Source organism: Mesoplodon bidens (genome assembly GCF_964165515.1).
Source record: "Mesoplodon bidens genome assembly, chromosome: 19".
NCBI classification, from domain to species: Eukaryota; Metazoa; Chordata; class Mammalia; order Artiodactyla; family Ziphiidae; genus Mesoplodon; species Mesoplodon bidens.
The window spans coordinates 21,993,866-22,131,380 of NC_138179.1; the positions used below are offsets into that span (position 1 = coordinate 21,993,866).

The 137,515-nt window shown below is 53.5% G+C and overlaps 8 protein-coding genes across 15 annotated transcripts in view; 2 read left to right on the forward strand and 6 right to left on the reverse strand.

Annotated features, from left to right (window-relative positions):
- Positions 1-4,804: 4,804 nt before the first annotated feature.
- GUCY2D (guanylate cyclase 2D, retinal) lies at positions 4,805-22,586 on the forward strand. Of its 2 annotated transcripts, none has more exons than XM_081218491.1 (19): positions 4,805-5,653; positions 5,737-6,041; positions 7,971-8,322; positions 8,925-9,009; positions 9,274-9,376; positions 9,779-9,880; positions 11,450-11,530; positions 12,884-13,090; positions 13,188-13,344; positions 13,882-14,031; positions 14,635-14,783; positions 15,293-15,456; positions 15,552-15,744; positions 15,977-16,151; positions 16,450-16,548; positions 16,629-16,723; positions 16,836-16,921; positions 17,064-17,175; positions 21,623-22,586. In XM_081218491.1, exons 1-18 carry the CDS (start codon positions 4,858-4,860, stop codon positions 17,155-17,157), a joined length of 3,393 nt encoding a protein of 1,130 aa, XP_081074617.1. In that variant the 5' UTR covers positions 4,805-4,857; the 3' UTR covers positions 17,158-17,175; positions 21,623-22,586. The 2 variants fall into 2 exon arrangements, with proteins under 2 accessions (XP_081074617.1, XP_081074618.1); XM_081218492.1 differs by lacking the exon at positions 21,623-22,586 and adding an exon at positions 17,501-19,255.
- A 9,253-nt stretch (positions 22,587-31,839) lies between these two features.
- Positions 31,840-42,739, forward strand: ALOX15B (arachidonate 15-lipoxygenase type B). 2 transcript variants are annotated; one of them, XM_081220259.1, is made up of 14 exons: positions 31,840-32,059; positions 32,141-32,363; positions 32,634-32,715; positions 35,740-35,862; positions 36,155-36,258; positions 37,542-37,714; positions 37,952-38,098; positions 38,199-38,402; positions 39,428-39,514; positions 39,884-40,053; positions 40,242-40,363; positions 40,461-40,561; positions 40,684-40,809; positions 41,222-42,739. In XM_081220259.1, exons 1-14 carry the CDS (start codon positions 31,913-31,915, stop codon positions 41,399-41,401), a joined length of 1,989 nt encoding a protein of 662 aa, XP_081076385.1. In that variant the 5' UTR covers positions 31,840-31,912; the 3' UTR covers positions 41,402-42,739. The 2 variants fall into 2 exon arrangements, with proteins under 2 accessions (XP_081076385.1, XP_081076384.1); XM_081220258.1 differs by having other exon boundaries at positions 31,841-32,059; positions 40,639-40,809; positions 41,222-42,738.
- A 10,179-nt stretch (positions 42,740-52,918) lies between these two features.
- ALOX12B (arachidonate 12-lipoxygenase, 12R type) lies at positions 52,919-59,456 on the reverse strand (the record flags this gene model as incomplete). Its single annotated transcript, XM_081218621.1, is given in 16 exon segments — positions 52,919-53,098; positions 53,295-53,402; positions 53,404-53,466; positions 53,659-53,759; positions 55,343-55,464; positions 55,866-56,031; positions 56,034-56,106; positions 56,109-56,318; positions 57,447-57,590; positions 57,815-57,826; positions 57,830-57,987; positions 58,361-58,464; positions 58,745-58,867; positions 58,982-59,065; positions 59,181-59,262; positions 59,405-59,456. Coding segments are annotated over 16 exon segments (1,782 nt in total).
- A 4,401-nt stretch (positions 59,457-63,857) lies between these two features.
- Positions 63,858-83,851, reverse strand: ALOXE3 (arachidonate epidermal lipoxygenase 3). Its single transcript, XM_081219995.1, is given in 21 exon segments — positions 63,858-64,582; positions 69,103-69,237; positions 69,241-69,273; positions 69,659-69,746; positions 74,579-74,713; positions 75,274-75,308; positions 75,312-75,443; positions 75,894-75,904; positions 75,907-75,979; positions 76,073-76,276; positions 76,403-76,546; positions 77,288-77,440; positions 77,444-77,460; positions 77,999-78,102; positions 80,651-80,776; positions 81,078-81,187; positions 81,191-81,200; positions 81,746-81,827; positions 82,855-83,059; positions 83,682-83,803; positions 83,806-83,851. Coding segments are annotated over 21 exon segments (2,127 nt in total). The 5' UTR covers positions 83,828-83,851; the 3' UTR covers positions 63,858-64,396.
- Positions 83,852-87,439: 3,588 nt separating this feature from the next.
- Positions 87,440-91,227, reverse strand: HES7 (hes family bHLH transcription factor 7; the record flags this gene model as incomplete). Of its 2 annotated transcripts, none has more annotated exons than XM_081218906.1 (5): positions 90,991-91,227; positions 90,455-90,497; positions 88,893-88,988; positions 88,233-88,320; positions 87,440-87,897 (listed from the first exon to the last, which is right to left on the reverse strand). In XM_081218906.1, exons 3-5 carry the CDS (start codon positions 88,986-88,988, stop codon positions 87,440-87,442), a joined length of 642 nt encoding a protein of 213 aa, XP_081075032.1. In that variant the 5' UTR covers positions 90,455-90,497; positions 90,991-91,227. The 2 variants fall into 2 exon arrangements, with proteins under 2 accessions (XP_081075032.1, XP_081075033.1); XM_081218907.1 differs by having other exon boundaries at positions 90,431-90,497.
- A 16,175-nt stretch (positions 91,228-107,402) lies between these two features.
- On the reverse strand, positions 107,403-122,738 carry PER1 (period circadian regulator 1). Of its 4 annotated transcripts, XM_081218089.1 has the most exons (24): positions 122,666-122,738; positions 122,304-122,444; positions 116,671-117,064; positions 116,455-116,553; positions 116,212-116,366; positions 115,997-116,118; positions 115,704-115,905; positions 115,499-115,550; positions 115,216-115,358; positions 114,755-114,833; positions 114,571-114,677; positions 114,232-114,385; positions 114,049-114,157; positions 113,829-113,960; positions 113,269-113,374; positions 112,993-113,164; positions 112,775-112,905; positions 112,396-112,575; positions 111,526-111,759; positions 110,096-110,661; positions 109,499-109,673; positions 109,122-109,311; positions 108,632-108,782; positions 107,403-108,223 (listed from the first exon to the last, which is right to left on the reverse strand). In XM_081218089.1, exons 3-24 carry the CDS (start codon positions 116,943-116,945, stop codon positions 107,954-107,956), a joined length of 3,804 nt encoding a protein of 1,267 aa, XP_081074215.1. In that variant the 5' UTR covers positions 116,946-117,064; positions 122,304-122,444; positions 122,666-122,738; the 3' UTR covers positions 107,403-107,953. The 4 variants fall into 4 exon arrangements, with proteins under 4 accessions (XP_081074215.1, XP_081074217.1, XP_081074216.1 ...); XM_081218091.1 differs by lacking the exon at positions 122,304-122,444 and having other exon boundaries at positions 122,666-122,698; XM_081218090.1 differs by lacking the exons at positions 122,304-122,444; positions 122,666-122,738 and adding an exon at positions 118,608-118,708.
- A 2,022-nt stretch (positions 122,739-124,760) lies between these two features.
- Positions 124,761-128,545, reverse strand: VAMP2 (vesicle associated membrane protein 2). The gene is made up of 5 exons (XM_081220344.1): positions 128,421-128,545; positions 127,808-127,928; positions 127,163-127,321; positions 127,015-127,066; positions 124,761-126,414 (listed from the first exon to the last, which is right to left on the reverse strand). Coding segments are annotated over exons 1-5 (351 nt in total). The 5' UTR covers positions 128,423-128,545; the 3' UTR covers positions 124,761-126,397.
- Positions 128,546-137,215: 8,670 nt separating this feature from the next.
- Positions 137,216-137,515, reverse strand: part of TMEM107 (transmembrane protein 107) — a 5,267-nt gene continuing 4,967 nt past the window's right edge. For both annotated transcript variants that reach the window (XM_081218006.1, XM_081218005.1), the window contains exon 6: positions 137,216-137,515. This exon is cut by the window's right edge and continues 836 nt beyond it. The gene's annotated coding sequence lies outside the window, so the exon portion shown is untranslated.

Below are 137,515 nucleotides of genomic sequence, written 5' to 3' on the forward strand. Positions count from 1 at the left end.
ATGGGTACAGAATTTTTGTTGGCGATCATGAAAATATTTTGAGTATAGATAGTGGTGACTATCTCCTCGGGTTCCTTAACTCACGGCATCTTCAAAGTCAGCAGCTAGTGTCTTGCTTCAGTCCACCATTGCCTTCTTCTGTCTCAAATTTCCCTCTGCCTCCCTCTTATAAGGACATTTGTGATGGGATTTAGGGCCCACTCAGATAATCCAGAATAATCTCCCCATCACAAGATCCTTACCTTTATATACATTCAAACAGAAGAACACTATTTAAGGAAATGAGGTAAGTCTATATGGAAAAACATGGGAAAATGAGGTAAATCTATATCTAAGAACATGAGAAAATGCCCAAGGTATATTATAAAGAGAAAAATAGATATTAACAAGCAGCAACAAGTTAGAAGATATAAAAGACCCTACAAAAGCAATTAAAAGACAAAATACCTTCTAATAAACTTAGCAAAAACCCTATCATACCTACGTTAAAGAGAAGTTTAAAACACCCCAGGACGCAAAAGTACACTTGAACAAATCAACATATATGTCATATTCTTGCATAGAGAGTTTCAGCATCATAAAATATGAATGTTCCATAAATTAATTTATAAATATAACACGGTAACAATGAAAGTACTAATTCTTTGGGGAAAAAACTTAGACGAAGTGATTATAAAGACTATATAAAAAATAAATGCATAAGAATAGCCAGGAAAATTCTGGAAAAGAAGAGCCATGAGACGGGGGTGGAAGTAGCTCTCTTCGTTATTTAAAAATATTATAATATTTCAGTAATGAAAACAGTATGGTGCTGGTTCATATTAGACAGAGTGACCAATGGAAGAGAAGAGAAAGCCCAGAAATAGATGCAAATACATTCAGGAATGTTCTTTATGATTAATATGGGGGAAAGCTGAATTATTCAATGAATAATAATAAGGCAATGAGAGCCAGCCAGAAGGGAAGTTGGATCCATTACTGATGCCTAACATCAGGATAAATTCCAAATGGGTCATCAAAGGTGAAACTATAAGTCCTTAAAGAAAACACTGGAGAATTCATTTATAACCTTGGCAAGGCAAAGACTTTTAAGACAATGACTTCGTATCCAAACAGCATTAACAAAAAAACTCACTTAAAAAGGTGCTTGGCAAAAACACACCCAGCTTATAAGCAACCACTAAACATATAAACTGGGGAAAATATTTCTTTTTGCAAATTGTATCACAAATGTGTAATTAACCCAACATTTAAAGAGCTCTAAAAGATTATGAGGAAAAGACCAATAACACAATAGAAAAGTGAGCAAAGGATATAAACTACCAATTCACAGAAAGTGATACTCAAATGGCTTACAAACATGAAAATAAATTCGGCCTCACTCATACGAGAAATGCCAATTTAAACCACACTGAGATATTTTTATGCTTTTTTTTCAAATAGCAGATTGAAAGATTTTTTTAATGTACTCTGTATTCAGGCTGTGGGCAAAAAGACACTCTAGTTATTGCTGGTAAATTGCTATAATCCCTGTAGGGGACAATTTGGCAACACCTATCCAATTCATAGTGCGTAGACCCTTTGATTTTGCAATTTACCCTACCAGTGTGCTTGCACACACAGCAGAATGAGGTCTGGACAGGGTTATTTTTTGGAGCAGTGCTAGTAATAGCAAGATTAACTGGTCAGCCAAGTTACAGTATCTTCATTCAATGGAATATTATGCAGCTATAATCAGCTCTCTATGAAACAAAAAATGGTAAGTCCTCCAAGATCTATCATTAAAATAAAATATCAAGGTACAGAACAGTGATATCTTTTATGAAAATAAGGGAACTATACGAAAATATGTTTTTATTTGCTTGTGTATGCAGAAGGGCCTCCAGAGGATACACAAGAATCTAACAATGGTTGCCTCTTTGGGGCAGTAAGATTCCAGGAGACAAGGGTGAGAGGGAGACTTTCATTGTACTCTTTTTTATTTATTTTATGTTTTAATTTTTAAATTTTATTTATTATTATTTTTTTTGGCCATGCCTTGTGCCCCGTGGGATCCTATTTCCTGGACCAAGAACCAAACCCGGGCCCTCCCCAGTGAAAGCACGGAGTCCCAACCACTGGACCGCCAGGGAATTCCTTATTTTATTTTTAAAACAGGTAAGTGTATTATCTTTTATCAAAAATATAAAATATTTTTAAGGAGTGAAGCAGATTGTAAAGCAGTACATAGAATGATTTGTCTTCTCATATATGCATTTTTAAAAGCTATTAACATCGGTTATCATTGCAAGACTTTCATTTTTTACTTACACATTTTTGTATGCTTTCACTTGTACAAGAAACATGTATTATCAGAAATAACAAAAGTGGGGATTTTAAATTTATTTTCTAATTGAATAGGGAAAAATGATATATTTGTACGTTCCCTCCTCTCTATTCTTTAACTGTTACAACTGCAGTTGAATGGAATCCTGGCTTTCACCTTCTATTTTTGTAGATTCAGTGTTCTTTTCAAACTCAACTGGAATTATTTTTTAAGACTTAGACTCCCCCAGGCTACTCTGAGATTCAGGCCAGATTAGTTTCAAAAGTCCTTTTGCCTCATTTAAATTTAAGGAATTTTTTTTTTGGTCTGCTGCTGCAGTGACTCCACAAACAGAGGCTTCTAATTCCTTCTGTCAGCCCCAAATTTAATGACTTTATGGGAGGCGGGGGAAGGACTAAAAATCCCAGAAGAAAGACATTTTACCTTGCCCTCTAACGAAGGAGAACCAAGACCTGCCAGAGGGGCACTCCACCTGTAGCTGCGGTTATTTATAGAGTTGGATTTAAATGTAATTCTGCCCTCTGGTAACTCCAGCAGAACAGCTACTTTAAGAGCTGGCCCCACCCCTTTGTGTAAGAGGATATTTTGCTTCAGTACTTTACAGATTGAATACAAATTTAGCTGGCAACAGACGAGAAACATAAACAAGCTCTGGTATGGGTCTGGAAGGGAGGGTGAAGTCTGGCTGTGTGATCCTGGCATGAGGACCAGCACGGATTTAAAATATTCTGTCCCCCTCCCCAAACATAAATTGGTGCAGACTCTGTGGAAAACAGTGTGGCAATTCCAAAAAAAAAAAAAAATTATCACCTGATCCAGCAATTCCACTTCTAGATATATACCCAAAAGAATTGAAAGCAGGGACTGGAACGGGAATTTGTACACCCATGTTCATAGCAGCATTATTTACAATGCTAGGGAACTAGATGCCGCTGGCAGCAATGCAGGCGATGAAGATCCCTGTGCCGCAACGAAGACCCCACGCAGCCAAACAAATAAATACATATTTCAAAAAAAAAAGACATGCAAATATCCTGCTCCTCATCAAAATTTCTTCCTAGCTTTAGCATCCACTGATGATTCTTTCCTGATCCAATCTTTGTCATGAGAGTTGGAAAATGATTCATTTAAAGTTTAAAATTGTGTTTTTATGTATGTTTTTAACCTGGAATTGATTTTGTGTAGTGTGAGATAGGGATCGAATTCTATCTCCTCCCTCCCCCTCCTGTATGGCTAACTAATCAGCTCCATTTGTGGAAAAGCTCATTCTTACCCCACTGATAAGAAATGTCCACTCCTTCATACATCAAATTTCCATTTTTGCTGGGTTTGTTTCAGTAGTCTCTCTTCTGTCCAATTGGTTTATTTGTTTATCCCTGCACCGATACTACAGTGTTTAATTATTATAGTTTTGTAATAAATTTTGATATATAGTAAGGCAAGTATCCCATTATATTCTTCTTTAAAATTGTCTTCTCCATTTTTGTCTTCCTGGCAATTATATTCATTGTCACAGATAACTTCCACAACAATCTTGAGAGAGATTAAGAAACTTTCCCAAGGTCACAAGGCCAATAAGGAGGAATTTGAACCCAGGCCTGCCCAAGGTCAGAGTTCTTTCCATTTCTTCCTAGGGTTCTGCCTACCCAAAGCCAAAGGGATGCTTACCTAGGCATGGAGAAGTGGAGGTCAGAGAATCAAGTGTGGGCAGGTGAGAGAAGGCAGGTATCAGACTGGGTTTGGGTTTGGTCTCTGGGTGTAGACTTTGCCAGCCAAGGGACTTGGTTCTGACTTGGCTGGCAGAACTGGAAACAAGATTGGAGGAAATGGGACCCCAGGACTGATCACCCACAGGTGTCCATGGGCACATCTTGCTGCTTCCCAGGCTGAGCTGGGTAATGTGGCAGCAGCCTGAAAGGGGGACCTGCGGCTGCTTTTATGCTGGGGGTTATGGTGGGGGGCTTGGGACGCAGGGAGGGGAAAGAATCTGGCTGGCTGCCTGGAAGCTAGGACAGAGCCCACCCCAGGGAGCCCCATCCTCCACCAGCCCCTCCCTGCCTGCTTAAGAGACCCTAATCAGCTTGGGGAGATTAAGGGCTCTGGCCCGCTCTTCCCACACCCCCGCCCTGGGCCCTGGCAAAGGACACCCGTGGGAGAGCGTCAGAAGGATCGGCCCTGTGACCCCGAGACCCGGCCCTGGGCCCAAGCCCCGGACTTTCCGGTGAGTGGCAGAGCCCCCTCCACACGGACTCTAGGTCCCTTCTGCCGGAAGGAGACCATGGAAGGGAATGGGAGTGTCCCCACTGACCCCCGACAGCTCTAAGAGGGGGAGAGGGGCAGACAAGGGGGACCGGGAAGCAGAGAAAAGCCGGGGGAAAGGGGGTGTTTCCAGGCTTTGCCCCTGACCCCATATAGTCGTCCAAGCCCGCGGAGCGGGGTGTGGAAGCAGAGACAAGCCGTGGGTTAATTGGGCTTTGAGAACCTGGGGGTTGCGGAGAGCCCTAAGAGAGCCCTGGGGGTCGCGTCCTCTCATGCTGCTCTGTTTATGCTCCCAGAAGCCGGCAATGACCTCCCGCGCCCTCCTCGCGGGTGGGCTTCGGGACCCCGGGCTCTGCGCACCCACGCGGGAGGCTCCGCCTCCGCGCGGCCTTCCCCGGACGCCGTCCCGGCCCCGGCCTCGGCTGCGCCCCCTGCTGCTGCTGCCGCCGCTGCTGCTGCTGCTGCTGCCGCTGCTGCTCCTGCCGCGCCCCGCCCTCTCCGCTGTGTTCACAGTTGGGGTGCTGGGCCCCTGGGCCTGCGACCCCATCTTCGCCCGTGCCCGCCCGGACCTGGCCGCCCGCCTGGCCACCGCCCGCCTGAACCACGAAGCTGCCCTGGAGGACGGCCCCCGCTTCGAGGTCGCGCTGCTGCCCGAGCCGTGCCGGACGCCGGGCTCGCTGGGGGCGGTGTCCTCCGCGCTCACCCGCGTCTCGGGCCTCGTGGGGCCGGTGAACCCCGCAGCCTGCCGGCCGGCGGAGCTACTAGCTCAAGAGGCGGGGATCGCCCTGGTGCCCTGGGGCTGCCCCGGAATACGGGCGGCGGGCACCACGGCTCCCGCGGTGACGCCCGCGGCGGATGCGCTCTACGCCCTCCTGCGCGCGTTCCGCTGGGCGCACGTGGCCCTGGTCACCGCCCCCCAGGACCTGTGGGTGGAGGCGGGACGCGCACTTTCCACGGCGCTCAGGGCCCGGGGTCTGCCCGTTGCCCTGGTGACCTCTATGGAGCCCTCGGACCTGTCTGGAGCCCGAGAGGCCTTGAGGAGGGTCCAAGATGGGCCCAGAGTCAGAGGTAGGCTCCCCTACAGGATGCGGGGGGGTCGGCCGTCCAGCGAGCAAAGGACAGAGCACCGAGCGGAGCCTCTGTGTCCGCAGCAGTGATCATGGTGATGCACTCGGTCCTGCTGGGCGGTGAGGAGCAGCGCTGCCTACTGGAGGCTGCAGAGGAGCTGGGCTTGGCTGATGGTTCTCTGGTCTTCCTGCCCTTCGACACGCTGCACTACGCCTTGTCTCCAGGCCCGGACGCCTTGGCCGTGCTCGCCAACAGCTCACAGCTTCGCAAGGCCCACGATGCGGTGCTCACCCTCACGCGTCACTGTCCCCCGGGAGGCAGCGTGCTGGACAGTCTGCGCTGGGCCCAAGAGCATCAGGAGCTGCCCCCTGACCTCAATCTGCAGCAGGTAGAGGGACCAGGGAGGAGGGAAGAGGGGAAGAGAGCCAGGGAAGAGAGCAGAGAATAGCCAAAAAGGGGAGATGGAGGCTGCAGGCAATGGGAAGAGAAGTGGATAGAGTCGATGGAATGAGAGGAGGATGCGGTCAACAGGAGGGAGTAGGAGGCCAGTAGGGAGAGAATAACCAGCAGCTCTGCATGTCCTGGGTGATGTGGAGGCTCTGGCCTTGCTTGGAGCATCTTTGTGTATTGGAATTGCTTCCAGAGAGTTGGCAATGAGACCTCTCAAGATCAGCTCCAAGGAGCAAACGCTAACAAACTCTGCACTGCAGGATCTTTTGCAGTCTACTTTAAAGTAAACCCACTTCCAACATGGCCATGACATGTATTAAACAACCAGTGTTCTTAAGAGAGCAGGAAGGAGGGAGAATACAGATCCAGCCCAGTTCAGAGGTGTTTCCTCTGGAGCTTCACCTAGTGGTCTTAACTTTTTGAGAGCCTTACATCTTGTGAGAAGCAGAAAGGTCCCTAGGTGGAGCAAGGGCTTCTATAACCATCTAGATTCACAGCTTATTCCCAACAATCAGCTAATATCCAGGATTCCCTGAGAACAGTGGTGAGATGGGATGGAGGGCAGGTGGAGCAATAGAGGTGGGGGAAATGGTGGGGAAAACCCTCTTCAGTTCTCAGTAAGCAGCATAACCTTTCACCTAGCTGCCCAAGTGAGACCTCTGGGAGTCACCCTTGATTCCTCTAACCCTGCCCTCAACATCCAGACACCAAGTTCTGTCACTTACGCTTCCCAAAGGTCATTTGAATCCATCTACTTTCTCCATCCTCACTGTCACACTCCTGGTTCAGGCCACAGCACTCTGGTCCAAATCCCCAAATAAAATCTCCCAAGTGGTCTCTGCTTCAACACTTACCTACCCCAGGCCTTTCTCCACCCAGCAATCGGAGTGAACTTCAGAAATCTGACACATCTGACTGTGTCACGCCCCCATCCAAAGTCTCCCAGTGGCTTCTCTTGCCCTGGATAGATACAGGTCTCTTCACTTGGTTTATCAGGTCTCATGTCTTCCTCTCTCTTCCTTCTTTCTTGAACTTCAGCCAGACTGAGCTACTTTGGGTTCCCCAGATGTGACCTTCTCTTTTGCTTCTGTGCTGCTGGGTGTACTGTTCCCTCTCTCCTGTCCCTACACTCCCCCAGATATTTCGGATTCGTCCCCTGAGGGATGGTCACTTCTGGAAGCCTCTTCCTCCTCCCCGAGCCTGGGCTGGGCGTCTTTCCTGTCTCCTCAGCTCTCTCAGTTACCCCTCCCCTCACTCATTACACTGCCTTAACATCCCTGTCTGTCTCCCCCCACTAGAGGAAAGATTCCTCGAGATAGGGACTGTCTTGTACCCTGATATATCCCTAGTGCTCCACACAGTGCCTGGCACCGTGAGAGATGGGAAGTGGGAATAATAGAGAAGCTCCATGAGATCAGGTGGTTGCCTTGGGGAAAAGAAAAGAACTAAAAATAGAAAATAGAAGCCAACAAAAGATGAGAAAGAAGGCTTTCGATCAATGGTAGGTAATGATTTAAAAAATATATGCAGGGCAACCCAAAGGAGAGGGAAGAGAGGAGATGTAGGTATTGGAGTTAGAAGTAACAAATGATAAGAAGAGCGTAAGAATACTGAAAAGAGGAAAGGGCAGTGGCAAAAAGGGGTGGGATAGCCAACTGGGGAGAGAGGAAGAGAGAGCCAATGAGGAGAGGAAGAGCGAGTCAATGGGGAGGGATATGGAGCCACTAACTAGGAGGTGCGAACAGTCAAAACACATAGGGCTTGAAGGACTCGAAGGGCCCAGTGAAAGGATAAGCAGAGACAGTAAGTCCCTGTCTGTTTACGAGCCGTGACCCCGAAACCTGAACCCCCTACCCTTCCTCCCCAGGTATCCCCTCTCTTCGGAACCATCTATGACTCGGTCTTCTTGTTGGCTGGGGGCGTGGCGCAAGCGCGGGCGGCCGCAGGTGGCGGCTGGGTGTCCGGAGCAGCCGTGGCCCGCCACGTCCGGGATGCCCAGGTCCCCGGCTTCTGTGGGGCACTGGGAGGAGCCGAGGAGCCCTCCTTTGTGCTGCTGGACACGGATGCAGCCGGGGACCGGCTGTTCGCCACATACGTGCTGAACCCCACCCGGGGCTTCTTCCGCTCCGCCGGAACCCCGGTGCATTTTCCTAGAGGGGGACGGGGGCCTGGGCCCGACCCCTCGTGTTGGTTCGACCCAGACGTCATCTGCAACGGAGGTGAGGGCGAACATCCCAGCCCACACTGGGACAGTGACCATGAACCCTCCACAAAGTGGTGAAAGAGAGTGAGCTCTCATCCTGTAACTCCTGTTGGAGGCCCTTCCAGGTCCTCCTCAGAGACCCCTGGCTTGTGCAGGACCCCTGTCTTGCCGAGCCCCTGGAGTCCTCTTGGAACCTTTCTAGCATTCCCAGACCACCACCCCCGCCCCACCCTTTGCAGGACCCATGACCTTTCCCTAGATCCCGTTATGGGCTCCCATCCCCCTTTTCTGGAGCCTCCAAGATTTGACGTGACCGCATTCCTCCCTAGAGAGCAGCGGTCCCCAACCTTTTTGGCACCAGGGACCTGTTTCGTGGACGACAGTTTTTCCACGGACTGGGGCGGGGCGGGGGGGTGTTCAGGCGGTGATGCCAGCGATGGGGAGCAGCAGATGAAGCTTCGCTCACTCACGCCGCTCACCTCCTGCTGTGCGGCCGGGTTCCTAACAGGCTGCGCGGACAAGTAGCAGTCCGTGGCCCGGGGGTTGGGGACCTCTGCTAGAGAGGATGCCTCCCCTCTGCTACAGTCCTCAGCATCTCTCCTCTCACTGCCCCTCCAGGAGTGGAGCCCGGCGTCGTCTTTATCGGCTTCCTCCTGGTGGTTTTGATGGGGCTGACAGGGGCCTTCCTGGCCCATTATTTTAGGTGAGTAGGGTAAGTAGGAGAGGAGCTTGGCTCTCCACCTGCCAGAAATGCAACTATGCAGCAGGCTGGGCCCACTCAAGAGTAGAAGGAGGGAGGATGTTTTTTGGAGAGGGGGAGAAGGAAGGAGTCCTGGAGGGCTGGCAGAGTCCCGGGGGGGGTCTGGTTTGGGGATGACTGCCCTCCCCTGAGCCAGCACTTTCCTCCACTGGCTTCCTCTCATGGACCTTGGTCCCCTTTGCGAAGATGACCTCCTTTCTCTACCAGGCACCGGCTACTTCACATCCAAATGGTCTCCGGCCCCAACAAGATCATCCTGACTCTGGATGACGTCACCTTCCTCCCCCCGCAAAGGGGCAGCTCTCGGAAGGTGGGGGAGGAGGGGAGCCAGGACCCAGCTGTCCTCCCCTATATGTTCGGTCCCCTGCCTGGGCCAGCCCTCACCCCAGCCCCCACCTGGGAAGGCCTGGTTTGTGCCTTCGCTCCGTCCCAGGTCTGAGTGCTGGGATCAACGCCCTCATGTGTGCAATGAGGATAACAGCCCCTGTCCTGACTGCTTTCCTTGGATAGGGTGAAGCTCCAACAGAAAATGAATATGTTTGTTTTGTAAGCTCTGAAGTATCGTGTAGTTGGGAAGTAATGTCATTATCACCTTCCCGAACTAAGATTTCTTCCCTTCCCCTCTTTAATCCCCAGAACTCAGCCTGACCTCAACCCAGGACTCTGACCCCATAGTATATTTTGACCCCATGCATTGACCTCTACCCTCCAGGTGGCCCAGGGGAGTCGATGGAGTCTGGCCACCCGCAGCTTGTCAGACGTTCGCAGCATCCACAGCCAGATCCCGGATTACACCAACGTTGGCCTCTATGAGGTGAGCCTGACCCCCAGGCAGGCCGAGCTCCGTTCCTGGAGTCACGTCGTATCTTGCAGAGTCCAGGAAATGGGGATAGGAGCCCAGAATGGGAACTAGGGAGAGTTCATGGATTCCTCCTCAAAGGGGAGCATCTGGGAATCCTTCCTGCTGGGGGATTTTCCGTTAGCCATTATCCGGGTGAGGGCTCTTCAAAGGCCAATCACAGTGGCCTAAAGACTAGAGGCCTGACGGTGGGGAGTTTGATGGGACCAGTATGTAGCCTGAAGAGGCCACTGAGGTCATCCTCCACCCTGTTGGGAGCCCCTGGTTCTCCCCCCCAGTGCTCGAAGCCTTTGGGTTACTGAAGGGCACAGGCCTCCCTGGAAAGACTGAGACAGAGGCTCATCTGGGAAGTGATCTCATGGTCACAAAGAGGACTTTTCCAGGATTGGATTGTTCAGGAAGGGGCTTCCAGACTGAGCTAATCTCTGACTCAAGCCAGACCCATGTCTTGGCCCCGCCCAGCACTTCTAACCCAATCAGATCACACTCTGGAGCAGCAAGACTTAGAGGGAAAAAGAAAGTCACAAAAGGGCATTAGGACATTAACCACGGGGTCAGCAGATCTGAATGTGGTGGGATGGGTGGGAGATAATGAGAACAGATTCAGAGAGCACTGAGAGAGAGCTCCACTCATGAAGAGGGAGTGGTGATTTAGAGCTCTTGGGTGTCATGTCGTGGAGAGAATGCAGAGACTCCTAGTATGTCACCTAGAGGCCATTGCAGCCATTTCCCAGTAGAACACTATTGTCATTTGGGGCAGGACCCTATGCCTTGAAGAATGTTTAGTGCCACTTGTCTCTGACTCTGTCCACTGATCACAGCCCCCAGTTTTTGTGACAATTAAAAATGTCTCCACATTTATTTCCAAATCTTCTTTAGGGGTCAGTACCAACCCCCCAGAATTCCCTCCTAGTCCAAATCCTTTATCAACAGACAAGGCCAACTATGTAATTTGCAAGGTCTAGGGCAAAATAAAAATGAAGTGCCCTTTGTTCATTCAGGGTGACAGCGGCAGATCACTGAACCAAGCTCAGGCCCTTCTGAGCACAGGGCCCTGGGTGACTGCATGGGTCGCACGCCCATGAACTGGCCCTGCCGACAGCTGAGGACAGTGAGGCTCAGAGCCTGCAGGGGAGCTGTCTATTCTTCACAGTTAGTCTGTAATAACGCGTGATCTACCCAGACTCCTGACGCCCACCACAGTGCTCTCTTATGGCAGCGGGTGGTGAGGAGGGCTGTGATTTCAACGACACTTGTGGTGGTGATGGCTCACTTAATAGGGCTGTTGGTGAGCGCATCTGGCGTGGTGAGGACAGCCTCTGCATCTCTCTCCCACGGGCGGGCTCTCACGCAGCTGGCTGTGAAGTGGGCTGGCAGACATTATACCCCTTGCTCCTGAAGCTCTTTGCCACATGTAAGATGGGTTCTGGGGCAGGGAGCCAAGGGAAACATGGGGGCTCTCTAGGGCTCCTCACATCATGGGGTTTTGAGAAACCGAGTTCCCTGCTCCTGTCTCTGCTCCAGGGAGACTGGGTTTGGCTGAAGAAATTCCCGGGGGAACAGCACATAGCTATCCGCCCAGCGACCAAGATGGCCTTCTCCAAGGTGAGAGTGGGCCTGGGATGGGGTGTGAGGTGGCCATCGTTTCCTCCCTCCTTGCCTTCTCTTTGCAGCTGAGTCCAAGTAGGCCCCATTGTGGCAGGGATGAAGGACTCTCAGTGAAGTGTCCCCTCCTCTCTAAAGCAGGTTTCTTATCATGCTCTCTTATAACACTAGTGCTTTCCTTTGAGGTGTTGATCATAATTTGTAATTGTCTGTTCACCTGTGTGTGCTTGCTTATTTCTTATCTGCCTCCCTCCCTGAACTGTAAGCTGAGTGAGGGCTTTCCCCCTTCCCCCTCCATTGCATTAATATTTCCAGCACCCAGCACAGTGTCTGGAACATTAGAGACACCCAGTGAATGTTGAGTGAATGCTAGAAAATAAATGGGTTTCCAGTTCTGTCAGGCTGCTTGCACAGAATGGCCTAGTTGGTGCAAACTGAGTGACGTGGAAAGTTGGCAAGGAGGCTATAAACTGGCTTATTCTGGTCATTCCAACCTTAGTGTCCCCCTTACTCCTAACACCATACAGCCTTGGCCTGGCCTCCTTCCTGGATGCCTCCACAGAAGCTCTTGGCACAGCTGCAGAATGACTTAAGTCATTAAGTGGACTACCAGTAGTCAACGGACTAAATCACCATTTAACAACAGGCATTTAAGATGAAAAGAAGCCCGTTGTTGGACCAAAGAAAAACTAGAAAGGGCACCAGTCACCCACTAGCCCTCATTTTTCCAGCCAGACTGTGAGGGCCTCCGTCCCACCGAGTGGGTGTGGCCTTGTTGCTGGCTCCTCTGGGACACAGCTCAACTAGTTAGTCCTTCTTCCTTAATGTGGCAGGGGGCGGGGCGGGGGGTGCCTCTATCTGGCACAATGATGTAATAAGCAAAGCAGCCCTGGGCTGAGTCACCAGCATAAGCCACTTCTGGTGATTTTTGAAAGCACTGCAGTGTCTGCCTGATTCTCCCCGCAAGGGACGGTTATATCAGAAGTTGGGGGTGGGGGGCGGTGAGTACCAGGAGCTTTTCCTTCATGAGGTGTTTTCCCTTAAGACCCAGGAAGTTCAAAGTCTTATGGTTAATAAATCAGAAACTGCCTGGGTCCTGATTTACCAGCGCAAAATTGTCATTTCATTCATAACTTTGTTACACCACGTTCAGTGTCTGCACGGTGGCCTTTGACTGTTTTCTTTCCCAGAGAGAGAAGGTATCTGTAGAAGGAAGCCCCTACATGCCCTACAGACCTTTCCACTCACCATTTTTACCCCATCCTCTAATCAAAAACAGACCTGAAGAACAGCCTCCTCCCCACCTCGCTCCCAGAACAGCAAATGCCTGTTAATTCCCGCCCCCTCCCCCAGATCCGGGAGCTCCGGCATGAGAACGTGGCCCTCTACCTGGGGCTCTTCCTGGCGGGGGGAGCTGGCGGCGCCGCGGCCCCCGGGGAAGGGATGCTGGCTGTGGTCTCAGAGCACTGTGCCCGTGGCTCCCTCCAAGACCTCCTCGCTCAGAGAGACATAAAGCTGGACTGGATGTTCAAGTCCTCCCTCCTACTGGACCTCATCAAGGTGTGCGTGTCGGGGTGGGACCGCGTGGGCTGCGGCGGGGAGGAGCCGGCGGGGGAACCGCGTGGGCTGAGGCTGCCCCGGACGCCACTTCTTCCAGGGAATAAGGTATCTGCATCATCGAGGCGTGGCCCACGGGCGGCTGAAGTCACGGAACTGCGTGGTGGACGGGAGGTTCGTGCTTAAAGTCACCGACCACGGTCATGGGCGACTGCTGGAAGCGCAGAGGGTGTTACCGGAGCCTCCCAGCGCGGAGGGTAGGATTCCCCGGCTGCCTCCCGGGCGGCCGAGCAGCCCCCGCATCCCCTTTGTTTCAAGGGCCTCTCCTTTCCTCCTTCCCTCGCACTCTCTCCATCCCACACCCACCGGACCGGACTCCTGCCGCGGAGGAGGTCTTGTGACCTCTGAGATGAGGCGGGTCTGGCTCCGTGACTGGGGAGGCGGGGAGTCGTTAGGGGGCGGGACTTGTGCCTGAGGGGCGGAGCTCCTGCCCTTGCAGGGGGGTCTGCTTCTAGTGGGGCTTTGCCTAAGGGCGGGGTTTGTGCCCAAGGGACCTAGTCTGCTCTCGGCACCAATTTGTCTAAAGGGCGGGTCCTATTTGTGAGGGCCCGGCTTTCTGAGACCTGCTCTGGGTTTCTGGTGGTTTCTCCTGGGGATCACTGCGGACAGCAGGGCCAGACTGAAGCTGGGCAGTTGAGCGGGTGCGAGCCTGGGCTTTCTGGTGAGGGTGGGGGTGTCTGTCCCTAGCGCCTCTATGGCCCTCCGCGTGCCCACGCCCCCTTCTCCGACCCCAGACCAGCTATGGACAGCCCCGGAGCTGCTTCGGGACCCGGCCCTGGAGCGCCGGGGAACGCTGGCCGGCGACGTCTTCAGTCTGGGCATCATCATGCAAGAGGTCGTGTGCCGCAGCGCCCCTTACGCCATGCTGGAGCTGACTCCCGAGGGTACGGCCGCCCTCGCCTGGCCTTTGGACTAGAAAGACACCCTGCTGTTAGGCAGAGACCCAGCCTCGCTCGGTGCTGAGACTCACTTATGTGGGACTCCCTAGAGCTGAGTTCTGAAGGGTCAGGGCAGTGGAGAGCCAAGCATCAGGATGGGAGGGGGCGGCCTTTCAGCACCCAGACGTCAGTGGTTTCCTCTTTCCCGACCCTGGACCCAGCCTGCTGCCCCAACGGTGGTAGCAAGCTCCTCTCTAGTTCTTAGGGGCCCCAGGGAGGCAGCACGATAGGGGGAAGGGGGAAACAGAGCAGATGGATCTGGTTCAGATCTATACCATGTATGGGATACAGCATGCTACGTGATCACTCTAACCCTCACTTGTCTTATGTGCAATAAATGTCAGTCTTTTTGCCTGGCCCCTCTTACTGCCCCCTGGCCCCCAGGGTTCAGAGTCCTATTGCTCCCAGCAACACCTCCCACACTACACTTCCCCACCTACTGAAGCTTCCCCTTCCAGACCCCTCCTCTTGAGCTTCAACAATCAGGCCAGAGTCAGAGGTGGCTTCTGTTCTGGCCCACCCCCTCTCTTGTTCCCTTCATGCCTCCAGAAGTGGTGAAGAGGGTACAGAGCCCCCCTCCGCTGTGTCGGCCCTCGGTGTCCATGGACCAGGCGCCCACGGAGTGCATCCAGCTGATGAAACAGTGCTGGGCGGAGCAGCCGGAACTTCGGCCCTCCATCGACCGCACCTTCGACCTGGTCAGGGGCTGGGCTGGGCAAGGACTGGGCTGGCCGTTTGCCAGCAACTTGGGGTAGGGGAGGGGGGCTGCAGGAAGACAAGCTGGCAGGATCTCTGACCTTCCAGGCTACTTCCTAGGGGGCAGTCTGAGGATTAAGGGTTTGGTGGGGACAGAATTAGAATGGGGGCTGTGGAGGCCTTTGGAGTGGGAGATGGAGTTCTGGGTGGAAGAAATATTTAATTCAATTCAAATAACATTTACTGAGTATGTGTTTGGCCTAGTGAGGGAGAAAGACCCTTGGCCTGGGAGTCCAAAGACTGGGCTGGTTCCAGCGCCTTGTCAGTTGCTAACAGAACAGGTGACCTCTTAATAACGTGTGAAAACACAGTGCCCAGCACGGGGCAGCACGGGCTTGATGAGTATAGATGAAGGGGGCTGGGGGCAGAGGATCAGGCATAATACAGCCCCATGAGAGGGGCACGGCAGGCCAGGTCCTCAGCAGCCCCGCCAGCTTCCTCCTCCTACTAGTTCAAGAGCATCAACAAGGGCCGGAAGATGAACATCATCGACTCGATGCTGCGGATGCTGGAACAGTACTCCAGTAACCTGGAGGACCTGATCCGGGAGCGCACGGAGGAGCTGGAGCTGGAAAAGCAGAAGACAGACCGGCTGCTCACACAGATGCTGCCTCCGTGGGTGCCTATGGGGAGAGGTGGGTGGGGAGGACAGCTGGAATCCAGCCAGACTGGTGGGGCCTCCAGGTGAGCTCACCACCTGCCATCCCCAGGTCTGTGGCTGAGGCGCTGAAGATGGGGACACCTGTGGAGCCCGAGTATTTCGAGGAGGTGACACTGTACTTCAGTGACATTGTGGGTTTCACCACCATCTCAGCCATGAGTGAGCCCATCGAAGTGGTGGACCTGCTCAATGACCTCTACACGCTCTTTGATGCCATCATCGGCTCCCATGATGTCTACAAGGTGGGGTGTATAGGGGGCAAGCCCTCCTTCAGCTTCTCCGGCCCCCGCTCCCCTGCCCGAGGTCACCAGCACGATCCTCTTTCCCAGCCCTCCTGTCCCTTTTCTCCTCTGCCAGTCCCCAGCTCAGTCCCCCAGCTGGAAGGCTCCCCAGGATCTCTGCACTCACCCCAGTTTAGGCCCCCCGACCAAGGACATTGGCATTGGCGGGCTCAGTACTGAATTCTCTCCTCAGGTGGAGACAATCGGGGACGCTTATATGGTGGCCTCAGGGCTGCCCCAACGGAACGGGCAGCGGCACGCAGCAGAGATCGCCAACATGGCTCTGGACATCCTCAGTGCCGTGGGCACCTTCCGCATGCGGCACATGCCCGAGGTGCCCGTGCGCATCCGCATCGGCCTGCACTCGGGTAACTCCGCGCCTTCCCGGGCTCTCCAGCCCATCTCCCTCGTTAGGGTGGGCTCCAGATTTCCTAGATAGGAGGCAAACTCGTGGAGTGGGTGGGGGTGGGGACTTGTCTTGAAGCCACCTTTTCACAGCAGGCACCGCATTGTAATTGGGAGGGTACGCTTGAGAGGGTTTCTTTGGGAAGCCAGTGGAGATTATGGGGGTGCTAAAGGTCCCCCGAGCCCTAGGTGCCACCCAGCCGCCAGCAGGCCAGCTTCAGCGCGGGCCAGCCAGCCCGCCGACGCCGCGCGTCTCCACAGGCCCGTGCGTGGCGGGCGTGGTGGGCCTCACCATGCCGCGGTACTGCCTGTTTGGGGACACGGTCAACACCGCCTCGCGCATGGAGTCCACCGGGCTGCGTGAGTGTGACGGGGCGGGAGGGGCGGGGAGGGGGCGTGGGAGGGGTGTCCTGAGCTCACGGTGTCCCCTGCCGTCCCAGCTTACCGCATCCACGTGAACAGGAGCACCGTGCAGATTCTCTCCGCCCTAGACGAGGGCTTCCAGACCGAGCTGCGGGGTCGCACGGAGCTGAAGGTGAGGCCGGGCTGGAAGACGCAACTCGCCACGCCCGGTTCCACTAAGACCTCGAGATCCACCGGCCCTCACCTCAGCCCGCCTGAGTCCTCCCCTCCCCGTGTCTCCCCAGGGCAAGGGCGCCGAGGAAACGTACTGGCTGGTGGGCAGACGCGGCTTCGACAAGCCCATCCCCAAACCGCCTGACCTGCAACCGGGGTGAGGATCCGGCCTTCGTGCGGCGCCATGACCGAGTTGGTCCCTCCATGCCCTCCCTCCGCTCCTGCCCTGCACCGGACCCCGCCCAAGTGGGGTGACCTGGGCCTCGCCCTCCATGAGGCCGCCCCTCCCTTCGCCACAGGGCCAGCAACCACGGCATCAGCTTGCAGGATATCCCGCCTGAGCGGCGCCGGAAGCTGGAGAAGGCGAGGCCGGGCCAGTTTTCCGGAAAGTGAGGCTGGGCCTGGGACAAGGTACTGCCCCCTTGGCTCCCACGCCCCACAGACCCCAGGGGCTATATACATGCTTCCTGGAGGACGGGCACCTCTTCCCCAGCCTGAGGACCTAGCCCTGCCTGCCTGCGGAACGTCCCACTCAAGCCAGGTGTCCCCGTCCTTCTCTGACTTGGTGAGCCCAGGCTGGTTCCTGAACCCGGGGATTTCCCAGCCACAGGGATCCTGGTTCGGTAGGTCTGGAGTGGGCCAGGAATCCAGACTCGGGAATGACTCTCCCCTACTGAGGTGAACCCCCATGACCCCTTTCCATGATTTCCCTCTGAAACACTCCTCTTTCCCTCAGGATTATTCCAGAAGGTCTTTTTCCTGAAAGTTGCTGCTGTAGGTGACCAAAAGTCTGGCTAATACCAGTGGCTTCCAACCAGCTCCGCCTCAAAGGATTCTGAGCCTTTGCAAGAGCTGGTTGCAAACCAGCTGTGTGACCCTGGGAAAGTCTCATGCACTCTCTGGGCTTGGTTTCCCCTCCGTGGTAAAATGAAGAGTGGCCTACCTAGGTGGTTTCCATACCCTCCGGCCCTGACAGCTGGCCTTCAGAACGGTTGGCCTTGGGGTACAGGGCACCCGGCACGTGGCCTCCTGCCCCAGTGACCCTGAGCCCATCAGAAAGGCCCCAGGAAGGAGGATCTGGGATTGGATGTCCCAACCCCAGAGGAGGTGGAGACCGCCTGTTCCACCAGAGCAGGGGTGTCGTGTGGCCTGAGGATTTGAGGGCTTCTGTTTAGCCTCAAGCATCCTTCCCTTCTCCATCCCCTGCCAGTCAGAAACTGGCTCCTTCTCCTGTGGCGTAACCACATACTTTGCCGAAGTGCAGAGAAAAGCTTGTTTCAAAGCTTTGGGAAAAGGAAGGTAAACAAACCCCACGAAACCTCTCCTAACCAGAACACCCAGGAATAGCAGTATTCTCTGCTTAACTGGGCGCCACTGAGCAGGCAGTTGAACAGAAAATCCTCCCAGCTTAGTTGTTTGTGACAAGTATCAACCCCTCCCATCCCAGTAAGTCCCCAGGTAAAGCTTCTTTTGTGGAACTCTGATGTCCCAGAGCTTGAGCCTTGGCATATTGGACTCTGGGAGGCCTTCACCATTGCTGCAGAACCTGGCAGAAGTTAGCAGCAGCTGTAGCCACCCATTCTGTCACTAGGTAGTGAGCCTCCAGTCCCTGGAGATGTGCAAGCAGAACTGGAGACCTCTTTGAGCAGGGAGAGAACAGTCAGAGGGACTTCCTGGGCGGAAGGATGAACTAAACCCTCACCACACAGTGTGGTAGGTAGGCCAGCAGCAGCAACGTCACCTGGGAGCTTGTTAGCAATGCAGAATCTCAGGCCCAGGCGTATTGAAACAGAATCTACATCCTAACAAAGTTCCTTCAGAGTATTTATATGGACATTAAAGTTTCTGAATCATAGAACTAAAGGATCCTAGGATCTCTAAAATCTCAGAACTGCTAAGATGTTATAAAAACCAGCCTAGAAACTAGCCCTGAGACTTGTTTTGTTTGATCAATGAAGTGATTTTGTTTTTGTTTTGAGCTAACATTTAGAAATCAAGAGATAACACATTGTAAAAATGGCTGCCAAATTTCCCTCTTCTCTGAAATCAAAAGCCCCACACAGGGGCAATTGCTGACTTCCTGCTGGAGCTCAAGAGCAGCCATCCCCTCGTCCCGTCTCTCCAGGGTTTCGCTTTTCTGTTCTCACCGTGCCCACCACTCCACGTGGACTCCAAGACACCAAGATTTTCTGAACATCTCTTATGTACCTGTCCAGAGCCTGTAGACGTTAGACCTCAGGACTCTGGAGTAGCTGATGTTAGGATTACAGGCACTGATGGAGATTGCTTTGCCTGACTCGTAAAATCCACAAGTTCAATGGTCTTCCCCTCCTTCCTAAAGCTAGAGAAAGAACAGACAAGAAACCTAAAATCCAGCACTTGTAGGTTCTGGTTACTTAAGGTGGTGCTGCTATAGTGAGTAATACAGTATAATTTAAAAAACATTTTTAACCGAGGTCAGAGATGATGAATTAAAGATTTTTTTAAAACCCTGATGCACACACACAAAATATTTTTTAAATTATGTACATTCTTAAACATCTCTCTTCAGATTTTCTCTGTACTTAGGCCCCAGGAATCAAGGGCAGGCTCTGCACTGCTGGTGTTGGAGCTGACCTGTGGATGTAGCTCTTACTCCCCTGCCTCTTCCCTCCCTCCCTCCCCACCCCTTACCTCTCCTTCCCTCCCTGCCTGTGAGGGGCCTAGGGTAGTTACTGGCCTGTGATTCAGGGGAGCTTTGGGAAAGAATTGGCCTGGGATTAGGTGCAGGAGGATTAGTGTGGACAGGCTGGGGCAAGGCACCCCCAGAGGGGGAGGAGTATGACCTGGGGCCCAAACCCAGTTTGGGGCAGAGGTGGGGCGGGCGGGGCTGAGCTGGTCCCTTCCCACCCTCAACTCAGCCTTGTTCCTGGGACTCAGTCTCAAAGGCGAGTGACGGGGTGGCGGGAGGAGGAGCTGGTAAAGGAGAGGCCTGTCCTCCTCCCCAGCCAGGAGAACGCAGGACCACCCGCCCCAGAGCTCAGAGAGCTGGTGGGAGAAGAGGAGGGAAACAGTTAAGCCCCAGTCTCCTCTCTCGGCCGGGCAGTTTCTCCTTGCCTTTCTCCTCCATTTCCATGGAACCTTTTCTCCTGGGCCCAGTCAGTCTCCTAGAGCCCAGCTGCCCTCAGACCCAAGTCCCCTCCACCTGGTCACCCCTCTTGTTCCAGGGACCCGGGCAATTCCCAGCCCAGAGAGCACCCGGCTTGGCCACTAGGCACCCCTCACCCTCAGATGTGTTTACACTACCTCTGCCAGCTGGCCTGTGCCAGGAGCCCACACTCGAGTGGCCTTGCCTTTGGGATGGCTCTGTCGCCAGGAGCAGCGCTGGCTGAAGCAGGGACCTCCCGCAGCTCTGCTGCTGCTTCCATCCCAAAGCCTGGACGGGACGCCACATCCTGAGCCAGGGCTCACCTGGCGCCTTTGTGCCGTTTGTTTGAGCCTCTACCCTTCACTAGGCTTAACCAGTTCCTGCTAGTCGAGTACGATGGGATAGCAAGTTGTTTTCTTTGCTTAAGCCAGATTGAATTGGGTAGTCTGTTCTTTGCAGTCAAAAGTGTCTCAGAAGGATTGTGGAAAGCAGTGGGGGTTGGACTGGTTTAAGAGGAAAGAAAAGGAGAAAAACACTGAATTTGGAGGGAGGAGGGAGTGAAGGATGAATGACAAGAGATGATGTCTCTCTCTAAGCCTCAACTCCACCGAGAGTCAGCCCGGGCCCTTCCCTGCGGTATGACTGTTCCTGAAATTCCATTTACGGGGAACCTAACCCAGGCAGAGGTTAGGACCTTGTGAGAGAAAAGGCACACAGCCTGGTAGCCTTGTCGGGACTCTCGTGCTGACTCAGCATTTAGAAGGTGGAGGAATCTTTCAGGTCCTGCCCCAGAGGAGACGATGCAAAGGAGAGTGAAGTGAGGTTTCTAAGATCAGCGCATCGAGATTAGGGTGGGACAGGCGGCTTGCCCTGCTCCCAGAGGGGGAAGGGAGCAGAGAAATTGGGGAGAAGGACAACTGCGATGTCTGGGAAACCCAGGTTCCCACAGAGAGGAGCTTGTTTGTCACAGTCTAGAGACTCGCCCATCCAAACTAAAGCCATTTTGTCACCTCCACCAGGGACATTGAACTTTACCACCCACCCCTGAGTCTGGGTCTCTGGCCCTGGACCCAGAGAAGGGCATGCCACCCTGGCACTTACCCATTCTGTCACAGGGAACATCAATCCCATCACCTAAAAAGCACGTCCCCATATACGACCTCTAATCCTCACACAACCCATTTTACACACATGGAAACTGAGGCTCCCAGTGGTGAAAAGCCTTGTCAATCACGGCAGTCCCAGCAAATCTTGGGATCAGGAAGCACACCCAGGAGTTCAGGCTCTGGGCCTCGGGGTGCCTCTCAGCGATGCTCTGGAGATGTTTCTCTCACAGGCAGTCCTGCTTTGTGACCCCTTGATTCTTTTCTGCAAGAACATGACTTAAACTCCAAGCCAATGTCTGTGTAATCAGATTCTTAAAGAATTTTGACTTGGTGAGATATGAACGTGAACCCATTTTACATTTCTCCAACCAGTACCTTCAAAAGTCCAGTCCAGTTGAAAACTCCCATTTCCTAATCTGCTCTGAAAGTCTGTTCCTCACCACGGTCCGGGCCCTGGTGGGGAGGGGGGGGGTGTAGGGGGGGAGGAGGGAAGGAGCAGTCATGCTCCTTCCCTCTTCCCCCAACTCTGGCTTCTCCATCAGGAGAGGAGGGACATAGGGGCATAATTTGATCCTGGGACCCCCACCCCCTCATTCTTTTTTTCTTCCCCCCTCATTCTTCAAAGGAGGAATACAGCGGAAGCTTAACTGGTTGCCGGATCAGGAAAATTCCCCTGGTCTCGCTTTGGCTCAGCAGCTGCTGGTGCTGGCTGGGGATGCCGTCCTCTCTCTACCTGTGCAGAGGTGATTTCACTGCAAAGCTGATAAAGGTGAAACTTCACAATCTCTCACCTGCACAAGTCCCTTCCACGTCTCACTACCCAATTTTGTATTCTTTTTCTTAAAGAAGGCCTTCAAAGTTGGATAAGCTTGGGAATTCCCTGGTGGTCCAGTGGTTAGGACTCTGTGCTTTCACTGCCGGGGGCCCAGGTTCGATCCCTGGTCGGGGAACTAAGATCCCGCGAGCTGTGCAGCCCGGCCAAAAACAAACAAACAAAAAGGTTGGATGAGCTGAGGGTCCCCACAACATTTGGATCCATCCTGGGTATAGTCCCCTGGGGGTTGTGGATCAGCTTCCCCAGCCTTTTTCATCACTGAAGGCAGAAAGCAGCAGCTGGGACTTCTCTGGCGGTCCAGTGGTTAAGACTTCATCTTCTAATGCAGGGAGTGCAGGTTCGAACCCTGGTCGGGGAGCTAAGATCCCACATGCCTTGGCCAAAAAACCGAAACATAAAACAGAAGCAATGCTGTAACAAATTCAATAAAGACAAGGCTACCCTGGTGGCACAGTGGTTAAGAATCTGCCTGCCAGTGCAGGGGACATGGGTTTGAGCCCTGGTCCGGGAAGATCCCACATGCTGCGGAGCAACTAAGCCTGTGCGCCACAACTACTGAGCCTGCAAGCCACAACCACTGAAGCCCACACGCCTGGAGCCCGTGCTCCGCAACAAGAGAAGCCACCGCAGTGGGAAGCCGGTGCACCTCAACGAAGAGTAGCCCCCTCTCACCACAACTAGAGAAAGCCCGCGCGCAGCAACGAAGACCCAACACAGCCAAAAATAAATAAATAAATACATTTTTTAAAAAAAACAGAGTTTTCGTGTAGTTTATCATGAAGTAATGGATAACCAGAACAAGCTCTCCATTTCAGAAGACCTCTAAACCTTGGCTGAGAGTTTTGAAAGACTCAGGTCAGCAATCCACTGACAGATGGTTTCTGAGAGGGACTTCTCCCAGAAAAGGTAGAATAAACACATTTTTTTTTTCCTATTTCTTCCCACATCTGAAATTCCTTTGGGGATCCACCCATCTCCACCCTTAATCCGTATAGTTTGTATGGGGCTAATTCCAGCCCCAGCTTCAGAGTCTGTGACCAAGGCCAGTTCAGTGAGGGTCAGTCCCAGAACATTTGCAGTAAGAGGGTGACATCGTCTTTGTGCTAGGTTTGCTAAGCTGGAAGGATAGAAGCCCAGAGCTGCTGGTCATCATTTCTGCCACCACTTGGGAAGAGTCTGCCTGAGAATGAGCTAACACAGTTCAACACAGAAGAAATCAGAAATGAAATATTGAGGAAGCACAATTCCTGACACATGTTCTGGGCACCTGGATCCATCCAGGCCTGAAGCCATTACTCCTGAATTTTCCAGTTACACAAACCAATATGTTCCCATATTTTATCAGGCTTGTTTGAGTTTAGATTATCCTGTTTGTTCATCTCTGCCTATTAAAATTGTATCAGTGTTTCATCACTAGTTTAAAACTCACCTCCTACGAGAAGTTTTCCTTGAATTATTTAGGGGATGTTTATTGTTTGGGGTTTTCCATTGCCCAGAAAAGACCTCTCCACATACTTCCAAAAAATCCTCACAGCCCTCACAGCTCATCAGCATCACCAACGTGGCTACGATGGACACAGCCACTATGATATCTTTTTTTTTTTTTTTTTTTGCGGTACGCGGGCCTCTCACTGCTGTGGCCTCTCCCGTTACGGAGCACAGGCTCCGGACGCGCAGGTTCAGTGGCCGTGGCTCACAGGCCCAGCCTCTCCGTGGCATGTGGGATCTTCCTGGACCGGGGCACGAACCCATGTCCCCTGCATCGGCAGGTGGACTCTCAACCACTGCACCACCAGGGAAGCCCCACCCTGACATCTTTTTTTTTTTTTTTTTTTTTTTTTTATAAATTTATTTATTTATTTATTTATTTTAGGCTGTGTTGGGTCTTCATTTCTGTGCGAGGGCTTTCTCTAGTTGTGGCAAGCGGGGGCCACTCTTCATCGCGGTGCGCGGGCCTCTCACTGTCGCGGCCTCCCACTGCGGAACACAGGCTCCAGACGCGCAGGCTCAGTAGTTGTGGCTCACGGGCCCAGCTGCTCCGCGGCATGCGGGATCCTCCCAGAGCAGGGCTCGAACCCGTGTCCCCTGCATTGGCAGGCAGACTCCCAACCACTGTGCCACCAGGGAAGCCCTACCCTGACATCTTGTGTGACCCCTTCCTCCTGCTGAACAGGGGTAATTGGACCACAGGTGGATCTCTGTCCCAAACTGAGTCAGTGAGAACCCTTTGCCTGGGGAACTTGGAATCTTAACCAAGACACTCAAAACATATTTATCTGAAACGGAGCAGGACCGCATGGTCCTTGCCCCCCCTGTCCTCTGTCTGCCTTTTGTCTGCGGAAAAACTTTAGCCAAAGAATAAGTTTAATCAGAGAAGTGAGAAAATGCAGAAACAAAGGAAACCAGTCAAAGGAGACCAAATAATAATAGTTTAGTCATTAAACATAGTCAAGGACCTTTAGTTCCTCCTCAAGGGCTGTAGATAATATTCTGAGCCATAGCCTGCGAGCTGTCTTGTAGATACTGAAACCCCACCAGGTGGAAGAAGTTAACTACATGATGACCAGACTGTAGCCATGACATAAGCTGCCACAATTCCGAGAACTGGCCTCAAGGAAATGGAAACAAACCAACCCTGGAACTGAAGATTAACTGTTCCTAAAACAATCAAGATGACGCTGGTCAGACCACCGATGACCAATTTCAAGATGAACATCAGAGCTGACCGTGCAGTTTCTGCATGCAGCCCCCTCCGTCCGCCTATAAAAGCTCTTGCCCATTGATTGTCAGTGGGGGGAGTCAGCCTTTGGACAGGCGTCTGGCCTCCCCCACAGTTGCCAGCATCCAAAATAAAGCAAACTTTCTTTTCCACCAAGCTTGCCTCTTTATTGGGTTTTGAGCAGTGAGCAGCCGGACCCCACTTTCAGTTACTCTCTTAGACAGAGAGTATATAAACATGAACTGTGTGGCATCTATCTCTGTCATGTGGATTGGAAAACAGAAAGAACTGGTCAAGGGAGAGAGAGAAAAAAGAGACAAAACAGACATGCAGAGAAGAGAGATGGAAAGAGAATTTCCTGAGTTCCTACAAAGCTCCAGCTCCTGCCTCCAGGCTGTCCCTGAGGCCCAGCTATATCCCCACTCTTGTGTCCTTATATTAAATTCTCCTTCTAAGACAAGTTCTCTCTTGCGGGTGTCTGTTACTTGCAAATGAAAGAGTCCTAATTAACCCCATCTCCCCAGTCTCTAGACTAGTTCAGTCCTGTCTCCCTTCTACTCTGGATCCACTTTGCCCTGAGCCATACCTTACCTTCCGGATGACACTAGACTTCATCATAAATTCCAACTTTAGTCAGTTGGCTGTGACTCTCTGGAGTGCTATGATGACAAAGATTCTGAGGCTACACCTGGGCTCAAGAAGAAAAATACATGGATTGATTGGCAATGTCTGCCATGGGCACGAGATGGGAAGGGGCTGAATGCTCACCATGTCTGTTCTCTGACCTTGTCACGCATCTTTCCCCTCACATACAACACCCAGCTTAGTGCCTTACCCCGAGTACGTTCAGAGGATATACTTGTTGAATGGGTACGTGACAAGAATGATCGTCTATGAGACATTCAGTGGGATGAGTAACAGGAAGTGGAAGATGAGAGGATGAATTGGAAGGAAGAGAGAGAGGCAACTCATGCTGTCAGTTTTGGAATCAAATACACAGGTGTGGTGGCAGGTGGAATTTACGGAGCACTTTCCTCACCTCCGTCTGCCTAAGTCTTGCTCATCCTACAAAACTCAGTGTGAACACTGAGTTTTCAGTGTTCTTATCTGAAGGAAGTTTTTTCTGACATGCCCTACTCCCATGTCTGAGATAGACCTCTGTACCAAAGAGGATTCTTCTGATTGAAAGAGTCCAATTTTCTTTCAAAGGAAAATTGTAGTTTATGTAACCAAAAGACCATGAGTATCAGGCATGGCTGGATCCAGGTATTCACATGAGGGGTCTATAAATTACTCAGCTATATTTTCCACTGGGTTGCCTTCATTCTCAGGTGGGCTTTCCCAAAATGGTTACAGAAATAGCCAGCAGCAGCTTCAAGGCTTACTTATATCCTACCATGCAACTCCTAGGAAATGAAAGTGATTTTTAAAAAAAAGACAATTCCAGGGCTTCCCTGGTGGCGCAGTGGTTGAGAGTCCGCCTGCCGATGCGGGGACACGGGTTAGTGCCCCGGTCCGGGAAGATCCCACATGCCGCGGAGCGGCTGAGCCCATGAGCCATGGCCGCTGGGCCTGCGCATCTGGAGCCTGTGCTCTGAAAGGGGAGGCCACAACAGTGAGAGGCCCGCGTACCCCCCCCCAAAAAAAATAGAACTACCATATGATCCAGCAATCCCACTACTGGGCATATACCCAGAGAAAACCATAATTCAAAAGGTCACATGCACCCCCATGTTCACTGCAGCACTATTTACAATAGCCAGGTCACAGAAGCAACCTAAATCCCCATCAACAGACAAATGGATAAAGAAGATGTGGTACATGTAAACAGTGGAATATTACTCAGTCATAAAATGGAATGAAACTGGGTCATTTGTAGAGACGTGGATGGACCTAGAGACTGTCATACAGAGTGAAGTAAGTCAGAAAGAGAAAAACAAATATCATATATTAACACATATATGTGGAATCTAGAAAAATGGTACAGATGAACCGGTTTGCAAGGCAGAAATAGAGACACAGATGGAGAGAACAAATTGTATGGACACCAAGGGGGAAAAGCCGGGGTTGGGGGTTGGTGGTGGGATGAACTGAGAGATTGGGATTGACATATATATACTAATATGTATAAAATAGGTAACTAATAAGAACCTGCTGTATAAAAAAATAAATTAAAAAAAACTAGATTGAACACAAACATTGGGTTTTGCCCCCTCCCCAAACTCCATTAAAAGTGGCTGTAAAGGGATTTTTTTGTTTTCCTTAATGGTGTTGTGGGGAATTCCCTGGTGCCAGTGGCTAGGACTCCGCACTTTCACTGCCAAGGGCGCCAGTTGATCTGCAAGCCATGTGGTGCAACCAAAAAAAAAAAGGTGTTCCCACGTTGACTCTGAGCTGATCTGTGACTTGCTTTGACCAACAGAATGTGTCTGAATTCCAGGCCTTAAGAGGTCTGGAAATTACGGCTTTGGGCTTCTTGGGATGCAGGCACCATGTAGTGAAGCTCAGGCAGGATTACTGAATGATGGGCGACCACGTGGAGAGAGAGATGCCGGGCCAGCCCCCAGCCATTGACACAGGAGTGGCTGAGCCCATTTGGATACTCCATCATTAGCCTATCTCCCAAGTGAATGTAGCTGTGTGAGGGACTCCAGCCCAAGCTGCAAAATCATCAGAAAGTAAATCATTCTTTGTGTTTTTGACTGAGAGCACTGCATAGTTAACAAAAGTAGGTCACGTCGTGGTGCAAGATTGTGAAGTTACAGAACACCTGGGGCAAAGAGAAGATCCAGAAAGCTTCTGGAGGGAATAGCAGGTCCTAGGAAAAGAACCAGGAACCCAAATGACTTCAGGTTTCTTTACAGCAACCTTGTTTCCCGTGAGACAGTCCTCTCAAAGTTCCAAACAAAAATTATTTCCACATTATCATTCAAGTGTGTAGATAGATTTTAGACATTTCCAGACATGCAGGGTCTTAAAAACTGCTCCTCCCTCCCGTGTACCCTTTCTGAAGTAGCTATTGAAGGGCGTGCTCCATGGAAAGGAATCCCAAGGACTGTGGGGAAGCAAGAGCCCAGGATGACAGCTAAGGAGCAGGCTAGAGGGCCAACAGTGCAGACTGGAGATAACCTGGGAGTATTTGATGTGCCCCAGCATAGTGAGAGGGATCTAGATGAATGGTGAAATTAATAAAGGTGTAGAGAACACTGGACAAATAATAACAAATATAGAGCTATTATCATGAACAGCAGCAAAAGGTTTTGTAGGAAAGGAAAACAATAATTACAGTACACTCTAAAGCTCCCCTATGAATAGATGTACATAATCAAAATCATGTAAAGACTAAGTACTGGTTTGCCTAGTCCTAGTGAAACGCTATTGGAAGGATAGGAGATGAGGAAAGTTTGTGTCTTAGGAACAAGCCTAGGAAAGAGAATGCCATCTTGTCCTCCAGAGTGGGGAGCCAATGTCTGCCTAAAACTGAAAAATCAACATAAACAATACATGCATGCTATGTTGAGATGCGGCAGTAAATACCAAGATTATTAACTAAAGAGATGAAAGTTTTTGTCTGTGATGAGAGGAAGATAGCAGGAGAGGTGAAGGGAACCACTACTGTTGGTGAGAAATTTATAGACCTGTCTGTCTCTCTTTTTTTTTAATTGAATCGTAGTTGATTTACTATGTTGTGTTAATTTCTGCTGTACAGCAAAGAGATTCAGATACATATATATATATATATATATATATATATATATATACACTTTTTAAATATTCTTTTCCATTATGGTCCATCACAGGATAGTGAATACAGTTCTCTGTGCTATACAGTAGGACCTTTTTGTTGATCCAGTCTATGTATAATAGCTTACATCTGCTAACCCCAACCTCCCACTCCATCCCTCTCCCAATCCCCTCCCCCTTGGCAACCACAAGTCTGTTCTCTATTAGACCTGTCTCTTTAAATCATGCGCATCTACATCTTTGACCAAAATTTTTAGAATTTAAAAGAAAGAAAAAGACAGGAAAGAAGGAAGAGAGGAAAGAAAAAGGGAGGGAGGGAGGAAAAAGAAAGAGAGGCAGGAGGCAAATCATTCAGGGGTTCAAAGCAGGGGAGCATGAGATCTGATTGACATTTTTAAACATTGAGTAATTTCCTTCCCCAGTCAGGGCTCTGATTTCTTCATCTATATCTTGAAGGGTTAGATGACAGCTCCCAGAAGACCCTGCCAGCTCAGATCATCTTGAGCTGTCAGCCAGAATGTAAACAAATATTTAAATGCTCAAGGGCAGCGGTTCTGAAGAAGAATCGCCCTATGTGCCTATTTAAAATGTATATTTCCCAAGTTGAATATCTGGAGATCCTGCCTCCCTGGTGCAAGGGTCTGGGGAATTGGCCTCTTTAACACATATGTGAATGGTTAACTGCCTCATTCTGAGCAGCCCTGCTTTACGAAGGATCCTGGAAAGTTCAGGTTCACAGGTTTAACTAACATTCCATCACAAATCAATTCTCCTTTCAGCCCTGATTATATCAGGGAGAAAGTACCAATTTGGTGTTGATGTGACTTTAGAACCTCTGCAATTGTGGTTATTCTGTCATTGTGGGTCACCTACCAGGGGTGTTGGTCTTGACTGTACCACATCTCCACCCTCCTTCCCATCTCATTGTGGTTCCTTCTTTATCTCTTTAGTCGTGGGAAGTCTTTTCTGCTAGTCTTCAGGTCATTCTCATGGATGGTTGCTCTGTAAATAGTTGTAATTTTGGTGAAGCGGTGGAAGTGAGCTCAGCGTCTTCCTGCTCCACCATCTGTGGGTTTACTGTTTAATAGGCACAGAGTTTCAGTTTGGGATGATGTAAATGTTCTGGAGATGAACTTTTTCTGGAGGTGGTGATGGTTGTTCACCGAAGTGAATGTATCAATATTTGACTGTACTGTGAATGTACCATCTGAACTGTGCACTTGAAAATTCTCAAAATGGTACATTTTATGTTATGTGGGGGTTTTTTTGTTTTGTTTTTTGCAGTACGCGGGCCTCTTACCATGGTGGCCTCTCCCGTTGTGGAGCACAGGCTCCAGACGCGCAGGCTCAGCGGCCATGGCTCACGGGCCCAGCCGCTCCGCGGCATGTGGGATCTTCCCGGACCGGGGCACGAATTCATGTCCCCCGCACCGGCAGGCGGACTCTCAACCACTGCGCCACCAGGGAAGCCCTGGGGCCTTTTTCTTGCGCTACGCCCTGGGCTCCCCAGGCTGGCCACGCCTCCCCAATGCTGCCCACTGCCCTGCCCCACAGGTGTCCTTCCAGCAGATCTGTAAGGATGTGCACCTGGTGAAGCATCAGGGGCAGCAGCTTTTTATTGAGTCCCAGGCCCGCCCTCTGCCCCGGCCCTGCGTCCCTGGTGAGTAGGTGAGGGTGTGGGTGAGGAGTGAGGCCTGGGGCGGGGCAGGTCCCATGACCCTCAGCCCAACCCAGAGGAGCTCTTCTCTCCTCGGCCCAGCTACAGGCACATTCAAGGCCAAGGCCCTTCCCTGCCAATCCGCAGACCCAGAGTTGGAGGTGGCACCTGCTCCGATCCAGGCCCCACTAGCCTTGGCTCCTGAGGAGGCTGAGCGGAAAGAAGCCTCCAGTTGCTCCTACCAGCAGATCAACTGCCTGGACAGCTTGGGCCCCGGCCCCGCCCCACCCAGGCGCTGCCCTCATGTCCTCTGGTGCTTCCTCAGGTACCTGGAGAGCTGCAACCTCCCCAGCATGACCAAGCGCAAATGTACCTCCTGCATCGGCAGGCGGACTCTCAACCACTGTGCCACCAGGGAAGCCCCTATGTTATGTGTATTTTACCACAGTTTATGAAATGGATGATCTATAAAATCCAAACTTTTTACCCAGAAACAATGGGTAAAATTGGGTATATTTTTATACAAACAATGGGTATATTTTCTATAGCCACATGATCTCCTCTCTCCGAGGATCCAAATTACGATTTCTTTGAAGTCTTCTGTTCCCTGAATTATCTGCCCCTTCAGTTTTGTTTTTGTCCTTGTCTTTTAGAAGGAAGCCTTCCTTGAAGGTCGGGTCATCCTTGGCCATTCATTCGTTTTTAAGAATGAGGCAAGAAAAACTGATTGGAAACTGTGTGAACAGGACTTATCAACTGGCGAGCTTAATTGGCAGAGCCATTTCATTGGGGAACCCCACATGACACTTGGGCTGGTCCGTTCCTCTAGAGAGACACCTTCCAGTCTTACCAGAGGGTGAGGGTCGAGGCGGGGCGGGGGGGTGGGTACTTGACTGCCAACATACTTGGGGCCATCCAGGGAATGGGGCCAGAGCCTCCACCATCACCTCATCCCCCAATTTTTTTAAAAAATAAATTTATTTATTTATTTTTGGCTGCACTGGGTCTCCGTTGCTGTGCACGGGCTTTCGCTCATTGCGGCGAGCAGCGGCTACTCTTCATTTCGATGGCTTCTCTTGTGGAGCACAGGCTCTAGGCATTCGGGCTTCAGTAGTTGTGGTTCACGGGCTCTAAAGCGCAGGCTCAGTAGCTGTGGTGCACGGGCTTAGTTGCTCAGTAGCTGTAGTGCACAGGCTTCTCATTGCGGTGGCTTCTCTTGTTGTGGCACACGGGCTTCAGTAGTTGTGGCACATGGGCTCAGTAGTTGTGGCTCACGGGCTCTAGAGCACAGGCTCAGTAGCTGTGGCGCACGGGCTTAGTTGCTCTGCGGCATGTGGGATCTTCCCGGACCAGGGCTCAAACCTGTGTCCCCTGCATTGGCAGGCGGATTCTTAACCACTGTGCCACCAGGGAAGTCCCCACACTTGAGTTTTAACCTGCAAAAGGGCAAAGACTGGGCCTTACCTGGGGCCATACTCACAGCACCCAACATAATACCTGGCACAGAGCAGGTTCTCAAAATTATTCATGAATCAAATAAAATAATGAAGGCAGACCAAGAAGACTTGTAGAAAGTGGGGAGTTGGTCCTGCATAGGCTTTTAAAGGCTAAGGAGGCAAAGAAACTAAGAGGGGGACAAATGAACCCATGAACTCCACTGGATCCCAACTCCCTCCTGCCCCACCCATCACTGAAATGTTCTGTTTCCCAAACCTCAGGACGCCCAGTCCCTCACGTCCCAGAGCACCCCAACCCCCATCTGCATCCCTCCCTTCCTGCCTCAGCCACGCCCTCTCTGCCCGGAGCCAGCGCTTGCTTTTGGGGGTGGTGATGGGCCCCGTGGGAACTCAGAGTTGCTTCCACAAGGCCTGGCCAGGGTGGGGCGGTGCCTGTCCCTGGGCGTGAGCGTCTGAGCTGTGCAGTCGGATGAGCAGGAGAGAGCCAGACTCCAGCTGTCACCATGGCTGAGTTCAGGGTGAGGGTATCCACTGGGGAGGCCTTCGGGGCTGGCACGTGGGACAAAATGTCTGTCATCATCGTGGGGACCGAAGGAGAGACCCTGCCACTGCCCCTGGACCATTTCGGCAAAGAGTTCGCCGCGGGCGCTGTGAGTGTGGGGTGGTGGTGGGGGGCGGCGGAGGAAGGAGCAGGAGAGACGGTGCTCTAGGATACTAAACATGCCCCCCAGGAGGAGGACTTCGAGGTGACGTGCCCCCAGGACGTGGGCCGGGTGCTGCTGCTGCGCGTGCACAAGACTCCCCCCGCGCTGCTCCGTCCCTTCTGGCCCCTGGCCTCGGACGCCTGGTTCTGCCGCTGGTTCCAGCTCACGCCACCCCAGGGCGCCCCCCTCCGCTTCCCCTGCTACCAGTGGCTGGAGGACCAGGGGAGCCTGGTGCTGCGGGAGGGGACAGGTGAGGGGGACACAGGAGGGAGGAGGGGGCTGGTGTGTTGGGGGGAAGGGCAAGGGGTGTAGAGAGGTGAGCCGGTGTGGCCGAGGGGGAGGGACAGGGGAGGGGAGCTGGGGAGTTTGGGGGATGGAGGGGTGGCAGTCTGGTGTGGGAGAAACTACTTATGGAGGCAGGGGATCTGGTAAGGGGTGGCTGGAGAGGAGGGGAGAGCGGCTGGGGCCGGAGGTCAGGGGGCTTCCTCTGCCCTTCCCACCTGCTCCGCTGCTCCCACAGCGAAGATCTCCTGCGAGGACCACCACCCCACCCTCCAGCAGCAGCGACAGGAGGAGCTGCAAGCCAGGCGGGAGACGTACAGGTGAGGAGGGGGCTACCGAGGTGGGGGGGCGGGTTGCCGAGGGGATGAGGGTCAGCCTCGTTCTGCTGGTGTTGACGCAGCCTGAAGTCCCTGCCTGGTCCTCCAATCACAGCATCTCCAGGAACTCGTTAGAAATACAGTTTCTCAGACCCACCTCATAGCTACTGAATCAGATATTGAGGGTGAGGGGTGTTGGTGTTTTTAAGTCTAGTTGATTTACAATGTTGTGTCCATTTCAGGTGTACAGCAGCGTGATTTGGGTTTTTTGTTTATTTGCAGATTATATTCCACTATACGTTATTACAAGATACTGGTGTCAGCTTAATAAAAATGCACAACATGACAGTTGTGGGTTAAGTTTTATTTGGGGCAAAATGAGGGCTACAGCCCAGGAGACGGCATTTCAGAGATCTCTGAGAAACTGCTCCACAGAGGTAGTGGGGAAAGTCAGTACGTATGTGATTTTGATGAAGGCGGAGCACTTGCAATCGAGCACATATTTTCTTTGGCAGAAGGTTTCTGCTAGTCACGAAGAGCAGTCGTCACCATGAAGGATTTTAGTGCTTTTCTGGATATGAGGAGATACAAGATTTGGGCGCATAAAATCATATCTGTCTGAAAACCTGTTCTGCCCGTTTTTTCCCAGAGCACAGAATGCCTCATTTTTGCCCTCCACCCTGAACTCCTTTGGGAGTTGAAAGTCAGCAACTGCAGCAACACATGATTTAATCCTTGTAGAGGAGGATGGCAAGTGCCAAATTGTAGTTGACACTGGATATATAATTCCCTGTGCGATAACAGTAAATCCTTGTTGCTAGCAATATTGGGGGTTTTTTTTGTTTGTTTGTTTTGGCTGCGCCTGACCGGGGATCAAACCCAAGCCACCAGGGAAGTTCCGCTAGCAATATTGTTTTAACAAGGCTTCCAGATGACTCATGCCCACTAAAGTTTGAAACCCACTGCTTTTATTTTATTTATTTATTATTTTTTTTTGTGGTACGCGGGCCTCTCCCTGTTGTGGCCTCTTCCGTTGCGGAGCACAGGCTCCGGACACACAGGATCAGGGGCCATGGCTCATGCTGCCCAGCCACTCTGCGGAGAGGGCACGAACCCGTGTCCCCTGCATCAGCAGGTGGACTCTCAACCGCTGCGCCACCAGGGAGGCCCCCGAAACCCACTGCTTTTAAATGCCTCACTCTTGCTGGAGTCTTTCTGGGTCGCTGGCGAGGACTCCTAAGGCAGAAAGCCAGGGACCACACTCGGAAGCAAATGTTCAAAAGGTCATGGTCTGGCCAACTGGGCTGCTGTCTGAAGCGCGGGCTGCAGGCTTGCGCGTTAGGTCTCTGGGGGTGCAGCAGCTGCAGGCTTGTTTGGCTCCTGGTGATTCCACGTGTGTTGTGAATTACATCCCGGAGAAAACCACGGCGCCTAATCTGCCAACAGCAGCCCCAGGTGAGGGAACAGATGGAGGGAGCTGTGTCTGTGGAGTGGCCTTTCTTCCTTTCTTGGCAAAACAAGGACGCAGGAGTCAGGAGACACAAGGCCAGCCTAGGCCCTGCCGAAAGGAGCTGTGAAATCTTAAGCAAATTAGTTAACATTTTTGATCCTTATTTTCTTCTGCAAAAGGAACTAAGAATACCAGGCTGATTTGTGTCATTAGGAAGAACCAATGATCAATACTCAGAGTGAGGTCTCACATCCACAGGGTCGGCATCACCTGGGAGCTTGTTAGAAATGTAGGGTCTTGGGCCACCCACCCCAAACCTACTTGATGAGAATCTGCATTCTACCAAGATCCCTGGGGGAACTAAGTTTTTGTGCATTAAAGTTTGAGAAGCAGGGTTTGGCCACCACCTGGTGGCAGTGTACTTCAACTGCAAATTGTTCTCTGAAGTTGCCTCTCCAGACCCAAAGGCAATGACGGAATGAACCAAAGAATGAATGAGGGAGGGAATGAGAGGACGACTGGCTGGGGGTCCTCAGCTTTGCAGGGACATGATTTTACCATTTCACCTAAAGGTCTTCAGGCTGTGTTGCTTGCTGGATAAAGGGATTTAGAGATGCTAAATCTCTTTAGGCCAGGCCAGAGTACATTTCTGGGCTCCCCCAAGCTTTGGAGGCTGAAGTGTCTCTCCATGGGATGCCTGCCAAAGGCAACTGACGCCTTCCTGTGTTCCCACCTTCAGGACAACCTCCCCTCTGTGATGCATCTGTGTTAGTCAGGAATTTTGTGGTTGCAAGAACAGTAACAGACTCCAGCTAGCAGACAGAAAAAATGGGAATGCATCAACAGGTCACAGAAGTGAGGGCTGGAAGCGTAGCCAGATTTTACGGGCCAGAAGCCAGGGTGACTCTCCCCCTGTCTCTGGAGCCCCCTAGATGCTCCTCTCTCTGGCTTCACTTTCCTCTCTCCCTGCAGAACAGCTTTCTTTGGTTCCCAGTCCACACAGTGGAAAAGGGCCTTTTTTTTATATAGCAACTCCTTTATTTTTAATTATTTTTTAAAATTTATTTATTTGGTTGCACCCGGTCTTAGTTGCGGCAGGCAGTCTTCTTAGTTGCGGCAGGTAAACTCTTAGCTGCAGCACACACATGGGATCTAGTTCCCTGACCAGGGATGGAACCTGGGCCCCTTGCATTGGAAGCACAGACTCTTCACCACTTCGCCACCAGGGAAGTCTCCCAGTCCTGGTGTTTACGTGCTATAACCCAGATATCCAGAGAGAGATGACCTCTGGTCCAGCCCCAATCTCCAATTCCCTGGGAAGGATTCTGATTGGCCTTGCTCTGGCCAGGTGTCCAACCCTGGACCAATCAACTGACCAGGGGAGAACATGGCTGTGGGAACATGGCAGCTCTCCCTGCGGCCTTGAGGGTGGAGGGGAAGGGCAGACCCGAGAAGACCCCTGCTTGTGGAAGGGGGCTGGCCCTGACCAGGGCCTCCAAGGGCTCTGCCACTCCCTCTCCCTAGTCAGTGGTTTCCCTGAGGCTTCTTGCTGGCTGCCTTCCTGCTCCTCCCTCCAGCTGGAAGACTTACATCCCAGGCTGGCCTCACTGCTTCAATGAGGAGACCGTAAAAAACCTGGACCTCAACATCAAATACTCTCTGGAAAAGAACATCACCTTCTACCTGCGAGGCAGCTCAATGTGAGGATGCCCACCCTCTCCTTCCCCTGGGCCTCAGATGTACTGGTACCCCTGCCTTCTGCCCTCCCCCACTCAGCTCCCCCACCATAAGGGATGTGGGTCACACGGCCCCGCCCAGGGCACGGCCTCTGCTCACCACCTATTCCAACAAGGTGAGGATGACCTCAGGGGCAGTGACTACCCCGGCCCCGGAGGCTGACTCAGGAGCCCAGGAGGGATAAGCTTAGCCAATGCGGGCGGGTCTCCCAGGGCCTCTTGCCTCCCTCTCCCCACCCTTCACACCTTCTGGCAGGTTGGCAGATCTGAAACTCAAAGGGCTGCTGGACCACAAGGGGCTCTGGAAGAGTCTGGAGGAGATGAGAAGTGTGTTCAACTTCCGGAAGACCCCAGCCGTGGGTAAGGAGCTCCAGCCGGGGCTCCAGACCTCTTCCCGGGGGTATCAGCTCTCCTGGCTGCCAGGAATCTCAGAAAACCAAGCGCCAGTTCACTGTGTGACCCTGGGCAGGCCCCTGACTCTCACTAGACCTTACTTTCTCCTCAGACACAGAAAAGGATGTGTAGTGGGGGCATCTCTGACCTTCTAATGCCTTGTATCCATCAGACACTTGTTGGGCTACTACACATGAGACACTTGCTTAGGGGCTGGGGACACAGTCCTTGTCCCCACAGGGCTCCCAGTTGAGCAGACAAGTGGACATTAGGCTCAAAGGCAAATAATGAGTTTCACTTATGAAACCTGTGCATCAGCTCCAGTGAGAGTGTGTAAAAGGGGGACCTGGCCTAGTCCAGCTAGGGAACTCTCTACAGAGGTGACTTTTATGCTGAGACCTCAAAGTTGGGCAGGTGTCAACAGCTCCAGGCATGGTGTATGAGGGCAGAGAGTGCTTCAGATTCGGGGTGGGGGCAGTCCGGTGCATGTAAAGGCCCTGAAGATGGAAGGAGTGGAGACCTTTGAGGGGAAAGATGCTGCTGTGGCCAAAGGGGATTGAGCCAGGGCAGGAAGACAGGAGGCGAAGCAGGAGAGGTGCATGGGCCCTGGGCCGTGCAGGACTGTGGAGGCCGTGGCAGGAGCTCGGGCCTTTCCTAAGTGCAGTGGGAGCTTCAACCAGCTGCCAGCTGGGGAGTACTGTGGCCAGATGTGCCGTGGGGAGTGGGCTGTTAGGGGACAGGCGTGGAAGCAGGAGGACCAGTTAGGAGGCTCTGGCTGTGGTCAGCAGAGGATGGAATGAATCCTCAGCGAGGCAGTGACAGCAGAGGTGGAGTGGGCGTGTGGACCAAGAGCTACTGAGGATGGAGAATCAGTGGGACCTGATGGGCGGAGGACGGGGGGAGCTGCCAAGAGGACTCCGGGCTCTGCCACCTGCAATCCAGTGGATGAAGGTGCCATTCCTGGTCTGCCAGGCAATGTGGTGGGGACTGGGCTAGAGCAGGCCTCCGACATTATGTGTTTGAGTCATGGGGTTGGAGATGGCAAGTAGATGGTGGGACTGGTGGGCTGGGGACTGAGATTTGCTGTTTGGTGAACTGAAGCCAAGGGGTCAGAGGAGGTCATCCTGAGAAGTACTGCATGAGAAGAGAGGGGAGCACAGGATGGATGCAGGAGAAACTCCACAATGGCGCTCAGGGGGAGACCCCTGGGCGCTGGGGTGACTGGTCCCATCTCCCCTGCCCCCCTGCAGAGTACGTGTTTGAGCACTGGCAGGAGGATGCCTTCTTCGCCTACCAGTTCCTGAATGGCCTCAACCCAGTCCTGATCCGCCGCTGTCGCCACCTCCCAAAGAACTTCCCTGTCACTGATGCCATGGTGGCCCCAGTGTTGGGCCCCGGGACGAGTCTGCAGGCTGAGCTGGAGGTGAGGGGCACAGGAGTCCTGGCTCTGCGCACCCCCATCTCAGTGCTTTGGGCCCATCCCCTACTGGAGAGGAACAGCACTCACATTTGTTAAGGACCTACTGTGTGCTACGTGCCAAGAACACCCTCTCCCGTGCACAGTCTCCTGGCCCTGAATCCTCTCCCCACCCCCATACTCCCCACCTTCTGCCTTTAGAAAGCCAGATGGTAGCCCTGGCTCCCCTTCTCTCTCCCACAGAAAGGGTCCTTGTTCCTGGTGGATCACGGCATCCTCTCTGGCATCCGCACCAATGTCATTAACGGGAGGCCTCAGTTCTCCGCGGCCCCGATGACCCTGCTATACCAGCGCCCAGGGTGTGGGCCCCTGCTGCCCCTCGCCATCCAGGTCAGCAGCCGGGCAGGCGACAGGGCAGGGGCAGGGAGAGGTCTGACTAAATGGTTGGCAGACACTCAAGGCTGCCTCTCCCCACTGGCCTCTCCTATAGCTCAGCCAGACCCCTGGGCCCAACAGCCCCATCTTTCTGCCCAGCGACGACAAGTGGGACTGGCTGCTGGCCAAGACGTGGGTGCGCAATGCTGAGTTCTCCATCCACGAGGCCCTCACACACCTGTTACAGGTACACCTGGTGACCGAGGTCTTCACCCTGGCTACGCTGCGCCAGCTGCCTCACTGCCACCCACTCTTCAAGGTCAGTGGCCCAGCAAGATGACCCAGACTGTGCCCCAAGCCTGCAGGTCCCTGAACCTTGGCCTGCCCTTCGGGGTTCTATGCCGCCTGTCCCCACGTGGCCTTGTCCTTCCAGGCTGAGATGCTGAGCCCCCATTCTGCCTCAGCAGCATCTCCCTGCACAATTCCCCTGAGAGGCTGCTTTGCAGCAGGCCCTGAGCTGGGGTGAGGTGATGGGGACAGGCACGAGGGAGAGGACCGCATGTGAGATCAGGCTATGCCCCAGAGAGATTCTCTTCTTAGGGGAGCTCAAGACAACAGCCATCACAGAAGCCCAGCTCCTAGGAAAGGAGAGACCTGGGGCTGACAGATGCCAAAGCGTGAACATGGCTTTGACCAACAGGTTTTCTGCAGATAGCTGCAGGGTGGGGAGCCCTGGGAGGGAGACTCGTGTCTCTAAGGTGGGCTCTGCTAAGCCTTCAGATGGCCCAGATTCATTTCCTCCAGGGACCTGGAGCATCTCCTCTGTGAAGATGAGGGGTCCACAGCTGCTCACATTTTTTGATTCTTCCTTAGACAGTCTCCTGGACCCTGGATGCAGGCCCGACTCTGTCCTCTTCAATCCAGGCTGATTCTTTCCGGCAATCTACAGCTCCCAGGGCCTGGCACTCAGACGTGGTCTCTAGGGGACCATTTCACATTGCCAGGCCCGCAGGCCCTGGTTATCATGGTGCTTTGCCTGTCTGGGGTTAGGAAATCACATGAGGCCAGAGCTGGATAGTGCTATCCAGATCAGCCCTCTCATCTGCCCAGTGATCTGGTGCCCAGAGAGAGGAAGGCACATGCTCAAGGTCACAGAACAGGATGCTGGTGGACCTTAGCCCCCATCACTGGGCCTGGAGCCCTGATCCCTATCCCAGGCTGCCCCCCTTGTCCCTGTCATCTCTTTCCATGCGTGATTGACAGGACTGGGTTCCTCTATGGGGGGAGGTCTGGGAGCACAGAGACCCAGGCTTCGCCCAGCTCTGCCTTCTCTGGCCCTTACAGCTTCTGATCCCGCACACACGGTACACCCTGCACATCAACACGCTGGCCCGTGAGCTACTCATTGCCCCCGGGAAGGTGGTGGACAAGGTAAAGACTGATTTAGGGAGGGTGGGGATGGGATATTCCTTCCGTGTAAAGAATCTGGGGACTTGGGCTTCCCTGGTGGCACAGTGGTTGAGAGTCCGCCCGCCGTTGCAGGGGACACGGGTTCATGCCCCGGTCCAGTAGGATCCCACATGCCGCGGAATGGCTGGGCCCGTGAGCCATGGCCGCTGACCCTGTGCGTCCGGAGCCTGTGCTCCGCAACGGGAGAGGCCACAACAGTGAGAGGCCCGTGTACCGCAAAAAAAAAAAAGAATCTGGGGTCTTGGGGTGGGAGTGGCCCTGTCTCCCCAACCACTGTTACCTCCTGCTTCTGGGGTAAGGGTTGTGGTACCCAGGAGTCCCATTTCCCAGTCCACAGGCCTTGGCATTGAAGGTTTCTCTGAGCTGATACAGAGGTACATGGAACAGCTGAACTATTCCGTCCTGTGTCTGCCTGAGGATATCCGGGCCCGAGGGGTTGAAGACATCCCAGACTACTACTACCGGGATGATGGGATGCAGGTCTGGGGTGCAGTGGAATGGTGAGGGGGCCAGCCCCAGAGAGCTGGGGCCTTGGGGGACAGAAAGGAAGACTGGGAAGGAGAAGGAAGGCCCAGGGAGTCGTCCACCAGGAGGAGGGCCGGACATTAATAGCACTGGGACCAGGTGGGGGCACTCCTCAGAGAGGGTCGGGGTTCACAGCTGGGATGGAACCCCGTGCACCTTGCAGCTTTGTCTCCGAGATGATCGGCATCTACTACCTGAGTGATGAGTCTGTCCGCGATGACAGTGAACTCCAGGCCTGGGTGTGGGAGATCTTCTCCGAGGGCTTCCTAGGCCGGGAGAGCTCAGGTAGGGGGACCTCCGTTCTTAGGTCCTACCCTCAGGCCTCTGCGGCATTGCCCTCAGGATCCTGGTAGCCCCGTTCCCAGCCCAGCTCTCCCTGCAGGTGTACCCTCCTCCCTGGGGACACGGGAAGCCCTGATACAGTACATCACCATGGTGATATTCACCTGCTCGGCCAAGCATTCCGCTGTCGGTACAGGGCAGGTGAGAAGGGTCAATGCCAGGGTGGCAGGACGGAGGGGGCCGGGCTCCTAGCCTCACTCCGCCCTCTCGGCCTTCAGTTTGACTTCAGTGCCTGGATGCCCAACCTGCCACCTACCATGCAGCTGCCACCGCCCACCTCTAAAGGCCAGGCAAGCCTGGAGGGGTTCATAGCCACCCTCCCACCAGTCAATGCCACATGTGATGTCATCATTGCCCTCTGGGTGCTGAGCAAGGAGCCTGGAGACAGAGTGAGTGTGGGGCTGGGAGCCAGACCAGGCCAGCCCTGGGGTAAGGGAGGCGACACTGTTTACCCTCCCAGACCCACACCCCACTGTGCCATCAGACCCCGGTGAATCTTCCCAGGGGGACACAAGGGCATTGGACATCTCACAAGGAGGGTCAAATGGCCAAATGAGATGATGCAGAGTCACCCTTAGCTGCAAGGGCAACGTGTGATATGTTCCAGTGAGGCCGCCCCCTTTAAAACTCTGACTTGAGCTTTCATCCCCGAGAGCTGCCTGCAGTAATCATCACCGTTCAGGGGGAGGGGGCACGGATGAGGCTCAGTCGTAGGCTGCTTCAGGTCCCCCAGGGTGGATGGCTAAGGCGGGTCCCGGCTGCAAAGCAGCCCCTTCATCCAGACTTGTGTTTGGTTCCCAGCGGCCCCTGGGCACCTACCCGGACGAGCACTTCACGGAGGCAGCCCCGTGCTGGAGCATCGCGGCCTTCCAGAGCCGCCTGGCTCAGATCTCGCGAGACATCCGGGAGCGAAACCAGGACCTGGAGCTGCCCTACACCTACCTGGACCCTCCCAACATCGAGAACAGCGTCTCCATCTAAATCCCCTGGGGAAAAGGGCCCCACATGACATCTCTTTGACCCCATAGCTCTAGGCTACCTGCCACCCAGAGAAAAGGACTCCCCAGAAAACCAGGCCCCCATATGCCCCTGCTGGGTCTGGTGTAACTCATCCCCGATACACCGCAAAACAGAAACAAAAAAAAACCCCAGAGAATAAAAGCTCACTGGACGGCACCACTATGCCTTTTGAAGACTCCAAGCCTCAAAGTGCCTGCACACCCACAGCCCCCTGGAAAGGTACCATAGGGGGAACACAGTCCTGCCCCCGATCCCACTGACCACAACTGATTGGACCTAATGGTCATGCGGCTCAAGGGCAGCCCTCTTCCACACTGTCCAGCAGCACAAGGTGTGGCCCGCCTGAAAACTGCTCGAGAGGTTGATGGTGACCTATGGTCCCAACTTGAAAATGAACAACCCACTGAGAAAGGGCCATGGGAAGCAGGGCAGAAGGAAGACCTACTGCCGGGGACTTGCAGGCAGTGCCCACATATGCTTTCTAAAAAAAAACATACCCCAGGACTTCCCCTGTGGCTCGGTGGTTAAGAAACCGCCTGCCAATGCAGGGGACACAGGTTCGAGCCCTGGTCCGGGAAGAGCCCATATGCGGTGGAGCAACTAAGCCCGTGTACTACAATTACGGGAGCCCACGTGCCAAGAGCCCATGCTTCACAACAAGAGTAGCCACCGCAATGAGAAGCCCATGCACTGCAACGAAGAGTAGCCCCCGCTCGCCGCAACTAGAGAAAGCCCACGCGCACCAACAAAGACCCAATGCAGCCAAAAATAAATAAATAAATAAATAAATAAATAAAAATATACCCCAAAGTTAGACAGGAGCCTTGCATATTATAAAACAGTTTCCATTTCCCGAGACTTAGGCAATATATCATTAATCGTAGATTGCCTTCTAGATTCAATTCTCAGTGGCAGAATTCCAACATTTCATACACATTCTTTAATTCTGTTTTTCTTTTTTCTTGTTCTGACTCAATGAGCATCCAATAAAGCCAAAAATGTGTCCCCTTGAATTCACCTGGTGATTTCCATTTGTCTCATATTGCAGGCAGCAGAGCTTTGGTTTTTCAGTTTCACTAATTTTTATAAAACACTGCAAACAGATGCAATATATATTTGAATAACCGCACAAACATGGCCACTGAAATAAACAGAACAACACTTCAGAAAGGGCAACGACGCCCAGCACGCAGCACTGGCACTGTTCATTCTTTATTGAGATTCAGTGTAACCTGAAATGATTCAGAGATATATAGCTGTCAAACTTCTTTGATTTAAAACAATTCCTGCAAACTGAAGCAATAAAGGAGTTTATGGAAAAGAAACTGTGTGCCTTGAGGGATTAAAAAAAGGGTTAAGGGACTTCCCTGATGGTCCAGTGGTAAGACCCCACGTCCCCAATGCAGTGGGCCTGGGTTCGATCCCTGGTCAGGGAACTAGATCCTGCATGCCGCAACTGAAGATCCCATGTGCCGCAACTGAGACCCAGTACAGCCAAATAAACAAATAAATTTTAATTAATTAATTAATTTATTTTTTGGGGGGCTGCCTTGGGTCTTTGTTGCTGCGTGTGGACTTCCTCTAGTTGCTGCGAGCAGGGGCTACTCTTCGTTGCGGTGCACGGGCTTCTCATTGCGGTGGCTTCTCTTGTTGCGGAGCACAGGCTCTAGGTGCGCGGGCTTCAGTAGCTGTGGCTCGTGGGCTCAGAGCACAAGCTCAGTAGTTGTGGCGTGTGGGATCTTCATGGACCAGGGATCGAACCTGTGTCCCCTGCAGTAGCAGGCAGATTCTTAACCGCTGCGCCACGAGGGAAGCCCCAGGCATAAAAACTGAAGACAAGTAACCCATGGTGAGAATGTGAATGGTCAAGGGTCAAGTGTGTGAAGCCACAGGGCCCTGGCAAAACAGTGTGACAATGTAGGTTTGAGGAGAACTCTTGGAAGTCTCAATCAAACTTTAAAATCTAACGTTTACAATAATGTTTACAATGTTTACGACGTTCTATGCAATATTACTTATAATGGGAAAGAAACTTTTAGAACTTTAGGAAATAATCCTACTAAGAAAAATAATGTAACTGCTAATAAAGTCAATCTTTAAATGCTGACATGGAAAAAAAATCCATGATGTACTGTTATGTAGGTGGAAAATGAGTCACAAAATGATTAGCATGGTATGATCCTTCTTATGGTTAAAAACAAACAAACAAACAAAAACAAAAGCTAAGGGAGTGGGGACTTTAAATTGAGAGCAAGAGAGAGAGACAGGAATCCAAGGAAAAGACATCTTTTTTTTTTTTTTTATGCGGTACGCGGGCCTCTCACTGCTGTGGCCTCTCCCATTGCGGAGCACAGGCTTCAGACACACAGGCTCAACGGCCATGGCTCACGGGCCCAGCCACTCTGCGGCATGTGGGATCTTCCCAGACCGGGGCACGAACCCACGTCCCCTGCACCAGCAGGTGGACTCTCAACCACTGCGCCACCAGGGAAGCCCAAGACAGCTATTTGATTGCCTGATATACTCACAGAACAGCCTTATTAAGAAAAAAATATCCCAAACTGACCAAGAGGACAACTGCCTGTCCTTTCAAGGATATTTAGTTTTCTAGAAGAATATATCATTGCTTTATTTTGCTATTTATTGTTAATAAAGACCTCAGTCTATGTGAAGTTCATGTAACTTGCGTCTAGTAGAGATGCAAATGATTTCTGTTCAGTAAAAAAAAGATAACCCCAAAGGTGGTAGTTTATTGCCGTGTGGAACATTAGCTAGCAATTCTATCCTAACATCCTTTATAAAATTGCCTACAAAGAGCAGCTCCTCAACTGTTCTTGGAACCGGCATTACCACCTTGCTGAGTTGAATGACTGCAGTCATTCGACTTTGACTTATGTTCATTCTAATTTGTATGAATCATGTTTTAAATATTTTTTGAAAATTGTACTTCGACCGGCTGGAAGCAGGGGCTCCATGTCCCACCCTTGCAGTGCCTTGAGCCTGTGTCCCTTCTTCCCTCATTGCCGGGTCCTCTTCCAGCCTCCTCTCTACCTTTGTGCGCCCCTGCTTCTCTCCACCATCCATGCTGGACTTCCCAGAGGCCTTGGACCACTACACAGGGAGGATGGGGAACAGATCACGCCCCCACCGAGAAAACGCTGAGGGTAGGGATGGAGGCCACAGGCGCAGAAATGGAGAGAGGACTAGGCTGGCACGGGAGGACACGTAGTGGCTCAGGGTCCGCTCCCGAGAGTGGTTTACGGGACCTCCCCCTCCAGGGCTGGGCGTGGACGGCGGCGGAGCAGAGGAGGTGGGAGGGGTCGGCGTCACCGGGAGGAGCCAAAGGCAGACGCGGTTGCGGAGAAGCGGAGGCCCGCCGAGGCCACAGCGAAAGGAGCTGCGGTTAGACTGCGGGCCGTGGGGTCGCGCAGCGCCGGGGGAGACGCCAGTTAGGCACAGGCCACTGGGGCCCCAGCCTCGCGCACAAGGGTCCCCACGGAAGCGCCCGCCCCGACGGCTGTCAATCCCCGCAACCCCGCCTCGTGCCCTGCGACACCTCGGACCCCTCGACTGCAGGTCAGGCGCAAGTACAGGGTGCGTGTGGCCACCGGCTCCTTCCTGGGCTCGGGAACCTGAGACAACGTGTCGGTGAGCCTGGTGGGACCCGCGGGCGAGAGCCCGGCCCTGCGCCTGGACGACCTGGGGAAGGACTCCAGCCGCGGCGCGGTGAGTGCGGTCCTTCTCCCTCCCCACCACCAAGAGGAGGACTTCGAGGTGACGTCCCCCTCAGGACGTGGGCCCAGTGCTGCTGCTGCACGTGCACAAGGCGCCCCGGCGCTGCCCTGCCCCCTCGGGCCCTTAGCCCCGGAAGCCTGGTTCTGCCGCCGGTTCCAGCGCACCCCGCCCCAGGGCGCCCCCCTCGGCTTCCCCTGCTACCGGTGGCTGGAGGGATCGGGGAGCCTGGTGCTGCGGGAGGGGACAGGTGAGAGGCGGACGGGCTGGGGTCGAGGGAGGCTAGTGTGGTCTTGGGCCAGGGGAGGGCACAGGTGCGCTGGCGTGGCCACTGGGTGGGAGGAGGGGGAGGGGCTGATGGGAAAAGACCGGGATTGTGAAGCGAAGGCGAGAGAAGGCAGCTGGGGCCCCATAGAGCAGGGGCATGGAAATGGCTAGCACCCCCTTCTCTTCCCTCCAGCTCTGCTCTTTGACCCCCCACTGGCCTCAGCTGTGGAGCTGGGCTCAACGACTGGGAGGGGGCAGACTGCAGCTAGCTGAGGGAGGATCTGCCTTCGATCGGAGCAGGAGGGGCAGGGGCTTCTCCATCCCTCAAGGAAGAGGTAGAAGAGACAGAGAGGCCAGTGGCAGGCTGATGCGCCAGTCCAGAGCTGTCCCACCCCAGGCCTAAGGTGAGAAGGGGGAGAGGCTGGGGTGCTGAGGATTGGGGCCAGGTCCCCCTCTTAACTTCTTCCCTCCCCCAGCCAAAGTCATCTGGCAGGACAGCCACCCTCTGCTCTACGCCAGCACCAGGCAGAGAGAACGGAAAGGCAGCAGAAATACCAGTGAGCAGCCCAGGGGGACTTGAGGCTGGCAGCCCCTAGAATCCCCACTTCTTAGTTTTCTGGCGACAGAGGGGCTCCTCGCTCCTGCTTGCTGAGGTCAGCTGAGCCTCAGATCTGACCAAGAACAGCACACATGTGAGGAGCCCCAAGTCCAGGGATGGGCCCCCCTCCTGAGCTTCCAGTCCCAAAGCCCTCCGTGCACAAACAGGCCCAGGAGCCCAGCCCCTGTTACCCCTTCCAGTCCCGAAGGGTGTGGTCCAGCCACGAGCGCCTCACTGCCCTCTCCACCTCTGCCCTTTACAAGTGGAATGAGTGTTTCCCGGGAATACCCCACTGGCTGGATGCTGAAAACCTCAAGGAGCTTGATCCCAACCTGCGCTGCTTAGTCACCAAAGAAATCAACCAGAACGTCTGCTTCATCTCCCCGTGAGCCTGCCTGCCTGACCCAAGACCTTCCGGACATCACCCCGTTTCCCTCCCAGGCCCTCCCATTCTGTCTTTCTGCAGGAACATCGCCCTGAAGCTGAAGGGGCTGCTGGACAGCCAGCGGCCCTAGAAGAGCCTGGACGAAATCCAACGCACCTTCATCTTCCCCAAATCACCCGTGTCAGGTCTGGGCTGGGAGGGCGAGGAGGCTGCAGCGGGGCCAGAGGGTCTGGAGGGGTCACTGTGTAGGACTGAGAGCCAGGGGGCTAGAATGAGAACATTCTGGAAATCACGGGACTCATCCTGCACTGCTGCCCGTTCTCTCCCTGTTCCTCACGGAACCTCCTTTGTGCCATGAGAAGGCACAATTTTTGTCACCTGGGGGGAGGTTGGCCTCTGTGTGGGAAGAACTGGTCATGGGGGCTGAGGGACCCAGGGAGGATGCCCGTCCCAAATGTCCTCCCTTGGGATGGGCTAAGGCCCACTGTTCTCAGAGCCATTCTCACCCATCAGGGCTTCAGCAAGAAAGGCCAGCAAGTAAGTTCTAAGAACTCCACTGCTTTGTCAAGGCAAGTGCGAACACTTCCCAGCCACCTCCTCCATCTTCACCATCTCTGACAGGCTGCAACCTCTGTCCTGTGGGTCTGTTTGCTGGTCATCCCCCTCCTCTGACTTCATAACTACATCTTCAAACTGTCCCCAACCCTGAGTTGTTTTGAACAACTGGAAACACCCGTCCCATGAATATCCTTAGCCATTAGGAAAAAACACCCAAAGCAGAATTCAACTTGCCACCTACTTGGTTGGGGCCTTGTGCCTTGCATGCAGGCTTGAAAACCAAACTAAGTCAAAGGATTCAGGAGTTGCCACTCTGCAGTATCCATGTCACCCTGGGCTCACTGTGGGTTCCAAACCATACAAGTTGAAGCCACTAGCACTGGTGCCACACCCCAAGGTGATGACAACTCTTTTCTTTTTTTTTTTTTTTGCAGTACACGGGCCTCTCACTGTTGTGGCCCCTCCCGCTGCGGAGCACAGGCTCCAGATGCACAGGCTCAGCGGCCATGGCTCACGGGCCCAGCCGCTCCACGGCATGTGGGATCCTCCTGGACCGGGGCACGAACCTGTGTCCCCTGCCTCGGCAGGCGGACTCCCAACCACTGCGCTACCAGGGAAGCCCCGACAACTCTTTTCTGAATGATCATTCTGGTTTAAAAACTTAGCCAGGCTGTCCTGTAGCAAAGGTGCAAGAGAATAGGACGTGGGCCTGGTGAGTTTTAATTTTAACAGGGAATTCGAAGGACCCCCATAGTTCAGAAGCCAAAACGGATGGGCTATAAGGATGGGCACTGCTGGTATCCAGCATTCTTCAGTCTTCTGTTTTTCTCACATTCTACTCAAATCCCAAATGCAGTCAGTGCACATCACAGAGCACCCGAGGCTTCCCCAGAAGTGGGTGGGGCTGAAGGAGTGGGTGACTGCTCAGGCAGAACCCCAATTCTGATCCCTTGTTTTCTGAGAAACTTCTCACTAGTAGAGTCATCCATCTAGTTGGGGTGGGGAAAAAGAGCATCCAGAAGTGACACTGCTGGGAAGCTGGAGATCCGGGTCCTCAGAGCCGTGGTAGTGTTGGAGGCAGGGGACTTGGGTCCCTGGGCACCAGGATGACCCTCTCCACACCCACCCCCTGCAGAGTACGTGTTTGAGCACTGGTAGGAGGACACTTTCTTTGCCCACTAGTTCCTGAATGGCCTCAACCTGGTCCTGATCTGACGCCGTCACCACCTCCCAAAGAACTTCCCTGTCACTGATGCCATGGTGACTCCTGTGCTGGGCCCTGGGAGCAGTCTTCAGGCTGAGCTAGAGGTGAGGAGTGCAGGGGTCCAGCCAACCTTCCCTCCCCTCCCAGTGCCTTCAGGAGCCCCGAGGCCCTGGCTCGCAGTCCCCCAGACCCCTGCTCTTCCACGTAGCCTGGCTGCCCCTCACCCCCTCCCACTCCTCTCCCGGCTAGCTCAGCCAGCCCTCTGAGTCAAAGCCTCCTGCTCATCACTGGAGGGAGGGGCACTGTTCTGCGAGGGGCAAAGACTGAGGGGGCAGGGCCCAGTGTGGAATGCTGTCTCCTGGTGCTTGGCCAGGCTCCCTGCATTTGGCAGGACCCCACAGCTCAGAATTTCGATTGTCATGGTTACTGAGGATGCCTTCCAGCTGGTCAGCTAAGCGCTCCCCAGAGCTGCCATGTCCCCCCTCTCTGGGCTACTGGTATGAGAGGTGCCCTAACCCCAGGAGTGCGCCTTCCGCATCCCAAGGTCCCGTCCTCCAGCAGGGCTCCCTCCTCTCCCTGTCTGTCCTTGAAGCTCCGGGCTGGCCACAGCAGAAGCACCTCCAACTCTCAGGCAGGGGTCTCTTTTTTTGGAACCAGAAGGCGGCCCTGGGCTGGAATGCCCCACTGGCTCCAGGGAATGAGGTTCCTTTAAGTTACATACTTGCGGATGCAGAGTAATTCCTCCTTCCTCCCTCCGCTTCCCAGGACTGCACAGGGCTGCTCCCTATCTAGCCCTCCTTCCCATCCTCTCCTCCCCTAGAGGGTCTCTCCGTACCCGGTGGACCACGCCATCCTCTCAGGCCTCTGCCCCGGCATCATTAATGGGCAGCCCCATCTTGTGGCTGCCCCCCAGCCCTGCTGTGCCAGCGCCCTGGTGGCCCCTGCTGCCCTCCCCTTGCAGGTCAACAAGGCAGAGCCCTGGGAGGGATGGGGGGTATATCGTCTGCTCAGGATGACTGAAAAGTTTTCCCCTCCTGATGCTGCTTCACTGGCATTAACTCATTTAATCCTCAGAGCAACCCAATGAGAAAGGGATTATTATCATCAACCTTACTTTACAGATAAAGAACCTGAGTCACAAAGTGGTTAATTAACGTTCCCAGGGACACACAGCTAGTAAGGGAGCTGACCATGTGATTTGGCCGCATGGACATGGTGATGGGTCACACTTTCTGCACCCAGTTTCTGCCTGACACCCCCCTCCCCTGTGCCCCCGACCCCAGCTCTCTCAGACACCTGGCCCAGACAGCCCCATCTTCCTGCCCAGTGACTTGGCTGTGGACTAGCTCCTGGCCTGGGTGCAACATTCAGAGTTCCTCGTGCACGAAATGGTCACACATCTGCTTCGAACCCACTTTGTGATGGAGGGCTTTTCTGTCTCTGGGCCGTGGCAGCTGCCCATGTGCCACCCCATCTTCAAGGTAAGGAGGACCCCTCCTCTCAGTGCCTGGAGCCATGGGGGACCTGGGGCTGCCTCATCTAACCTTGGACTCTGGTTCTCCCCAGCTCCTCATTCCTCATTTCCGCTACACCTTCCACACCAACATCCAGGCCTGCGCTGGGCTCTTTGCACCAGGAAAGCTCATCGACCAGGTCAGGGCGCTGCCTGGGATCCTGGTAGTTGACAGAGGGGGTCAGGAAGGGGCTGAGGTTTGGTCCTGAGCCCCTTGCTCCTGGCAGCGTGGGGCTCTCTGCTCATTACCGGTGACATCACTGGGACGGGTGGACAGCCTGGAGCTGATGGCCAAAGGGCTGGAGGCTGTCACCTACTGCTCCCTCTGCCTGCCCCACCAACTGGCTGACTGAGAAGTTCAGGACCTTGTCCACTACTACTACTGAGACGATGCGCTCTGGATCTGGGCAGCCACAGAGAGGTGAAGCTCCCCGGGGCCTGAGGGCTCCAGGCCTCACCCTCGGCTACATCTCTCTTGGCTTGGTCTTCAACTTCCTCCCGCCTTCTCCCCAAACACACTGCTGTCTCGCAGCCCTGTCGTGTCTCCTCTTCTTCCTTCCCAGCTGTGTGACTTTGGGCAAGTCAGTTAACCTCTCTGTGTCTGTTTCTTCATCTGAAAACGGGGCTGACAAGAGACCTACCTCAAAGGTTATTATCAGGATTAAATGTAAAGCCCTTAGCCCGGATCTCAGGTGAATAGGACATGCTCTTTGAGCATTAACCATTATTATTATTCCCCCCAGAGACAGCCTCCATGTCTCTAGGCCTTCCTTCTAAATCTCCCTCGCCGGAGACTTCCTTGGGACATACCTCTGGCCTCCACCCTGGTGGCCAGTTGTTCTCGATGTCTGGCCCCCTTGTGGGTCCCCATCCCTGCCCTTATCCAGCATAACGACCTTCCTCGGGCACTGGGCTCTGTGATAGCTCTGCTCATGAGCCTCATGTGGCTCCATTTTTTGTCACATGGAATGAAAGTTTCACATAGCGTCTCATCCCTGGAGTCTGCCCCCTTCCCACTCTTCTTTCTCAGCTTACATGGAACCTAGGGAGGCCAGGCACCCCAATTCTCCCTCTCTCCCTATCCAAACACTGCCCCTTCCTCAAGCCCAGCTCATGCCTACCTCCCCTTGAAGTCCTCAGGGACTCCCCGCAACAGCCACCCATAGCTGGAGCTGCCTGTGTCGGAACTCTGCTTAGCAATGGACCATGAGCCCTGCCGTGGCTGGGGCTGGATGCCGTGGTGAGCAAGGCAGGCCCAGATCTGCCTTTTGGGAACCAGTGGGGGAGATGGACCCCACCAGCCCAGTCCCAACACAGAGGGGCCTGGTGTCTAATCCTTCTCTGTGGCTTGATGTGGCCCAGAAGACTGGAATGCCAGTGCCTGCGGGGCCCGCAAGCAGGAAAGAGGGTGGACAGAGACTGTGGCCAGTGGACAACTCAGGCTTGCCGGATGACGACAATGGCAACCCAGCTATGACTACAGCCAGAGCTTTAGATTGTTCGAGAGAAACCAGTCATTTTCTAATATTTCAATGTTCGCCATGGATTCAACTTGAAACAGAAACAAACAAAAAACCTTGGTAGCTAATCAGAACACATCTGCAAACCAACCGTGACTCTCAGGCCCCTGGTGGAGACCAAGGCCTCTAGGTTTGAAGCTTAGCTGGGCGGTTCATACAATGTGTAGTCAGCCATTTTCCTTCTCTGGCCTCCGTTTCCTCCTTTTGGGGCAGCAGGTCTCAGTGGCCTCGTCCAACCCACACCCCTGGGCAGCACAGGCTCCCAGCTGTTAGTCACCACGTACTCCTGGACCCCCAGCTCGGTGTCCAATGTTGGCATCTACTACCCCGACAGCTGTGCCATGAGCAGGGACTTGGCGCTGCAGGCCTGGGTCAGGGAGATCTTCCAGGAGGGATTTCTAAGCCGAGTGAGCTCAGGTGAGGTGTCCATCCGTGTCTGCCACCCTGGAGACCCCACTTCCCCAGGGCAGCAGGCCTCGGGTTTCAGCTCTGTTCCCTCCTCCCCATCCCCATCCAGGGGTCCCTTCCAGCCTGGACAGCCGCGCTGGCCTCATCGAGTATCTCACCGTGACCATCTTCAGCTGCTCAGCCTAACATGCTGCCGTCAGCAGTGGCCAGGTAAGGCTGTCCCAGACTTCGGGGGCACAAGCCAGGTCATGGGAGAAGCGGGCCTAGCCGGAGCACTGGCAGCCCTGTGCCTACCGAGTTTGCGGGGGTCAGTTTGATTTCAGTTCCTGGATGCCTAACACTCCCCCAACCATGCGGCTCCCCGCACCCCCCCCCACCTCCCTCCAAAGGCCAGACAAGCCTGGTGGCCTCACTCCCTGAGGTCAACACCACGTGCCATGCCCTTGTGCTCTTCTGGGGCATCAGTGATGAAACCAAGGACACTGTGAGGAAGGCCCAGGGTGGGGGTGGGGTGAGGAAGGGCTCCTGGGGACAGTGGGTTACTTGGCGGGGGCACTTAGCAGGCTGGGCTCCTCGGTGGGCAGGGCCTGGAGTGACGTAGCTGCTGGGGTTGTGGTTTAGGGCTCCTAGTCGGTGGAAATTAGCATGGTCTGTGTCTCAGAGGGATCATGGCTTGGGAGGTCTGGGTAGGCTGGGTTTAGGGTGGTCTTTTGCCTGAATGGATGGGTGGTTTATGTTTCAAGTTGGATGGGTCTTGGGTGGTCGAGGTTCCTAGGTGGGTGGGGCTTGGGTGGTGGTCTGTGTCCTTGGGTGAATTTTCTGGTGGTCTGGGTCCCAGGGGACTTAAGGTGGATCAGAATCGCTTTGGGTTGAAAGATGGGGCCGAGGCATTGTGGGGTAGGGGTCCCAGACTTCTCTCCTGCTGTCCCCAGCGGCCGGCGCCTGGGCACCTACCCAGGTGAGCGCTTCACCGAGGAGGCCCCTAGGAAGAGACCTGTCGTCTTCCAGAGCCACCTGGTCCAGATCTCCCGGGACATCCGGAGCGGAACCGGCGCCTGGCGCTGCCCTGTGCGTACTTGGACCCGGCGGCAGTGGTGGAGAACAGCATCGCCGTGTGAGCGCACTGCGCGACCCAACCCCGGCGTGCACCCGGCAGCAGCACCAGCCCGGCCGGCCGGCGCCCCCAGGAAATGCCGGCCTGTGCGCACAGACAGAGCCAGCGCTCGTGTTTGAAGTGATTTTACTGGAAAACAGGCGGGTGCAGGGCGGAAAGCCGAGTCGAGAAGGGCCGTCCTAGATAGAAATGCTGTTCTCAATCAGCACGGGGTCCAGGTAGTAGTAGGGGATGGGGAGGCACTTGTTGCGCTGGTGGATGTTGTGTGAGATCTGGGCCAGGCGCTGGCGGAAGGTCTCCGTGCTCCTCCGCGGGGCCTCCTCCACGAAGTGGATGTCGGGGAAGTGGCCCAGGGGCCGCTGCAGGCGCAGAACCAGGCAGCTGGGACGGAGCGCCCCCTCCCGCCCCCCTCCCCCATCCTTCCCCTTCAGCAGCCTCTCTCCCTGCCTCCTGCCCTTGACACCCCCTCTCCCACTGTCGGCCCCCCAGATCCCAGCCTCCTGCCTATGCTCAGAGGTTCCCCAGCCCCACCTGCACCCCAAGGCCCCAGGGCACCTTGTTGTCGGGCTCCCAGCTGAGTATCCAAAGCACCAATAGGATGATGCATGTGGTCTTCACATCCGGCAACGTGTCCAGGAAGGTCTCCAGCGTGGTCAGCCCCTTTGGCCTGTAGTGGTGGGTTCTGCGTGGATGACGGGAAGTTGGGCATCCAGGCGGTGAACTCCAGCTGGAGGAGGGGTTTCAGGTCAGGGAGCATCCCGAGACTCTCGGGTTTCAGTTGAGGCTGGGATTCAAGCTGGGACTCTGGTTGAGACAGGTCAGAGCTGGACTGGGGATTATGGCTGAGGTTGAGTTTGAGGTTGGGGCTGGGACTAAGGTTAGGTCTGGGCCTGGGGCGGGGGCTGGTGAGCACAGGTACCTGCCCTGTGTTGACAGCTGCGTGTTTGGCAGAGCAGGTGTAGATGACGATGGTGACACATTGGATTAGCTCAGGCACGGTTCGCAAGCACGTGGGGAAGCCTGGGGCAGGGGTAAGGTGGGGGGAGGGGTAAGGCCCAGGCAACATCAGTCCGGCCCGGGCCTGCAGAGGGCATGGCCAAGCCCAGCTCACCCTGTCCTTCCAACACTCCAAGCTGCCCTCATCCTGTCTGTTTGGCCCTCCTTTGGCCACAACCCCACCACCACCACCACCAAGGGGGCCTCAGCTGGCCTTGGCCAGATGTCCTTGTGGGCTGCTCCAAGCTTGCTTCTCTTTCCTGAGCTCCACCTGAGCACCTAGCCCTGGTTGCCATGGTGACCCCAGGTTCCAAATGCCCAACACGTTCAAACCAGACCCATCATCTTCCTCCCCAAACTGCTCCTCCTTCCAGACCCCCAGCTCAGGAATGACACACACCATCCACCTAGCTGTGGAAGCCCGAAACCTAGGAGTCACCCTTGGACCCTCCCTCCCCCCACTCCATCCCCACCGCCAAACCCAAACCAGTCACCAGGTTCTGTCATTTCTGTCTCCCAGCTAGCTCTGGAATTCTCTTCATCCCCCACCCAGTCCCCGCTCAGGTCAGGTCCCTGTCATCTCCCTCCTGGACACCACAGCAGCTTCCCAAACTGTCGCCTGACTTGCCAGTGCAGTCTGACATCCCACCGTGCCCATCTGATCTCCTCAGACACCCTCTGGATTCAGAGTAATTCTAAACTCCTTCACCAGACTGCACACCCCCAGCCCCTGCTCCTGGCTTCAGCCTTATCCCCCCAGAGGCTGCCCAGCTCCCACCCTAAACCCCAGCTGCAGGGACCTGTAAGCAGTCCCAGAACCCACTGTGCTCACTCTGGCTTTCGGGCCTTTCCACATGCTGCTCCCAGCCAGAGCTCTCCGACACCACCTCTGTCATCACCCGGCTGACCTCCCATCCCGCAGATCTTAGCTAGGTCTTAGCTTGCTGCTACCCTCCCCCACTCTCTACCCACCAGCCCTCCCCAGGTTGGGGTAGGTGCCTCCCCTGGGCTCCTACGGCCCCTCCCCGGCTTCCCCACAAACTGCACCAATCCTGCTATAGTGTGACTGCCCGTTTATAGTGCGCGGACCACCCCCAGAGACTATGATCAACTCGAGGGCAGCACCTTCAACGTCTCATTCCCTTTTGCCTCCTCAGTAACCAGTACAGTGTCTGTCACATCGTAGATGCTCAGTAAATATTTGCTGAGCCGGTGCCCAAGTGGCATGTCTTCAGGATGCTCTCCCCACGCCCCCTCCTGCCAGCTCCCCCGCCTCCGGTACACGCTGCCCTGACCTGTTGGAGCTCATGCCCCACTTCTCAGCCCACAAAGGTTTGTTTCTGAGGTGGGAGACTGGGACCCCTCCAGGTCTCTACAGAGATGACCCACGGCCCCTGAGCTCAGACAGGGACCCACGGCAGCCATGCTTTCTTCCCCAACCTCTCCGAGATGCCACTGCTCCAGGGGCCGGGGAAGAGCCCTGTCGAAATCCTAGGGCTATGATTTGGCCTCCTTCAGCCCACCACGAGACTTGCTCCAGCCCAGCCTGGGAGGCCCAGCCTGCAGCCCTGGGTCCTTGCTGGGTGCCCGGGTGCCCAGGCCCATACCTGAGCTCGCACGCCCTAGTAGGCACTCCTTAAATATCCCCTGCCCCCAGGACTGCAATTCCGAGTCACCCTCTACAGCTGCATCGCACGGGTAATAGTAGGTGATGATCTCTGACACATACCTGACCAGGGGACAGGGCCTCAGTTTGAACCCTCCCTGCCCTCCCCCCTCGTGCTCCTCCCACCTCCCTCAGGATGCCCCAGGCCTGTGGGTGGGCAGAGGTGGCGAGGGTAGCTTAGCAAGGTCACAAAACACTCAGAACACTGCTAATAAGGGTCAGGTGAGGCCCACGGGCAGCTTAGAGCCCAGACAGGGTCTGGCCGGCAGAGCAGGCTGGGGCCGAAGCAGCGAAGGTTCCCATGAGGGCTCCCGAGGCCCTACCCAGAGCGTGACCGACACACAGGCTCCAGACCTTATCCCCAAGCCCCTGGATGGCACCCCAGGTCCTTAGAAGCTCCCCAGTCCCCTTCCAACATACAGGGTGTCCACCTTGAGTGCCACCCACTGCTGCCCTGACCTCACCTCTCCAGTGCACCCCACACTGCCAAGCTGTCCTCACGGTAATAATATCCCGGCAGGTCCTGAACCCCATGTTTCACGAAGTCATTGGGGAGATAGAGGTCATCATAGGTGATCTCGGCCAGAGCCCACACCATCACCTCGGCAGAACCCGCCAGGCCCAGGGACGTGCTCTGTTAGGGACAAGGCAGACCCTGGAGCCACAGGGTCCCTGCAAGTCCTTCATAGAGGTCCCTTGGCCCAAGCCCATACCTTGTAGAGGGGGTGGCACATGGGAAGCTGCCTCAGCATGGCCAGGCAGAAGGCCTCAGCAATGCGGTGGGTCTCCAGCAGGTGGGTGATGGCCTCGTGACAGTGGAACTTGGCATAGTGCACCCACGTCTTGGCCGTCAGCCAGTCCCACTCGGAGTCACTGGGCAGGAAGATAGGGCAGTCAGGCCCTGGGGTCTGGCTGAGCTGGGGGTGGGGAAGGAGGAAGGGTTAGGTGAGAGCAGAGACTCACATACATGAGGGCCCCCACTACAGGAGGGAGGCAGGGGGAGTCCAGGGGGTAAAAACTCCACCCCCTATACTCCAGTCCCTCTGGTCCCCTGAGCACACCAGGGCCTTTCTCCCTCCTTACATCTGCTGCTGTTCCCTCTGCCTGTAGTACCTTCTGCCATCCCTTTCTCTACCTGACAGCTCCCACTCATTCTACAGGAGCCAGCCCAAAAGCTGCCTCCTCGAAGAAGCCTTCCTTATCTCAACCCCATGGCCACCACATTCAGCTGTGCAGGTTGTGCACTGCACAAGGGGTTACGGGGTCGCTGAAATCTAGTTGACACTGTTCCACTAACGAGCCAGGAGCATCAGGGCTTGGCTGATCCCCACTCCCACCCGAGGGGTACCTTTTTCTAATTTAGACGTGATCCCACTGGAGACCTCTGGGAAGGAAGCACCCCAGTTTCCCTTCCTGCCAGACCAGACTCTCAAGGCAGCAGCTAAGTTTGATTAGCACAGTTTTTCTAGCAGAGGTCTGGTCCACAGCAGGCATTGGTTTTTCAAGTGGATGGATAAATGGAGTCAAAGAGACAAGCTTGAGCCACCAAGCACATTCCCATCTGGTCACCTCTGTGCATGTAGACACAGCATGCACACTCTACACCCTGGGGCTTACACATGAGTACACCCACACGGACCCGGCTTCATGCAGCATGGGCATACAAGTGGCAGCACACAGATTTACACATGGTGGACCCTGAGGGACTCAGCCCAATGAGTACAGCCACAGCCATACACCAGGCTTCCCACTAGCCACACCCACAGATACAGACGCACATGAACATACTCTCAGATGTGCACGCAGGGACACACTCACATGGGCGCACATGCTTACACACAGATGTGCACACAGCCACAATCCTTCACAAATAGGTGCACACACACACACGGGCTGACCCACTGACCATACACTCACACAGATAGGGGTATACAAGTACACGCACAGGCCACAGTCACATAAGTACACACACATAGTCATGCCCACACAGAGGCTCACCCACTGGCAACAGTCACACAGCCACCCCAGGCCTGCACTCCAGGCACCTGGATGGGGATGGGCATCAGGTTCCCTTCCGGGCCAAAGTGCAGCAGGCAGAGCGGGGCGCAGTGGTACTGCCTCTGGCCGTTGAGTTCAATGCTGGGAATGCCCTCCATGATGCAGTAGTCTGCCAGGTAAATGTTCCCCTTCTGGAGGGGAGCCCCGATGGGTGGGCAGGTAGGCACCCAACACACAGCACCCATGCCTTGGGTGCAGGGTGCCCTGGCTCCCAGGTGCTGGCGTTGGCCAGGACCCGAGTGGGGGATGCGGGCGGGGGTGGGGCTCTACAGAGGCCTAACTGCGGAGAGACACGGATGCCAGGAGGGGAGGGAGGCAGCGAGGCGGTGGGGGTCAACTAGGGAGCAGGCCTCACCTCCAGCTCCGCTCACAGGCCCGTTCCCTCGCCCAGGAATGGGGCCACCATGTCGCCTGTGACGGGGAACTTGTCTAGGATCCGCGTGCAGCGGCGGAGCAAGCCTGGGTTGATGCCATTGACGTACTGGTACCCAAAGAAGCTGTCCTCTGCCCAGTGCTCCGCCACGTACTCTGGGGGGACAGTGCGGGGGCGTCACCACTCGACACGCTCCCCCCCCCCAGGGACAGAGAGGCCCCAGAGGTTAGAATGGCCAGGAAGGCAGAGGCCCGGGAAGGAGGAAGACAATGGACATCCGAGTAGACTCGGGGAGGAAAACCAAGCCCCCCAGACTCGGGTTGAGCAGCCGGAGGCGCCCAGGGCGACGTTTTCCGAGGAGCCGCCAGAGGGCGCGCTCGCCCGTGCGAATTCCTGCCTCAGGTTCAATGCACGGCTCCCATCCCACTGCCCCGCGCGGGGGTCCTGCCTCCTGCACGCGGCTCGAGTACCTCCCGCCCGAGATCAACCCGCTCCCCCGTGCTCGATTCTGGATGCCGCACCCCATACCGAAGACGACAGGCTTGTTGGCAGGGAAAATTTTCTTGATATGCTTCAGTCTCTTCCACGACCGTTTGCAGTCCACTAGGCCGCGGAGTTTGAACCCCAGTGCCCTAGGACAGGGGATTCGAGGGGGGAGGCCGTCAGAGAGGCTGTCGACTGCTGCCCCACCCCCCAGGGTCTCTTGGTGGGGGGGCCTCAGGGCCTCCCAGTGGCAAAGCTCAAGGCCTTTCTATGTCTAGATCTGAGTGTCACCCCTCAGGTTCCTTAGGCCCGTCTTTTCAGCTCCCTCTGCCCTCCTGGCCGTTGTAACCTCTGGGGCTGTGGTGGAGGCGGGCATGGAGCAGGGGGAGAGGGACAGCCCTCCCCCCCCCGCCCCTCACACACACTTACATGGGGCTCAAGCGGATAAAGAAGGAGGCCGTCTTGATGAAGGAGTAGCGGAGATTTGAGTTCAGGAACATGGTGGCCTTAATGTTGATGAGAATCGGGAATCCCGGGATGTAGCCAGTCCACCTGTGGGGAGGAGTGCAGGGCTGGGGCTGGGCATCTGAGGTCCGGGGCGGGGGGAGGGGGCAGAGTGCAGGTGTCAGCCACAGGAGGGACGCCAGTGCAGCCTCAGGTCCTTACTCAGGGAGGTTAGGGTTTCGCGGGACAGGAGGGCGGTAGCTGGGGATGTGCACGTAGTTGGGCGGGCCTGGAACAAAGACCCAGCTGCAAAAGAAGCGGAGACGGTGGGCCTTGATGGCCACACACCATCCCAGGGCACAGGAGGCAAAGCCATCACTGGCCCCCTGACCTCCCACAGTCCCTGCCGCCCTCCCCTCACTGGTAGAAGTCCTGCTTGGCTCTGATCTCCTCCTTTCGGTGCTCCAGAAGGATCAGGATTGTGTCGTCCGCTGTTGTCTTTCCTGTAGGGACACCAAGGAGGAGGATCAAGGTCTGACCCCGCCCCCACCTGCCCCTGCCCGCTTCAGGGATCAGAATTCAGCTTCTCTCCCCAGGGTCAGCTCCGGGTGTGGGCGGGCATGGCCAAGGACTGGGGAGGCTTACCCTGGGAGAGAGAGAGTGTATCTCCTCCCAAAAACTCAGACAAAAGGATCATGGACCACCCTCCCCCTGCCCCGCTCTACCCCTGGGCTCTGCTGCAGGGAAGTCCCTCTTCTAGACCCACCGAAACATTAATACCCAACAGTTATTTAGCACTTACTAGGTACCAGGCACTTTCTAAACACTTATATCAATAATTTAACCTGCACAAGAACAACATTATAAGGCAGGGGACTAGTATTATAGGCCCACAATCCAATCTCCACAATTCTAAAATCCGAAAGGTCTAGAAATCGTTTTGGGGTTTTTTTTTTCACAAGGTAGGCACAAATTCCTTAGCTGACGAAACCTCTAAATTTACCTGAGGCTATGGGCAGTCTTTATTTAGCTCACTCGGTAAAACTACTCAGAGTTTTTGCTGCAAAAATATTAGTATATTTGATCAGGGAGTGCCCTGGTGGATGTATCATGTAAAACATGGTGTGCGTTGAGTGTATATAGAATATATATACGTGTATGAAGATACATATATGTACAGTACTGTACAGCCAATTGTGTTAGTTGGGTACCTAGACTAAATTTACTGGAATTAGGAACAAATTGGACTTATGGACGTGCTCTCGGAACACAACTCGTTAGTATGTAGGGGACTTACTGTATAAAGTATAGGGGAGCAAATTTAGATATAGAGTAGCCAGGCAAGAGCTCTCTAGAAGGGGACTTTTGAGTAAAGGTATAAAGTGTGGTCGACTCCTTCCAACCACAGGGCCTTTGCACATACTGTTCCCTCTCCACCTCTTAGACCTGGTTAATGTTTCCTCTTCCTTCAGATCTTAGCTTGATAATTGCTTCATCAAGAAAGACCAAGTTTAACTCTTAATGGCTCCCAGAGCACTGTAGTTAACATCTTTGACAGATATCTTTCTTTCCCACTAGATTAGACTGTCTGTAATTTGGTTTGGTTTTCTCCCCACCTCCAGGCACAGTACCTGGTAACTGGGAGATTCTCAAAACATGGGTTAGTGTTGAGGACAAGATCAGGGTTGGGAACTGAATCAATGATGGGATTGGAATTAGGATGAATATTCGGTAAGGATGAGGTGAGGGGTAGGAAGTGACATGAGGGCGGGGAATGCCTTAAGGGGATGGAGGCAGGACAGAGAAGAGGCTGGGGATGAAGGTCATGCACATGCTCTGTGACTGGCAGAGCTGTCTCATTTGCCTGGTCACAGTACTCTCACGGGCTGTCAGGCCGGTCAGGCCTGCCCTCCTGGGCTCTGCTCAGCCACCCTGATGACCCTTGGGTGATGCTAGGAACTTGATGATTCAAATTTGCATCTTAAGATGAAAATTTACCCAGCCTCCTGCCTTCTAGCCACTCCCCTTCTCTTGAGACTGTGCCCCCAGGGGGCTGCTAAGGCTCTGTAAGGAGCAGGGCCAGTGGAGGGGGGAATTGAGGCTCAGAGGTTTGGGAAACTGCACCTCCAGGCCCCTCTGGGATGCTGGGTCCAGGAGGAGCAGGGGTGAGAGGCCCAGCCTTAACCTTCTAATCCAGCAGTAACATCACTCTGTGGGGGTGGGAAGGAGGCAGGGGCACACAGGAAGCCTGGAGGGGATTGTGAGAGGGGATTTGGGAGAAACAGGGGAGGGAGGTGATGGTGTAGAAGAGTTTGGGCGCCATTTTCCAAATCACAATCCACTCTCAATAGGTGTCCCCCAGCCAACCCCTCTGTCCCCAAAAAAGTAGGAGTGGTGGCTCTGGGTTTGATCAGGGCTCAAGTCTGGAGTGGAAATTAGGTTCCCAAGGGAAACAGATGGAGATGGGGATGTGGACGTGGCCGGGGACATGGATGGGATTAGGCATGAGGATGTAGATGGAGCACTCCCCAGTTACAACCAAAATGTGGATGCGTGACTCTGGGTAGGCGCTCACTGGGCTGAAGAACTGGTTCTCCTTGACCAGGGGTGGACCCGGAGAGCAGGAGAGCCCCCAGGGAAGGATGTGAGCTCGCTGGGCTGAGCCCTCACTGCTGGGGCACCCACCCCACCCCCACCTTGCCCCACCCTGAGCTCTGCAAGGCAGGGGAGCAACCCCTGGACCCCCCCGTCCCCCAAGACAGAGGGAAAACAATCAGATTGGGTCACTTCCCTACTGTAAGCCAGAGCTTAAAACCGTGTTTCCCTTAGAATCAAATCCAAGGACTCAACTGTGGACTATAGGATCGTGCATGACCCAGCTTCCGTCCACCCCTGGGTCACCTATTGCAGCCACTCGGGCCTCGAACGCACACCCTTCAGGGCCCTTGCACTTGCCCTGTCCTTGTTTGTAACACATTTCCCCCAAGTCTCAACTCAACTGTCACCTCCTCAGAGTGACCTTCCCTGATCACCACACCTAATGCTCCCCCCCCAGGTCATGCTAACACACCACCTGGTTTCATCTCCTGACTGCACTTGCAACCATCTGAAAGGATTTATCTGTTTATGTGTTTGTTTATGTGGTTTTTGTCTGCCCCCATAAGCCAGTTGAAGTAGGGATCATGCCAGGGGAATTCACAGCCGTGTCTTCCACATACTGTCTAGGGAGACAGGAGCCATGAAGCAAGCAGGTCCCAGAACGTCAGTGCTGGACGTGACTTTCCCGGTCTTCACGTTCCTCCCGTTTATCTGACAAATCTGGGCCACTGAGGCTGAGGGACTCAGAAAGAGGGCTGGTATCTTCTCTTTACACCATACCAGCTGCCCTCCAGACTGACGGAAAAGCACAGAGGGGTCCAGAGTGCAAGCTGAGGGACGCCACCTGTCTGACAAGGCTGGAGCTTTACATGGGCCCCCTCCCCACATCCTGTCCCCAGAGGTGTCCAGAGCCCACATAGAATCCTACGTGTGGCCAGGTGTGTCTCCCCAGTAAATCTCCCTCCAAGCTGGCTTTCTGGGGAAACAGATTCCAACGATCCCCCCTGGTTCCACCCTCTCTGGCTCTGGGACATTTGCAGATGAGGCATGTCTTCTAATGCTAACTTTGGTGCAGGCCAAGGAGTGTCCGTCCTCTTGGAAAGACAAGCTAGCTGACTGTTCCCAGACATCCTTCCCGCGTATCCTGGTCCTGCTGTTCTAAGTGAAAGCCCAGGTTTAAGGGGATGGCACATCCAACCTCTGCTATAGTTCTTATAGCCACAAGGGGGCGCCGTTGGGTATGTCTTATTCCTTGATTATGTTCAGAGGCGAGCAGAAACTGGTGATTTTGGCTAAATTCTTAGGTTGGAATCTGCAGGTGAGACATCCCCAAACACGCCTCTTCATGCACAATGCCATGGGGATCCTATTCTCCCAGTATCACATGTTCAGGAAGTGAAAATACGATCTTTGGCAGAGCCAGAGTCTGCCCCACGTCCACTCCCCAAAGACACTGTGACCAGGTTGGTTGGGTACAAAATTTGACTCAGGAGGCAGAAGAGGTAAGGGGGGCTAGATCTGAAGTCTAGGGAGGCAGGAAAATGGGAAGGTTGGGTGGCTGTGGAGAAAGATGTGGATGACTGACTTGAGGGCTGCACAAATCTCAATTTTTAAGGGCTACAGGGCTGGAAGGGAGAACATTAGACCTCCCAGATTACTATCTGTTTCAGTCAGAGTGGGTTAGATTATGCTGCAAAAACAAATAATCTCAAAATCTCAATGGCTTAACCGAGCAAAAGTTTATTTCTCACTCAGCACCATGCCCAGCTCAGGTCATCAGGGGGCTCTCAGAGACAGAAGCTGATGGAAGCAACATCTCATCACATGCTTCTAGAACAGAGAGGCAGAGAGCAGAGAACTCTGGTGGGCTCATGCCAGCAATTAAATGCTCCAGCCTGGAGATGACCACATCACTTCTGCTCATAGCTTGTTGGCCAAAACTCATCCATGCACAAGATAGCCAGAGGTTGAATCCTCCATGTGTCCAGAAGAGGAACCAGATCTCAGTGGCAATGTTAACAACTCCCACACCCAGAAGCTGGATTCTCAGGCTTTGCAAAATACCCACTTTTTTGTATCGGCCCCTTGAGTCTGGATGTTCCTTCACCTCCTGATGGATAACACACTCTGGGAGGTGGAGGAATGTAAGATCTGGCTAGGTGGTGGGTTGAGCTGGGAGGCTTCCTGTCTCCAGAACAGGTGATCCAGGGACTCATTGCTGCTCCTTCTTTCTCTAATCCCCTGGTTCCCCACCCACCTACATGCACACAGGAACAAAAACAAAAATGAAATGGGAGCCAAGTACACTGATTTTTATTGAACTTACTGGGCTCAAGGACAAAAAAGGTGGGGGATGATAGTGGGGATACGAAAGAGCTGGGGAGAGACTACACACACACACACATGCACGACGCACGCACACACACACAAGCCAGGGAGCCTGGCCCTGAGAACTACAGCTAGAGGTACAGGTAAGCTGGGCTCTAATTCTAACCCTCTCCCTAAAGATGCTGGAGTCAAAGTGGACCATATGACAGATCCAGGGCACACATCTTTCCTTGTCCAGTTTCCAGGCTCTTCCAAAGAAGGAAGTTGGATTGGGTTGGTCCTAGGATGGGAGGAAAGTGGAAACAAAAAGGCAAAGTAGGAGAAGGAGTTTTGGAATGGGGAGGACTGGGAAGGCGCCCTCAGAGTCCCAACCTGGGCCCAATGGGAGGAGGAAGAGTCTTCACAGAAGGCGAGAGTAGGCTAGGCTTTCACAGGAGACTGCCCAAAGTAGGACAAGCGGTGTTGGGGTTCCTTCCTTTTGAAGGGCCTGTTGTGCGTTTGACTTTAGCCAGCGCTTTCTCACCCTGGACACCGTTGTACTGCAGCTCAGGGCCCAGTTCATGTGATGCTAGAGCCACCGTGGGTGGAAAAGGTCCCCACGTGCAGAGAAAGTTCACGCTGACCGAGAACAGGGAAGACGGAAGAGCCTTGAGGACCCTGAGAAGCTGGGCCTCCTCACGCTTGGGCTTTCCGGGTGGTAGGAGGAAGGGGTTAAATGGAGACGCTGTTCTCGATGAGGGGAGGGTCCAGGTAGGTATAGGGCAGCTTCAGGCCCCGGTTCCGCTCCCGCTCCCGGATGTCTCGCGAGATCTGAGCCAGGCGGCTCTGGAAGATGGCGATGCTCCGGAGCGGCCTTTCCTCGGTGAAGTGCTCGTCCGGGTAGGTGCCCAGGGGCCGCTGGGAGAAAGATCAGGTGCGGGGTCAGGATGATGTTCAGAATGGGATGGAGAATAATGAAGGACCACATTTGCCAGCAAATACAGTCAAAGTGGCTTCTAAAGGCGGGCGTGGCCCAGCCACGGCTCCTGTAAACGCAAACCCTTCAAACCTCCAAACCACCACTCCAGCGACCTGCGCAGAGCAGCCTGGACACCCGCAGCCCACGGGTCCCTAAAAAGGTCCCTTCCTGTGCCTGGGCCACTGCTCTATGAACTAAATACAACCACATTCAGAACACACCTGAAATCAAACGTAAACACGCCCGAGCAAGTATGCCCAAGGATACACCTCTTACCTCACAGTTTCACAGATGTAAACCCCTGAAGACAACCAGGTCTGAGGCATCTCCCAGTCAACCAATGTTGCCAGCATAATCAGCATCACCATACACTCGTGCTTTACAGCGTGGCCAGCCACAGTCAAGAAACAGTGCAGTGAACTTCAGTCAGTGCCATCCTGTGGCAGAACAGAACTGCCCCTCTGGGCTTGACCGCAGTGCACAACCAGTTCACCATCACGGTTCATGGGGCCAGTCTCCGAACCAGCACACACTGCTCATACAATACAACTGTTGCTAACAATCCTGATGTTTAAAATATTCTTTGTCTTGTTTTATTGCGCCAGTAAAGCCTCCCAAAACACTGTTAAATCACAGCCTTTTTTTTTTTTTTTCACAGCCTTGTTTTCTTGTCCCTGACTTTAACGACCTCTATTGTTTCACCATGAGGACAATGTTTATGAAGTATACTTTATCAAAACTCCATAAGGGAGTTTCATCTTTTTTAAGATTTTTTTTTTTTGATGTGGAGCACTTTCAAAGTCTCCATTGAATTTGGTACAATATTGCTTCTACTTTACGCTTGTGGGTTTTTTTGGCGGCGAGGCATGTGGGATCCCAGCTCCCCTACCAGGGATCGAACCTGCACCCCCTGCAGTGGAAGGCAAAGTCCTAACCACTGGACCACCAGGGAAGTCCCGGGAGTATCATCTTATACTGAGTTTTTATTACTAATGGCTGTTCTCATTTATCAAACGCTTTTTCAGCATATATTGAGATGATTATATGGTGTGTTTCTTTATTGATGTAAGGAAGTGTATTGTTAAGTTGCATAAGGTTGAACCAACCTTTCATTCCTAAATTAAACTAGATTTCATCATGATGTATTATTGTTTTACTATTTACTGTTGGCTTTCACGGACTATTGATACATTTTTAAGATTGTTGTAGCTAAGTGGAATGAGTTTGTAATTTTATTTTCTTAATTACAGCTGATGTTGCAAGGACTTTACATGGACCATCACAACGGCACAACAATTCTATAAGACAGGTACTCATCACTCCCACTTTACAGATAAAGAAACTGAGGCTTAGAGAGCCCGATTACATATCCAAGGTCACATAGGTGGGAAATGTGGATCTGGGACTAGAACCCTCTACCTGAGGCTCACATCTCTTCTTAAGAGCCTTTGCCAGGTGCTGGTATCAGGGTTCCCAGTAAAATGATTTGGGAAGCTTCTACTTTTTTCTACGCTTTCAAGCAGTTTGAACGATTTAGGAATTATTTGTTCTTTGAAGGTTCAATAGAATGTCCCTTTACAAGGAGAAGGATCAGATCTTTTACAGCCTTTTTCATTTATGTATGGTTTTCACCTCTTCTGGTTTTTTTGTTTTGTTTTTCAGGTTTTCTTTTAAAAATCACTTATTTCATTTAGGTTTCCAAATTTATTTGCATAAAACTAAGTATTTTCTTCTCCTTTTTATTTATTTATTTATTTTTCAATCTTCTCGAATATGTGGCTATATGCCTTTTACATTCCTGATGTTGTACATTTATGGGTTTTTTTTTCTTGATTTGAATTGTTTCTGGTTTCTTTATTTTATCAGTCTTTTCAAAGAATCAGCTTTATGTCTTACTTAACAGACTGACATCTAATTTCCAAAACTATAGTGTCACTATTGATAAAGCAGAACACAGAAATATGATAGACTGGGTTCAAAGCCTACTTACTAGCTGTGACCTTGGGCAAATTGCTTGGTGCCTTTGAATCTCAGTTTTCTCCCCTGTAAAATGGTGCTGCCATTTATGGAATGCTTATATGCCAGTCACTGTCTTAAGCATTTTAAATATAGCTACTTATTTATTTTGTGTTTTGAAATAGTGTACACAGGATACCTGATTTAATGACGGAGGCATGATAGATCCTCAGAAAGTGATAGGTGCTATTATTATTGTTGTTGTTGTTGTTGTTAGAACTTTCTGGGTTGAACTTCCCACTGGCTTATGAGAAAGGGAACTCTCCACTCTCATCGTCTTGTGTACTCTTCCCTCTGTACCGTGACATCGTGATTTATAATAAGAAATGTATATTTGGTCTTCTTCCCGTTCCTAGCACAGAGCTCTTAAAACCCTTATAATTTCGTTAAGTGATAGAATGTTAAAGGTGTCTTTTGTTATTCATAATAAGCCTTTTTTAACGCTTATGTTAATGAGGTGACTCCTGGAAAGCCCCTGGGGTGGCCGGTTGCTGGGAGAATCAACCTTGTGATTAGAGGGTGAGAACTTTGTTTCACCCCTGCAACCTCAGGGGAGAGGAGAGGAACTGAAGGTTGAATTAATCCCCAATGGCCAATAATTTAATCAATCATGCCTAGGTAAGGCTGCCTCCATAAAAGTCCCTCACGTACAAGTTTGGAGAGCTTCCAGGCTGCTGCACACGTGCAGGTGCTGGGAGGGTGATGGACCCAGAGAGGGCGGGGGAGCTCCACGCCCCTTCCCCAGCACCTCGCTCTATGGAGCTCCTCCATCCGGCTGTTCCTCAGTTGTATCCGTTTAGCATAAGCCAGTCATCTAGTAAGTAAACTGTTTGCCTGAGTTCTGTGAGCTGTTCGGGCAGATGATCAAAACTGAGGAGGGGGTCATAGAAACCTCTTACAGCTGGTTGGTCAGAAGCTCAGCTGACAAGCTGGACTTGAGATCGGCACCTGAAGGGAGTGACGGGGGTGGAGCGGAGGAGCGGTCCTGTGGGACTGAGCCCTTGACCTGTGGGATCTGACGCCATCTCCAGGTGGACAGTGTCGGAACCGAGTTAAGTCATGGGACACCCAGCTGATTTCGGAGAACTGCTTGGGGTGGGAACCACCCACACACATTTTCTGGCTGGAAGAATCGAGTTGAGAGTATCGCGAGTACCCACAGAGTGTTCTGTGAGTAGACAAAAAGCAGACATTATAACGACAGAAATGGGTGTCTCCACATCCTTGGGAGGTGGGACCAGAGAGAAGCAGCCTCTAGGGACGGAGTTCCTGCATTCCCGGGCATGAGATGATAAGTTAAAACTTGTGAGAGAGATAAACCCTCTGTGCCAAATGGAGTCGAGTGGGAGAAACGAGGATATCGCATAATGTCAGAAAGCTTGGGGACACGACCTGGAGGGCAGAGACATGACTGATAACCCGGTGTGTAAATGGAGGTGATAGTAAGTGGTGATTAAAGGGCTGCTCCCCTGGCCCAGCCTAACTCACAGCCTCCTCGCCGTCCTTCCTGCCTCCAGAATTGCCGCTCCCATCCATCCGCACAGCCACAGAAGCACCCTCGCTAAAACACAAATTTAGCCACGTCACCCCCAGGCTTAAACTCTTCAATGGTTCCCCTCTGTCCTGTGAACAAATACCGCACCCACACTGAGCCGTTTATGCTCCTGCAAACCCACCGCCAGACTCTCACCTTCACTTGGCTTCACTTGGTAGAGTCCTTCCCTCTGCCGAGAAACTAACCCTGCCCCTCCTTTGTCTGCCAAGCCCCTCCCTGTCCCAAAGGTTTCATCTGAGATGTCACTTCCTCCAAGAAGCTGTCCCAGGTTCGCCCAGACTTGGTCAGGTTCCATGGGGCCCCATCCTCACCTCTGTCACTAGACTGTAAGCTTATGACATCAAGGTTCATAACTGCCCACCAGTGTCTGGCACATTGCAGGTTCTCCGGAAGTCCCGATTGAATGGAGGAGTTCATGAATAATTCCTACAAGACGGTGGTGCCCTTTTCCATTTTCCTGTCTGTCTCTTCAACTTGGCCACAGGATTCTTGAAGGCAGGACGTTCTCACCCAGCTTTATGGGCCTGGCGCCCAGCACTGTTGACACATGGGAGGGATCCAGCAAATGTGCGCTGGATATCTGGGTGAATGGATGAGTGGTTGATGGACGAGTAAGTGGTTGGATAGACAGATGGACGGATAGGTGGATAGATTGGTAAACTGGTGAATTAGATGGAAGTTGTGCCCCAGCCACTAAACTGGTATTTGCTTCAGTGTATGTCTTTGGGGACCAACTGTCATTTCCTGAAGAAACTTAAGAACCCAAGGCAGCTCAGCAGTGGGCATAAATGCCAGCTGTCGGCTCCCAAACTCCCTGGGAGAGCTGCCACCACCTCTACTGCCCAGGCCCTGCAAACTCCCCACACCCCCAGACACCCCCCCACACACCTGATCCTTGGGCTCTTGGCTGACCAACCAGAAGAGGAGAATGTTGTTACAGGTGGTGTTCACTTCTGGGAGGGTGTCTAGGTAACTCTTCAGGGTGGTGGTCCCCTTGGTCTGCGGTGGGGGCTGCCTCATGGATTAGGGGGCATTGGGCATCCAGGCCCCAAAGTCATGCTGTGGAGACCCCACCCCAGTGGAGTCGGTTGGCCAGAGGAAAAGGACCCTCTCCCTCCTCAACATCCCTGTTCCTTCACCTGCCACCCCAGATTTTGCAGTTGGGAAATAAGGGGGTCATGGAGAGGGAAGAGAGGGAGGGGTATAAGGTTGAAAGTTCCAGAAGGGTGGCAGGAGCCTGGGTCACCCCTTGTCACTCCCCACCCAATGTTCCAGGACTGGGTGGAGTGCGTCACCTAGGAGGGAGGAGGACCCAAAGTAGAGGTCACCCGAGAAATGGGTCTTGCAGCTCCGACCCTCCCATGCTCTCAACCCACTCACGTCCATTGCTGGGCCTAATCTCGCGTGACCCAGTGCCCCCCAGGCCCGCCCTCCGCGGACTCACCTGCCCACTGTTGACGGCGGCGTGCTGGGCGGAGCAGTTGAAGATGACTGCAGTGAGGAGCTTCCCCAGCTCTCCCGGGGTGCACGGCCTGCGTGTGGGAGGAAGGGAGGAGGGTGCAGATGGAGGGGACCAGATTCCCCAGGGCTGGGGCTCACTGCAGGCAAAGAGTGAGCCGTGGGGACTGAACATGTGGCCACCACTGTCTTTAGACAAGGATTAGGGTTGGGCTGAGGTTAGGGATGGTCATCACCAAGGTGTGGTCTCTGAAGGAGGTACTGGGTTGGGACCAGAAAATGCCCAGCCGGCAGAGCTCACAACCAAAGAGCCAGGTAGGTTCAACGTGACAGCCAAGCTGGCCCTCCCTGAACACCAAGGCACTTCTTTCTGCAGCCCATATTAGTACTTAATGACTTAATCTCCCCAGTTCACCAAGATTTGTCTGAGCACTCAGGAGCAGATCCTCCACTGCTGGGTTTAGTGGCAGAGACAGATGGCCAGAGAGGGTGCTACTTATAAGCTCGCAGTGATAGAAGCAGAGGGAAGCTTTAAGGCCAGGGCTTGGCTCTTTGAGGAGAGGGCAGGCAGGGCAGGCTCGGCACTGGGGCTGGCGTGGTTAGGGGTGACTTTCCTGGAGGAAGAGAAGGGGCCTCCCTGGGTAGAAGAATGGGTGAGCTTTGAATGGAGAAAAGAAGACAGAGGAAGGCATTTTCAAGCTCAGCCCTTGGTCCTCTTTTCTCTGTACCTCAGTGGTCTCATTCAGGACTGTGGCTTTAACCACCTCCCACTGGCTGAGGATTCCCAAATTCACATCTCTCCTCCTCCTGGCCCCTGAACTCTGGACTCAGCAGCGGGTGTCAGCTACTACCGGACACCTCTGCCTGAGTGTCTGTGAGGCATCTCAGACTTGACACCTGCCAAGCCTAATGCTTGACTCCCTACCCCGCACGCTCCCCAAACCCATCTCCCCCTCCCCCACCAGTGGTCCCACTTCGGTGCTCTCTGTCCAGTTGCTCCCGCCAAAATCCGTGCACTGGCTCCTCTCTTTATCTCATACCACACATGTCAGCAAATTCTTGCAGAAACCAGTCTCATCCCATCACCTCCAGTCTCCATACCACCCTGTCTCCAGCATCTCGCTCCTGGATGAATCTGACTGCTTCCGCCTTTGCCCCTGACAGCCTGTTCTTCACATGACAGCTGGAGTGAGTGATCCTTTAGAATCATTAATCCAATTATGTCACCCCTAGCTAAAACCCGCTAAGGGCTTCCCATCTCACTTGCCTCGCCATGGCCCTACTTGATCTGGCTCTCATTCCTTCTCCAACTTCATTTCCTTCCCTACATTTCTCCCTCTGGCTCTACTCAGCCACATGGGTCTTCTGATTCCTCAAACCCACCAGCACACTCCCACCTCAGGGCCTTTGCACTGACTCCATCTCTGCCAGTACACTCTTGCCCCGGTTATCCACAGAGCTAGCTCTCTCCCTTCCTTCACATCTCTGTCAAACATCACCTCCTCAGAGACTTCCCTGGTGGCACAGTGGGTAAGAATCCGCCTGCCAATGCCGGGGACATGGGTTCGAGCCCTGGTTTGGGAAGATCCCACATGCTGCGGAACAACTAAGCCCATGCGCCCCAACTACTGAGCCTGTGCTCTAGAGCTCGCGAGCCACAACTACTGAGCCCGTGCCCCACAACTACTGAAGCCCGCACACCTAGAGCCCCGTGCTCTCTGCAACTAGAGAAAGCCTGTGAGCAGCAACAAAGAACCAACACAGCCAAAAATAAATAAATCAATACATTTTTTTTAAAAAATCACCTCCTCAGAGAGGCCTTCCCTGACCACCTACCTGAAATAATTCCCCTACCTCGACCCAGTATATCCCCTGATGCTCCTTTGTTCTCCTTAGTATTCATAACCACCTGACATATTTGCTAGTTTATTATCTGTGTCTCCCCACAAGAATGTTAAGCTTCATGAAGGCCAGGATTTTTGTCTGTCATGTTCACTGCTGAACCCCAGCACCTGGAACAATACTTAATAAATATTAACAGTACTTAATAAATATTACTGGTTGAATGAAGTGAAAGCGTGAGAGGGTAGGAAGCCAGAGTGGGAAGGCATGGAGGCATAAACAATGTGAGGGAAAAGGAGGAGACCTAATTGGAGGCGAGGCTGCAGCAGTGTGCCAGGCGGGGTAGTTTCTGGGCACCGTTTCAGAAGATTACTGGGGCAGTGGCCCCAGTGATTGAACTGGAAGGCGAGCAGCGAGAGGCTGGGAGGGGTGGGACAGGTTGAGAGGCGGCTGCCACAACGCACGAGTAGTGAGAGGACTGGGACTAGGATGGTGACAGTAGAAAATGATGGGGACAATAGGATTAGCCGCACTACTGGCTTTAGGGAGAGAGGAAGACATCGGGGAACATGAGTCAAGATGGCTCCTGGTTTGGAGTCAGGATGACAGGAAAGAGGCTGATGCAACAGAGCAGACAGAGAGGCTTGGAGGAAGGACCAGGTGTCTGTCTGCCTGGAAGTGTGTGAGAATTTTCTGAATGTTCTGTTCGTGGTGGATAGAATAAAAAAGCAAAGATAGACCGTCTATGGGAATTTTTCTGTAGCGCATACTGTTTGTTTTTTTCCCTTTGAAATATGGAAGCAAAAGGCGTGCTGACTGAGGTTAATGAATGAATGTGTTTTACCTTAAAACATGAATCTAGAATTACTTTGGGCTGTTTGGAAGAGATGTTTGTCTATCTGAAGGATGTCCTGGTGTATTAAATCAGAGACAAGTTGAATAAAGAAAGATCAGAGTTGATCCCGCTCTGGGTCTTGAATAGGAAACAGATAACCCCAAAGAGAAAAATAGCTGTCCCTGGAGTAGAAGCAGTCAGGATCAGGACACCCCTGATTAAGAGTATGGGTGCAAAGCACAGGGAGGGGCTGCCCTTTAAAAGATCCAGAAGAGACCTGGCTGTCACCACCTTAACCGAGAAATCACACTTGGCATCACTAATAGTGAGACAGCCTGACCTCACATGCCTCCCAATATGATGCAATGAGGAGAACACAGCATCACTGGAGAAATACTCTTGCCCAAAACATTTAACCTTTAGGTATTGCTTCCGGTTGACAAAAAACACAGGGGGTAGAGGAATGACATCATGAGGAAGCAATTAGATAAATTTGGAAGGTGAGACATTCTGTAGAACAACTAGTCCTAGCTTTTCAGTAGCCCTTGTGAGATGTCATGTGATTTCAAAAAGGGTGGAGGGGCCTGTGCTAAAGTGAGAGAGGCTTTAGAGTCAAAACAAAGGTGTCATGTGGTCCTTGACTGGCTCCAGAATCAACAGGATCAGCTGAGGGAGAATGGGACAAGTGAGGAAATTTGAATATGGACTAGTAAGAGGGTGATGTTGGAGATTATTGTCAATTTTGTTAAACATGATGACAGCATTGCGGTTGTGTAGAAAAGCGGCATCGTCGGTTTGTTTGGGTTTCGGTTTGTTTGGGGTTTTTTTTGAGATGCATATCAATTAGGGGTAAAATATGAAATGTGTGTAATTTACCTTAAAAGACTTCAGAGGGCTTCCCTGGTGGCGCAGTGGTTGAGAGTCCGCCTGCCGATGCAGGGGACACAGGTTCGTGCCCCAGTCCGGGAAGATCCCACATGCCGCGGAGCGGCTGGGCCCGTGAGCCACGGCCGCTGGGCCTGCGCGTCCGGAGCCTGTGCTCCACAGCGGGAGAGGCCACAACAGGGAGAGGCCCGCGTACTGCAAAAAAAAAAAAAAGACTTCAGCAATAAGCAACAGCTTAATCAAATATGGCAAGATGTTAGGAACTGTGTCTAGGTGGTGGGTAAATGGGTGTTCATTACGTCATATCCTATACTTTTCTATATGTTCAAAATTTTGTTTTAAAAAAAAAAACAGCTGGGACTTCCCTGATGGCCCAGTGGTTAAGACTCCGTTCTTCCAATGCAGGGAGTGCAGGTTTAATCCCTGGTCGGGGAGCTAAGATCCCCACAGGCTGCACAGAGTGGCCAAAAAAAAAAAAAAAAAAAAAAATTTGGAGCCCATTACAGGTAGGGCTACACCAGCTGTTTATTCTATTTCCTGGTGACCTGAGACCACGCCTCCTTCCCGAGTCTCCCCCCGATAGGAATTCCTCTGGGTGGCCACCAAAAGTGCTAAGTCAGCTAAAAGTCACATCCCTGCCAAGAGAAGACATCCCAGGCAGTGAGAGCCTTCCACCCTCCGGCCAGGGCTGGGATGGGGAGGCGGCAGAAGCCCTGAAAGAAGTGGGAGGTTCTGAAGGACACGTCCTCCCTGGAGCAAAGGGAAGACTTTAAGGAAGGGAGGACTAAGCAAAGGAGGCCTGAGAGGGGGCCACTGGTGTTGGTGGGTCTCAGAGGCCACTCTGGCAGTGTCAGAAGAGAGGGGAGAGTTAGGGGCCAGTGACAGGTGTATATAAGGAGGAATCGGAGCAGCAGTACCAAGCTACTCCATGAAGCCAAAAGTGAGAGAGGTTGGTGGCTGGAGGGGCCACCTGGCAGGACGGGCATAAGAGGGTATGAGAGAGGATTCCAGAGTCCTTAGTATTTGCAGCTGGAGGTGGCCCCTACCACATGATGTGACTCATCCACAGACCTCAGCAAGCGGAGGTGAATGGGTAGTAAAGGTCGAGCAGGGACCAGACAGGCACCATGTAGTGGCTGAAAGCAAGGGCTTTGGAGATGTTGGGCGCTGGCTCTGGATCCTGCCTCTGCCACTTACTACCTGTGCAGCCTTCTGTGCCTGTTCCTTATCTGTTTGGTGGGGCTAACAACCGCATGTACCTCCAAGGCTGGTCAATGAATAAGAACTGGGTCATGGTAGGGCCAAGGGGGACAGTGGGTTATTGGGAGTCTGTGGTTGGAGGATGGGGAGGGGATACCTGAGCTTTCCCGGCCCAGGAACGCCTGAGCAAAGATCTCTCCAACCCAGGCCTGCAGCTCCGAATCCTGTTGCACAGACGCATCACTGGGGTAATAGAAGCCCATGATTTCTGAGACAAAACTGTAGGAAAGAGATGTCCCTGCTACGGCTGTGACCTTGGGCTCAGGCCTCGCCTGAAAACCAAGGCCCAGTGCTGCTCAGGCCAGGGAGAGCCAGCCGCCCACTCTCAGAGTCCACTGAGAGTCCATGGGGGTTCAGTGGGGACCCCCAGATTCAGTTGGAACCCCAGTGCCCAGGCTTGCCTCAAGTCTCACCCCCACTCCAGAGAGGCCACCGAGGAGAGCCTGACATGCTGCATCCCCTCGCTACTCAGCACCCAGGAGAAGGGAAGACCTGCCCACCTAAAGGCCCCAGCCCACACCTAGCTGTTGCTGCTGCCCTGACTCCTCTGACGCCCCGTCCTTCCCATCCTCTGCTCATTCACACACAGCCCAGCCCCTCCTCAGCCCATGGCTACCTGCCATTTCATAAGGAACCCCAACCGCAACTCTCACCCTTGAGGTGCCCCACGAGGGGCCTGAGGACACCTGAAACCCCCAGCATCAAGTGCCCCAGCCTGCATGAGCACACGGGTCCACCCTGCCCCTGGGCCAGATTGGCTGCAGGTCCCAGGCCCACACCTCTCAATGGCCGCCCAGATCTTCAGGCCGTCGTCTCAGTAATGGTAGTTGGGGATATCCTGGACGCCACGGGCCCGCAGGCTGTCCGGAAGGCAGAAATTGGTGTAGGTAAAGTGGGCCAGACCAGTGCTCATGAGGTAGAGGAGGACTTGCCTCCCGATGGACGTGACCTGAGGACAGAACACAGCTGGGCTCCCAGACCGGCCCATCCCCCACCCGGGTGCCTGGGGATGAGATGGGTCTAGTGACTCAGCAGAGGGCATTTTTTAGTTAATCGAGCAGTCCAAGACCAAGGATCAAACACCCATGAGAGCACGACATGGGCTGCGCAGGTTGCGGCCTTACTACGTGCGTAGGCGGTAATCCTTAGGTACGTGGGGACTAGAAGAATAAACTGAAGGCCGGGCAGGCCGGGAGGAGAGCGCCGACTCAGGGTCAGCGGGCGGCTGTGCTCAGGCCGGGGTGCCTTGCCCAACTCTAGGAGCCTTTGGAACCCGAGCCCGAGGAGGTGGGGCCGGTGGGTGGGATCGAAGGGAGGGAGACAGGGTTTGTGGACGGGGCAAGGTGCCCTTGGGAAGGAGCCCCCTGGAAGGGGCGGGCAGGGAGCCGGGAGGCCGCACCTTGTCCACAGGCCCTCTGGGTTGAGCAGCGTGGCGCGTGCGAGGGTGTTCATCTGCGGCGTGTAGCGAGTGTGCGGAAGCAGGAGCTGCGAGCGGGTTGAGATCACAGGAGCCGAAGGTCAAGGGAGAAGGCCGCCCCGGCCCCGCTCCCTCTGGCCCCGCCCGGGGGTCACCCAGACCTTGTAGATGGGGTGGCAGAGGGGCAGCTGACGCAGCGTGGCCACGGCGAAGGCCTCGCACAGCAAATGCGTGCACAAAAAGTGCGTGTTGTTCTCGTGCACCAGGAACTCCGAGTTGCGCACCCACGTCTTGGCCAGCAGCCAGTCCCAGTCGGAGTCAGTGGGCAGAAAAATGGGGCTGTCTGGCCCGGGGGTCTGGCTGACCTGCGTCCAGGAATAATAAGGGGCTGAGGCTCTAGACTGCTAGTGTGCCCCTTGAGGCCCCGCCCCCGAAGCCTCGCCCCCACCCCCACCCCCCCGCAACCCCACAAAGCCCGGCCCCAGGCTCATCTGGATGGCCAAGGGCACCAGCGCCCCCTGGGGGTTGAGCCACAACAGGCAGAGCGGGGAGGCTGCGTACTGCGGGCGGCCGTTTATGCAGTGGACGGGGACTTCTACCAGGATCCAGTAGTCCGCTAGGAAGATGAGCCCCCTCTGGGGAAGTTGCACGGAGCCTTAGAGTGCTCTCCCCACCCGCGCTCTGCTTCCCTCCGTTCTCTGGCCACTCCCACTCCAGCCTAGGTCTCAGTAATTATTGGTGCCTGCACTAAAGGCCAGTGTTGGGTACCCCACCCTTCCCAAAATGTCCGGAATGAGGTCCAGCTGAGTCCTTCGTTGTGCAGCCTCTCACCTGGCTTCCCAGCAGCTTGGACAAGCCAGCATCCTTTCCCCCTTTCCCCATACCTGGTCCTTCCTATTCTCTCAAGTCAGATGACTTCATTGTATCCAGTATCAGCAAAATCAACACACAGAGGGGAATCCACCAACCTCATCTCCAGCCTTCTGGAGGATGCCTGAGGGCTTGACTGCCCCCAGAGAGACTGGGCCTTCATCTCCTCCCACACCCTCGGTGTTTCTAGTTCTCAAGGATCATTCTTGCTCCATCTAGTGGTGCTGCCTTTGGCCTGTCCTAAAACAGCCTTCTTCGGGCCTCAGCACCTGGGATCTTGGAGGCCTCAGAACAGGGACAGGACCTCCTCCTCCAGGCTGTCATGCTCATTCATACCACTTCAGCAGGCCCCATCTCATGCCTCAAGCCTGAGCCCCATCTGTCTCTCATCCGTATCTGCTCTACTTAAAGGCGCAGGGCTGGGGGATGAGGCCTGCAGGCTGGATGCAGCCATCCCACCCTTACCCTCCATACCCATCCCTTCTCCCTACTGACAACTCACCCACCTCTAGCTCTGTCTGCAGGCAGGTGCCTGGTCCCAGCGAGGGGGCCACCATGTCATTGGTGACAGGAAGCTTGCTGGGCAAGCTGGAGAGGCAGTGGAGCATGACAGGATTGACACCGTTCAGGTCCTGGTATCCGAAGAAGTGGTCTTCACATCAGTGCTCAGTGACGTACTCTAGGGAACAAGAGAGGGGGGCCACTTGGGCTGGAAACCGCTTCACTAGATCATGCTCAACCCAGCCCTTTGCTCATCACCATGGTTTAGCCTTTCCTTCCAACAGTCTTATGAGAGTAGATATAATTATTCCTTCATTTTAACACTGGACACCGAAATTCGAAGAGGTAGAGTGACTTGCTCAGTTGGGTGGCAGAGCAGGGATTGGAACCAAAGTCTGGCCCCAGAGCCCAGAACGCTTGGTGGCAGGGGTAGGGGAAGAGAGGCAAGTGCATCTGATCAGGATCAGGACTCCCTACGTGACCCTTAACCCTCTCTCTGTCCCCACTCACCTATTCTTGTCCCCTCCCAGAGGGAGGAGAGATTGGTTCCTGAGGGGAATCTGGGAGATTGCCACCAGTGAAGCCAGGAGCCCCTCCCTCTGGGATCCAGCAGGCCCCCTGAGAGGGCCAAAAGAGGGCCCTTTCCCAGGATGGGGCGGAAGGGTCTAAGTATGGGGTAGGGTGGAGGACGGACATCTCTGCCTGGCTGTGCACACCTGAGGTGAAGGTCTTGTGGCAACACATGATATTCTGGATGTCATCCAGCTTCTTCCAGGAGCCCTTGCGGTCCAGCAGCCCCCGAAACTTCATGCCCAAGGACCTGTGGGAGGGGAAGTGGGGGTGGGTAGGGGGGCTAGGGGCTGCCAATGGCACTGTGCCCCCAGCCTAGAGGCCTGGAGGGATCTGATGAGGTCAGCGCCCAGAGAAGAGGTACCTAACAGTCCACATGGGAGAAAAGTCTAGAGGCTACTTGAGGCTTTGTAGCGGTGACTCCACATGTGTGTGCAAAGGTGGCGCGCAGGCTGCAGACAAGTCTCCTCGTCGGTGTTTCGTCCTGCTTTCTCCAAGCTCTCAGCTTGTCACAGACCTTCCCTGGCCCCCCTCCGCCCACACGACAAAGCCCCAACTGCTAAGGCTGCCTAGGAAGCTCCCCACCAGCTGATTTCTACAATCTTTCTAGCTTTTTCTCCCACCCTGTGCACTTACCAAGCCAGTCACAGCCTTCTTGCTAAACATAGCCAGAGATGTACTTTGTACACTGAACCGGTAAAAGTGGGCTTGCCAACCTGCGGGCCGTGCACTTTTCACTTTGTGGATGTCGGTACTGTTTGAATTTTTTTACAATGAGCATGTACTATTTTATAATCAGAAAAAAATGCTTGAAATGAAGTCAGCTTTCTCCCCTGTCCAGGGCTTTGTTCAAGCTGTGCCTCTCCTAGAAAACCTGCTGCTGCATCTCCACCTAGTATCAAACCTATCTGTTCTTCTGTGTGCATCTTAGATGCAAAGTCCTTCATGAAGCATGGCCTGATGGCCCCCAAACACACACCTTGTGTGTATCTTCCACAAAATACGCATGACTTCCTTCGTTACATCGTAAACCCTTAAGTACATCACTCCCTTTATTATCCTACAGTGTACTCAGATCAACTCCTAGTATACTGTGGGCTCCTTAGGGCCAGGACTGGGCTGTGTATGCCTGACATGCCCAGTTCGTAATAATTGCTCACTAGCTAGGCCAAGTCAAATGGAAGGGAATGGAACATAGGATAGGAGGGTTATGGCAGTTGGTCAGTAAGGTAGGCTGTGGAAGGATGCTGATGTGCCCTGAAGAGTGCGGGCACCTGGAGAGGGCGCAGGGGCCTTAGTAACCTGACAAGCCCAGGGGCAGCTTCCTACGTGCTCACTAAGCCGCTCACTCCTCCTTCCATGGGTCTTTGCTGAGCACCTGCCCACTCAGGACCCGGGGATGGGAAAAACTGGGTGGGAGCTTGGTCATTAAAGCAGAGGCTGAGAAGGCAAGAGAGAAGAAAGAACAGGGCTTCCTCTTCCAAGGCCTGTCACACATGTCCTTCAGGACACCCTGCAGTCACCTCACACTAAAGCCCAGTGACTCCCTCCCCTCTGTAAATGACCAGATGGCTGCCAAATGCCAGCTCCTCTTCCCATTGGCCTTTCTCTGAGCCTCACACAGGCTGAGCACGTGGTCTCCTGGGCCCTCCCTTGCCTAGACCCACATATCCATCCGGGGACCAACTCAGGTGACTCTACCTTCCAGGATGCTCCCCTGGTCCCTTAGCCCTGCCAGGGCCTCTCAGCGGGTCCTTGTCCTGAAGCCTGAGCCCCCTGTGTCTGCCTGTGCACCCCAACCCCCTGTGGACACACTCAAGCTCCATACTCCGCCTCACCTCTGCATCCCCTCCCACTAGTGCTTCTCCAGAAGAACCGTTCTGGCACCAAAGCCTAGAACACGAGGATCCGGCTCCTTGCCCTGGCCTCCTCTGGGCCTCCTAACGCGGCCCCTGCGCAGACGGCCGAGCCCGGCACTCCTCCTGCCATACTGACCTGGGTCTGCCCAGGACCCACCCACTCTCCCCTCACTGATCCTCCCCCCACCCGCCCAAAGCTTCAATCCCACCTGTCTTCCCAGCAACCACCTCCTGAGCCCCGCTGACCCGCCTCCTCTAGGCACTAGATGTCAACTCTACCCCCTCCAGCCACATCACACTCACAACCTCAGACTTGAGCTGCTTGTGACCCCTTCGATTGCTGATCAGCTGTGCTGCACATCTCCCGAGGGAGACTGTGAGTTCCTCCTGGCCAAAACTATATCCTAACACTACTCAGTAACCTCTATTGAGAGATTATTTTGTGCTGGATATTAGCTCATTAAAGTCTTCCCCACACTTATGAGGTAGATATGAATATTATTTTCATTTTACAAATGAGAAAATGGTTTAGAGGCTAAGTGAAAATCAAGGTCATAAAGCTAGAAAGTTTTGGTCTGGAAATTGAACCTGAGGTGGCCTGACCTCCTCCTTAAATCTTAAGGGCTGGGCCTCTCTGGTCCTACTCAACATGGTCCCACCAACAGTGCCTGGGACCGTGCTCTGCTCTGAGTAGGTGCTCAATTCATTCTATTGATTTGAGGAATGGAAAGAGAAGGGATAATTAAGAGCAAAGAGGTGGTGATGGGGAGCTAGAGAATGGAGTTGCTTAAAGAGAGAGCGGAGACGGGGTGGTGGGACAGGGAGAGGGGAGACTGGGGACGGGGAGAGGGGAGACTGGGGCAGAGACACTGATGTGCATCAAAGGGACAGAGGCTGAAGGAAGAGTGAGCAGGAGTGCAGAGAGGGCAGTGGCCTCACGCAGGGATGGCGTTGAAGAGCAGCGAGGTTGTCTTAGTGGCCGAGTAGCGAATATTGGGTTCCATGGACAGCAAGGATGGGATGTCAGTTTTCATGGGAAAGCCAGGCAGGTACCTATTCCCACTGCTGGGGAGTGGAGGGAGCAGAAGGACAGAAACCAGTCAGAGGGACCTGCAGCCCACTCCCCTTAATTCCTCTCCTCTCTCCTCCCCCAGAATCCCCAGGCCTCCCCTCACTCCAGGCTCCTCCCCTGCCCTCTCCCCTCCTCTCTGCCAGACCCTAGGGGCCATCCCCACCCATTCTTCTCCAGACAATTGAATTAAACTGCATTTGTCACAGATCCTGCTTTCCAAGCTGCCCACCCAGTCCTCACAACAGACGCTTCACGCCCCTCCAGCTTCTTCCTCAAATCTCAGTTCACCCTCACCTGTCGCCCTTGTCTGCACAAGGCACCGTCTTGATCAAAGCAAATTTCTTATCTGACTCCACCTCCTCAAAGCTGCTGACGTCTACAATGCCGGGGAAGCCAGGGGTGGGCTAGACTTTCCAGCTTCCAGGGTAAAGAGGTCAGAGGTGGCAAGTGAAGCTTAGGGTAAACAGGAACCTTAGCTGTCAAAGACATGACTTTAAAACTCCCAGAAACCACCCATTTTCTGGGTAGGTGACAAAGAATTAAAGTTTTTTTTTTTTTTTTTCCTGAAGGCACTAAGCTTCAGATCAGGGTAGCATTTGAGGATGACATGAATGTCCACACTGGTTTAGAGTTGGGTTTGTGTTGAGATCAAGATCATGGCTGGTTTGGGGGTGAGGCTGAGGATGGGCTGAAGTTGGTCAATCCTAGGGTCATGTCTGGTATCTGGGTCACATCAATGACAGCTGGGGTTGAGTGTGGGTTCATTGATGTTGTTGGGACAATTGTCAGTACTGGCATTTTGGGTCTGGACTCAGGGTCAATATTAGATTAAGGTTAGGTTTAAATGAGGATCGTGATCAGAGTTGCCCCCGAAGTTGGAATTGAGTTTAGAGTTAGTACCAGTCTGATGAAGGATGAGGTCAGATTAAGATAGCAAAGAAGTCAAATTAGGCCACCCTCACCGGTAGCATTCCTGTCGGGCCTGGAGTTCCCATTTCCTGTGATCCAGAAGGAGGGGAAGGGAGTCCTGACAAATAGTTCTTGCTGTGAGGAATGAAAATTACTCATTGCTAAGTCTCTTGTCAAATGACAGCTCCTTCAGCATGCCTTTCCTGAACCCCCCAACCCTTGAACCCAATCCCTCAGTGACACGGATGTCCCACATTCTTTGTGCATTCATCAGTAGAAGGGATTCAGGACAACCTCACCCCCAAATTATAACAATCTTCCTAATTGTTTGCATGTTTGACTCCTTGGGGGCAGAAGTCACGTCGTATTCATTTTTTGTATTCCCAGCATCCAGCATGGTGCCTGGCACCATGCATATAATATGCACTTGACAAAGAACTGATGAACGAATATATTTTGTGAAGTGATGGGTGGATATGCTGTGATGACAGATGGGGGTTCAGAGTGAAGTCCATGAGTAACTCACAGTATTAGCAAGGGTGATGTTCACTCGCTTCACCTTGACCTAGAACATCATCTCTCATGCCTAAGACTCATCTCCACGCTTGGACTCGCCTTAGTCTTGCCTCTGCAGATGAGAGAGCTGCTCAGGAGATATGGGGGTCCAGGGGCTGAAGGACCTTCAGCCCAGCAACCTTGAAACGTCCCCCAAATTCAAGAAAGAATCTGAACAGCCCCTCACAGGGACTTCATCCATACCAGAAAAGCCAGTTGTAGTGGCCTCCCCCTGTTGAAATTCAGTAACTCAGCTTGCAGGTTAATTCCTCTCAGAGGAATTGGCTCTGGGGAAGGGCAGAGGGTGTCAGTGGTGAGCACACATATCTGTGTGTTTGTGTATGTGTCTCTGAGTGGTGTGAGTGTATGTAAGTGTGTGTGCCTAGTCTCTGTGTGTCTGGGGGGGGGTGGGTGAATACTGCCCAGAAATCCCCTGCATTTCAGGGCGTTAGAGACTTATATTTTCAGAAAGCACCTACTTGGGAGCCCTGAGTTCCAGTTACCCTAATTCCAGCCCTATTCCCTACACCCTGGGCTCTTGTGAGAGCTCCCCCTGATCCCAGCAGATGTCTTCGGCAGCCCAGGCCAGCCCCTGCCTCTGGCCCACCTGTTCTTGGTCGAAGCTCTATGGTGCAGTAGCCCTCAATCCACTGATAGCAGGGAAAGTGGCAAAGAGTACCACTGGGGGTAGTGACGCAGATAGAGCTGCAGTACCAGGAGTCCTTGGGGAAGAAAGCGTAGTGCTCCTTGTGGAGCCGCAGCAGCAAGAGCTCACCCAGCTCCTCTGAGCAGCGTACCTTGTACTTCTGCACCTGGGGGGCAAGAGAGCAAGCAGTTGAGAGGCAAGGAACTGCCAACGTCATCCTTGCACCTTGAAAAGTGCGTCTACACCGACACCTAGCCTGACATATAAACCCGAGCTGACCGTAACCCATGTGGTGCCTTTGCATGAATTAGAAAAAGGCATCCTTCATCCAGGCAGTAGCAGCCACGGCGCTGCAGGAGCCCTGTGTGAGCAGAGTGGATTCTGGATCTCCCTAGCCTCCTTGGAGCCCTCACCTTATGTAGGCCACCAGCAAACAATCCTGGGGCCTGGCAGAGGCAGGTGGACCCCCTCCAGAGAAGAGGAAACCCAGGCTCAAAGAGGGCAAGCGCCTTCCCCAAAGCCCACCTTCAGTTATTGGAGGAGGAGCTAGGAAGCCAGTGGAATTCTCCGGAGCCCCTGCCCAGGGCTTCTTCTCCACAGCCCTGCCTGGATAGGGTTTATTATCCCCAGAAAAGACAGGGACCAGAATAGGGGTAGTGACGAGGTCAGGACCAGCATCCTGAGTTCTGCAGGATTTGATGAGCTCTGGAGGAAAGACCCTCCCCTCCTTCAGGGTCCCCTGTCCGCCCTGCCCCTCGGGGTGGCTCCTCCCTCTCTCCTCCACTCACCGATCCAGGGGCTAAGTCCCTTCCCACGCAATCCAGCCGCCGCTTGGGGCTCTCAGCACATGTGCCCACCAGTGTGACAAAAATGTTGTCCAGTGGGCCGGCCATCAGGTAGGGACCAGGCCCACACACACGCGGTACACCGCCATGATGGGAGGGAAGGAAGGATGCCCCCGGCAGCCGGCCTGGAGGAGGTGAGCCGCAGGCCAGGCAGGGCTGGGCTGCTGGGCTGCTGAGCCGCTGTGTCAGAGCCTGGGGGTCAGGATAGGCCTTTGAGGAAAAGTCCAGCTGTCTCTGGGATGCTCTAGGGCTCACTCGCTGGCTCGCTCTCTCCAGAAGCTCTCTGTTGTTGCTAGCTGAGGGCTCCCTCTTCCCGCCCACAGCCCTTCGCCCTAATAGTTGTTTGTTTGCATCTGGCACAGCCGGTCCCTCTGACTGGCAGGACCGGGTTCACCCAGATGATTATCAGGAGCCCGGGTCCCACTGGGAAGGGAAGGACCAGATGCCGAGAGGGAGACAGGGATTAGGTGACGCCTGTATGACTGGGACACTGATCTGCTTCTGGTCAGGGGCCGACTGATGCCCTGGGGCCCTTGTCCGCCCACTCCCCAACTTCCCCCAAGACTCTTTCATCCTCTCTCTCAGCCAGAACTGGCCACAGGGCACCCGCATTCCTACTTGTGAATCATCCATGTGAATCACTGTACACAAGTGAGCCGTAAATCACACGTGACTACAGCCACACGCGAGTCGGACACGCATCTCTGCACACTGCATAGGGGTCAGAAACAGCCCTCCTGTCACCTCCTAAACTCGTCACCACCACCCCCAAGCCCGGCCCTCTTGTGTCCCCGGTCCTTGGCACGCCCGATCTCAGTCTCTCGCTTGGAATAGGGCCGGTCTGGGGACCGAAGTGGTCTCCGGGCGCACAGCATCTGAAGGCCCCATGTGGCCTTCTTTCCGCTCCGGGCCGCCCTTGGCCTTGGGGCGGTAGGCGGGAGAGCCCAGGTGCGTGGGGTGCCTGGGATCTCGGTCATCCGGACTGGGAAGAAACCTCTCCTCGAGGGAAGCCCGCGGCCGGCAGCGCCCTCGTGCTGCCGATACCGATACCGCACCCACCTAGCCTCCGCGGCGCTCCAGCCCCCAGCGTCCTAACAAGTGCGGCCGCTGTACGGAGGGGGTCCGATAAAGCGCAATCATCCGCCATTAGCTTCACCGGCTTCTTCGAGGTGCGTTCTGTAGTCTCCTGCGCGCATGCATACAGTACCTCTTTGCTTCAGCATTTTCGTAAATGCAAGACTCTTATAGGAAGTAGAAGTGGTTGGGCAGGAGAGCCCGGATAGCTCAGTCGGTAGAGCATCAGACTTTTAATCTGAGGGTCCAGGGTTCAAGTCCCTGTTCGGGCGTTTACCCTTTTTCTCCGCCGGTACCTGACAATCTTTAGAATACTTTTTGAGTACAGTAAATAATTGTATTCCTTCGAACATAACAGAGGAAAAGAGTAACGCAAATATTGCTGCCTGGTGTTAAGAGGAAATGGTATTAAGTGCGTCAGGGTATTTTTCTGAAGGCAGAACGAATGACAGTGGAGGGAGAGCAGAGATATTTTAGAGCAGTGCATGTGCGAGCCATTCATGCGAATTTAAATTTTCTAGGAGCCACACATTAAAAAGAGTACAAAGAAATAGGTGAAAATTTTTTTGAAATTAATTTTAATAACATTTTACTTAACCCATTATATCCTAAATCTTATTTTATCATGTAATCAATATTTTTAAATTATTAATGAAATTTTAAGCATTTTTTTGTACTGTCGACTAATTATAGTGTGTATTTTATACTTACAGCACATTTAAATTCATATTTCAGGTGCTCGATAGCGGTATCCACCCTAATCCGACAAGTCTTTTTTGTCTTCTATGAATAGCAAAGTATGGAAAGGCACAGAATAGGAAGTACAATAATATATATACTGTCAGAAGGGTGTTTTTTTTAGGGAATGGGTTCCATGGTGTAATGGTTAGCACTCTGGACTCTGAATCCAGCGATCCGAGTTCAAATCTCGGTGGAACCTTTCCTTTTTTTGTATTCACTCAATACCAGTGTGTTCTATCATATGATTCATTAGCTTCATGTATGATATTCTCTTATGTTCTGAAAGGATCTGGAAAGAAAATTAAACTAGGATCTTACCTTCTGAGCTTTTCAGGCTAGGTAATTCGAGCCTGTAGCACACCGTCAGGAGAACATACAGTAAGTCACTTAAATATATAGCAAGTTGCACTAATTTTGATAGGAATGTTATTTGACGACATGTTAAAGTGGAGATCGATTATGAAGGTCCGAGGTTTCTTTGGCAGTTTCCATTATGTATTGGTTTGGGGCTGGGAGGCAGACCTCAATTCTGTCTGGAATACACGTTGGTGAGACCGGTACCAGGAGTTCTCATAAAAGAAAGTAATTTACTTTATGAATTAAAGAGTGCTTAAGCCTCGGGAAAAACTTTGGTCTGGCAGCGGTGGGATTCGAACCCACGCCTCCGGAGAGACTGGAGCCTAAATCCAGCGCCTTAGACCGCTCGGCCACGCTACCTGCGTGGGGGAAACTTTGCCCCGCAGTCTTCCTAAGAGACTAGAAAGGAGGAGTGGAGCTACAAATAGTTCTGCTAAATTGGCTGGTCTTCTTTGGGAACTATCGAGATTCCTTCGGACAGCGGAGCAACAGATGGGAAAGCGGAGAGACCAGAAGAAACAGAGACACAGAAAATTTCCAACAAAACAAGTTTATTCTTGTGGGTGGGGCCACATCTGGGAGTGGGATGCGCCTGGACTGGAAGCATCCCCCAAGCGGGCAGCTGGAGCTCTGTACTCGCTCGCTCGCTTGCTCATATTCAGTTGCGCTGTCTCCCAGTTTCTTCCACCCCTATGCTCCCGCACTCCCACCTGGCTCACGTGCTTTGCGCACGCTACCCCTTCCAGGCAAGCCTCTGAGGTCCAAACCACGCGCTTCTGGAACACGCCCCGCCCAATCCCCTCACAGCCCTCCCCCTCCCCCCGCCCCTTTCCCATTCTAGTACCCGTAAGCCGTCAGACGCCGCCGCCCGCCAGGTGGCTCTGTGGCGCAATGGATAGCGCATTGGACTTCTAGTGACGAAAGAGCGATTCAAAGGTTGTGGGTTCGAATCCCACCAGAGTCGATTTTATTTTATTTTTTTCCCTTTCCTCTTTATCCGGCTTTTTCCTAAAGGCTCCCATCCCTTCTCCCCCATCCTATCTCACTGTTTTCCATCTGGTTTCCGTTCCAACCTCAGCCTCCGCTCTGCTCTCTTCTTTACTTACCTGTCTGCCCCGGGTCTTGGGCCAAGGAGAGCAGGACTGGGGGGGCGGGAGACAGAAGGGGAGGGAAAGTGGGCGTGGACGCCGAGATAAAGGCAGGCCCCTGGCTCGGGGACACACGGGGATTTAATAACCACTTTATTCCATGCACTAGGGACTGGGGAAGGGACTGGGGCTGGGCCGGGGGCAGAGAGGGTACAATCCTAGACGCAAAGGGGGCAGGGAGAAGGGACAGGAACCAGGGAAATATATATTTATATAGATACTCTAATATAGACCACATCTCACCCGCGCGCTGCGCCCGCGCGCCCCGCCGCCCTCCCCAACACCTCCTCACCCCAACGCCCGGGTCCCTCTGCTGCGCTCGGGCTGGAGTCTCTACCCCAACCCCCCAGCCCCCGTCCCCACCCCCACCCCCCCCAAAGCTCAGGGCCAAGGTCTCCAGAAAGCGGGCGGCGGGGGCGGCGGGGCCTTGGGCGCCCCGTCTTGTCTGTGAGGCGGCGGCGGCGGCGGCGGCGGCAGCAGTCCGGTGAGGGGGCGCGGCGCGCCGGAATCCCCGGCTCTCGGGGAGCAGGGGGACGGGGACCAAGCGCAGCGCGGGCTAGGGAGGCCCTTGTGCACTGGGGGGCGCTGGTGCAGCGCGGGGCCAGGCGCTGGGGCGGCGGGGTCCAGCGGTGGGCGCGGCGCTTGGGGCCTCGGATCTACCGGTTCCGGCCGGGGCGGCTTGGGGCGCAGGTAACCTTGCAGCGCGGAGAAGAGCTGGGCTCGGGCGGCCGGGCTGGCGTCGTGCGCGAAGGCCGCCAGGCGAAGCAGGCACTCGCGGAAGCCGGACAAGTAGCAGCTGGCGAGCGCCTCGGCGTCCTGGGCTGGGGACCGGGAAACACCTGAAGCCGCGGCAGCGGGTACGGCCAGCGGGAGGACGGACGGGCGGGCAGGGCAGGGGTCCCAGAAGTGGGGGGAGGGAAGGGGCGGGGCGCAGAGATACCGAGGCCGGACAGGCGCAGAGACAGAGACAGGAAGCCAGGTGGACCGACAGAGGGAGAAAATGAGGGAGACACAGAGACAGACACGCGCGGGTGTTATTATTAACCTCGCCTCGGAGCGGAGCATGCCACACCCCAGGCCCACCGTCCACCACAGGGTCCGCCCCATCTACCCCGGCCCGGGCCCCAGTGAATTCCCCCCTCCCTCCCTCCGCTGCCCCACCCCCGCGCTGTACCCGGGGGCTCCACCCGGCTTCGCTCCCTCAAGTAGCCCACGGCGAACTCCAGTATCTCAGCTTTCTCCAGCTTCGGGTTCCGGAGGTTCTACAGATGGGAGGGGAGGGCGCAGAGACAGAAAGGGGTGGGGAGAGAGGGGGAAAGTGGCAGGGGGAAGAAGGGAGGGGGGATGCGGGAGCTGGGGGTGCCCCTGGATCGCGTTTGTGCGCGGACCACAGAGCGCGCTACCGAATGCGGAGTGGAGATGACCAAGAATGGTCCTGGCCCACCCTGAGACGAAACTGTCCAACCCGAGGGGATGAAACCAACCCACAGTGTGAGGAGCGGATTTGAACAGCAAACCCGGGGAATGAAATTAACCACCCCGCTGGCTATCTTGGGGAGTGTGGGGGAGGAGGAGGGAGAATTTACAGACCCAAAGGTTGAAACTGACTGACCCCAGGAGTGAAATTTACAAAACCGGGTGTGAAACTTACAGACCCGAGGGGTGGCGATGAAGATCGCGTTCTGAGAGCGAGAGGGGGTCTGGGATGGGATTCGAAGGGTCAGGATGCCTTGGGGCCAGGGTCGCCAAAGCAGCATATGTCCCCACCCAAGTGGGAAGCCCTGAGACAGGAGGACGGAATGCTTGGGAGTCCGATGATGGCTGAAGAACTGACCTGGTCTCGGGTCCGCTCCAGCAGCAGCAGCCTCAGTTCTTCCAGGCTGCGGTTGATGCGGTCCCGGCGCCGCTTCTCCACAAGCGGCTTCAGCATCTGCGACCAGCAGGAAAGGGAGAGCGGGCCGACCCGACCGAGACTCAGCGCGGCCGCGTGGGCGTCGGAATCCCGCCGCTGGGATAGTCCGGCCTCCACCCCTTCCCCAAGACGTCAGAGAACCTAAGGCCGGGCCCATTCGATCCCTCTCCGCTCCCCCTCCCAACGCCCCTAGGGTCAATTTCTGTAGCTCGCCTCCTCTCTCTCCCGGGTCTTCTGCATTCTCCTCTCTCATTCTTGTCCTCCCTCCTCCCCTCTCTGTTTATCTCCTCCTCTTTTCTCTCTACGTCTCCGTCTCGTGCAGTCTTTCTCTGTCTCAGTGGAGAACTTTGGGGGCCCTCTTTGCGCCCAGACACGTGGGCCGCAAGGCGCCGGGCTGAGTTGGTGGCCCTGAGTGTAGAAAGGGAGATACCCAGCGCGACCGCGCCCCCTCTTCTCCCACTAACGCGTCTGTGCGGTCACCCTTCTCCGTTGGTTCTAAAATCTTCCACCTGGGCTCGAGCCTCTGGAACCAATGCTCTCCAGGCCTTCTCTTACAAGGCTGCATTGGCCCAGCTCCGGCTCACAGCCCGCGTGGAGCAAGTGCCTATCCTCTCCGCTTTTTGTTTCCACTCTCCTCCCTTAGCTCTCTGTTCCTCCTGCTTATTTTACTCGGACTCTGACCCCCGCCCAAGCCCGCCAGGCCACAAGGTGTCAACTGCCATTACCCACCCCCCAAACCTCTGCTTCTGCCGCCCACCCAGTGCCAGCTCTGACGTTGACCCCTTCTCCATACTTCGCAGCTTCCTCCCCAGCTCCTGGCTCCTCGGGTCCCCCGCGCAGCTCTCCCCCTTCCAGCCCTGCATTTCCAGCCTCTTCTCTGACTTTCGGTCTCAGGGACCCTGTCCCCTGACCAGCCCAGGGACCTCTGCTTCCTCCCCTCCCGCTTCTCACCTTGGGGCAGTCCCTATTCTCGGCTCGATCCCGGGTGACCATCGCTCCTCCGGACCCTTGTGTGGACCGAGTCCCCGCTCTCCCTGAGCCTTATATCCCGCAAGCTCCCGAGTAGGGGGTGGTAAAGACCCGGACCCGCCCCTTCGGCACCTGGCTCCTGCCCGACTCTACCCTGGGCACGAGGCTCCCGGAAAGGGGAGGAGCACAAGGGGGAGGGCTACGAGTGGAACTGGCCTGGGAGTGTGGGAAATGAGAGGCCAGTGCTGCACCGGCTGTTTAAGGACCATAAGGCTGTATAATGAGGCGGGACCCAGCTGATGGGAGGAGGTAATTAGAAGAGAGAGTTTGAGTAGTTTGGGGATAGAACTCAGGAGTGGAGTTCAGAGTTCTCCCGTTCACTATTTCAGCTTTCTTGGGAGCTCACTGTATCCCCCACTAACCCTGAAGTCGAAAAGTTAGCACCCCTCAGCCCCTAGGCTGGATCCTATACATCTTTCCCCCAAATTCACCTCCTACTTGAGATAATGAGCCACCTGAGTGTGCTGGCTGGATCCATTTATTCGACTGGGACTTTGCCTGCAGGTGGAAGAGAAGCTCTGTTCAATCTAAGTCAGTCATACTCAGTTCCCCAATATCTGCGTGTTCATTGGGCCCACTGGGCACTGGTCTAGGCTGGGACCATTCATACTGAGATATGGACTGGAGGCCCAGTTTATTCCTGCAAGATTCAGTAGAAAACGCTGATGTGTTGTCAAGTAGCTATTTTAGAAGCACAGTGACTCAGGTGCTCTGGGAAAGGGTCATCGTGAGGGACGGCTGGACTGGGGTGGGGGAAGCCTCATGGGAGAGGAAGCAAGGCTTTGAAGCACGGGTGGAGAGATCTTTCCACTTAGAAGTATTTGATTCAAAACTAATTCTAGGAGATTCAGGGGTGCGGCTGCCAGGACACCTGATACAAGTGTGCTCATGTTGCTTGCTCCTGGGGACCCCTCGTGATTACGGGGGGACAAGGAGAAGGCAGTTTTCTTAAAAAGATAAGAAAGGGAACAAAAAAGGGATCAACACCCACCTCAAACCAAGAGTATGCCACTCTGCAGAATGATGCGTGAGACTTGAAGACTTCAAGACAAAGTGCCTGAGAAGATAAAATCAGAGATTTAACGGGACAGCAAGAATGCCAGGGACAAGGACACAGAAAGACACGGTGGCGTTGCAGACCGAGTCAGAAGATAGCTGCGGAGTCAGAGACGGATGGGGCTCCTCCGAGCCCTCCCAGTGCCCGTCCACAGCCTGGTTTTTTCACGGAGCCTGCCTTGCCAAAGTCCGAGCCAGGGGAACACAGACCTTGGGGAGGGCGCTCCCATTTGGAATCAGGGAACCCAGCACATCCCACCTCCCACTACCTGAGCCAAATGGGAGCGCAGATGTGTGGCCCCAGAACCCCCCGCTGCCCCCCTCCTTGGGAACCTGGGCTGGGCTGAGTTTTTCTCACCTGCACGCGAGGCTCGGGGCCCCCGGCGGCAGTTCGCACCCGGGTGTGGGGCCGCCCCTGGCCATATGGGGCGACTTTATGGCCGGGTGACCGGATCCAGGCGGGAGGAAGGATGGCCTGGTGCTCCACCCATGTCAACTATTGGGACCGTTTCTCTGCAAAGTCCCTGGCTATAAAGCCTTCCTGGCCATAAAGCCTCCCTGGCCGTGGTCGCCTCGACTCCTTACAAACTGAGTTGGATCTACCAAGGGATAGCGTTCACTTGCATTGGTGGTTCAGTGGTAGAATTCTCGCCTGCCACGCGGGAGGCCCGGGTTCGATTCCCGGCCAATGCATTGTCTGACTTTTCGTCCTTTCTCCAAAGATGTCTTTTCTAATGTATCTGAAAAGCATCTTTAATATTTGTACCAAATATTAATATTAATACTTAGCTTTTTTACTCTGTCGCAGAGTTTGAGGCGCCGGATCCAGACCCTGATTTCGAACGTCCTCACACTCCCATCCTCCCAGCCTGGGGGTCCGGCTGTCCACACCCCTCCCTCCGCCCCCTGCCCGCACCTCCGCAGGCGTGACCCTGAGAAAGGACCCGGCGCTGGGGTCCCTGCCCCGGGGGTCCTCTCAGCCCTCCGTGGGGGAGGGGCGAGGTCCTCCGCCCCTTGAGCTCTAAGGCCCAGTTGCTCTTCTTTCCTTTTCTCTTCCTCGCTCTCAGTTTCTGTTCTCTGGAGCTCGCCTTCTTTTTCTAAGTCCACGGTCACGGCCTTTTTGTCCCGCCTTCTATCGGCGTCTCTGTCTCTTTCACATTCTTTCCAGGTATCTTCACAACGGCTACGCTGGGTCTCTCTGGGTCTTCTGTCGTCTCTGTATCTCTGGCTCCGGGTCTCTCCGGCCTCTGCATCTCTTTCCGCGCCTGCGTCTCGATCTCTGGGATCGTCTCTCCAGGACTCTGTCGCCTCCCGGCCCTCTGTGCTCCCACGCTCCGGCCATCCCCTGGGAAGCTCGCTCACACCTCCAGGTTCCTGCCACTCCCCGCCCGCCCCTTCCCGGTCGCTTTGATCCCGCACGCGTCGGGCCGGCGGGCGGCCGGGCTCCCGCCAGCTGCCGCGGCCACTTGTGAGCGGGGGCGGGGTGGCCCGGGCTCCCGGGCTCCCGGGCTCGGGCGCTGGTTTTCCGCCGTCTTCCCCCGCGCTCTCGCCCCTCCTCCGGGCACAGTCTCCGGCTGCTGCCCGGGCTGCCGCGGGCCCGCCTCTCTAGTTCGCTGAGTCTGGTCCCTCTCAGTCCCTCTCTCTGGAGCTCGCCCCGGGTCTGGGTCTCTGCCTCTGGATCCTGTGTCCTGTCTCTTCCAGCTCCATCTGGGCTTCATCTTCCTGCTTCATCTGGGATAGGCTTGGGGTCTTTCTTTTTCGTCTCTGGATTGTGTCAGCGACTGGGAATGCTCTCTTCTCAACTCTAAGGCGTGACAGTGGCCCCCAGAAGGAAACTCTACAACTGTCTGGGCATCTGTATGTCGGTGTGCACAGCCGCTGTACTCAGTCACGAAGCCGCTATTTATGGAGGGCCTCTTGTGCACCAAGTGTTGTTAGGCATCGAGGGTGCCTTGGATCTGGGCTCTCCTTACATTTACATTATGGTGGGGGCGGGGAGGAGACAGAAAATAACTAAGAAAGCAGAAAATAATCTAAGATGGTTTTGAGGGTGGGGCCGGGGACAACCGGTCGTCGTGGCAATGACTTGAGAGTGAAGGGCTACTTTACTCTGGGTGATCACGTAATAGGGAAGAACCTTTGTGTTCTGTTACAACTTAATCACTAAAGGGATGTTGCCTATAATCTTAACTTACACGCCTCCCAGGTAATGAGCATTAAGATAAAATACCTTTGTTAGCTCACAGGAAACATCCTGACCAGGCCCACCTGTGCAGGAAGGCAGACATTAACACATCACTTCTGAAGGCTGACCAGAAGCAAGAAATGTTTGACTTTACTCCCTCCCCTTTTGGTATAAAAGAAGCTGAATTCTAACTCAGGCAAGATGGTTCTTTGGGACAGAAGTCCACCATCTTCTTGGTCAGCTGGCTTTCCAAGTAAAGTAGCTATTCCTTGCCCCCAGCAACTCATCTCTTGATTTATCGGCTTGTGGCAGTGAGCAGTAGGGGCTTCGACTTGGTGAGCAAGCTTCGCTGCTTGTGGCCAGCTGGCCCTGGTTGGGGAATTCTCAGGTAAGGCCCTAGCAGCTGCCAGGACCACTCTTCCTAAGGATCTGCCCTTTAAAATTCCCCGAAGCAGCACCGACTGCCCCAGCACTTGGCAGATGGAGCAAGGAATCCACGTTTGGGAGCTCATGGGCTCCATACTGTAGGGTAAGTCACTCCGGTTTGTACGGTGGGAAACTTTATTTCTTCTATGTTTGGGGTTTTTTGTCTGGAATAAGCCAATTTGTTTTGTATTTGAGTGGGGGTACCTTGTTGGAGAGAGGAAAGAGTTGTTGAACTTTTACCTAATTTGTGAACTGGTTCGTTTGTTTCTTTGGATGCTAGCGTTTGTCTGTGCCATTTGTGTTTTGTTTTTCTTGCATTTCTGTATTTAAAAATGGGGAAATGTTTCAACTCTCCCTAAAGAAAGTCCTCTGAGGCACGTTTTGATAAATGATTGGATTACAGCCAAGAACCCATGAGTGGGACAAATATATTTTATTGAAACAATGTGTGACCACAGAACCTGTTAGGATCTCCAGAAGGGGTTTAGGCACAGTTATCTTGGGACCCTGTGCACCAGGTACTGCTACCCTTGCTGTGTTAATTATGTCATTTGTGGTCTCCTGTGTCGTTGGTATATGTAAAACCCCAAAACCAAACTTGAGGATTTATTTAGGATTTTCTGTTGTCCCTTGGGTTTTTCATTTCATTTTGTTTGGTACTGTTTCTCCATTTACAACCAAATCAATTTTGCGATATTTAGAGCTTTTACTGATGTCAAATGGAGGAAAGGAACAACAGGAAAAAAAAAAAAAAAGTCTGTGGGACATTCCCAGCGAGAAGAGGAGGGTTCCACTTGGCTCCTAAAATCACCAAAAGCCCCAGCCCAGAATTCAGCCCGGCTGGTTGATGCCAAAGCAAAAAGGCATCCTTTTGATGGTTAGAAATGATCAATTGCCATTTATGATTTTGTGGTGGCTATTCTGTGAAAAAGCAGGGAAGAATAATGAAATCCTTTATGTGTAAGCATTTGTGCTATTACATCAGGGAAAATAAAAAAAGGAAGGGAATGAGAGCGAGAATATGTTGCTTCAAACCTTAACTCCTCCAGCCAAGCAAGCTGTCTTAGCTGCTCTGACCATTATGCCAATATATCCACTCCTTTCACCACCTTGCAGTATCCAGCCCCACTTCCTGACACTGGGGCTCAGGACTTCCCCTCCTCATAGGGATCAATTAGAAAATCCTGTGTTTGTTAGTTTCTGGGGTACAGGGACTTGGTCTGGTATTGTCACATAAGACCCAACTGGGCACCCAGTTTGGGCCAGAAGGCACTCCCGGGGCGAGCCGATTTCCCTTATGCCGTTATCTCATAGGGGGCCTGAATGCAAATGGCCGGCTAGCGTGGCTTCTCAGACTTGTTTAATTAGAAAGATTGCGACCCTACTTTACAGGGAGGATCCTTTACACCTGAAGCCCACTTGGCAGCCCCCACAGCTGAACCCAATTGGGACCCCAGAGAGGGAAGAAGGCCCTTATTAGAGCACTGCTTATTAGCGCACCTTGGCAGGGCTGCTTTGAAAATGGGAACCAAAGCAAAAGGGTTTGAACAAAATTCAAGAAATTCAGCAAAACAAATGAAGAACTCTCGGAAGTTTTAGAAAGTATGATGTTTATAGGCCTGATAAATCCTAATGGAGACCCCGAGGCCCCTGAAAATATTAGAATGGTAAATTTGACATTTTGGGGGGCGAAGTGCCTCAGATATCAGGAGAGAGCTGCAAAGATGAGATGGTGCTTCATTGAACCCTTGATTGATGGTGCTTGATTGAACCCTTCTCAACCTGTAGATGTTGTTCCCTGTTGAACACTTTAAAAGCAACAACAGAAGAAAGAAGATGCAAAACGAAATGCTGCTTTCTTTTGGCACAGTGGCATTGGATTCCCAGAAGGCGAGTAACCTGAAAAGAAGTAAGCCCCCACTGGGGGAGGACCAACGTGCTTACCGTCAGGAGGAAGAACATTGGAAAACAGATTGCCCTAGGTTAAAACAGAAGAAGAAACAATAAAAGAAGACAGCCTCTCACATGGTAGAAAGAGAGGAGCACTCTGATGAATGAAGAGGCCCAGGGACTCCCCTGGACTTGAGGTGCCCAATTCCAATTTCCCCACAGGAGTCCCGGGTAAAATCGACAGTGGGAAATGAGCTGATTAACTTTCTGATAGACCTCACCCTGAAGTTTTTTCACCACAACAGCTTGACGTCAGTCCCATCAGAACAGGCTTTAAGCCTACAGATGGCGCTCATAGTTAGGCTACTTTGTGGCTTCAATTTCTATTGGAAAAAGTGTCCACTTTGTTGCTGGTGCTCCTTGGACAAATAGTACTGACCGGATAGTACTGTACGGTGTTAATGAGAATGGCAGTGTCACAGTTATTCAGTCTCACGGGGGTAACCAGATTGGCTCCTAAGTTGGTAGTGTGCTGAGTTCAGTCGATGTGGATAAAGACACATTACACATGTGCTCTTGGTCACTGCACCAATGTACACAAATGACTTAAAGAAAGAGGAGGGAAGAGTCTAGCTGTTCACTACCACAAAGGGCGTTTTGAATTGGCACCAATTTCTGGAAGGCCCCAAGGGTGTTGAAAATGCTTGGTTTGGTTCAGCAATTGCAGCTCTTTCAGACGTCAGTGTGGATGGCTTTCATGACGTGATCATTGGTTCACTTTTGGAAAATCAGAACTCAGGAGCTGTGTACATCTACACCATGGTCGTGAGGGCAGTATTTGCATGAGGTAGTCCCAGAAAATCTTGGGATCTGTTGGAGCCTTTAGGAGCCATCTTCAGTACTTTGGGAGATCCCTGGATGGCCATGGAGATTTAAATGGGGACTCCATCACCGATGTGTCCATTGGTGTCTTTGGACAGGTCGTTCCCCTGTGGTCACAGAGTATTGCTGATGCTTCCTTCACACCAGAAAAAAATCACTTTGCTCAACAAGAATGCTGAGCTAAACCTCAAACTCTGCTTCTGTGTGAAGTTTAGACCTACTAAGCAAAACAATCCAGTGGCCATTTTATATAACATCACAATTGATGCAGACCAACAAATAAACCTCTGTGGGTTTATTTAAAGAAAATAACGAACGGTGCTTGCAGAAAACCATGATAGTAAATCAAGCACAGAGTTGCTCTGAGCACATCATCCACCTAGAGCCCTGTGACGTTGTCAGCTCTTTGGATCTGTGCGTGAACATCGATCTGGAAAAACCCTGGCACTAGCCCTGAAGCCTACTCGGAGACGGCCAAGGACTTCAGTACCCCTTTCTATCAACAGAAGAAAAAAAGAAAAGAAAAGAAATCATACACTAAAAAGGAACCTCATTAATATATGTCGAGAGACTAACTTAACTTGGGATAAGGCCTTGCCAGTTGCCCTGCTCACAGAAGCAGGCTTAAATTAAGCCCCTTTGAAATATTGTGTGATAGGCCATTCCAGGTGTCTGCCCAGCAGGAGAATCTATAAATGCTCTAAAAGACCCAGCGTTTGCTGATTATGTAAAAACGCTGGGCACTATACTCATCTCTGTTCATGAGTTTGGGGGTCAGAGCTGGAGGGTAAACGTGGAGGAGCCATTGGAAGACAGATGGCTTTTAATGCCATGAGACTGGAGTGCCTAGGGAGAGAGTGTGGAGAGAGAAGAGAAGGAGCGTGGAGCATCCCAACACTTAGAGGTCAGGCTGAGGAGGAAGGCTTGTCAAAGGGATGTAGAGTTAGAGAAGTAGCAGAAGAGCCAAGTGACCTGGAGACCAAGAAAAGAGGGTGTGTGAAGGAGGGAGCAGTCAGCTCTAGCTAAGCTGCTGGGAGGCCAAGTAAGAAGGGAGCGAAGCCACCACCCGGTTTAGCTCTTAGAGATCACAGATGACCTGGGGGGAGAGTGACTGTGCGGTCCCAGTCGAGTGGGTCGAGGTGAGAATGGGATGTGAAGGCAGACGGTGGCTGTAGACACAACTCTATCAAGCTTTGCTGTGAATGGGGAGGAACATTGTTGGCAGCCGGAGCACAAGAAAGAGATGAGGGTTGCTAGAGTGTGTTTGATGCTGGTGGGAGTAACCAAGGGTGGGTGGGTGGGTAGACTTCGCTACCAGGTGGAGAAATGGGTCTCAGGTAGTAGGGAAGACTCCTCACCCACAGGGAGATGGGGAAGATAGGGGGTGTGGGTCACTTAGAGTGTGGGGAGGATGAGGCAGTTTCCCTCTAGTGGTTCCTGTTTTCCCAAAGAATGAATTAATCCTGTGATAAACCATAATGAAAAAGAATATGAAAAAGAATGTATATGTGTGTGTGTGTGTGTGTGTGTGACTGAATCACTTAGAAAGAGACATAGAAATTAGCACAACACTGTAAGTCAACTATACTTCAATAAAAGATAATTTTTAAAGAAAGAATGAATCAAGCTTATTGCTGGAGGAGAGAGAGCTACAGGTCCTTTGAGGAGAAAGAAGGTGTGAAACGTTCATTTTGGGGAGTAGGAAAACAAACCTTCTAGGATAGAATAGGATTTCTAGGCAGGTTGAGAGTCCATTTGAGATGTGGAATCAAAAATTACAATTTCAGAGGTGAATGCACCATGAAGCTAATGAAATGTACAATTCAGGACCCCTCACTTACTCAGGCCCCTGGGAGGGTCCCAGCAACGTGCTCACACGGCCATATGCTTCTGTAAAACTTGCCAAAATAAGATACTTTAACTGCAAATGGTAAAGCCCACTCTCTGTTTTCACTCCAGCTTCCCCTCTGTCACCCTTTCCCCCCGCCCCCGGTGCAGTGGGCATTTGAGGGTATGTTAATGCTAATGCAGTTAATGTGGTTCCCAGTCACTTCCACACATAGTCAAGCTAGCCCAGCCATACTGGTGTGGGAATGGCTTCCAGGGAAACTCCTGTCACCTGTGCCCACTCACTAGGCATCGTGCAGTGAAGGTGCAAAGCCCAAGGGCACATGTGATATGAATGCATCCAGTGCTCTTGTCACTATAAGTACATGGGTGGTAGAGGAAAAATGGATTTGAAATATACAAAGTCAGTAGCCAGTCTGTGGAGAGTATTACAGGGGTATGCAGGCAATTAATTGATACCAATAAGGTATTTTTCTGGACTTTGTAACCTTTGTGGCATTTGCCAGCCTTTTCAGTTTGTAAGCTGTGATCTCTTGTTTCACTGTAAATATTTTTTTTCATCTTTATTGGAGCATAATTGCTTTACACTGTAAATATTACTTTTTGTACCTAGTTTTATATTATTTTCTTAAAAAGCTCTCACCCCCTATAACAATTATATACACTTCAGGCTCCCCAAACCTGAGACCAGTTGGCCTGGTTGGGGGATTTTCTCCAGCCATCGCTCCTGTGTAGATGTGGCTGTGAGGGCATCCTCCACACCCCTTCCCAGGGTTTCTATGGCTATGTGTTGGGGGCCTCTGTGGATGGCATGCCTCCGTGTCAGCGCAGGCCTGTGTACGTGTCCCTTGTGGTTGTCTGTGTACATGGTGTGTGTCTGGGTGTCTGGGCCTCTGGCCTGTTCCTGGCCGCCCTCTCAACACGGGGCAGCGTCAGGGCTTGGGGGAGGGGAGCTCGTGTCCCACACGCGCTGGGGCCCTAGGGAGGCAGGAGGCGGGGAAGGAACTGAGACAGCACAGCTGGCCTAGTGTCGCTGCTTCCCCTCCCCCGCTGTGACGTCTCCCCAGACCTGGGTTCCCAGGCTCAGCTCCTCCCTCTTTGTTCTTCAAAGAGAAGGCTGGCTTCCTGGGACCCCCCCTGGGTCCTGGGAGGGGGCAGTTCCTGGAGAGTTGGGACCTGGGGGTTGGGGGTGGGGAAGTAGGAGGCCCAGGCCCCTGGGCCAAGGGAAGAATCAGGATAGAAGACCTCTATAGAGCCCCAAACAAAACAGGCAATAATCTCTGCCTTAGGGCACATACGTCCTTGTGGGGGAAACAGTCAAATGCACATCGCACAGAATTTATCATTTGTCAGTTGGTGATAAGTGCTATGGAGAAAAGTGAAGCAAGGAAGAGTGGAGAATGGGAATTGTGACTTCGGACAGTAACTGGCAGGGCACAAGCTACAGGGCCACCTGGGGTAAAAGCACTCCACACAGAGGGGCAGGCTGGCTAGGAGGACAACCAACAGAGAGCAGCAGGGGGCGGAGTGAGGTGTCTGGAGTGGAGGTAGCAGGTGAGATCAGAGGGACAAAGCAGGAGGCTGATTATGTAGAACCTTCTAGACCATTGCAAGGACTCTGTCACCTCTGAGTGTAATGTGAAGCCATTGGAGGACTTTCTTCCCCCTAGCTTTTTTGTTTTGTTTCTTTTTGGAACTTTTAATTTTTATATAATTTCAAACGTTCAGAAAAGTTACAAAAAAGTACAAGGATTATACATCAACTATTCTTCAATTTAAAAAAGAAAGGAAGAAAGTACAAGCAACTCCTGTGTACTCTTTTCTCTATTAATTGTTTGCGTTTGCTCCGTTTGCTTTATCATTTCTCTCCAAATATAATATAGATATAAAATATTTGTTTTCTGAATCATTTGGGGGTAAATTGAAAACATCAGGCCCTTTTGCCCAATATTTGTTTTCTGAATCATTTGGGGGTAAATTGAAAACATCAGGCCCTTTTGCCCAAGTTACTCAGTGTGTTTTCTGAGAATGAGGACATTTGTAGTAATAATAGTACATAGTAGTACAGCTGTCAACATCAGAATATTAAAATTAATATAATACTATTATTTAATGCCAGTCCATACTTAAATTTCCTCAAGTGTTTCAGTTATGTCCTTTGTAGCCCTTTTTTCCCAATCCAGGATTCCATCCAGGATCCCATACTGCATTTGGTTGTTCTGTCTGTTCAGTTTCATTTAATCTGGAAGATTCTTGATCTTCAGTTTTTTTATATATATCCTGGAATTAAAAAAAATTTATGGAAGTATAGTTGATTTACAATGTTGTGTTAACTTCTGCTGTACAGCACAGTGACTCACTTATACGTATTCTTTTTCATATTCTTTTCCATTATGGTTTATCACAGGATACTGAATATAGTTCCCTGTGCTCTACAGGAGGACCTTGTTGTTTAGCATCCTATGTACAATAGTTTGCATCTACTAATCCCAAACTCCCAATCCTTCCCTCCCCATCTCTCCTCCCCCTTGGCAACCACCAGTCTGTTCTCTATGTCTGTGAGTCTGTTTCTGTTTCATAGATATGTTCATTTGTGTTGTATTTTAGAGTCCACATACAAGTAATATCATATGGTATTTGTCTTTCTCTTTCTGACTTACTTCACTTAGTACGATAATCTCTAGGTCCATCTGTGTTGCTGCAAATGGCATTATTTCATTGTTTTTGATGGCTGAGTAATATTCCATTGTGTATACACACATCTTCTTTATCCATTCATCTGTCGATGGACATTTAGATTGTTTCCATGTCTTGGCTATTGTAAATAGTGCTGCTGTGAACATAGGGGTGCATGCCTATGGAGCGGGATACACTCCTGGTATATTCCCAGGAGTGGGATGGCTAGATCATATGGCAACTCTATTTTTAGTTTCTTGAGGAACTTCCATACTGTTTTCCATAGTGGCTGCACCAATTTACACTCCCACCAACAGTGTAAGAGGGTTCCCTTTTCTCCACACCCTCTCCAGCATTTATTATTTGTGGACTTTTTAATGATGGGCATTCTGACCAGTGTGAGGTGGTACCTCATTGTAGTTTTGACTTGCATTTCTCTAGTACTTAGCGATGATGAGCATTTTTTCATGTGCCTGTTGGCCATCTGTATGTCTGTTTAGGTCTTCTGCCCTTTTTTCAATTGGTTTTGTTGTTGTTGTTGTTGAATTGTATAAGTTGTTTGTGTATTTTGGAACTTAAGCCCTTGTCAGTCACATCATTTGCAAATATTTTCTCCCAGTCCACAGGTTGTCTTTTTGTTTATGGCTTCCTTTGCTGTGCAAAAGTTTATAGGTTTGACTAGGTCCCATTTATTTATTTTTGCTTTTATTTCTATTGCCTGGGAGACTGACCTAAGAAAACATTGGTATGATTTATGTCAGAGAATGTTTTGCCTGTGTTCTCTTCTAGTTTTATGGTGTCTTGTCTTTAAGCCATTTTGAGTTTATTTTTGTGTATGGTGTGAGGGTGGGTCTTCACAGTTTTGAAGAGTACAGGACGGTTTCCTTGTAGAATGTCCTTCACTTTGGTTCATTAGATGTTTCTCCACGGTTAGATTCAAGTTATTCAGGTTGTGCATTTTGGGCAGGAACATCACCCCAGAAGTGGTGTGGTGTCCTTCTCAGTGCATCACATCAGAAGACACATGTCAGTTTGTCCCAATTTTGAGGTATTGACTTTGATCTTGAGGTTGAAATGGTGTTTGCCAGTTTTCTCCAGGTTATCATTTCCCCTTGATAGTAATTAATATGCAATTTGTGGGAAGATACTTTGAGATTCTTTACTACTTGTACCTCCCTAAAAGTTCACCCACTAGTTTAGTATCCATTGATGATTTCTAACTCCAGCCCTCCTTCTATATTTATTAGTTGGCAGTTTACTGTAACAAGAGTGTTCTCTTTTCCTCCCATTTATTTATTTATACTGCTATGAACTTTGGATTCTTACTTGACTCAGTGCATTATTTATTTTAATGCTCAGATTGTCCAAGATTTAGCCAGTGGAAGCCCCTTTAGCCACAGCCCCTAGCTGCTGTGTCTTTTTGATATACACCCAATATTTTTGAGCACTTCTTTACTTTTTGGTGAAACAGAATGTTCTAAGGTCATTTTGTAATTCCCCAGCTGCATCCCTAGAGACACCCTTTTTTCTCCAAGGAGTGCTGGTTCGTTTTAGTAGAAAATGGTATTTAGTAACCAAGATCTGAGCACTTGGTGTGTTTATCACTACTTGTGTGTCATTCCTTTTAGGCTCCCTCAGCAGACAGAGCTAGGAAATATAGGTGTATGTATACATTGTGTATGTGCATACGTTTCCTTATGTTACATTTCCTTCCTTAACTATACACATTAAAACCATGAATTCATATTGATACCCTACTGAGAGATTTTAAAGAGAGGAACGACAGAATCTGATTTATGTTTTAAAAGGATCACTTTGCCCAGTGTGTTCAGAGTAGACTGTAAGGGAACAAGGAACAAGAGTGGAAGCAAGGAAATAATTTAGGGGCCATTGCAATAATATGGGTGAGAGATGAGGGTGGCATGGACCAGGGTGTAGTATTGAAATGTAGTAACAAAGAGTCAAATTTTTTACCTATTTTATTATTTTTTTTTTTGCGTTACGCGGGCCTCTCACTGTTGTGGCCTCTGCCGTTGTGGAGCACAGGCTCCGGACGCGCAGGCTCAGCGGCCATGGCTCACGGGCCCAGCCGCTCCGCAGCATGTGGGATCTTCCCGGACCAGGGCACGAACCCATGTCCCCTGCATCGGCAGGCGGACTCCCAACCACTGCGCCACCAGGGAGGCCCTACCAATTTTTTTTTTTTATTATTAATTAATTAATTTATTTTTGCTGTGTTGTGTCTTCGTTTCTGTGTGAGGGCTTTCTCCAGTTGTGGCAAGCGGGGGCCACTCTTCATCACGGCGCGCGGGCCTCTCACCATGGCGGCCTCTCTTGTTGCAGAGCACAGGCTCCAGACGCGCAGGCTCAGTAGTCGTGGCTCACGGGCCTAGTTGCTCCGCGGCATGTGGGATCCTCCCAGACCAGGGCTCGAACCCGTGTCCCCTGCATTAGCAGGCAGACTCCCAACCACTGCGCCACCAGGGAAGCCCCCCCTACCTATTTTAAATAAGAAATTGTTGACTGATTTGATGTGAACTGTGTGTGTGTGTGAGAGAGAGAGAGATGAAGCAGAGATGATTCTAAGGTTTCTGGTCTGGCTAACTGAAGAAATGGAATTTCCATTTACTGAGATGGAAAGTCTGCAGGTGAAGCAGTTTTGGGGGACATGACCAGAAATTTGGTTGGGACATTTTAAGTTTGTGATTCCTTATTAGATATCCAAGTAGAAACAATAAGTGGGCAATAGGATATATGCATCTGTAATGCAGGGAAGAGTTTTGGAGCTAGAAATGAAAATTGGGGATGCGTTAATGTAGTATAGGTTGATATTTTAAACCATGAGCCTGGAGATCATCAAGGGAATGAATATAGATAGAGAAGAGAAGAGGCTAGAGGATTGAGCCTTGGAAACACCTCAACATTTAGAGATCCAGGAGATGACGAACTAGCAAAGGAGTCTGTGAATTAATTGTTAACAAAGTGGAAGGTATATAAGAAGAGTGTGGTGTCCTAGAAGGCAAGTGAAGAAAGTGTTTCTAAGCAGGGAGAGTAAGCATCTGTGTCAACTGCTGCTCAGTAGTGATCAATGGATTTAGCAACGTGATGGTCATTTTGTAACATTAACAAAAGCAGTTTTGATGAATGGGGGTTGGGAGTACCTGATTAGAGAGGGTTCAAAGGAAAATGGAAAGGTGGTATTGGAAACAGTGGGCATAAGGGAAGTTGTTTTGCTGTAGAGGGGAACAGAGGAACATAGTGGTAGCTGGAGGGGAGTTGTGGGGTCAAGATGGCGTTTGTTGTCTTGCATGTTCTAAATTGAGATAAACTTCATTATGTTTGTAGTCTGGTGGGAATAATCCAGTTAGAAAAGGGGGAAATTGATGGTAAAGAAAGAAAACAGCAATGTCCTTGAGTGGGCCAGAGGGAGCGGGAGATCTAGTTGGTGTGGGGGTTGGCCTTAGTTAGGTGGAAGGGTTCATCTACAGTTAGGAGGGAGAGGAATAGCATGTGGTCACAGACTCAGGTAGGTAGGCAGGTGCGATTGCCCATGTCAGTAGGAAAATTTCATCGGAATGCCTTTTTTTAAATTGAAGTATAGTTGATTTATAGTGTTATGTTATCTTCAGGTGTACAGCACACTGATTCAGTGAATATATATACGTTTTTTTCAGATTCTCTTCCCTTATAGGTTATTACAAAATATTGAGTATAGTTCCCTGTGCTATACAGTAGGTCCTTGTTGGGTATCTATTTTATATATAGTAGTGTGTATATGTTAATCCCAAACTCCTAATTTATTCCCCTACTTCTGCTTTGGTAGCCATAAGCTTGTTTTCTATGACTATGGGTCTATTTCTGTTTTGCAAATAAGTTCATTTGTTTTGTTTTGTTTTGTTTTTAGGTTCCACATATAAGCCATATCGTATAATATTTGTCTTTGTCTGGCTTACTTCACTTAATATGGTAATCTCTAGGCCCATCCATGTTGCTGCAAATGGCATGATTTCATTCTTTTTTATGGCTAATATTCTACTGTATATATATATATATATACACACATACCACATCTTCTTTATCCATTCGTCTGTTGATGGACATTTAGGTTGCTTCCATGTCTTGGCTATTGTAAATAGTGCTGCTATGAACATAGGGGTGCATGTATCTTTGCGAATTATAGTTTTCTCCGGATAAATGCCCAGGAGTGGGATTGCTGGATCATATGGTAGCTCTACTTTTCGTTTTTTGAGGAACCTCCATACTGATCTCCATAGTGGCTGCACCAATTTACATTCCCACCAACAGTGCAGGAGGGTCCCTTTTTCTTCACACCCTCTCCAGCATTTATTATTTGTCGACTTTTTGATGATGGCCATTCTGACCAGGGTGAGGTGATACTTCATTGTAGTTTTCATTTGCATTTCCCTAAATTAGCGATATGGAGCATTTTTTTCATGTGCCTGTTAGCACGTGTATGTCTTCTCTGGAGAAATGTCCATTTAGATCTTCTGCCCATTTTTTGCTTGGGTTGTTTGAACTGAACTGTATGAGCTGTTTGTATATTTTGGGAATTAATCCCTGGTTGGTCGCATCATTTGCAGATATTTCTCCCGTTCTGTAGGTTGTCTTTTTATTTTGTTTATGGTTTCCTTTGTTGTGCAAAAGCTTTTAAGTTTAATTAGGTCCCATTTGTTTATTTTTGTTTTTATTTCCGTTACTCTAGGGGACGGATCCAAAAAGATATTGCTGCAATTTATGTCCAAGAGTGTTCTCCCTGTTTTCCTCTAGGAATCTTATGGTCTCTGGCCTTACATTTAGGTCTTTAATCCATTTTATTTTTGTATATGGTGTTAGAGAATGTTCTAATTTCATTCTTTTACATGTAGCTGTACAGTTTTCCCAGCAGCACTTATTGAAGAGACTTTTCCATTGTATATTCTTGCCTCTTTTGTGGTAGATTAACTGACCATAGGTGAGTGGGTGTACTTCTGGGCTTTTATCCTGTTCCATTGATCTATATGTCTGTTTTTGTGCCAGTACCATAGTGTTTTGATTACCGAATGCCTTTTGAACACAGTGAAACAGGAAGTAAAGCTGAAGGAGGATGAAGGGATTCGTGGTTTGATGTGAAAAGGAATGAAAGAGTCATATAGGAGAGTTGGAGGGGAAATGGATGGGGAAATGTGATATGATTGCTAATAGCACTGAGAAAACACCTGAGTTTGGAGTTATGAATTCAAATTGGCAGTTAAAACGGCTTTTTGCTTGATATAACCTTTGGAGGAGGAGTAGAAGCAGGAATCTGAGGCCCGCAAGAGGGCGCTCGTGGACAGGTCCTGGGTGGCTGAGTCCCTGAGAGTCTTGGAATAAAATTGGGATTTGCTCCAAGGGAAGACAGCACTGGAAAAACAAGTTGCTTTCTTCACCGGAGGTGGCAGTAGTATCCTTTCCCAAAACTACTGACGCTGTGAGCAGGATTCGAACCTGCGCGGGGAGACCCCATTGGATTTCGAGTCCAACGCCTTAACCACTCGGCCATCACAGCCGCCTGCGGCCTGGGGCCTGCGCAACTATAGCTGTTTATCAATACGCCCGCCTCTTGCGAGCGCTGTCTTGATGTCAGTGCGCGTGCGCTTGTGAGGCAACGGCCCTACGGAAGTGGCGAATTTCCAGTTCTCTCTCCCTGCCCCGAGCCACAGTATAAAATGGGCCCAACCAAACCTGAGTCCACGGCAGACACAGGGATGCCGCTACACCCTGGTTCTTGACAGCTGGCGTCAGCCTCCAAATTCACACTAAAAGTGCACAGGGAGGGAGGGAGACTCAAGTAGCTAACGGGATGGCTGGTAAGAAGAATAATCCTTCGATATGTACAGCAGAGAGGCCCCCTCTCAAAGTCTGGAAATGTGTGTCCCCTTCGCAGCAATAATATACTAGAGTCAACTGTCCCAGGCACCGCTGGGATTCGAACCCAGGATCTCCTGTTTACTAGACAGGCGCTTTAACCAGCTAAGCCACGGCGCCGTTGGGTGGGTTTTTGAGTCTAGATATAGATCAGCTGTTCCTGAGGGTCACTAATCGAGAGGACTGAAATAATGGCTGCCACGGGTCTTCAGTGACTCATCCTTTCCAAGGTTCCTCCTTTCCTTCTCAAGTTCTGAGCCCGAGGGTTAATACTCTGCACCACCTCCCTCTCTCCCACACCGTTGGGGACCAACTCGACTATGAATGGGTGCGTGGCTCCCCGTCCCTTAGCCACCTAGACTGACCTGCTTTCTCAGCGAGAAAGGGTGTGCGGACAAGAGGGACGCGGGTCCTCAGGGGAGGGAATGGCTCACTCTCACTACAGCCTTCCGGAAAGGGGGGTGCCACACCTCCCCAAAAAGAGCTCCCCTAACCCAACCCCCAAAGTTCATTCCACAAAGTCCTGGTATTTTTTTTCTTTTTATATTAAAAAATAAGACACGATATCAAAAAACACAAATGTCATCGGTAGAGGGTACAGCTGAGAACACCTGGGTCCCACCTGAGGGGCAGCACCAGGGACTCCATGGTCCACCAACCTCCCCCACCCCGGAGCAGCTAGGGGTCTGGACCACTGGGTCCTGCTTGGGCCTCAGAGGGCTGGCTACCCCAATAAATAAACGCAGCCCCAACCCTCAGGGACAGGGACTCCGGCTCAGCTGGGGCTTGGAGAACCACTTAAGCAGCTTGTCAGCAACCTTGTCCAGGGGAAGGAACGACTCCTCAGCAGGGATGCGAGGTGCGGCTTCTCTGGGCTGGGCTAAAGAGCGCCGCCCTCTGTTCTCTAAAAGGCCAGAGGCAGCCCCTGGATCCTGGGCTGCTGATGGGGGGAGGTCCCACACCCCCTACAGCGGGAGAAGCCAGGACAGTTTTCTATTGGTTGGTCCAGCCACATCTGAGTTCTGCGAGTTGGGACATGGGAGAAGGAAACTTCTCATGCATTCCCGGAGGTGGCCCCAAATGTAGTCTAGCTGGTGCCATTTTCTGCGGCAGGTAAGGCTGGACTGGATGAGTTCCCACCTTGTTCCTCCTCCTCCATGGCCAGGTCCTGAGAGCTTGAGACCGTGGCCCCAGCTTGGGCCTGGGCCTCATCACCGCCCTCACCCTCACCACCACCGCCACTCCCCTCGCCTCCACCCTCCTCCATGGGCTCCAGCCCCAGTCCATCCATTTCCGAGAAGAGTGGGTCACCAGGGTGGCCAGGGTCTTGGGTGCTGCTACCGCAATCCACACAGGCCTTGGAGAAAGGAAGGATATGAGTGAGTCAGGCAGAGTTCTCACTGCTGACCTGCCACCCCAGCTCCCCTTGTTCCCAACTCAAGAGTACTTCCCAAAGTGTATGCCCAAGAAACATTAATCCATACGGATGCACATGGGGTCAGCAAGATTAGAAAATGCATTGTACCCTGTATCCAGACCCCACAAGGGGACAATCACAATATACATTAGCATAAGATTGGCCGAGAAAAGGTCTACAAAAGCACACGTGGTTTAACACTAAATAACCCAGCAGCAACCTTAGTAGAATGAACATCCTTCAGAATTAATGATCCAGGAACAATGAGGGGATCAGCCCTTAGCCTCCACCCTTTCAACTTGAGCTCAATTCCTTCTTCTCCCTCCTGGCCTAGACTTCTCTTCTCACCATCACATCAAGGGCCCGAGGCAGCTGACCCTTCCGGACCCAGGAGTGCACAGCACCCAGTTCCCTCCGCTGGTCCTCCGAGAACCGAGGCTGCTGCTTCTGCATAGCCCGGAGCCGCTCCCGGTCCTGCTTCAGCACAGAGGCCATGTCCCTGCTCCGGGAAGGGGTTCAGGAGGCAGAGAATGGGAGCTGGGGCCAGGGCCCATGAGGCTGGCATTTTTCCTTTACCTCAACTCCCCAGCTCCCCACTCACTGCCTCATGCTCCTCCCCTGAACCGGTGCTCCGGGAATTCAGGCCTTCCAAGACCAGGAAAGCTGCCCTCAGCCTGACTCATGATGGGGCTCCAAGGGGCGGAGGGCAGAACAGGAAAGCCCCAGGGCAGAGACAGGCCCAGAAAAAAAACCCCAAGTTAGCTGCAGAGTGAGGGTGGGCCGCCAGCCTCCCCACTCCTCTGAAAAAGAGGCAGAGGAGGTCCCTGAAAGTCCTCACCTGGAGGGCACCTGATAGGTCATCATGACATGCTGGTCAGCATTGGCCATGAGCAGCCAGATGGGATCCTGGAGCACGTACTTAATGACCTGGTCCCCGGGCTCAGCCCCGGCCTGGGCAGCCCCAGCCTCAGCCTCGGAAGAATCGATGCTGCCGAAGTACTTGCTCGTGTGGCTGCTCTGACTGCTGCCTGTAGAGTAAGGGGCGGGCAACCAACAGAGTCAGGCCGACCGGCGCTCCACCAGGCCTCGCTCAAGCCCACTGGCCTTAGGAAGCAGGGCAGGGGCCCAGGCTGCTCAGGCCAACTAGGGCCTGGCCTCCCAACCCCCCAGACACTGTCCTACCCCGGGAGGTGTTGTGGGAGGCGGGGCACTCACGCGTGATGCTGGCTGAGGTGCTGCTCCCCTCATGGGAGCCTGAACCAGACCCAGAGCCCAAGGAGCCTGAGGCAGCAGAGCCCGTGCCAGAGCGCGAGTCCTCCTGCAGCAGCAACTCCAGCAGGTCGCTGGAGCCCGAGAGCGCATCCTGGTTGGAGGACTCAGTTATCTCCACCTGGGGGAGGGGAGGGGCGGGGTTAAGGGATCAGCACCCAGGCCTCCCTTCAACTGCTGCCTCTGGCTGGGGGCGCACCCAACCCAGCGGCCTCTTCCCACTCCATAACAGTGGGCCCAGGCTGAGTGACAAGAGAGCTGGCGAAAAGTAGCGCCATGACGCTGGACCCTTTCCGAGCGGCAGAGGCACTCTCAGAAGTTTTGGGGATGTCCTCGCCACCTGTCAGACAGGCCTGTCCCCACTTCACAGACGAGGCAGCTGATTTCTGCCTCATTCAGAAACGCAGCTGGGGCCTCCCACCCCACGACACCACCCTCTGGGGACGCCAGGTGGGCAGGGGGCAGGAGGAAGCACGATGGGAGGAGCGGGGGAGAGGGCCGCGTGGGGGCCGTAAGAGGATGGGGGCGGGCCTCGGTGCTCACAGGTCTGGCCGCTGGGTCCGCAGTCTCCTCACTGGGAGGGGGGCGCCCAGCACTACTCCCCTCGACACGGGGGCGCTCCTCAAGCTGCAGCAGATTTAGCTGGAGCGGGGAGCTGCATCTCGAGTTGAAGAGCGGAGAGTCGGGGAGGCGGGGAGGGCTGGGGGGCGGCAGGGGCAGGGACGGAGAAGGGGAGTGGGAGGCGGGGGTCTGGGGTGCCCCACAGGGGTAGGTGGGTGGGGCAGGGAAGAGATAGTTAGGGAGCACCAAGGCCACCACTGGGGTCACCAGCGGGGCAGGGAAAGCTGCAGGAGACACAGATGTGGGTGCAGGAGGGAGAGGCTGGGGGCCTCCTCTGGGGGAGAACGCGGGGACGGGGCAGGGCTGGACCACAGCCGGGAAGGGCGGTGTGGCTGGTGGTGGGGGCCAGGGGGCAGAGGATGGCACAGGTGACGGGTGGGAGACGTGGCAGGGGGCTTCGGCCTGAGGGGTCGGGTGCTGGCGGGAGCGCTTGGCTTTGGATCGGCAGTGGTGGCGGCGGCCGGGGGCCGCGGGGCCATGGCGGCAGCCTGAGGGGAGAGACGAGGGTGAGCAAGGCCCTCGACCTGGGGGTTAGCGCCCCTGCCACCCGGGCCGGCTGCCCTGCCACTCAGACCAAGGAGAGGGTAGGCGAAGGCCCCAGAGAGTCTGCCTCCCTGGCCCACACATAACAGAGGAGACTCTGGGGAGGTGGGGGGACCTTCAGGGAAGAGTCACAGGGACGCGGGATTCACTGACAAAGCGGCCGGGGAAGGAGAGGTTCCACGAGGCGGGGTGCTGGGGGTGTGCAGAAGACCGAGGCCTGCTGGTGGACAGGAAGCAGGCGAGGTCGTGGACGAGTGGGCAGGTGGCTCCGGTCCGGTCCAGCCACCAAACTCCAGCAGGCACTGCCAGCCTAGGCGACAACCTGCCAGTGGGGCCGTGCTCCGCGTGGCTCATGATGGAGCCAAGGTGGGCGGGAAAGCCCAGTCCCGAGCCCTGTGCCCACCTGCAGGGGGCCTCCCTCAGGCACCTGGAGGGCTGCCGTCTGCCCTTGAAGCCCTGCCCCCACCCGAAGTCGTCCCAGTCCTCCCTGCCGGCCTACACAGATCTCCCAGTCAGTGGCAACTGAGTCCTGAGTGGGCTCTGTTCCTGCCCCTGCCCCCAGACTGGGCCTGGAGTGGCTTACCTGGAGCAGCGCCTCTGCCTGCCTGTCTCAGTGCTGCCCTCCTCTGGCGGCAGCCTGGACCCCCGCCCACTGGGGAGAAGCTAGCGAGGGACCGTCCCTAGGCAGGGCCCCGGTGGCGAAGGTGGCAACAGCCTGGGTCCCTGGAGCACAAGGACCTCCCTCAAGAACCCCTCCCCTGACAGTCTGGTCCTAGACCAGGCCGCAAGCAGGTGGCTACCCGACTCACCGGGGGCCGAGGGGGCCGTGGAGGAGCCGTCAAGTCCACGCAGCCTGCCAAGGTCGCGGAAACGGCTGAGGAAGGCCTGCTCCTCCTTCTGGGTGTGCAGGGACAGCACAGCCTTGGTCAGGCCCACCGGCCGGTAGGCACCTGTGGCTGGGTCAGGGGCCACCGTGGGGCTGGGGGCTGGGCTGGGAGCTGGGCCGGGAGGCAGGCCAGGCAGGTCCTCCAGCATGATGATGTCTGAGGAAGATGAGACAGGGGAAAGGTCAGAATCACCTTAACCGTTAGCGCACCACACCACACGGCACCCTCCATGTCCAGCAGCTTAGCCAAAGCCCTGGCCTCCGCCCTGCAGCCGAGCCTGGACCTCCCCTGCATCTCTTGGCCACCTCCCCACCGAGAACTGGCTCTGGGCCTTCTTCCTCGTGTAAAGCCGTCCCAGGGTAAGAAAGGATACTCGGTCCCCGCCAGTGGCACTACCCTAGGATCACCCCCCGTGACTTTCCTCGGAAGGGAAGCCCACACCTTGCACTTCCCTCGCTCGTTTTCCAGGTCAATGCCCAGGAAGACCTTCAGGGCGTTTCAACAGTCCCTGCCTCAGACCCTCTGTGGGCAGCACCTCAGGTTGAACTACACCCCAGAGTTTGTGTGTAAACTGACAGTAAGAACACACGAAGCAGGATGAGGGACAGACAAGGTGGCAGAGGCTGGTGGGCGGGTGGAGAGCAAGAAGCGGCAGCCCTGAGCTAACTAAGATGGGGGCCTCCTTCTCTCCATCAGGAACCAGAGGGTGGGAGAAGGCAGCCGGAAAGGGGGGGACGCTGGCTGGGGGACCAGATGGAGCCCAGGCACCGCCCCCCCCAGCCACGCCCATACCCGATTCCGGGGGCTTCTTGTCTCCCACATGGACGATGGTGGAGCTGAAGCTACACTGACTGGTGACGGACACCACACTCTCCGCCTTATTGGCCAGGGCGAGTGGGCTCAGGGCGCCTCCTCCCACCACCGGCTCCTTCAGAGGGGCGGCCCCCTCCCCAGACAGCACTGCCGCTGGATCTGTACGGAGAGATGGTGCCAGTTACCGCCCCGCTGGGAGGCTGGGAGAGGAAACCCCAGTGCGGGTGGGGAGAGAGAGGAGCGTGGGTATCTGGAGGCTGGGGGGGACAGGACAGAGTGAGGTGGGGCCCCAAAGACAGAAACGCAGACGCAGGAACAGAGGACAAGGTGGTGGAGGCAGGACGGCCTGGCTCTTCACCTTTCTCGGCCCCCGCAGAGACTGCGCCCGCCCGCTGCCTGTCCTCGTCGGAGGCCGAAGAGGCGGTGCAGGAGGAGGAGGAGGTGCATTTGCGCTTGGTCGTGCTGGGGAGGTTGCAGCTCTCCAGGTACCTGAGGAAGCACCAGAGGACATGAGGGCAGCGCCTGGGCGGGGCGGGGCCGGGGCCCAAGCGGGAGAAGGGGCCACGATGGCCTTACCTGAGGATGCTGTCCAGGCAGTTGATCTGCTGGTAGGAGCAACTGGAGGCTTCTTTCCGCTCAGCCTCCTCAGGAGCCAAGGCTAGTGGGGCCTGGATCGGAGCAGGTGCCACCTCCAACTCTGGGTCCGCGGATTGGCAGGGAAGGGCCTTGGCCTTGAATGTGCCTGTAGCTGGGCCGAGGAGAGAAGAGCTCCTCTGGGTTGGGCTGAGGGTCATGGGACCCGCCCCGCCCCGCCCCAGGTCTCACTCCTCACCCACACCCTCACCAACTCACCAGGGACGCGGGGCCGGGGCAGAGGGCGAGCCCGGGACTCAATAAAAAGCTGCTGCCCCTGATGCTTCACCAGGTGCACATCCTTACAGATCTGCTGGAACGTCACCTGTGGGGCAGGGCAGTGGGCAGCATTGGGGGGGGTCGTGGCCAGCCTGGGGAGCCCAGGGCGTAGCGCAAGAAAAAGGCCCCAAGGCTTCCCTGGTGGCGCAGTGGTTGAGAGTCCGCCTGCCGATGCAGGGGACAGGGGTTCGTGCCCCAGTCCGGGAAGATCCCACATGCCGCGGAGCGGCTGGGCCCGTGAGCCATGGCCGCTGAGCCTGCGCGTCCGGAGCCTGTGCTCCGCAACAGGAGAGGCCACAACAGCGAGAGGCCCGCGTACCGCAAAAAAAAAAAAAAAGAAAAGAAAAAGGCCCCAGTGGGGATGCGTGGAGAGGAGATCACGATGAGAGCAGGGCGAGAAAGAAAAGGAGGTGGACAAGGCTCCTCTGGGCTCGGCAGTGCTGACTCTGAGAACAAGGGGACAGGGGACTAAAGGGGTGAAGTGGCAGAGAGGCACTCACCGGTGCAGGAGGCCCAGGTCCCTCGGCGTCACCCCCATTGCTGGCACTGGAGGAGCCAGGGCTGAGGAGAGGGCCTGGGGAAGCCACCGGGCCAACTCCACAGAACCCTGTAGGGCTGGGGCTGTGCACAGGCTGAGGCAGGGAGAGCGACAGGTCAGATGTCCACGGCCCTGTTCTGCACCCCTTCCTCATTCCCAAGCCCCCTCCCCTCAACTCTCACCTGTAACAGCAGCCGGTGGATCTGCTCAGAGAGCTCCTGGATATCAGGGTCCAGGGAGAGAGCGGGGCTGGGGACTGGGGGAGTGAACACGTCTTCATTCAGGGGCGCCCTGCAGGGTGGGAAGGATGAGCTGAGCCCTGCCCCCTCCACACTGGCCCGCCCTCCAGGGCACCACCCACTTACGTGCATACTTTGTGGCGGCCCAACACAAAGGCCACCTTTCGGCTCCAGGGGTGCACGAAGCCAGCCCAGCTGGTGTCCATGGTGACATACTCCCCATTCCGGGCGCAGAAGCGGATAGGGGAGTGGTGAAAGGGCTGGCCAGCCAGCTGCAGGACTGAAGGGAGTGGGAAATGAGGTGCGGGTCAGTGGGAGGGAGAGCTAAGTAAGGTGGTGGAGCCCCGTGGAGCCGCCCCCCCACCAAATCCAAGAGACCAAGGCGCTGAAAGACACAACCACAAGGACAGCTGTTAGGAAGCCCTGGAGACAGCCGGAAGGGAGTGCAGGATGAAAGGAACTCACTCTTCTTGTGGATGGCCAACATGAGGGGTCGGTCCTCGGGATGCAGGAAAAGGAGCACTGGGGCCCCCAGGAGGTCCTGGGGGAGGTAGCCCAGCAACGGGGCGGCCCTGAAATGACAGGAGGCATCAGAATGGCCAAAGCCTCGGCCCTGGACACCTCCTTTTCCTCCAGGTCCTGACCTCACCTTTCATCCACATCCTGGAAGAGGCAGCTGGGCGTGTGCCTCGTAGTGAAGATCCTCTTGTCCGGGGGAATCCGGGGAGCTGAGGCACAGAAAGCGTGACCATTGGATTTCATCCAGAATGGTCCAGCTCCTCAGCCCTCCATGCTGCCTCAGGCCCAGGCTGGCTGGCAGACAGTTCTCTCCACAGCTCTGCCCTGGGCCCTCTAGCCTACAAAGATGGTCTGGACAATCTTTGTGCCCCATGCCAATAATGAAACTGAAAACCAAGGTACTTTCATTTGCCTTCTCCTAGGTTAGGGCTCTCATCCAACTCTACCTCTAAAGGGGCGTTCACACGCTCATTCTAACAATACCTTCTGTGTTCCAAAACTGTCTTCCACACTCCTGTCCTGCCTCACCCCCAGCCTAGAGAAGGCCCCCTTCCTCATACCCCAACCAGGCCAGGCCCCTGGCCCGCCCACCTTCATAACCAGAGTGGATGCGCTCTGCAATTAGCAGGCAGCACAGCTGTGCAGGGGCCCCATCAGAGACCCGGATCTTGGTCACATATGGGGTTAGGCGGAATGGCTGGTACCGAGGCCCTGGATCTCGGTCAGGACCCCCTCTAGCAAGGAAGAGAAAGAGGCATTAGGGACTGTCAGTGAAGAGCCACCCACCCCCCACCTCAAGGTCATGGGCCACACAGCAAAGAAAGACAGGGGGTGTGGGAAGTGCAAGGGGTCTGCTCCCACGTCCTCTGCCTACCTGATACGGCAGAAGACAGACTTCTCCTGGGTGAAGTCCTTGAGGCCTGAACCTGAGACAGACCAGGAGGGCAATGAGCACAGCTCCCCATCCCCTCCCTGGGCTGAGAAGAACCCAGCAAGGAAAAGCCTGGGGCCCCTGGCCCCTCATGGCAGGTGCTTCCTGGAACTGCTCATCCCTCCCCCCAAGCACTTGGAGACCTCACCTGCCGAGGCCCCCGTGCCCCAGGTGGGCAGGCGAGATGGGGCAGTGGAACCATAGAAGACGCCCACATCCTGGGGAGCCAGGAGCTCTGAGAAGCGGGCACCGCGGAACACATCCTGCTTGCAGCGCAGCAGGATACCTGCCTGCTCAGAAATGTAGACGATGCAGCCTGTCAGGAAGGAGACAGCCACGGAGAAGGTATCCTAGGCGAGAAAGCAAACACAAGAGCAGGTTCAGGAGCTGTGGGAGTGGGGCTGGGGGTGCATCGGGATACAGAGGCTGGGCTGCGCTGACCTGGTTGCGAAGCGTGTACTCAGATGTGATGTGCTCCAGTTCCTCCAGAGTGTAGGTGGACATGTCCATGGCACAAGGCTCGCCCTCCTCCAGGCTCCACTGCTGGTAGTATTCCTGGTTGGCTGCAGGGTGTGGGCAGCGGCACACTTAGGGAGACTGTCCCCATGGTAGTAGCCCAGGACCTGACCATTACCCTCCCAGGAAGCACCACTCACCTTGCACCTGCTTGACACAGGCCAGTGCATACTGCAGCGTGGCCAGGGTCCCAGAGCGGCCCTTGCCCCTGCGCTCTGGTGGCAGCCGAAGCTTGAGCTCCCGCAGCGCTGTCATGAGTTCTTTCTGGGTCCTTGCCCGAGCTGACTGTTCACTACTGCAGGGCCCACAGGGAGGGAGCGGGTATAGGCATTAGCCCCAGAGCGTGGCCCCCAGCCCTTTCCCCCAGCCCTCACCCCACGAACCTGCAGCCACTGGTAGACGGGTTGTCCTGCTCTGAGCTGGCACTCAGGAGGCTGTAGGCAATGGAACTGCTGGGTGGGGATGGGCTCTGAGAGTTTGTGCTAGGGGAGAAGCAACAGACCCAAGATGAGGAGAAAGTGGCCAGCAGCACGGGCCTGTCTCCCAGCTCAGTCTGCTCAAAAGACCACTCCTAGCACCTGCAACCCATCCAAACACACCTCTTGCTGCTTTCAGTGGTGTCCAGCAGGGCCGAGTCCTTGCCATTGCCAGAGGAAGAGCTATGTGAGCTCCGCTGAGATGCACCCCTGGACTCCGGTCCATTGGACTCATTGCCGCTGGAGCCATTGCTGTTGGCATCCGTGTCGTCAGCCAGGCTGGGGCCAGGACAAGGTCGATGCTGTGGAGGCCCAGGGGATGGAGCCCCTCCAGGACAAAAGGATTCCCCCGGCCTGGGGTCCCCTCCCCCATCAGCCCCTTCAAGGGGGCCGCTCATGTCTGGGCCATGGGGAGGGCAGGAGAACAGGGAAGGCGGAGAGGCCACCACGAGGGGGCCAGGAGGAGTGAGGTGGGAGACTCAAGCCTCAGAGAGCTAAGTTTGATCACAGCCAGCGCCTGAAAAGAGAGACCAAGAAGGAGAAAAACCTGGGCTGTAAATTTACAACACCTGCTGGTTTCATTCAGACCCTCCCTTTCAGGCCCCCACGCTCCTGGGACCCAGGCTTCCAATATGGAGCCTAAGCAATTTCTGTTTCCTGTCCGCGTACGGTGCGGGGGGTGGGGGTGGGTCGGGGGCTGCAGGTGGAAAGGGGCCTCTCTTGGTCCTTCTCCCACATCCCCTGCCAGCGTGGCCTGGGGAGGTAATACCTAAGCGGTCGACTAGAAAGAACTTCAGCTGTGAGCCACAGCCTGGATACTTCCCATCGCCAAATTCCCAGCAGGCCCCCACTCCGCCTGGAACTCCAAGGCCTCGGAGCAGGGGGCGAGCCTGCCGCCTTCTATATTTAGGCCTCCGGGCTAATTTTATCCGGGGGCGGTGCCACCTCCGCCGCACATGCGCGCGGACTTGCGCGGCCCCAACACGCGCTTCCGCCGCCACTGCGGTCGCCAGGGAAACCAACGTCAGCGGCTGAGCTCAGCGGTTGCTGGAGGGCCCGCAAGAGGGCGGGGGGGCGACCCCTCCCCCATTTCTCGGCGGAAACGGGGGAACGACACACTCCTGCACTCGCAAGCGCGACCAGGGGTCGCCCACCTCTAATAGATCCCCAGTCCCCGGAGGGCCGAGTGGCCCTAGGAAGAGGGGCAGCCATCGGGGTTTCAGAGGCTGGCCTTGCTCCCCAGGGCAAAACACAACCACCACCGCCCTCCGCGCAAAAGCCCTTAGACTGGCGCTCGCCAGGATCCCAATCATTTTGGTCAAGACAACACAGCCTTTCCTCCTCTGGCCCCTGCACCTTCTCCCGACCCCCCAGGACCGAGGCCTGCCATTGTCAGGAACCCAGGAATCCTCTCTCTTCGGTCCCCTACTTTTCTATACACCCGCCACCACCGCCACCCCCAACACACACCCATCCGAAGCAGACACACTCTGCTCTGACCAAGGGACGGACAAAGGCCAGCAGACGGCTGTTCCCTTACTCTCCCTCCAACCACACCCCCAACCTCAGAGTATTTTCTGAGCTTCAGGAGAAAAGGGAAGGCTGTGGCCAACAGCAGGAACTAGCACCGGGAACGAGATGTTCCAGTTTGAACCGGGCTGACATCACAGCCGGCGCGAGGCCAGGGACTGGAAGAGGGAGCGCGGGAAGCGCGGAAAGCCCGGAGGGGTCCTGGTGCTGGGGCAAAACCGGGGACCCCTGAGTGACAAAGGCAGCATGGGCCATGCCTGATGAGGGTCAGGTGTGGGGCCGGGGCAGCTGGGAGCTGGGGGCAAAGCTGGAGGTAAGGTAGGCAGGTCAGGAGTGCGGACGCCCAGTGCAGGATTGTGAGGAATACCTAGGTCCCCGGGGACAGGGAGAGGGTGGACAACGGCAAGGAAGGCGGATTATTGGTGTGCCGTCTGAGCGCCCGGGCCGAAAGCGGCCCATCAGGCTGGAAGTGGCGGCAGTCCGGCTCCGGGCCGAAGACCGGCCCCTGGGGTGGCCGCGGAGATGCTTACCTGGCCGCGCGAGCGCCCTCCGGCCGCCTGCCCACCGCCGTTGCAGCCCGCAGCCGAGTGCAAGCTCCGCGGGGCCAGGAGGCGGGTTGCATAACGCCAGGCGCTGCCCCTCATTGGCCTCCTGCCGGCGGAGCCGCAGGCCCCGCCCCCAATTGGCTGGGGATCTCGTCCCGGCGCCTGATTGGCTACTGGCCCCCACTGAGGTCAGGGCTGTGTCACACACACGGGCGCACGTGGATCTGGGTGCTGGCGCTGGGCTGAAGGGCCCCAGACACCACAGCCCAGCCAATGGGCGCGGGACGCCTTGTACAGTAAATAATGGAAGGGAGGGGAGGGGAAGGGAGGGGAGGTAAGCTGTCCCTCTTCAGCGAAAACACCAGGGCCACAGTAGGTATTTAAAAGAACTCTACTTCCTGAACTGACCAGCCTTGCACAACGGGACACCCTGGCCTTGCCAGGGGTGGGCAGAAAGAATGCAGACCTTAGGAGGTGGGCCAAGCTGGATGAGACAGCTGGTCCCTGGAAGGAGATGGACAGAAAACCCAGCTTGGCCTTTCCTAGGTTCCCCTCCCCAGCCTTGTCATCACAATAAAGCCATTTTACCCAATCCCTTCCTCTGACACTTCAAATCCTGTGGACAGCTAGGAGGAGGGCAATCGAGGGTCCACATCTGAGGAGGGGGTGGAGTGGGGGGAAGGATGCAAACAATAGAAGGGGCAGCCAGAGCCAACAGGAGCTGTGAAGGGAAACAATGGCAGGTGTTTCCATGGCCAATCAGAGAAAAGGTCACCGGGCAACGTACGTGGTGACTAGTCCTTCTCTCCTGAGGATGCAGCCACCCACAGTTACGGCTGCACCAAAAGTAGGGGCCAGGCAGCCAGGGCTCCAGGGGAACAAAGCAGTGGCTGAGAGAAGAAACCTTAGACAGAGAAAGGTGGGGTTGCAAGGGCTTCAGGTCCCCACTGCAAGGAGAAGAGAAAGCCAAGGACCTCATCATCTGTCTCCTTAACTGTATTCCGCAGCCCCCAGGAGAGAACCTGACACACAGTAGGTGATCATAAACATGGTGACTTTGTAACTAGAGCTAGGGGAGGGGGAGGGGGAGGGGCCTCAGTAATAGAGAAGGAGCTGGAAATTATAATTTTTTTTTTTAAGAGCAAGAAGCAGAACACCGAGTCCTAATTTGGGGGAATAAAGTGCCAGCTTGGGCCGCAAAGAGCTGCAGTTACACAGACCCCCTCCATCCAAGACTGATGTGTAGTTCCTCTCAGGGCTCCCTGGAAACGTGGGTGGCAAGTGAAGAGGCTGATGCTGAGGTAATCAGCGTGGGTGCACACGCCTCACTGTCACGTGGCCTAAGCTTTCCTTAACAATTGTGTTCCCCATGGGGGGTGGGGGGGGTGGGCAGGGTCAGGGCTCTGTGGAAAAGCTTACAGAATAACCCAGAAAAACCAAAGCAGGAAAACACAGGAAATAAAGGATTGAGGAGCCTGGATTCTCAGTCTTCTCTCCTTGAAAATGTCCCCCCAACTCATATACTGTGGCCCAGTCCCTTGTCTCCTTTTCAGACACCTCTTCTCTGGAAACATCCTTTTTCTTCTTCCTCAGCACTCCTTAGGGCTCTAGATGTGATCTCCCCCGACACAGGCGATCCTTGCTCTCCACCTCCACCTCCATATTTTTCTTTTGCGTAGACAAAAGGGTCCAGCGCTCCTGCAGCTCTCAAGGCCCTAATCAGGATCCTGCCTCACGGTCCCCACAGTAACCAGACCCTGCTGCCGTCAATGGAGGAGAGGGGGCGGGAGGCGGCGGTGACGTCAAAGCGGAGGAAGGGGGCGGGGCGAGGCAGCCGGGGAATGTGGGGCAGGGAGGCTGGAGAGGCAGCGGTTTGGGAGGCGGCCAGCCCGAGAGGGCGGCGGCCAGCGAACTTGGGAACATCACGTTCTTTTGGCTGGTAGCCCAGGACATGCACCCAGCCTGGGCGCCTCCCCCCAACCCAACGACAGCCGTCCTGTCCCAAAGCCAGGGATTCCTGGAGAGAGGATTAGGAGGAAGGGGTGCCCCCCCTCCCCCGCCTGGCTCTCTTCTCCAGACTCGCATCCGCCCTCCCCTTGGCTTGCTCCTACAGCTCCTGGCATTGGCTTTCCCCCTCTCCCAGACTGTACACATCTGCTGGCCCGATCCCAAAGCCAGGGCGGGGAAGTTGGAGGCCAGGTTCTGCAAGAGACCTTTGCTCCTTCCCTGAGGCCCCCTTCAGAGCCTGAATCTCTTGTTACTATGGTAGCAGAGACAGGAAGGAGGGATAGGGAGGAGAATGGGTCTAGGATGAGGAACTCGAACTGGGAAAGAGCAAGTGGCCCAGCCTGGGGCCTGGATCTTGGGACAGGGATAAAAGGGAGGAATGAAGGTTTGGGGTTGGTGCCTCAAGACAAGAACCAGGAAGAGGGAAATGGGGCAGGGGTCACCAAAATTTGCAAAAAACTTAAGAATGTGAGAATAGTTCCCAACCACAGCATTCACATAAATCTTACACCCTGTCACTGTTCTTTTGTCACCCTATAGCAATTCTTACCTAAAAAAAATAAAAAATAATAAAAACACGGGCCTCCCTGGTGGCGCAGTGGTTGAGAGTCCGCCTGCCGATGCAGGGGATACGGGTTCGTGCCCCGGTCTGGGAGGATCCCATATGCCGCGGAGCGGCTGGGCCCGTGAGCCATGGCCGCTGGGCCTGCGCGTCCGGAGCCTGTGCTCCGCAACGGGAGCGGCCACAACAGTGAGAGGCCCGCATACCGCAAAAAGAAAAAAATAAAAATAAAAATAAAAAATAAAAACATGAACCAGGTATTGCGCTGAGCACTTTACATACATTATCTTATTTAATCTTCAGAACAATCCTGTGAGATAGGTATCATTATCCCCATTCCACAAGGACCAACTAAGGCTCAGAAGTTACCAAACTTGCCTAAAATGCCTCATAATCAGTTCTCAGCCTCTTAACAAATGGGACCCACGGCTCAAATCTGAGCTCTGATAATGGCTTGTCATTCTGGTTTCTTACCTTTCAGGAACCTGTGAGGTGTTACCAGCTCTGGGAACCTGGGCCTCTCAAACACTCAGCCAATTCTAACTTTGGTGCCTAAAACACAGACTCCATCCAACCTCTCCTCTACCCTGGGACATTTAGTTTGCACTCTCCACACACTTCAAATCATCACAGTCCCAGTTTTCACATGCTCACAAAGTCCTTGAGATCACCCTAGCAGCCACCAGCCCCAGTGATTTCCTAGGAACCCCACTTCCTCACTCTTCCACTCTTCCACCTTACTGCAGGTCACTTTACCACAGGCCTGGTTGCTTGTACAGACAGATACCAGAGCACCCTGTTGGTGCCTCCTCACCTCCAGGGGCTCAGGAAGACACGTGTACAGCCAATCTGCACAAGCCCATCCTCCCTCTCAGGATCCGACAGTTGCTACCCCACGTTTACTCCCAAAGATGGCTCCGAGTCCCAACCCCTCCCCTTTACACATGAGAAAGACATCCAGAGCCCTGATGTGGCTAGCTCAGGGTCACACAAATCATAACCTCACCCCTTTTCAAATCACCGTATCCCCTTTGGTACGCTCTCAACTGCCCTACCAGGACCTCTCTCCAGCCTCAGAACCCCTGCCTATTTCAAGTGATTAAGGCACCTACCCAAACAGCAGTCACGCACTGGAACGTCTCCCACCGGCTCTCAGGGATCCTGTCCGGTACCTCCCTGGGAGCAGGGCTCTCAGCTCCTTCAGTTCGCTGGCTTCTGAGCCCCTTCCCGCGGCAGTCAGGGGTACAGGGACCCTAGGGCGTTGAGGGATTTGATGTCAGGGATTCCCGCTCCCCTCTCTCTAGAGCTGAGTTCGCAGCCCCTATTCCCCCGCAACCATCAGAGCTCCCACCGCGGTGATAACGCATTTGCAAGATCCCCCTCACGGCAATGCATTAACACCCCTCCTTACAGAACTACCGCGGAAAAACCCATACCGACCGCCGCTCCTCACCCTCCACGCCTGAGCACTTACCGCTCAGCGCGCACGCCGTCCAATTTCTTCCCAACTAGGATCAAGGAGACTTGTTTTCGCTTCTCCAGGCCCTCCCGCCGACCAGGATGCCACGCCCCTCAAACTTATTGGCCGAAGGACGCCGACCCATGCCCCGCGCCGCGTGCGGCCGCCCAGCCCCCGCACAGCCGCCATTGGCGCCGCCCGCCTCCCTCTTCTTCTCATTAGTCAGTTTGCCAACCAGCAGTAACAGATTCACGTGCGGAAGCGGCCACCCTAGCACGTTGATTGGAAGCTGACCGAAAGCCACGCCCACATCCACCTCCGAAGTTCTTATTGGCTGTGGCAGCGTCCCCCGACCTGCCTAGGTCGGTGACGCAGACGCCAGTCCAGTCCTCCAAATTTTCTCATAGGCTGAGAGGTCCCGGAGCTGTAGAGGACACGTGCGGGCGATCTCACGCGGCAACTTGTTTACCTAGAAGCTGGGGATTTTCCTTGACGACACGCTAACCCAGGACGGACGAGTCTGCGCAGGCGCAGATATGAGCGGTGGTGGCTTTGGTGGGGGCGCTTTGTGAGCCGTCACGCGCGTGACAAGAGCGCCCCCGCGCTGGGACTGCGGACCTGGGTTCCTGAAGCTCCCTGAAGCTGGAAGCTGCTGGCCTTACGGTGAAGCGGTCTTCAGGTCTTAGTGCCGCGTGGTAACGATGAAGATGATAGCCACCTCCCAGATTATATTTTTTGTGGGCCAGGCCATGCGCTTCTTACAAACCCGGAGGAGGCGACTGATCTACTTCCCAGTGTCTCATAAATGAGACTGAGATCCAGAGAGGTTACATAATGTATCCGGATTAACTCGCTAGTCTCTAGTGGGGTCAAGATTTGAACTCAGGTTCCTGATACGATAAAGGTGGGTCCTAAGGCCTGCGGGAACCCTAAACATGTGAAGGACTCAGTAGATGGAAGCACAAAAAGGCCCTGAGCACTGTCTTGAAAAATAGTAAGCCCGTAACAAGTGATGAACATTATAATGACTGTATACATAGTAAGAATCACCTGGGTCCCTTACAACTGCTGAATCAATCACCGGGGAAGGGGCCTGAAAATCTATTTTTATTTTATTTTTCTTGTTTTGTTTTTGGTTTTGCGGTACGCGGGCCTCTCACTGTTGTGGCCTCTCCCGTTGTGGAGCACAGGCTCCGGAGGCGCAGGCTCAGCGGCCACGGCTCACGGGCCTAGCCGCTCCGCGGCATGCAGGATCTTCCTGGACCGGGGCACGAACCCGTGTCCCCTGCATCGGCAGGCAGACTCTCAACCACTGCGCCACCAGGGAAGCCCGAAAATCTATTTTTAAAAGCATTCCCGGTAGTTCTTAGGAGCTTAAAAGTTTGGGAAACACTAGTTACGTTTCCTAGGCTGCTGAATCCTCACGCTGCAGCCCAGAAAAGTGGGCCCTCCAGAACTCACCTAGCACTCGCCACCCACTGTTAAAAGTGCCTGTGGGCAGGGATGCTAGGGTGCCACATCAAGGGCGTTATGGAGCTGGAGGTTAAAGGAGTTCAGTAGGGGGTCTAGAGCCACCAGTCGGACAGCAGAGTGCAGGGCCAGCAGGCCATCTACAGCCAGCTCCACACCGCACTCAGCTGGATCTCCCTGAGCTGTTTTGTTCAATAAGTATTTACTAACGCCTTCCGGATGTTAGCACTGTGCTAGGCACAATGAGGGAGAGATGTTTCACAGTTGTCCATCTACTTCAGGCCTAGGAGTAAATGACCACGGGAGAGACTGCAGAGCATTTGAGACTTAAATCAAGGAGTAGAAAGGGATCCAATAAACAGCAGGAGCATGCCCGCAGGGAAGGTGGGGGGCGGAGCTGGGAAGCCCAGACCTCAGGGTTCACGGACGGAGACACTGGGATTATGAACACTTCCCATTATCAACTCCTGGTGCCCCCTCGTGGCCACTTGGTGAATCACACTTTGCCTTTGCCCTGCCCAAGGTCAGGCCCCCTGGCAAAGCTGACCCTTCCAGATGTATCTTCTCAACCTTCCTGTTACACCTGCAGATCCAATACGCTTCCCACTGGTTAAGAAAAGATCTTAAAAACACCACCTGGTTACTCATTACACATTTATTGTACATTTTCACAATCTGGATGCGCCACAGAATTGGGGGCATGGGGTGAGGGAAGGGGGGCAGGGGATACTGGAATAATATGGGGGGTCTAGAACACAGCACCCTCACCCCCAGCATCTCTCCCTACCCTTTCACACCACAGCTTCGATCTCCCTGCTCCCCCTCCACAAAGGAACCTCGACTGTGGGGGAAATAAAGAGTTTAGGAGGTGCCCTCCAGTGGCAGGTTAAGGGACTGCACTCTCAGACCCCTAAAATTGTGCCATTTAAAAAGACATTAGACCCTTCCTTCATCATTTCACCCGAGGAGGAGACCCGGAGAGGGGCAAGAATCCCCGTCTTGCAGCGCGTCCCATGCACACATTGGCAGTGACCAGTACCCCCAGTCTGAGTTCAAGGGGGCAGTCAGAGGAGCTGGGCAGTGACGGGGCAACACCCCCCAATGAGGGAGGAGGGATTTCAGTCCAGCCCCCAGCAGGGGTGGGGCCAGAGATTTCAGGAAGGAACTGGGGGGATTCTTTGCCCTGCCCCATCCTCCCCAAGGCAGTGATGACCCCCCCGACACACTGGCAGCCACCTCTCCCAAGAGAGATCAGATTGTGGCCAACCCCCAACTCTCCTGGTGGGAGGAGGAGGAGGCAGATCAGGCAGATGGGAGGGAGACCCCATGGGAATGTCAACTGAGCACCCCACATGGAAACTGGGGAGCAGGAATGTGGGGAGAGACTCCAAGTGGCAGAATTATTGGTCCATCATAACACACTGAACTCCAAGACACTTACACACCAGCTGGGGGGAGGGAAAGGAGGGACAAGAGGTTTGGAAAATCGGGGTAGGGGAGGCAAACTGGACTAGGGGTGCTAGGAGGGGGCGATCCTGGGGGCCAGAACAGCCTGGCTCCCCAAAAGCCCAGGCTCCCCACCACCTGCAAGTAACGTCATGCAAATGAAAAGTGTGATACAAGGACCAACAGGGACTAACTCCTCAGTAAAAAAGAAACACAGGTTGAGAGACTGAACAGAAGAGAAAATGGGGGGGAGAAGGAAACCAAAAGGGATGTCAGTAGGCAAATGGATGCTAATTAACATGCTGGAAGCTCCCAGAAGACCTTGGGATTCTTATTAGGACCATAACGGACCAGTCTCGGAGCCTCCCAATGATGCAAAGAAGATGCACCTAGGGAGGCCTGGACAGTTGCTTTTTATATTTTTTGCAGGGGGGTGGAAGTATGCAGAAGTCCAGGGCGGGAGGAAGGATCAGCTAAATCCAAGGGAAGGAGAGGAAGAGGGGACTGCATAACAGATGCAAATGAAGGGGACTTGGGGCTGGTCAGGAAGAAAGGGAAGGAGGGAAAGAGAAAAAGGAGGTGATGAGAACCTCAGGAAGGGGTGTTAAGGACAACCGGAAAAAATCTTCTAGTAATAAAACTACAAACAGACCAAATATATATAATATTATATATGTATAAATAACAGCTGGCTATTTACAAGGGGGCACACACACAACACACACACATGGATCCGGGGAGGTGGGGCTGGAAAATATGGCTGAGAGGTGGAGGAGCAGCTGGGGGTGGGGGGAGAGGCCCTTCTCTGGGCAGGGCAGGCTCCTCAGGGGTTTAAGAGCTGAAGTAAACTGTGGAGAGGGAAAGAGAAGGAAGAAGAGGGAGAAGGGAGAAAGAGAGAGAGAAAGCAGTGTGTCAGCCCAGCCCTGCTCCCATCTTCCCCACCTCCCAGCTGGTTGACATCCCTTCCCCTCCTGGCCTCAAGTTCTCCATCTGTAACACAAAGAGGCTGTACAGGTCGGTTCCAAGGTCTCTTCAACTCCTTGAGGCCACAGACCCCTAATCCTCTGGGCCTCTGAAACCACAGCTCTCAGACAGTGGGGTGGCTGGCTTCCTAGCTGTTTCTCAAGCCCCTGGGTCTTTGCTGCTCTCCCACTCCCCAATTCCAGGGTTCCCAGACTGGGCTCCTAGGCCCAAAGGGTCCTCAAGGGAGCAGTGGGGATCCACCAGCTTTCCTGTTTCCAAAAATCTTAACAGAAATTGCCCAGAATCAGGCAAAGAGCAAGCTGAACAGCTTCAAGGTTTGGGGCTGTAGATGAATCAGAACTTCTATTGGCAGCTATATGTGCTTTCTGCTGAACAGTAAAAACTAGGTTAATGACCTTCAAAACCCAGAAATCACAAGGGAAACCTCTTCAAGAAAGGGCCCTAGCCACTCCCACCCTACTCACCGATGATGATAATGAGGATGATGGCGCAAATCACTCCCAAGATGATCATCATCTGGGGGCGAGAGGGGAGGGTCAGTGAGACAGACCATGATACTCCCAGTCACCCACCACTCCTCCTACCTGCCCTCCCGCCTGCCTCCACCCTTACCTTGAGGTTTTTCCACCAGTATTTGCGCTTGAGCTTGGCTGCACTTGTTTCAAACTGGGAGGCCCCTGCTTGGAGTGCGTCTGCACGGTCGTCCAGCTCCGACAGCTTCTGGTCCCGCTCCAGGACCTTGTCCACGTTCACCCTCATGATGTCCACCACCTGGGGGAAGGCCCGCAAGGCAGGGGGAGTGTGCCAAGGCCCATCGCAAAGGGCACTCCTCCACCATGAGCCCACATATGGAACACGCACCCCGATGCTGCCTGGCTAACATGACAAGGACATACACAGAACATGCCTAGCACAGCCGCAGATGCGCCAAGGAGCACGCATCAGGGGCTTGCTGGTAGCCAGACATCACAGATATCACAGCAGCACCCTCTATTTACCGAGCCTCAAGCAGCCTGCCAGTCACCAGAACACACCCGCCCAGGGTGAAACACCCCAGGCTAGCAAGGCTGACTGACACCCCGCGGCCCTCCCAACTGCGGGCTGACAAGGACCGGGCATGATGGCATATTTTTGTCCCCTAACTCATTAACATGAACTGCCATCACCCCCAACCCAAGACAGGCCCGCACACCTGTTTCCCAACCCTCAGGGTCCTTCCCACTGGCCTCTGACACCCGCCCCCCCCACACAACTCACCTCATCCACCTGGGCCTGGGTCTGCTGCAGTCTCCTGTTACTGGTGAGGTTTGGAGGGGGCGCAGGGGGGCCTCCCTCCCCAGCCGGGGCGGCAGGGGGGGCGGTGGCAGCCGTGGCCGACCTGAAGGGCAGGGACGGATCAAGACCCAAGGCCTGGAGCCCTTGGCCCCGCAGCCAGGGCCCCGCCCATCCGCCTGTCCATCCATCCGTCCCTCCCTTCCTCCTTCCCGGGAAGAAAGCCACCCGATAGGAACCCTGGACTCCGTCCGGCCCCGCGGGCGAGTTGTTGCGTGACCTTGAGTGAGGCCCCCTCCCACCCGGGCCTCAGTTTCCCCGCCTGTCAAATGACGGTGGACCCGAAACGACAGGCGGCAGCGATGACAGGGGCGGGGCGGGCGCACGCCGGGTCCTCTCCCTCCCGCGGCCAGGGCCCGCGCGGCCAGCCGGGGACGCGAGGCCCTCCGGCTGCCTGCGCGCAGTCACTGGCGCCGGCCTGGTCTCGGGATGCGGGGCGCGCTGGGGGCTCGAGTCGAACCCCAGGCCCTCCCTAGGCCTCGACCCAAGGGCGGCGGCCGGCGTGGGCCATCCGGTGCGGGCGCGGGCACCAACTCACATGGCGGGGGCAGCGGGCGGAGAACTTGGCAGCGGCAGTGATGGCGGCAGCGGCTCGCGCTGGCTCCGACTGGCGCTGGCTGCCCGGGACAGGAAGATGGCGGCCGCACGTCACTCACATCCGGGCACTGCGGGAGGGGGCGGGGCGCGGCGGGCCTGTAGTCGGCAGCCGGGCCGCGGGGGCGGGGCGCGGAGAGCGGAGATCGCGGCTGGCTGGGCAGCTGGTCTGGCGCCGCGGAGCCCCAGCCACTCCCTCATCGCCCGGGAGCCCGGAGCCTGGCGGCCGCGGCTTCCCCGCACCAACAGCTGGCCCACCCGGTCTGACCACAGCCCTCCCCGTCGTCCCCGTGCCCCCGCCGCCTGGCCCTTACGGCACCCTTCAGCCCCAAACACGTCCTCCTCCTCCTCCGTGAAACCCATCAACCGGTCCGCACCCCACTCAGCCCCAGGTCTCGGCCTGCCCCCAGGTCCCAACGCCTGCTGACCCGCCTTCAGCATGTGGAATGGGCGGGAGGGGGTAAATCAGAAGGGGCAAGTGCAGGTTCCCGGGCCATGCGGATAGCTGGGACCCCGCTGCTGAGGTGAAGTGGTGGCAGTTGGTCCCCAACCCCTTGCCCCGCAGGTGGATATCTCAAGGGAGGTCTGGGGCCCCTGACAGCTGAGTAGGGGGGATAGCAACACGATCCTCACAGCTGAGGTTCAGACCAGGGGTCCTTGGCAAGAGAGGCCTGGCTGAGGTGGGGCAAGCTTAGGGCGCCGGGAGGAGGGCACGGGACTGCCCCGTGGGGCTGCTTCAGGTGGTGGCTGCAGCCTGGCCTAAACCTAGCTCCGTCCCAGAGTGGGGCAGCTACCCTGGCAGCAGCAGGAGGGCTCAACCTCTGATCCCAGGCACAGGGCCTGGGTGAAAGGACAGGACTTTTGCTTTTTTGTTGTTTTGTTGTTTTGGTTTTCCTTTAGGCGGAAGGACAGTAAGTAGGCAGGGACGGCACCTGCGGTACCAGGCACTTGGTACTACTGTACGTGCGGATTACCTCATGGGTGTCAGCCTAACAGTTCCTGTCCTGGCTCTGGACCCAAAATATACTACATATGTAGAGGCTACATGTATATGTGTTAAATGGCTTGATCTGGGACCCGGTAGGGGATAATCCACTACCCCTGCCGTCCCTGACTGGTCTCTGTTCAGGTCCTCTAAACTGGCGCAGCAGCTGACACACCCACCCCGCTCCTTCCCAGAAAGACTGGCCCCCTGAGGCAGGGGAAGATGGGAACAGGTGAGCTGCCTGTCCGGTGGGATGGGTTAGGGCCAACCTCAAGAGTGAAGAAGAAGACCTAGTGGCCCGGGGGGCAGGGGTGCTCACTGTGTCCCTGGAAGGTGGGCAGGGGAGGCTGGTGGCCTTGGTCTCTGAGACAAACAGGAGCTAGCTTCTTCCCTCCCCCACCCAGGCTTCCCAGGGCCTCCGGGTGTGACAGCCTCCCCCATGCAGCACCCCACCCCCTCCCAGCAGAAGCCTGGGACTGGCTCTGTCACCAGAGGTGTCATTTCCCAGCTGTCCGGGGGAGGTGAGTGAACTGGGAGTGTGTGTTGGGTGTGGGGACCCAGCAGATCTAAGATAAGATGCACTCAGCTCCCTTCCCCTCCCGGGAGCCGCCACTTCCCTGGTCCTTGGGCACTGACACAGAACGTCTGGGTGGCTCAACCTATGTGAAAAGGAAGAAAAGAACAGCTTCCCTGATTGTCTCAGATGATGCTGTGGGGGCCTAGCTCTTGTTTTTTTTTTTTTTTTTTTTCCGGTACGCGGGCCTCTCCCGTTGCGGAGCACAGGCTCCGGGCGCGCAGGCTCAGCGGCCCAGCCGCTCCGCGGCATGTGGGATCTTCCCGGACCGGGGCACGAACCCGTGTTCCCTGCATCGGCAGGCGGACTCTCAACCACTGCGCCACCAGGGAAGCCCTAGCTCTTGCTTTTTGGCCCTGAGATTACTTTCTAGCCAGAGAACAAAGACGCCAAATTCCAGGCTTTTGAGTTCAAAAGCCTCAGGGTCTGGGTCTCAGACAGGTAAGGTTGGAAGGAGGTACAAACAGGCAGTGCTCCCCACCCACACCCTGCCCCGACACCCTACGCTAGCAGGGGAGAAGCTAGTGGAGGACCAGACACAATGATAGACACGGGTGTAAGAGTGATCCTCATTCCCCAACGACCAAGTCCAGGGGACATGGAAGGGACGGAACCCAGAATACACTGGGGGAGCCAAGGCCATGCGGTGTGGCTTGGAAAGCTGGCACATTGCTATTGCTCTTGGATCCTGGGGGCAGCAACAGCAGAACAGAAATGAGAGCACGTGGACCCATGGAGGCGGGGACCCGGGAGGGTTTATCCCCAAGAGAGGACACTCAGCTCACTGAGCAGCCCTCCCCACCCACCCCACCTATGCTGTGGTGCTAGGGAACTCCCCACATTTACATCAGTGGTGGAGGCGGGAGAAGAGGTGGGGTGGGGAGACCAGGTGAGTTCACCTTGAAATGACTAAGAGAATGTTTTCTGCAAGCAGCTAGAATGGAGACCCAAAATAGAGGTAAATTGCACTAAAGAAAAATAAAGTAATATATTTGCATAACTGAGATCGTAACTTCTACATTTACCTGCTTCTGGGGGTTGGTAGCCAAATTTCCAGGCTCCACTCCCAACGCTCATTCAAAAGATGTGCAAGGGGGCCAAGCACCTCCAATGATTCTGACGTAGGCGGCATGGCAGAGACCTTTAATAAAGGTTTAATAAAGGTTTTCTTTTATTGCTTTTTCCTCTTCTAACAACTGACTTCAAAGTTGGGGTGGAAGGGAGCTGGGTCATTGCCCCACTGACTCATGAACTTGCTCCATCCACATGAGTCAAACTTGACCAATCTAGTAATTAATTTCAGAGACCTTGTGTGTCCCTCAACACAGCATGTACAGAAAAGGCCTTCTAATTAGGAGGAGAATCATGCCCCTGAGAGGGCTGCATGGAATGGGGACCAAGGGCTCTACCCTCCAAACTGGAAGGCTCAGGGCTGCCTGCCAATCCCTGGGCTCCTGGAGGGAAGGGAAACTACCAGGTACCTACTGCATGTGAGGAGCTTTACATGGATTGCCACCCACGTTCAGTGTCCTAATTACGCAAATAATATGACTGCATTCTCCTCAAAAAATATTAAAACACTAGACATAAAACTGAGGTTCCCTTGGACACCCCCCACTTCATCTTCTTGTTTTACTTTCTGGAAGTTTTCCTGTGTCCTCCTTTTGGGGAAAAAAAGTTTTTTGTTATATTTATTTTTTTCTATTACTCTTTATCCTTAAATAAAGATGGATATTGATTACCTTTTTAATTTCCAAAGTGCAATATCTTCTCGCATCTCTCTGCATCTATGTTTTTTAAATGCAGTATTATATTGTAACCCAAGAAATAGGTAACAATCAAAATTCAAAAGGTACGAGAGAACGTACAGCGAGCCTTTGTCCTGAGCCACCCAAGACCCCTCTTCCACACAGCTGCTGTTTCAGTCTTGTAAATCCTCCAGAATGGTTGGTGCAGAGACACAGACATAGATACTTCTTTTCTCTTCAAAAATACAAATGCTAACAGACTATATGCATTGAGTTTCCCCTTCCATTTTTTTTAACTTTCCAATTATAGAGTTATTTTCTTTTTTTCTTGTGCTTCCTAGTTTCTCTATTTCTTCCAGATTTCTTTGATAGGCTTTTTAATATCTGGGAGGAATATATGGGAGGAGTCTCTCTCTTTTCATTTTGGAGGCTTTCCTTAAATGTCTGCTGGTCGTTGGCTCTCTGTTAATATCTAATAGGGAGCCAGCAAGAAGCGGAGTGGAAGCTCTGTGTGTGTGTGTGTGCGCGCGCGCGCGTGTGTAGGGGGAGGGCACTCATTGACTGTCCGCTTTGCTGTAGGACAGTGGAAGCCTTTTCACGCAGACTCCCAAACGTTGACAGGTGGCAGGCTTTCTCTGGGGCCGTTCAGTTTTTTGAGAGAAGAATATCCTCCATTCTCCATCCCTGTCCTGCATGGATGTGGGTTGGGAGGGCAGGGTGGGAGTTCCTGTTTCTAGCTTCAAGCCTCACCTCTGCTGCGCCTGGGGTCCCCAAGTCCAAAGCCTCCCCAAAAATGAGTGTGCGGAGGGTCGGTGTGTGTGACTCAGATGTGAGAGGTGAGGGAGACCTAGGGGTCTCGACATCCTGAACACAGGCTCTCGGCCACCCTCTGTGTTCAGCCAGGCCCTGACCCGGAGTCTAGGGACCTCCAGGATCTTCGAGCATCATTTCTTGTTCATTCTGTCACCACCCTTAGGCCACTGTCCAGCCTCTAAAGCCTGTTGGAATCATTTTATCCACTGCTGTCTTCTCTCCGGGTCTTTGTCCTTGTACATACATGCCTCTCTGACGCCTCTCCTGTTATCCAGTTCAGTTATGGAAGGGAGAGAAGACAAATGCTCATGTTTACATGTCTTCCATGTTTAGCCAGAAGTCTCACCACAGTTTATTTAACTAGTCCCTCAAGGACCAACTTTGGATTTTTTCTTCTGTTTTCTTTTTGACCACTCCTTGCAGAATCTGAGTTCCCTGACCAGGGATGGAACCCGTGCCCCCTGCCTTGGGGCGTGGAGTCTTAACCACTGGACCACCAGGGAAGTCCAAGGACCAGCTTTTAGGTTGTTTCCAATTTTTCCGCTGTTACAGCAGTGCTCTTAGTGACATTGTTGTAAATACCTCCCACCATCAGTCAGCCCTCAGGACAATCCTATGAAGTAGGTATCGGCTTGATTTTACATTTGGGGAAACCTAGGCTCAGAGAAATGCCTTGATGGGATCTTTTATTAAATTGGTTAGTCAATGTTTTCTTTCATATATAGAATATCTCTTAAATTTTTTTGTATGCAACATAATATAGTACATAAACTGATACCTTTTTAATCTGTGTAGTTCTCCCTTCTCAGGTACCAAGCACAGTGCAGAAGCCAGGCAGGCAAATGAATAATGAATAGTGGTGAACCGCGGTCTCAGTGAGGAGTGTTTTAAAGGAGAGCCCAGCCCAGCAGGCCTGGGAGGCCTCCTGATCCCATACCCTCACTCTGCAACCTTCCATTCATTATTCAATAGAAATTCACTGGGGTTAACAAGCTCCTCTCTCAAACACTTGCTGAATTGAGTCAACTGATCTGGCCTGACAGCCAGGAGTCTCAGGTTCTGGTCCCAGATCTCCTTGTCTGCCTGATGACCTCAAGCAAATAGCTTTCTGCTTGGGCCTCATCTTCCTCATTTGTTAAATGAGGGCTCTTTCACTCTACAATGCCAGGCACCGTGCTGGCACCAGGAGCTACAATAATATACAAGAAAAGAGATCATTAAAACAGAGCATGGGGAAATTCCCTGGTGGTCCAGTGGTTAGGACTCTGCTCATTCACTGCTGAGGGCGCAGGTTCAATCCCTGGTCGGGGAACTAAGATCCTGCAAGCCATGGCATGCGGCCAAAAAAAAAAGAAAAAAAAAAAACCCACAACACATCATGTTTGTCAATTACACCTCAACAAAGCTGGAGGGGAAAAAAAGCACCCACCATGATCTTTGATGGACGTAATGATCAAGACACCTGACAACACAGCTCAGACAGACTTAAACCAGAAAGGAGGCTTTGAGGGCTCACAAGACTGGAGTGTAGCTGGAAACAGCAGGGTCCAGGTGCTCAGGTGATGTCATCAGGGATCTGGTTCTCTGTTTCCAGCCCTGCTGCCCTTTGCCTTAGCTTCATTTCCAGACAGGGAACAGAAGCAGCTGCAGGCTCACATTCTTTTAAAATGTTAGTTTAAAAAAACAAAATGAATGTGGTTCAAAATTCCAAAAATTCAAGAGCATATGGAGAAAGTCTCTCTCTCACCCTTTTCTCCCAGCCCTCCAGCTTCCACCTCTCAGCCCCAGTCCTCCCAGTAGTTTCCCTCCTTCCAGAGATGCTCTGTGCACATAGCTTTCCACCTTTCTTTACACAAATGGAAGAACACTACACAAACTGTTCTGTAACTTGCTTTTGTCACTTAAGTATCTTGGAGACTGTTCCATAACTGTGTATAAGGTTTGCTTTTGTCCTGGCTGCAGTGTTACGTGGTAATGCAGTGTAACCAATCCCCTGTTGACAGACATTTGGTTCCAATCTTTTGCCAATACAAGCAAAGCTGCAAGGAATAATCTACACATCCCCATTCTACCTGTGTGCAAATCTGAAGGGCTAATTCCTAGATGTGAAAGTCCTAGGTCAAAGGGTATGGGTCTTTGTGATTGATTTTGATTTTGATGGAATATTGCCAAATTGCTCTCAGGTGGATGTGTTACCAATGTTTATTCCACCAACAAACAGGTGAGGCTTGTTTACTTAAACCCAATACCCTCTTCAACTCTCTATGAAACTTCCTGGTCATTGAGAATGTAAGTTAGGCATGATTTGCATCTGTCTTATGCTGAATGAAGTCAGGCATCTCTTCCTATATTTGAGAGTTCTTTATATTTCCTTTTATATTTCCTTTTCTGCGAAATGTCTGTACAGTTTTTTGTACATTTTTATTGGGTTGTCGGTATTTTTCTTACAGATTTGTAGGACATTTTTATGTATCAAAATTAGCTCTTTCTAATATGAGTTATGAATATTTTTCTTTAGATTTTCAATTATCTTTTAACTTTCGCTTTTTTTTTTACCATGCATACTTTTAACATTTTAAATACATATTTAAATATATTAGTCTTGGGCTTCCCTCGTGGTGCAGTGGTTGAGAGTCTGCCTGCCGATGCAGGGGACACGGGTTTGTGCCCCGGTCCGGGAAGATCCCACATGCTGCGGAAACGGCTGGGCCCGTGAGCCATGGCCGCTGAGCCTGTGCGTCCAGAGCCTGTGCTCCACAACGGGAGAGGCCACAACAGTGAGAAGCCCGCATACCGCAAAAAATATAAATAAATAAATAAATAAATAAGTCTTTTATGACTTCTGCATCTTGTTTTCATACTTATGTCTTCCCTACTCCAAACTATTTACTTCTGTGGTATTCTTACCAGAAATGCATAACCTCAATCTAATCACGAGGAAACATTGGACAAATCCAAATTGAGGGACATTCTGCAAAATAACTCACCAGTACTCTACAGATGTGTCAAGATCATGAAAGGAAAAAAAAAAAAGACAGGGACTGTCTCAGATTAGAAAAGCCTAAGGAAACATGACAACTAAATGCAATGTGAAATCCTGGATTAGATCCTGAGTCAGAAAAAATGCATTAATGGGAAAACTGGAAAAATTCAAATATGACTTGTAGATTAGTTAATAGTATTGTATCAACACTAATTTCCTGGTTTCCATAATTATACCATAGCTATGCAAGATGTGAACATCTGGAGAAGCTGGGTGAAGGGTATACAGGACATTTGTACTGTTTTTGAAACTTCTCTGTGATCTAAAATTATAAGGTATTGATCCATATTTTTCCCCCAATGGCTACTCAGTTGTTCTAATAAACTTTATTGACTAATCCCTTTCCCCACTGATTTTTAATTCTTTTTCACTTTTAAATTATAAAAAAACACATAAAACTTACCATCTTAACCTCTTCTTTTTTTTTTTGTGCGGTACGCGGGCCTCTCACTGTTGTGGCCTCTCCCGTTGTGGAGCACAGGCTCTGGACACGCAGGCTCAGCGGCCATGGCCCCACATGGCTCAGCTGTCCCACAGCATGTGGGATCTTCCTGGACCGGGGCACGAACCCCTGTCCCCTGCATCGGCAGGCAGACTCTCAACCACTGCGCCACCTGGGAAGCCCCATCTTAACCATTTTTAAGTGTACAATTCAGTAGTGCTAAGTACATTCATATTGTTGTACAACCAATCTCCAGAACTCTTTTCATCTTGCAGAACCGAAACACTCTACCCATTAAACAACTCCCCCTTTTCCTCTCCCCCGGCTCTTAGCAACCACCGTTCTACATTCCGTCTCTATGACTTTGAGCCTACTCTTGGTACCTCATATAAGTAGAATCGAGCAGTATTTGTTTTTTCATGACTGGCTGATACTGATTAACAAGCCACTAATTTCACAATAAAATGAAAACCTATTTTTGATGCTAATTAGCAAAGCCTCTGGTGTTGGCTAAGAGATAGATAGTTGAGGTGCTTGTAGTACTTCTGGAGTGTAGATGAAGCAATTGAGGCACAGAGAGGTTTAGTGACCTGTTGGTGATCACACAACCAAGGAGAGAGGGTGCACGTTAACCCCAGGATTGGCTCCACAGCTCGCTTCCGGTCTCTGCCCCAGGCTGGGGAGCACAGAAGAGAGCCAAGGCATGGAAACCAGCAGCATCTGGGTGGTGTCTGAAGACAAGAGGTGGATGAAGTCACCCAAGGAGTAGTGACCACCAGCACTTAAGAGGCAAGCAGAGGTGACAACCCGGTAATATGTCCCCAGTGACTGGCCAGCTGTGGGTTCTCAGTCAATATTCATTAGCTGAGCCTAAGAAGGAGCAGCCAGAACTGGGGGAGGTAAGCCAGGGGAACTCATTTCAGAAACGAAGGGAGAACAAATTTCAAATGAGGGGAGTGGTCAACATATTGGAAAGAGATCAAACTCTAGTCTGAGAGGGAACCTCTGGATTTAGGAACAAAGAATCATTGGTGATGAGAGGCTTCTTGGGATTGCAGGAGCAAGAAAGTGCTGGTAAATGTTTAACAACTCACTTTCCAAAAAAAAGTACGCATTTGTGCATGTACATAAGTTTATTATAAATTTTACTGATATAAAGGATATGTAACAGAATCCACAAATAATAAAATGTACAATATTCTTTATTGTAAATGCTACTCTGTATCCATGATTTCATAAATGGAGTTATATCCTAAGTACAAGTGCAGTTCCAACGTGAACGTTGGTTGATGTTTTTCATTTATATTTTTGAGTAAGACAAAAATGAGACACACGATATGCTGAAACCTCACAGATTCCTCAATGACTTGAGTGACTTCTTTGCTGAAACTGACAACAGTTTTCAAACCCTGGAATGTATCCTCAACTTTCTGT

Excerpts from the sequence above, each read along its gene's own strand:
- GUCY2D (XM_081218491.1), top strand. The coding sequence starts at position 4,858 with ATGCTGCTCTGTTTATGCTCCCAGAAGCCGGCAATGACCTCCCGCGCC. Across the intron at positions 9,881-11,449 it reads CCAACGTTGGCCTCTATGAG|GGAGACTGGGTTTGGCTGAA; the intron begins GTGAGCCTGACC and ends TCTCTGCTCCAG. Across the intron at positions 13,091-13,187 it reads TCCTACTGGACCTCATCAAG|GGAATAAGGTATCTGCATCA; the intron begins GTGTGCGTGTCG and ends CACTTCTTCCAG.
- VAMP2 (XM_081220344.1), bottom strand. Across the intron at positions 127,322-127,807 it reads CCCAGGCCCAGGTGGATGAG|GTGGTGGACATCATGAGGGT; the intron begins GTGAGTTGTGTG and ends GCCTTCCCCCAG. Across the intron at positions 127,067-127,162 it reads ACTGGTGGAAAAACCTCAAG|ATGATGATCATCTTGGGAGT; the intron begins GTAAGGGTGGAG and ends TCTCGCCCCCAG.
- PER1 (XM_081218089.1), bottom strand. The coding sequence starts at position 116,945 with ATGAGCGGCCCCCTTGAAGGGGCTGATGGGGGAGGGGACCCCAGGCCG. Across the intron at positions 115,359-115,498 it reads TCTGTCTTCTGCCGTATCAG|AGGGGGTCCTGACCGAGATC; the intron begins GTAGGCAGAGGA and ends CTTCCTTGCTAG. Across the intron at positions 112,906-112,992 it reads TGCCTGGACAGCATCCTCAG|GTACCTGGAGAGCTGCAACC; the intron begins GTAAGGCCATCG and ends GTGCTTCCTCAG.
- ALOX15B (XM_081220258.1), top strand. The coding sequence starts at position 31,913 with ATGGCTGAGTTCAGGGTGAGGGTATCCACTGGGGAGGCCTTCGGGGCT. Across the intron at positions 35,863-36,154 it reads TACCTGCGAGGCAGCTCAAT|GTTGGCAGATCTGAAACTCA; the intron begins GTGAGGATGCCC and ends ACCTTCTGGCAG. Across the intron at positions 40,054-40,241 it reads GTCTGGGGTGCAGTGGAATG|CTTTGTCTCCGAGATGATCG; the intron begins GTGAGGGGGCCA and ends TGCACCTTGCAG.